Source organism: Chiloscyllium plagiosum, unplaced genomic scaffold (genome assembly GCF_037043375.1).
Source record: "Chiloscyllium plagiosum isolate Xiang-an unplaced genomic scaffold, Cpla_swu_hap1 HiC_scaffold_3, whole genome shotgun sequence".
Lineage (NCBI taxonomy): Eukaryota > Metazoa > Chordata > Chondrichthyes > Orectolobiformes > Hemiscylliidae > Chiloscyllium > Chiloscyllium plagiosum.
In genome coordinates this window covers 125,463,074-125,607,252 of record NW_028270141.1, presented here as the reverse complement: position 1 = coordinate 125,607,252, position 144,179 = coordinate 125,463,074, and the positions used below count along the sequence as shown (strand labels likewise).

The 144,179-nt window shown below is 45.4% G+C and overlaps 1 protein-coding gene across 3 annotated transcripts; it reads left to right on the top strand.

Moving 5' to 3' along the window:
• Positions 1-29,224: 29,224 nt before the first annotated feature.
• Positions 29,225-135,651, top strand: LOC148151315 (EH domain-containing protein 3-like). 3 transcript variants are annotated; one of them, XM_087983259.1, is made up of 3 exons: positions 29,225-29,550; positions 117,927-118,056; positions 133,675-135,651. In XM_087983259.1, the coding sequence occupies exons 1-2, from the start codon at positions 29,324-29,326 to the stop codon at positions 118,015-118,017; spliced, it is 318 nt and encodes a 105-aa protein (XP_087839385.1). In that variant the 5' UTR covers positions 29,225-29,323; the 3' UTR covers positions 118,018-118,056; positions 133,675-135,651. The 3 variants fall into 3 exon arrangements, with proteins under 3 accessions (XP_087839385.1, XP_087839375.1, XP_087839380.1); XM_087983249.1 differs by lacking the exon at positions 133,675-135,651 and adding an exon at positions 87,467-87,588 and having other exon boundaries at positions 117,927-122,215; XM_087983254.1 differs by lacking the exon at positions 133,675-135,651 and having other exon boundaries at positions 117,927-122,215.
• Positions 135,652-144,179: the final 8,528 nt, after the last annotated feature.

Genomic DNA, 144,179 nt, shown 5'->3' with positions numbered 1-144,179 from the left:
TCTAGCCTCATAAGTGAAGTGTCTCATTCCTGGAACCATTCTTGTAAATTACTTCTGCACCCTGTCCAATACTTCTCTGATAATATGCCACCCACTGACTGTACCCAATCATCTTGCTGCGGTCTAACAAATGGTCTTATCCAGAAGAAGTCACCCTCCTGTCTCGCTACAAATACTCATATCACAGACCGCAGTGGTTCAATATTACAACTTGCCACCTTTGTCTAAAGGGAAGGAAAAAATGGCAAATAAATGTCAGTCTGTCACTAATTTTCATGTCCCAGGAAGAAATAAACAACATGAACGCAATGCACAATGAAGATTGTTTGTTGGGGGACTGAAGAGCACTTGAACAATTTACAGATTTAAAAATGGGAGCTACCTATTTCTCTGAAATGTAGGCCCTTATATGTCAAGACGGAAAAATAGAATTTGGCTTCAGATTTGCCTCTGGGTGCTGGCTTTACTTCAGTGAGTTTTTTGTGATCCAGATTTCAGGGGCATTGACCATGATTCTGGATTTGAGGGAGTTCACTTGACGACTTTGCACTGAGACACCCACAACCCATCTCTCGGCTTCTCAGTAATATTTACATGGTATTTTATAGCTTTTGATGTTGAACTCATGAGAGCTGCAGAGAAATAGGTAGCTCCCATTTTTAAATCTGTAAATTGTTCAAGTGCTCTTACACAAAATGTAAAGTCAGTTCATCTTTCCCTGATCATTTGTAGAAAACAAATCCAGGTATTTTACTACTTATGGATTTTATCGGATGGTATTTTAAATTTATCTGCAATTCTCTCTGATTCGTGATCACCTGGAAAAGTTTCAAGGCAATTTACATGTTGTTTTGAACTTTAAATCTAACTGCCATTAAATCCCATTAATTTGTGTTAATACTTCAAGAAATTAAGATCTGTAGAGACAAGCATTGAAGAATTTAAGGAGACAAAATGAAATAATGCTATGAACCCTATGGCTAGCATTTAGTTTCTGAACAATGCTGCAAAAAGCTATAATTTTCCAAATGCCCCTAGATCCTAGTATGGTTCCAGCAGATTCAAAATTAGCAAAGATGTCCAGGACTATTCCGGATGGTTTTCCTAATGGCTATTTGTTTGCTAAGTTTGATACGAGCACAACTGGAATATTAGTGAGATGAATTAAACCGTTAACCAGGACATAACCAAACAATAATCGCCATCGACTGGGACTCACCATTGCCCAGCGAGAATTTGTCACGCTGCTTGTGAAAACTGTAAAGCTGCAATGAGATGATCCCAACATTGAAAAGAATCTTACCAGACTTCTCTCCTGATTCAGCCACACATCTTACCATTGCCCATATTGCTCCAACCCCCCCCAAAGAATTTGGCTATAGTTACTGAACACCCCAATTTTTCAACCAGTCTTCAGATGGAGGATCCTGCAGAACTCACCCAGTATAAGAATCAGAAAGCAGCACAGAGAGTCTTTGTAGAAGCAGTGCCCACCTTTACAGCACAAGCACCAACATCCCAATAAGGTGAAGAGTTATCCCAAAGCCTTTGCAAAAAGCTATAGAACGAGTACAAATGTGACAAACACAGGTAAAGTGGCAGGTGGTGGCTCGCTTGAAGGACATTAAGGATTAGCAGTTAGGCGATCAAGAGTTACTGAAGTGGTGTTGGGGTGAGGTTAATCATAGGGTTGGGGCTAGTTGGCTTGGATGATGGGGTGGTGGTCATGTGATGAGGGTGTCTTCACGTCAGGATGAGGGTGAGGGGGGGGGGGGGGGTGGGGGGGGGGGAGGGAAGTGTAAAGGCATGCTCACCCCATTTCTCCACACTTGGCTATTATCCTTCTAAACCTTTCCTACCTATGCATTTGTCCAAATGCCTTTTAAATGTTGTTAATGTACCCACCTCAACTGCTTCTGCTGGCAGTTCATTTCATACGCATACCACCCTCTGTGTAAAAACTTTGCCCCTCAGGTTCCCTTTTATTCTTCCCCTCTAACCTTAAATAAATGTCCTCTACTCCTCGATTCCCTAACCCTTGGAAAAAAAACTGAGTGCATTCAGCCTATCCATGCCTCTGATGATCTTATATCCTTCTGTAAGATCCTCCCTCAGTCTCCTATGCTCTAAAGAAAAAAATCCTAGCTTGTCCAACCTCTGCCTATAACTTTTGTTGAGTCCTGGCAACATCCTTGTAACCTTCTTCTGCACTCTTTCCAGTTTAATGACATCCTTCCTATTGGGAGGTGATCAAAACACAATACTCCAAGTGCAGCCTCACCAACATCTTGTACAACTGCAATGTCACTTCCCAGCTTCTATACTCAGTACCCTTACTGATGAAGGCCAGTGTGCCAAAAGCAGTCTTCACTGCTCTCATCATTGCTGATGAAGAACCTTTGCCCGAACGTCAATTTTCCTGTTCCTTGGATGCTGCTTGACCTGCTGTGCTTTTCCAGCACCGCTCTAATCTTGTCTCTGATCTCCAGCATCTGCAGTCCTCACTTTCACCTTCTTCACTGTTCTGTCTACCTGTGACTTTGCACCTGAATTCCAAGGTCCCTCTGTTCCACTACACTCCTTAAGGCCCTACCATTCACAAAGAAACTCCTTTGACGTTCCAAAATGCAAGGCCTCTTACTTATCTATATTAAACTCCATTTGCCATTTCTCGGCCCACTTTCCCAGTTGATCACGGTCTTGCTGTATTTCGGATAACCTTCCTCATTGTCCATACCGCCTATTTTAGTGTTATCTGCAAACTTATGAATCATACCTTGTACATTCTCATCTAAATCATTGATATAGATAACAAACAGTAATGGGCCCAGCGTCGACTCCTGAGGCACTCCACTAGTCACAGGCCTCCAGCCCGACAAGCATCTTTCCAATATTACCCTCTGCTTCCTACCATCAAGCCAATTGTTTCTCCAATTTGCCAGCTGTCCCAGGATTCCATGCGATATAACCTTCCAGAGCAGCCTACCGTGTGGAACCTTATCAAAATCCTTACTACAATCCATACATTTACTGCCCTGTTCTCATCAACCTTTCTAGTCACTTCATCAAAGAACTCTAACAAATTTGTGAGGCATGATCACCCATGTACAAACGATGCCTAACCAAACCCTGTCTTTCAAAATGCATATGTATCTAATCTCTCAGAGTCTTCTCAAGTGATTGACCTACCACAGATGTTAGGCTTGCTGGTCTATCGTTCCCAAGTTTTTCTTTGCAGCTTTTTCCTTTTGAAAAAGGGCACAAGATTCGCAACCTTCCAGCCTTTCGCGACCTCATCTGTTGCTAATGATGATGCAAAATATCAGCCGGGACCCCTGAATTTCCTCTCCAGTCTCTTGCAATGTTCTAGATATACCTGGTCAGGACCAGGAGATTTATAAGACTGAGATAATCTCATTGACACTTTCAAAACTCTTAACGGGCCAGCTAAGGTAGATGTAGAAAGGGTGTTTCTGTTGGCTTGGAGTCTCGGGAATTGGAGAACACAGTCTCAGAATAAGGGAATCAGCCATTTCGGACTGAGATGAGGAGAATCTCTTCACTAAGAGGGCAGTGAAGTTTGGAAAACCTTACCCCTGGGAGCTTGGCCATTGATTATGTTGAAGACATTAAGCAATAGATTTCTAAATAATATCAAGGGAGATAGGGACAGCACTGAAAAACAGTGATAAACCTGTTGTGGAATCTCCATCTTCACTCAGATGATTATCAGTGCATATACCAAGCTCACTTTCTCATTCCAATCATGATCTCTGATTTGTCTTTGGACATGGCGAACTTATCCAGCCCAGAGCGACATGGGATAAAGTAAGGTTTTCTAATATCAGGGACAAAAGTCAAGGCAATAGGGCAGAGGGGTGACCCGGGAAAAGGTAAGCCAAGTGACATAGGAAGAGACAGAGAGTTTCATGGGAATAGTGTATCGGAGAGTAAGGTCAATGTAAAGATTATCAGTAAATAAATTGAAGACTCTTTAGTTGAATGTACAGAACAGTTGTAATACGTTAGATGAAATAATGACATAAAAAAAGAAAAGGAAAATAGATTTAGTATCCAGAGGTATTCTCACAAAGTCTCCAATGTTGGAAATAAATATTCTAGGGTTTACAAGGTTTCAAAAAGCTGAAAATGTGTTGCTGGAAAAGCGCAGCAGGTCAGGCAGCATCCAGGAACAGGAGAATCGACGTTTCGGGCATAAGCCCTTCTTTCTGAAGAAGGGCTTATGCCCGAAACGTCGATTCTCCTGTTCCCTGGATGCTCCCTGACCTGCTGCGCTTTTCCAGCAACACATTTTCAGCTCTGATCTCCAGCATCTGCAGACCTCACTTTCTCCTCAAAGGTTTCAAAAAGGTCAACAGAATAGTAAAGGAGGAGGGGCAGGCTTGGCATCCCTGAAATTAAGGGATGACAAGCAGCAGTGATGAGGAAGAAACCTGGTTCAGAATTTCCATCAGTATAGATGGAGATTAGGAAGAACAAATGCTAGTGGAAATACTTTACATACCTTTACTTTGTATACTCATGTACTTTTAATCATAACCTTACAGTTTGGTGCAAAATTGATTAGACTAGATTCCCTACAGTGGAAACAGGCTCTTCGGCCCAACAGGTCCACACTAACCCTCTGAAGACTAACCCACCCAGACCCATTTCCCTCTGACTAATGCACCTAACCCTAGGGGAATTTAGAATGACCAATTCACCTGACCTGCACATTTTTGGATGTGGGAGGAAACCAGAGCACTCAAAGGAAACCCATGCAGTCAGGAAGAGAATGTGCAAACTCCACACAGACAGTCTCCCAAGGCTGGAATCAAACCTGGGTCCTGGGCACTGTAAGGCAGTAGTGCTAACCACTGAGTCACCGTACCACCCCAAAAATAATTGGACTTGCAACAAAGATATATAATAGTTGTGAGGGACAACTGTTGTCTTCACAGAGATTGGACAAAATAAATTGATGATGTGGACAGAGAGGTAAGTCTATAAAAGACAATATGATAACTTCCTGGAATTATATTGTGGAAGCACCGAGAGATAAAACTGTTTCAGATCTATTGAGCAATCAGGCACGTTCAATTCAAAATTTCACAATCTTTAGTGAACAAACATCATCATGCAATTGAATTCCATATTAACTTCAAACAAGAATCTTGAATGAAATCAAAGACAATTACATTGGTGTGAGTGGAGAGTTGACTCAAATAAATTTGTTAAATAAACTAAAACGTACTAAATTGTTAAACATTTAAAAAGATAGTTAAAAACAGACTCAAGAAATAAAAATTCAGCAAAAAAAGATTCATCAATGATTTGTTACCGATGTTAATGATAGAATTAAAATGAAAGAATGGGTTTTTAAAGTTGTAACTGACAACTTGAGAGTTGAGGGTACCCCAGAAACAATTCTGATGAAAAATGAAAAAAAGGACAGTGAATTAACTTTTCTAGAAATATAAAGATGAGCTAAAATATACATTACCCCTATAATTTCCTATTGATGAAATTTCTGCAGTGAGGAAACTTCAAGGGATAGGTGAAAAAATATTTTGCTTCAGTCTTCAATGTGTCTTCCTCCTGCAGCTTATTCCACATATGAACCACCCTCTGTGTGAAAAAGTTGTCCCTCAGGTTACTTTTAAATATTTCTCCTCTCACTTTAAAAATATATCCCCTAGTTTTGAAGTCAAATTATCTATGCCCCTCATTATTTTAATAAAACTCCACATGGTCACCCCTCAACCTCTTCCACACCAGTGAAAACATTCTAAGCCTATCCTGCCTCACTTTATAGCTCAAAGCCTCCAGATCCAGTGTCGGAGAAATTAGCCTAATAAATTAGAGATCACAAAGCACAGTTCAAAGTGAAATCGACAAACAGGTTATTACTACAGTGATATCGCGGAATAGAAATTGACTAAGCTGGAACAGCACAGACAGTCTGTCCAGGTAGCCGAGAATTCTCTTCCTCGAGCTGAGGATGAAGCTAGGTTTTATAGGAATCTTGTATAATAAGGTTAATTAAAATGGGGCAAGATACAATGTATTTGGAAATGGAGTAATTCATTTACAATGGTGATAATTGAAAAACAGTTATCGGAGGAATGTCCTGATTGTCGATACAATGCAACATCCTGACAGTATCAATGGGATCAGGAGATTCCAGTTCTCTTTGCAGGTAGGTGAGAATGTCTCTTTTGAAACAGTAAGGTGCTTCCATTGTCCTGTCCTGGGAGTGAAGCCCTTGGTAGCGCTTCTCCGTCTGACCTGTTCTTTGTGTGGCTTTGGTATTGCTATGTTATGAGACTGCCCTCGGGGCTTTGGGACAGCTGTGTTGACTGGGTATTGTTAGTGTGTTTTGGGAAGTGTATTCCCTTGTCTGCAAGTGCTGTCTGGTTTCACTTGTCAACCTATTTGGACATTGCTGAGGCATTCTGGGTGTTTCTGGTATAGTTTGGCCAAGTATGCTTTCCTGTGTTCTGTGTGCGCCTATTATGGGTAGGCAGGGTGGCAGATCTTTTCCCACTCCCAGCAACATCATGGTAAATCTTTTCTCAACCTTTTCCAATTTAATAATATCCTTCCTATCGCAGGACAACCAGAACTGTCCACATTACTCCAGAAGTAGCCTCACCATCACCCTGTACCACATCAACATGATGTCCCAACTCCTGTAGTCAATGGTCAAAACAATGAATGAAGGTGTCCATGCTAAATGCTTTCTGATGCACCCTGTCTACCTGTGACTTTCAAAAACTATGTACCTGGACCCCAAGATTTCTCTGTTCAACAACATCACCCAAAGCCCGACCAATAACTGTATAACTCCTGCCCTGGTTCACTTTACTAAAACGCAATACCTCACCTTTGTCTAAATTTAAATCCATCTGCCATCCCTCAGCCCACTGGCCTAAATTGATCAAGATCCCTTTGTAAACTTTGGTAACCTTCTTCACTGTCAACTGTCACACAAATTTTAGGAAAACAGAAATGAGCAAATGTAAGATTGGTTTTCAAGAAAAAAAAGATAAACCAAGGAACTACAGGTTAGAAGGCATACAGTGTTTTAGCTTTTATTAATAGAGGGATTGAGTTCCGGAACCATGACGTTATGCTGCAGCTGGACAAAACTCTGGTGCGGCCGCACTTGGAGTACTGTGTACAGATCTGGTCACCACATTATAAAAGGATGTGGAAGCTTTCGAAAGGGTGCAGAGGAGATTTACGAGGATGTTGCCTGGTATGGAGGGAAGGTTTTACGAGGAAAGGCTGAGGGACTTGATGCTGTTTTCGTTTGAGAGAAGAAGGTTGAGAGGTGACTTAACAGAGACATGTAAGATAATCAGAGGGTTAGATAGGGTGGACAGGGAGAGCTTTTTTCCAAGTATGGTGACGGCGAGCACGGGGTGGGGGGGGTGAGCATAGCTTTAAATTGAGGGGACATAGATATAGGACAGATGTCAGAGGTAGTTTCTTTACTCAGAGAGTAGTAAGGGTATGGAATGCTTTGCCTGCAACGGTAGTAGATTCGCCAACTTTAAGTACATTTAAGTCGTCATTGGACAAGCGTATGGACGTACATGGAATATTGTAAGTTAAGATGGACTTCAGATTGGTATGACAGGTCGGTGCAACATCAAGGGCTGAAGGGCCTGTACTGTGCTGTAATGTTCTATGTTATTGGATGAAAACTGAAAATGATAATTCAGGAAAGCTGAATAATAAAGTTAGGAGCGCATCATCTGTTCAAAGTCAATACTGTTTAAAGATCCTTGAGAAACTATTTCGCTGATTTTAAGATTATAATTAGTGGGTTAGGTTAAAGGGAATCAGTATCTTTAGAACACTTAAACTTCCAAAGTCTTTTGATAAAGTTGTTCTCAAAGGACTAATTTGAAAGTTGGAGGTAAAATATTGGCATGGATGAAGAATTAGGAGAAAGTGAGGACTGCAGATGCTGGAGAACAGAGCTTAAAAATGTGTTGCTGGAAAAGCGCAGCAGGTCAGGCAGCATCAAAGGAACAGGAGAATCGATGTTTCGGGCATAAGCTCTTCTTCAGGAACAATGAAGAATTGGTTACTGAAGAAAACGTAGGAAGTAGAAATGAAAGTCACATTTTCATGTTGACAAGTATGCTCTGGATGCTCTGGATATAAGTGCTGAGATAAAAACAATGACTGCAGATGCTGGAAACCAGATTTTGGATTAGTGGTGCTGGAAGAGCACAGCAGTTCAGGCAGCATCTGAGGAGCAGCAAAATCGACGTTTCATCAGTGCTGAGGACCCAGATATCAGAAGAAGGTGATCTCATTGCAACATCCAAGTTGCTGTTGACACTTGGGAGAGTGAATTCTGAGAAACTGTCTGTCTTGGCTGGAGAATCTGGAAATGCTGGCCTGGATTTTCATCTGAAAATGGAAAGTGAGAGTTGTCTCCCTTGCGCTGGGAGAAAATGACAAGGAAGACACTCAGAATGTCAGCTGTGGGCTGCTGCCAGGCCATGAACCTGGGAAAAAGTTTGGAGGCAGCCATTTCATCCCAGTTCCAATAAAAACAGAAAAACCCTACAGTCTTTACCCCAAACCCATTCCCCCATCCCATCCAATCTCCTCCGACCTCCCGTGCAAACCACAAACAACCCCTATAGTTTCTCGTATGCCCAGGTCAATGTATGTCCCTCAAACAAACTCTGTAGTCCATCAAGTTCCCAATGCTAGGGAGCACCACTGCCTATTTACCCACTGTACACTGTACAGAAGCAATGAACCACACATTGACAGCAGGTTTTGTGAAAAATTATTTCTTAACAAGTGTATTCATTCATAACATTCCACTCCGTTAAAATAAACCTCTTCCTACAACAGGGCAAAAATAGTGGCAATCATCAAAATCCATCACCGCTTTAATTGCAGAAACCTCAAACACTTAAACTCTTAACCTCATATTGTGAATAAGTATTGTAAAGGTGACAATAGCACTCGTCAGAGTTGTCAGTCAGGCAGCAGCAGGTGGAGAAGTCAACGTTTCAGGAGTAACCCTTCTTCAGTCCTGATGTCACCTGTAGTGTGACATGAACCCAAGGTCCCGGTTGATGCCATTCTCATGGGTACCAAACTTGGCTATCAGCCTCTGCTTGGCATTGTTGCATATCCCAAAGTCCGCCTTGGAGGATGGTCACCCAAAGATATGAGGCTAAGTGTCCTCGACCGCTGAAGTGTCCCCCGACTGGGAGGGAACAGCCATATCTGGCGATTGTTGCATGTTGTCCATTCTTTCATTGTTGTAGTGCCTGCTTGGTCTCTTCAGTGAACCATGCCTCAAGGCATCCTTGCCTGCACTATATAAACCTGACAACATTGACCAAGTGTGCAGGCAGTGAATCCCAGGGCGGAGGTGCGGGAAGTGGAGGAGATGAGTTGAAGGGCATTGTTGACCACGTTGGAGGAGAAATTGCGGTCCTTGTAGTAGGAGGTCATCTGGGATTTTCTGGAGTGGAATTGGTCCTCCTGGGAGCAGCACTTCCTGCATTTCCACCATTCAACCCCACCTCCCCAATCGCAACAAGGACAGAACTACCCCTGTCTTCACGTTCCAACCTACCAACCTCCGGATGCAATGCATCATCGTCCACCACTTCTGCCACAGTCAGATCCCACCACCTCCCCACTCCTTTCAGCACTCTGAGGAAACCATTCCCTCCACAACTCCCTCGTTAGGTCCACGGCCCCCACCAACCCACCCTCCATTCCCGGCACCTTCCCTTGCCACTGCAAGGGCGTAAAACCTGTGCCCATACCTCCCTCCTCACTTCCATCCAAGGCCCCACATCTGGCAGAGATTTTCCTGCACCTGCAAACACCTCATCTACTATGTCCGTTGCTCTCGATGTGGTCTCCTCTACACTGCGGAGACAGGACGCCAACTTGCAGAATGTTTCTGAGAATATCTCTGGGACACACACACACTAAACAACCCCACCTCCCTGTGGCCGATCACTTCAATTCCCCCTAATACTTCACCAAGGACATGAAAGTCCTGGGCCTCCTCCATCACAAATCCAAGCCATCTGACAACTGGAGGGAGAACACCTCATCTTCCACCTTAGGACCCTCCAACTACACGGGATCAGTGTCGATTTTACCAGTTTCCTCATCTCCCCTCCCATCTTATCCCAGGTCCAATCCTCCAACTTAGCACCACCCTCTTGAACTGTCCTACCTGTCCATCTTCCTTTCCACCTGTCCGCTCCATCTTCCACTCTGACCTATCACCATCACCCTCCACCTTCATCCTCCAATTGCATTCCTAGCTATCTTCTCTCCAGCTCTACCCACTCCTGTTTCTTTCTCAGACCCCCTTGAGGGCCCCCATTCCTGATGAAAAGTTTATGCAAGAAACATCGACTGTCCTGCTCTTCGGATGCTGCCTGACCTGCTGTGCTTCTCCAGCACCACACTTTTGACTCTGATCTCCAGCATCTGCACTTTCTCTGAGTAGAGTATGTACATGTCCCCACATTGGGAATTTGATCAATTTCACCAACATCCATTCTCAGAAATCCTGGGATCCTATTTATAAACACTGACCTCTATTGGCAGTCTATCATTTTATCTCCAACCAACAAAACAGCATTTACTGAAGAATCTCAATTACCTGAAGGACACGAGCAGGGAATATTTTGCTCCGTTAATCAAATGCCAGACAATCAAATGCCGGATGACATAATTTTTACATTCTTCATGTAAAATTATTCAACTATGTTCGCCCCAAAATTCCGAGCGGGAGTCAGTTGTTGCCACCAACTCAACTTCCACCACTCCCCCTGACCTGACAACACCCCAACATGATGTGTCAGAGTGGACAAACTCCCTCAACCTGACATCCATGACTCAGCTGGACCTGGAATTCCCTCAACTCCCACCATTCCATGGAGATGGCAGATTCCCCACCACTGACACCTATCCTCAGCCGACCCTGGCAGACCTGACACCCCCTCCCACTCAGACACTAAGCTCAGCTTTCTTGTCCTTACTTGATAGCCAAACACCTCACTCTTACTCCCTTACAGACCCAACAGACCCTTATTCCCCCTCCCTCACCCACCTGCCACCTTTCAGCCCAACCCATCAACCTCTTCCTCATACGACAATTCCTCCATTGTCGGATGGCTTGGTTACTTAGCTCGGTTGAGTAGATTGAGTTTTTTTTAAAATGTAGTTGTCGTGGAGAAAATGTAGAGAATCACTAGGAGACGCAGAGAGTTCTTCAAGAAGTAGGTCTTTTATTTGCAAACGAAAAACCGTGACACTCAGAAAGCAGATTCTCGAATGCCCACGAACCTCAGGGTGCGTGGTTTTTAATTTTTTTTATCATGTTTCTGTTAGCTTATCAGCATGTCCAACTATACTCATCAAAAGTACCTCACTCTAGCTACACAATAAACCAGTGATGTTAGTCCCATTAACTCTTCAGTTGTGCTTATATAGTTTTTCCTACATTCGACTTAATATTATTCTAATGGCACGGTTCAATGTTTAGTGTCAGCTTCTGCAACAATGATTTTTCATTCCAGACCCTACTAAATATTTTCCTAATGTCATGGTTAGATATTTATTATCAAGTCTACTACAGTGGTGTTCCATTCCAGACTAACCTTTCATGATTAGATATTTAGCTATTCCATCTATTATAATAGATTCCTGTCTCAAGCTGACTCTACTAACTACTAATTAGATATTTAATGTTATGCCACACCGATGTATGGAGCCAATCCTGCCATGATGATATTTAGCAGGGAGGCTAACTTTACAAACTATGTTATCTCAACTCGCCACAGTGACCTTTCACCCTCAACCTTACTCTGTAATTGGTGTAAGAGCATTTCAATATTCTTATCCCATTCTGCATTCCACACACCCCTGCAACAGATTGGCAGTGGTCTCCATGTTTTAATCCTTCTTTTGCTTTCATGCTCTTTGTCTTCCATATTCCCCTCTTTGAGACCTACTGGTCTTACCTAGAGAAAGACGACAATAAGCTCAGACCCTCTGATGCCCAACACGGACTAAATAAGTTTCTTAGTCTGAGGTTTAAAGGATTCTTCCTCCATTCCTGGGGTCCCTTGGACCAAAAACCTGTCCTCCAATAACCAGAACAGGAAAAAAATCCCAAAAGCACAAAGCCGGTCGGGAAGGTAAGTGATTGCTATTAGTGTGAGTGTGTTCTAGACCCCAGGTCCTACAAAGTAGGGCCTTCCTCCCTCCTGCCTCCTCTAACCTAAATTAAAATTCCACAGACTTGCCCCAAAAAGAGGGTCCAAGGAAGTTCCTGTGGATTGAAGAGTGAGGCTTTAGCTCAGGAGTCTTTGACAAGAAGGTTGAGTGAAGTGATTACGCCACAGTTAAAGAGGGTGAAGACATGACTGCCAAGCTGGTTCAGTGTGCTACTGCTTGATGTGGGAGGTCAACGACTCTGGTGTGTCTAGCTCGAATATGTGTGGAAAGTGTGTGCAGCTACTGACAGAGCATATCGCAGCACTGCTGAAAGAACTTGAGGACCTTAGGCTCATCCGAGAGAACGAGATCTTTCTGGACAAGACCTTCAGCGAGGTTATTACACCAATCGTACCAGAAGCAAGCAGACGATGAGGAAGGCAGAGAGGAGACAGGTGCAAGAGACCCCGGGCGAAGTACCTGTCAGGAACAAGTTGAATCTTTTGGAAACAGTAGAGACAGATGACACTGCCAGTCCGCGAGGCGGCCAGGTCTGTCAATCAAAAGTTGGCGCAGAGGCAGAGCGGAAGAGTCATACATCGCACAGAGCCGTGGTAATAGGGGTCTCCATAGTGAGAGGAACTGACTGGGGTTTTTGTGGCAGCAGGCGGGACTTAAGGATGGTCTGTTGCCTTCCTGGTGCCAGGGTTAAAGACATCACAGACAGAGTGCAGGAAATCCTCAAGGACGAAGGTGAAGAGCCAGAGGTGGTGGTACATGTCGTCACAAATGATGTCGGGAAGAAGAGGAGGAACATACTACAGAAGTTGCAGGATCAGTTCATTCCAAAAAGGAAGAAAGATTCTAGGAGGAGGCATGGGTGGCCGTGGCTGACGAGGGAAGTTAAGAAACATATAAAGTTAAAAAAGAAAAAGTATAACATAGCAAAGATAAGTGGGAAAACAGAGGACGGGAAGCTTTTAAAGAACAACAGAGGATTACTAAGAAGGAAATACACAGAGAAAAACTGAGGTATGAAGGTAAACTGGCCAATAATATAAAGGAGGATAGTAAAAGTTTTTTTAAGTATGTGAAAGGGAAAAAAATGGTTAAGACTAAAATTGGACCCTTGAAGACAGAAACAGGGGAATATATTGTGGGCGGCACGGTGGCACAATGGTTAGCACTGCTGCCTCACAGCGCCAGAGACCCGGGTTCAATTCCCGACTCAGGCGACTGACTGTGTGGAGTTTGCACGTTCTCCCCGTGTCTGCGTGGGTTTCCTCCGGGTGCTCCGGTTTCCTCCCACAGTCCAAAGATGTGCAGGTTAGGTGAATTGGCCATGCTAAATTGCCCTTAGTGTTAGGTAATAAGGGGTAAATGTAGGGGTATGGGTGGGTTGCGCTTCGGCGGGTCGGTGTGGACTTGTTGGGCCGAAGGGCCTGTTTCCACACTGTAAGTAATCTAATCTAATCTAATCTAATATTACGGGGAACAAAGAAATGTCAGAAGAATTGAATTGCTACCTTAGATCTATGCTCACTGGGGAAGACACAAGCAATCTCCCTGAGGTATCAGTGGCTGGAGGACCTGAACTTAAGGGAATTTATATTTGCCAGGAATTAGCGTTGGAGAGATTGTTAGGTCTGAAGGTTGATAAGTCCCCGGGGCCTAATGGTCTACATCCCAGGGTACTGAAGGAGGTGGCTCGAGAAATCGTGGATGCCCTGGTGATTATTTTCCAAAGTTCGATAGATTCGGGATCAGTTCCTGCGGATTGGAGGGTGGCTAATGTACCACTTTTTAAGAAAGGTGGGAGAGAGAAAACAGGAAATTATAGACCAGTTAGTCTGACCTCAGTGTGGGAAAGATGTTGAAGTCTATTGTAAAGGATGAAATTACGACATATCTGGATAGTAGTAACAGGATAGGTCAGAGTCAGCATGGATTTATGAAGGGGAAATCATGCTTGGCTAATCTTCTGGAATTTTTTGAGGATGTAACTCTGTAGATGAATGAGGGAGATCCAGTAGATGTAGTGTACCTGGACTTACAGAAAGCTTTTGACAAAGTCCCACATAGGAGGTTAGCGAGCAAAATTAGGACGCATGGTATTGGGGGCAAAGTACTAACTTGGATTGAAAGTTGATTGGCTGATAGGAAACAAAGAGTAGTGATAAACAGCTCCATTTCTGAATGGCAGGCAGTGACCAGTGGGGTACCGCAAGGATCAGTACTGTGACCGCAGCTTTTTACACTACATGTTAATGATATAGAAGGTGGTATTAGCAATAACATTAGCAAATTTGCTGATGATACTAAGCTGGGTGGCAGGGTGAAATGTGATGAGGATGTTGGGAGATTACAGGGTGACCTGGACAAGTTAGGTGAGTGGTCAGATGCATGGCGGATGCAGTTTAATGTGAATAAATGTATGGTTATCTACTTTGGTGGCAAGAACAGGAAGGCAGATTACTACCTAAATGGAATCAGTTTAGGTAAAGGGGCAGTACAGAGAGATCTTGGTGTTCTTGTACACCAGTCAATGAAGGTAAGCATGCAGGTACAGCAGGTAGTGAAGAAGGCTAATAGCATGCTGGCCTTCATAACAAGAGGGATTGAGTATAGAAGCAAAGAGGTTCTTCTGCAGCTGTACAGAGCCCTGGTGAGACCACACCTGGAGTACTGTGTGCAGTTCTGGTCTCCAAATTTGAGGAAAGACATTCTGGCTATTGAGGGAGTGCAGCGTAGGTTCACGAGGTCAATTCCTAGAATGGCAGGATTACCTTACATTGAAAGACTGGAGCGACTGGGTTTGTATACCCTTGAGTTTATAAGACTGAGAGGGGATCTGATTGAGACATATAAGATTATTAAAGGATTGGATACTCTGGAGGCAGGAAACATGTTTCTGCTGATGGGTGAGCGCCGAACCAGAGGACACAGCTTAAAAATATGGGGTAGACCATTTAGGACAGAGATGAGGAGAAACTTCTTCACCCAGAGAGTGGTGGCTGTGTGGAATGCTCTGCCCCAGAAGGCAGTGGAGTCCCAGTCTCTGGATTCATTTAAGAAAGAGTTGGATAGAGCTCTCAAGGATAGTGGAATCAAGGGTTATGGAGATAAGGCAGGAACAGGATACTGATTAAGGATGATCAGCCATGATCATATTGAATGGTGGTGCAGGCTCGAAGGGCAGAATGGCCTACTCCTGCACCTATTGTCTATTGTCTATTATCCCTCGCAATCTAGGACCCGCGCGTTCTTCAGAAGTATCATCGATATCCTCATGTGGACATATTCCTTGCACTGTAGTGGTTGTCAGATTATAATAGTAAAGCACTGGGGCTCTGTCAGAATAGGAAGCACTTCCAGGGGTAGCTGAAATGACCATAAGTTGCCGTGTGGTGACGCAAACTAAAAAAGACTGAATAAAAGGTAAAGCGCAACAAAAGACGAAGGCAACTACAAGTAAAACCGCATCTATAATAAGACCAATCTTGACAAACCATCCTCCCCAAGACTCTAATATGTCATTCAACCAATCAAAAGCCTGATGACCAAATCCCTCATTGTCTTTTCGCCCCTGTCTTAGATCCTTCAGTTTTTCTATTGCTTTAATAAAAGATCCCCAGGGCTAGTGTTGTTAGGTATAAAGGTACAGCAATGCTCCCCAGACGTTACACAAACCCTGCCTTTTTCTGTTAGTATCCAGTATAAGGCCTGTCTGTTTGCCATGTCATTTTGGTTGTAACATCCAATTGTTCTCCCAAGGCCACAAGGGCATCATCAGTATAATTGATAAATCTCTGCTGGTTGTAATAAATGTAATTAATCCATTCAGCATTCTTGCTAACCCCTATCATTGGGATAAGAGTCTCCCAGCCTGCGTGACCCCGGCATTACCAGTCCAGGTCTGCCAGGTTAATGGTCTCCAAATCTGAGTATGCAGGCCTGGCATCAGAGAAGGGGGTATCGGGGTGTCCCCCATGTTTTTCCCCATCCCCCTGCCAGGAGAAGAGCTATGCTCCACATCTCCATCACTATCATTTCTGGGATGATCGGCGTCCCCAAGAACTTCACCTGTACCTTGTTCGGAACCCTGCTGAGGGGTACTAGCCTCCTGTGTACCCTGCCCGTGTCCAAGTTCCTCAGCCTCAGCTCCACTTACCTCAGTGTTAGAATTAGTTTGTGCTGGTAGGAGAGCTTTAGTACAATGATTAAGGTGGTACCATATGTATCGTCCTTCCATTTGGATGGCAGTAGGTGATGCCTCAGTCACTGCAAAAGGCCCCTCTCTCCTCGTCTCATTCCAGGGTCTTCGAAAAACCTGCACGTACACCCTATCCCCGGGCTTAATAGGTCCTTCCTTGTTGACAGGTGTCGGATCCCTTTGTGTTTCCTGCAGGTGGATAGTCTCATGTATCATAGTTAGCTGCTGCATATATTGCTTAAATTCTAAGCTTAACTGCTCCAAGCTCGACCCTTCATAGGCACTGGCATAGGTCAACCTGTAAACATCTCATGTGGTGTTAGATTGGTCATGCAATTATTCTGCATGCGATAACTCATTAGCGCTAGCGCCAGCTCATCAACCTAATTAAGGTTGGTGCTTGCACAGATCTTGCTTAATTTGGCTTTCAATGTCCCATTAATCTTTTCCATCATACCCTGTGACTGGGGATGATACACGTAGGTAAAAACAATGACTGCAGATGCTGGAAACCAGATTCTGGATTAGTGGTGCTGGAAGAGCACAGCAGTTCAGGCAGCATCCAAGGAAATTCGAAATTGATGTTTCGGGCAAAAGCCCTTCATCAGGAATAAAGGCAGTGAGCCTGAAGCGTGGAGAGATAAGCTAGAGAAGGGTGGGGGTGGGGAGAAAGTAGTATAGAGTACAATGGGTGAGTGGGATAGGGGATGAAGATGATAGGTCAGGGAGGAGAGGATAGGTGGAAAAGGAGATCGGCAGGTAGGACAAGTCATGGGAATAGTGCTGAGCTGGAAGTTTGGAACTAGGGTGAGGTAGGGGAAGGGGAAATGAGGAACCTGAAGTCCACATTGATGCCCTGGGGTTGAGGTGTTCCGAGGCAGAAGATGAGGCGTTCCCTAAAGTGCTCTGCTAGGAGGCGTCCAGTCTCCCCAATGTAGAGGAGACCGCATCGGGAGCAACGGATACAATAAATGATATTAGTGGATGTGCAAGTAAAACTTTGATGGATGTGGAAGGCTCCTTTAGGGCCTTGGATAGAGGTGAGGGAGGAGGTGTGGGCACAGGTTTTACAGTTCCTGTGGTGGCAGGGGAAAGTGCCAGGATGGGAGGGTGGGTTGTAGGGGGGCGTGGACCTGACCAAGTAGTCACGAAGGGAACGGTCTTTGCGGAAGGCGGAAAGGGGTGGGGAGGGAAATTCCTGGTGGTGGGGTCTGTTTGGAGGTGGCAGAAATGTCGGCGGATGATTTGGTTTATGCGAAGGTTAGTAGGGTGGAAGGTGAGCACCAGGGGCGTTCTGTCCTTGTTACGGGTGGAGGGGTGGGGTCTGAGGGCAGAGGTGCGGGATGTGGATGAGATTCGTTGGATACACGCACCCAACCCTTTGTTAGATTCTGAAAGACTGCAGCACCAACTTTACTTTCTGAATGAAGGCACACCCATTGTCTGAACTGATTTCCGACGGTATACCAAACCTTGTGATAACTTAGTTCATCAGAAATTTCACGACTGTTCCAGCTCCTGCATCTTTGGAAGGGACAGTTTCTACCCATTGGCTAAACCTATCAATCCCCACTCACATGTACCTTTTCCCTCTCACCTTTTTTATCATGTCCACATAGTCAATTACTAAATGCTTGAATGGCCCTTCTGGCACTGGTATGTGTCCTAAAGGGATTGTTATCCCCTTCCTAATATTGTACTGTGCACACACCTCACATTGTGACAATAAATAGTCCACTGAAGCCTGCAGATATGGTGACCAGAAACCATCCCGCTTTATCTTCCTCAGCACTTCCCCTCGCGCACAGTGATCCAATCCATGCACCTCTGAAATAAGAAATGTCAACAGTGGGGTGGGTGCTACCCATAAACCTTCCTCTGTGGTCCATAAGCCTTCTTGATTCTGCCCAGCACCCCTCTGCTTCCATAGTGTTTGCTCAGCCAGGGTAGCCCTCCCCTATATATCAATAAGGTCATCTATCATCGGTTCTGGATTTATCCGCACCTGAGGGGCAATAACAGATGAAGAACAACCCGAAGCCATCTTAGCTGCGTCCACTGCCTGATTACCCCTTATCCCCATATCGCTGCCTTTTCTGTGTGTTTGGCACTTAAAGATAGCTAGTGCCTTTGGCTTCATCATTGTAGTCATCAACTCTACAATCTGCTGGCAGTGTTATATGGGATCCTCATTACTCTTCTTAAAGCTTCTTTGCTTCCACACTGCCCCAAGCAGGTGGCATACCCCATGTGCATAAGCCGAATAAGTATAAATGTCAGCTTCTTTACCCTCCATCATTTCACAGGCTGCCATCAATGCCTTAAGTTCAGCCAACTGAGCTGAACACAACTGTGGGCAAGTTTCCAGTTTGATTGTCCTATATTGGGACTGGTCCTGTCTTACAACCGAGTACCCATCATGATTCCCATCATAATCCCTCTATCAAGAACCATCCACAAATAGAACCTCCTTATCTGCATCAAGCAGTGGCTTGGGCTGTAAATCAGCCCTCAGTTTGGCAAATACAGTCACTTACCTTGGGGGCTCTCCCTCATACACAAGTGGCACATAGTCCACTATGTTCCTTGTCGTACACTTCTGTATGGTTATGGTGGGAAATGTCAGCAGCATCCCATATGCTAGTATTCTAGCTGGCGTCAGTACAAATTTCCCTTTCTCCAATAACTCTGCCACCTTATGATAAATGTATAGGATGACGGGGTAACCCATTGTTACTGAGGATGCTTTTTCATATGCAAAATAGGCAGCCACCAATCCCTGATCGCATGGTGGATAGCCCTCAGCTACTTCATCTAGTGGGATGCTATAGTAAGCAATTGGCTGCATGCGTCTCCCTACACTCGCCTCCTGCATTAGTACTGCAACAGTATAGCCTGTCTGCCTGTTTGACACATAAAGGTGAAAAAAATTGTCGTAATCAGGCAAGGCCAATGCTGAGGCTGACAGCAAGGCTCATTTAAGGGTATTGAAAGCTGTAATAGCCTCTTCATTCCATTGCAAAGCACCCCTTAAACATGAATGTCCGACATCCTTCATCCTTCCTTAAGGATGCCGTAATCTCAGCATACTCCTCAATCTAATCTGCACTAAATCCTGTTATGCCCAAGAATGTCATCATTTGCCCTACTGTCTCTGGCCTAGGAATTTTAACAATTGCTTCAGTCTGACTTGGTGCAATTGCCTTCGTGCCCTTAGCAACCAGGCAAAAGTGAGGACCGCAGATGCTAGAGATCAGAGTCTAGATTAGAATGGTGCTGGAAAAGCACAGCAGGTCAGGCAGTATCCGAGGAGCAGGAAAATCAACGTTTTGGGCACCAATGAAGGTCTTTTGCCCAACATGTCAATTTTCCTGCTCCTCGGATGCTGCCTGACCTGCTGTGCTTTTCCAGCACCACTCTAAACTAGGCCCTTAGCAACCAGCCTACCCAAATAGTCAATCTGCTATTTGTAAAAGAAGAAAAGGGTATCTTGCTCACACAGTTTCTGACTATCTGAACAGACAAGCGAATCATAACATACTGTATCAGAGTACTTTCTAAAGTCAGACCCTCCAGTTCTGATTTTAACACCTGGTTGAATACATACAGTGAATGCTTAAACCCCTGGGGCATTCTTGTCTAAGTGTATTGCTGACCTTTGTACATAAAAGCAAACAGATACCGGTAGTGTTCTGCTAGGGGAATGCTAAAAAAAAGCAGAACATAAACCTACCACTGAGAAGCAAACTGCCTGTGGGGGCACATTAGTTAGCAGTCTGTGCCGATTAGGAACAACTGCTGGCCAATCCTCCACTACCTCATTTATAGCTCTTAAATCATGTACAAGTCTCCATTTTGACCCGCCTGCCTTTAAAACTGGTAACATGGAGTGTTGCAGGGTCTACAAGTTTCTTTAAGTATCCCTGCCTTCAGCAATCCTTGTATTGTTGCTGCTATTCCCTCTATTGCCTCTGGTTTTAAAGGATTTTTTTTATTTCAAAAATATACTTTATTCATAAAATAATTTGATGGTCTGTACAGTTGGTCATGCCACACATATGTAAACATGTACATACAGAGATCAAAACTTATCATTTTTATACAGGTCTGTACATTTTTTGATCATATGCCCATATAATTAGCTGAGGCGTCAGCAGAGCCCAAATGACTGCATGGCCCCCCTGTTCTTCGTTAGGCAGGCAGACTTTACACAGTGGTCTTTCCCCACCGTGCCTTGGCGGCAGCTGCCCCAAGCTTCAGCGCGTCCCTCAACACGTAGTCCTGGACCATGGAATGTGCCAGTCTGCAACACTCAGTTTTTAAAGGATACTGCGGTCTCCTCGGCAGAATAGCTCTTGGGTTCAACCTTATTTCCACTGGGCTAGCTGATCTCACTCTCCCCACATCTGTATCATGCTGTGACCACAAAGTGGCTGGTAATGTATCCAATTGCTCATTACCATATTGATCACCTTCCTCCACTGTTACTGGCATACTCCGCTGGGGTGTTACCTTGACTTCTTTTGGATTCCCTGTCAGTTAGCAGCATGCTAGGATTTTAATATCACTGCCATCCCCGTATTCCCAAACCCCTGTGAGTTGTGAGTATATGCCATTCCCTAACTGTTTCTACATGCCTGGCCATAGGTCCGAAATCTTTAGATTGATATCCCTTATTTACCAGTAAGGTTACATATGGTGCTGTGCCTGGTACACTATACCACTTTTCCAGGAACACATTTCTCTCTATTTGCAGGATCACTCCTTGCTCCCCTATTGCTATTGCTTCACTTCTCAAATGTTGTGGAGCAGTGACTTCCTGCTGCCACTGCCTCTCTAACACCTCATCCTGAGACTCATCAAATATCACTGTACCCAGTGCAGTTCAAACTTAGGTGGTCAACACTTCTGCTTACCACACCTCCCAAATGTCTTGACTATCACCTGCTATACCCCCTGTCCAATAAACATTAACATGTTTAACTTCTTGCATCACTAATTGTGTATTGACCTTTTAAACAACCATGCCCTGCTGTGTGCACTCCAATCTTTTTGCTCACAGTATTAACAAGTTAATTGGCGTCTCTTTAGACACTAATATTGGCAGAACTATCTCCCTACCTTCCATTTTTAATCTTACTGGAGCTGTAAATCAAGTTAACTATGAATTCCCTGAGAACCCAACAGTTTTAACATATTTACTTGACATGGGAAGGTGAGAAGCATACCGCGGCTGTACACAAGTTTATATAGCTCCAATATCTATCATCACCGGTGTCTGCTGCCCTTCGATATTAACTTGTATTACTGGTTCTTGATCAGCCTCCCATGCTATTACAGGGTAGTGCCCCTTCCCTCCTAGATTCTCAGGGCATCCTGAGCACATCCCATACAGGTAAGCAGGTCCTGCTGGGCCTGTAGGCTTCTGGGAAGTGGCCACTGGGGATTCCTGCTGTCTAAGCCCACTGTAGGACAGAGTGGGCCCGGTCCAATAAGGGTAATTCCTCCTAAAGTGGCCCAGTTGATGGCATCCCCAGCACATCATTTCTGGCCCCCCCCCCGGAGCCTGATTATTTATCATGTCCCTTAGGCCCCCATTCCTACATCCCTGTCCTTGGGGACCCCAGTTCTGTTTAGGCTGTTGTTTAAATCTGCCCTGCCCTGGATACGTCACCTGCAGGAAAGCTTCTCTAAATACCTCCATTGCTGGCATGGGACTTTCTGGCCCCTATCCACCTACCTGATAGGACCCCCCCACCCCCCCTTGCGCTGGCACTTGGTTCATGCCAGTGTTGATTACTGTGTCGGTTCATACTAGCAACACCTTTTTAGCCTTCTCTTTTTCTTTCTTTTTAAGCTCTTTGAGCTGCATTTGCGCCAGCTTCCTTTGCAACTCCTCCAGACAGTTTCTCTTTGTCTTTTCAAAAACTTTCAAATTCATGAGCTACATGATCTCTAAATTCCTGGTGGCTCATTGATGATGTCAGACTCACCACCTCCTCCAGTCTTGACCTGACTTGGGAGAGCATTGCCTCAATGAAGAAATTTCAGTACATTGTGGTCAGCAACTGATTAATCTGTATATCTTACTCTGTTTCCCGCCTCCACTTTCTTAACTGTTTCTCCAAGTAGGCCGCCACGTTTTCACTTTCTCCCAGTGGATCCCCTCTCAAAGCCTGGGGGTGATTTTGGGTGGATAACAGTCTTTTAAGGCTTGCTATACATTCTGTCTCACTCGAACAAACCCGACCCCATCAATCATTGGATTGTCTGCTACATTTTTCAAACAGGCTTGGACTATTATTTCCTTTAACTTTGGGAGCCCTACCAAACTCACCAGCAGTGCCTTCAAGTCTCCTAGAGCAAGCAATCACCCTGTGGTTTCACCTTTAAAAGCCCTGATTCACTTTCCCGCTCCCTCATGTAAACTGGGCAGCACATTCTTCAGCCCTTCCAGGTCCTGAATTCCCCAAGGAATGTACTGTGGGTTTCTCCTCTCTTTTACAAGCAGCAGTAGCATCCTTCCCAGTTGGCCCTTTTTCCCTTTACCTGAGCTACTTCTCAATAATTCCCCCTTGGGCTCTGAGTCTGATGCTATTTCCACTTCCTCCCATTCTTTAGGTACTGGAGACTTTTTCTTTCCTTGTCTCTCTTCATCCCTTTCCACTTCCTCTGCGTCACGTTCACTTCTTTTCTCATCAGCCCCCCTTTCATATCACCATGAGTATTGTTGTGGTTCTGTTCGCTGAGCTGGAAGTTTTTGTTGCAAACGTTTCGTCCCCTGGCTGGGCGACATCATCAGTGCTTGGGAGCCTCCTGCGAAGCGCTTCTTTGATGTTTCCTCCGGTGTTTATAGTGGTCTGTCCCTGCCGCTTCCGGTTGTCAGTTTCAGCTGTCCGCTGTAGTGGTTGGTATATTGGGTCCAGGTCGATGTGTTTGTTGATGGAATTTGTGGATGAATGCCATGCCTCTAGGAATTCCCTGGCTGTTCTCTGTCTGGCTTGCCCTATGATAGTAGTGTTGTCCCAGTCGAATTCATGTTGCTTGTTGTCTGCGTGTGTGGCTACTAAGGATAGCTGGTCGCGTCGTTTCGTGGCTAGTTGATGTTCATGTATGCGGATTGTTAGCTGTCTTCCTGTTTGTCCTATATAGTGTTTAGTGCAGTCCTTGCATGGTATTTTGTACACTACATTCGTCTTGCTCATGTTGGGTATCGGGTCCTTCGTTCTGGTGAGTTGTTGTCTGAGCGTGGCTGTTGGTTTGTGTGCCGTTATGAGTCCTAGGGGTCGCAGTAGTCTGGCAGTCAGTTCCGAGATGCTCCTGATGTATGGTAGTGTGGCTAGTCCTTTTGGTTGTGGTATGTCCTCGTTCCGTGGTCTTTCTCTTAGGCACCTGTTGATGAAGTTGCGGGGGTATCCATTTTTGGCGAATACCTTGTATAGGTGTTTCTCTTCTTCTTTTTGCAGTTCTGGTGTACTGCAGTGTGTTGTGGCCCTTTTGAATAGTGTCCTGATGCAGCTTTGTTTGTGTGTGTTGGGGTGGTTACTTTCATAGTTTAGGACTTGGTCTGTGTGTGTGGCTTTCCTGTATACCCTTGTAGTGAATTCTCCGTCTGGTGTTCTCTGTACCATCACGTCTAGGAATGGGAGTTAGCTATCCTTTTTTTCTTCTCTCGTGAATCGGATTCCTGTGAGTGTGGCGTTGATGATCCGGTGTGTTTTTGTTTCATGTCAAGCAACATGAATTCGACTGGGACAACACTACTATCATAGGGCAAGCCAGACAGAGAACAGCCAGGGAATTCCTACAGGCATGGCATTCATCCACAAATTCCATCAACAAACACATCGACCTGGACCCAATATACCAACCACTACAGCGGACAGCTGAAACTGACAACCGGAAGCGGCAGGGACAGACCACTATAAACATCGGAGGAAACATCAAAGAAGCGCTTCGCAGGAGGCTCCCAAGCACTGATGATGTCGCCTAGCCAGGGAACGAAACGTTTGCAACAAAAACTTCCAGCTCGGCAAACAGAACCACAACAACGAGCACCCGTGCTACAAATCTTCGCACAGACTTTGAACCATGAGTATTCCTCAGCTGCTTTTTGTTCCTTTAGTCCTCACAGCATACTAATCTCATGTTTCAGCTTTTCTTGCTCTCGTTACATAGCTTCCATTTGCTCCTGCCTGTCCCTTTTCTCTCTTTCTTTTCTTTCCCTCAGTTCAGACTAAGACTTTCTATAGGGATTTAAGGAATAAAAGAATGACGAGAGTAAGATTAGAGCCAATCAAAGATAGTAGTGGGAAGTTGTGTGTGGAGTCAGAGGAGATAAGGGGAAGCACTAAATGAATATTTTTTGACAGTATTCACTCTAGAAAATGACAATTTTGGCAAGGAGAATACTGAGATACAGGCTACTAGACTAGGTGGGACGGAGGTTCACAAAGAAGAGGTATTAGAAATCCTGCAGAGAATGAAAATAGATAAGTCCCCTGGGTCGGATGGGATTTATCCTAGGATCCTCTGAGAAGCCAGGGAGGAGATTGCTGAGCCTTTGGCATTGATCTTTAAATCGTCATTGTCTACAGGAACAGTACCAGAAGACTGGAGGATAGCAAATGTGGTTCCCCTGTTCAAGAAGAGGAGTAGAGACAACCCTGGTAATTATAGACCAATGAGCCTTACTTCAGTTGTTGGTAAAGTGTTGGAAAAGGTTACAAGAGATAGGATTTATAATCATCTGGAAAAGAATAATTTGATTAGGGATAGTCAGCATGGTTTTGTGAAGGGTAGGCTGTGCCTCACAAACCTTATTGAGTTCTTTGAGAAGTTGATCAAACAGGTAGATGAGAGTAAACCGGTTGATGTGGTGTATATGGATTTCAGCAAGGCATTTGATAAGGTTCCCCACAGTAGGCTATTGTACAAAATGCGGAGGAATGGGATTGTGGGAGATATAGCAGTTTGGATCAGTAATTGGCTTGCTGAAAGAAGACAGAGGTTGGTGGTTGATGGGAAATGTTCATCCTGGATTCCAGTTACTAGTGGTGTACTGCAAGGGTCGGTGTTGGGTCCACTGCTGTTCGTCATTTTTATAACCGACCTGGATGAGGACGTAGAAGGGTGGGTTAGTAAATTTGCAGATGACATTAAGGTCAGTGGAGTTATGGATAGTGACGAAGGATGTTGTAGGTTACAGAGAGACATAGATAAGCTGCAGAGCTGGGTTGAGGGGTGACAAATGGAGTTTAATGCGGACAAGTGTGAGGTAACTCACTTTGGTCAGAGTAACCAGAATGCAAAGTACTGGGCTAATGGTAAGATTCTCGGTAGTGTAGATGAGCAGAGAGATCTTGGTGTCCAGGTACACAGATCCTTGAATGTTGCCACCCAGGTTGACAGGGTTGTTAAGAAGGTGTACAGTGTTTTAGCTTTTATTAATAGAGGGACCGAGTTCCGGAACCATGCGGTTATGCTACAGCTGTACAAAACTCTGTTGCGGCCGTACTTGGAGTATTGTGGACAGTTCTGGTCACCGCATTAGATGAAGGATGTAGAAGTTTTGGAAAGGGTGCAGAGGAGATTTACGAGGATGTTGCCTGGTATGGAGGGAAGGTCTTACAAGGAAAGGCTGAAGGACTTGAGGCTGTTTTTGTTAGAGAGAAGAAGGTTGAGAGGTGACTTAATAGAGACATATAAGATAATCAGAGGGTTAGATAGGGTGGACAGGGAGAGCCTTTTTCCAAGTATGGGGACGGCGAGCAAAAGGGGACATAGCTTTAAATTGAGGGGTGAAATATATAGGACAGATGTTAGAGGTAATTTCTTTACTCAGACAGTAGTAAGGGTATGGAATGCTTTGCCTGCAACGGTAGTATATTCGCCAACTTTAAGTACATTTAAGTCATCATTGGACAAGCATATGGACGTATATGGAATAGTGTAGGTTAGATGGGCTTCAGATTGGTATGACAGGTCGGTGCAACATCGAGGGCCGATTGGCCTGTACTGCGCTGTAATGTTCTATGTTCATTTTTGTCTTCTGTACTTCTGTCCCATTCTAACTGTCCCTCTATTTTTACTGCTCCCTTTATTACTGGACACTGCTTCAATGCCTCTTCATTTGTGTGGGAAGAAGGTCTATTCAGCTCCTCCACATCTGGGTATGGGGGGGGGGGGGGGGCGAGGAGGTTGTAGGGTATCTGATTCCTGCTTTTCTGTTTCCCGTAACTGCTCAGCTTGTTCTTTCCAGCTTTCCTAGTCACCATGGGTGTCTGACAAGCTACCTTCCACTCCTGACTCTCTTTCCTGAAATGTTTCAGTATTTGCATCGCCTGATCCCTCTTTCGGTTCCTATTTTAGATTTCTCTTTCAGCTTATAGTTCTTAATTAGTCCTTCCACTTCATTGCACATATGAATATCAAAGGTATTCTCTTTTGGCCATTTAGTCACTTTCTTATGCTATTCAAGTCTGGTACAGCTTTGTCAACAGTATAAGCAATCCTTAACTTTATAACTTGCAATTGTCCTTTACCAATCTAACAATTCTTAAATGTTCTCAGTTAATAATTCTCATTCGTTCAGCTTCAACCAATCTAACACTGCACCAGCAAAATGCAGCAATCACTAATGGTTTCTTGAAAAATCTCTCTCTAAAAAAAACACTATCTTAAATTCTTACAGTGCAAAATAAAATCAAACTACTCCAGGATCTCGAGCTCCAGGGAAACAAAATATAAACATTTAACCAACAACAAACAATTATGCATACAAACCAGATCACAATGGTTAAACTATGAAGTCTCTCTCTCTCTCTCTCACACACACAGAAACTTTCTACTCACAGTCAAGAACTCAGCATTAAATCAATGGCTCTTTCTCTCTCATGCAGAGCCTTGTTGCGAACAGCCAAGAGCTTAGCAGTAAATCAATCTCTCTCTCTCTCTCTCTCTCATTCAGAGCCTTACTTAAACAGACCCTTTGTTAATTTCCCAAACTACTGTCTCAGTATTATACAAGCCTTGTCTAAAACATTCAACAGTCTAGTAACATTTTAACACTATGACTATTTGCTACTATTTTACTTTTAATCATCCACTACAAATCTGCCGGCTTTCTAAACAGGTCTATCAGTTCTCTTTTTTTTTAGTTTAGCTGAGTTGGCTGTAATGTTGGTTTACAGAGCAGTGTGATGTGGACAGCGTGGGTTCAATTCCCATTACCAGTTTGAGGTTGCTATGAAGGAATCTCGTTCTCAAATTCTTCCCTTGCCTAAGGTCTGAGGTCCCTCTGGTCAAAACACCATGAGTCGCTTCTCTCTGTACTGAAGAGGGCAGCCCCTGTGGTCTGGTAAGGCTATGGTGACACACACATTCCAGTGAGTTAACATGTGATTGTATTCTGCTGTTATTGCATCCAGAACTGAACTGTGTTTATTCTTTTTTTTTTCTTTTTTAACCCCCACACTACCACCTAAGTGCGGTAGTGTTTATTTTATCCCCAGCACCCATGGTGTGTGTGCGCAGATGTGAGACACAGTGAAAGACACAAAGTGCACGAATCTTTAGTCAATTTCCACTACCAGGAAGATAGGAAAACACCCGGGTGGCCAGTGACAAACACTGCCCTTCACATCAAAGGGCAGTGCTGTGTGATCAAAACAGTGAAGGGGAGGGTAGGGACTAAATCAAAATAGAGTTGGAGGGAGAAATGATGCACTCCACTCCCTGCGGCGCCCACCTCTCCCTGAACAACTCCAGGGTGTTGGTCGACACCGCGTGCTCCTTCTCCAAGGACACCCGGGCTCTAACGTAACCGCGGAAGAGGGGCAGGCAGTCGGCTCTAACGACCCCCTCCACGGCCCGCTGCCTGGACCTGTTGATGGCCAGTTTGGCCAGGCCCAGGAGCAGACCCACGAGGAGATCTTCAGACCTGCCCTCCTTCCTCCGTACCGGGTGCCCAAAGATCAGGAGCGTGGGACTGAAGTGCAGCCAAAAACAGAGAAGGTTTTTCAGGAAAAAAGGTCTATCAGTTCTTTTAGTAAAACAATTCCCCCTTATTTATTTTGCCCTATCTGTTCAGGCCCTTGTTTCCATGAGGCATTATCTATAGGGTCTTATATTAACCACGTGGAATTTTCACTACCACCATGTGGAAGTTTTGCTCGGGCAATTGCTACGTTCTATTCTTACTCACCTCTTACCCCACTGCGCAGTTTTCTTGACCAATTCTCCACATTTCCTTCATCCCTTTTTGACTCTGATCTCCTGTATCTGCAGTCCTCACTTTCTCCCAATTCAGTGTGTAGACCAGCAGGGGGTGGGAAGAAACAGCAAGCATGAAGAAGGCTTACACCCAAAATGTTAACTTCTCCATCTCCTGATGCTGTCTGGCTTGCTGTGTTTTACTTTGGATTACAGCATCTGCGACTTGTTTCTCTGGATAATTTAGTGAAACTGGTTAGTTTATTTTAGTCTGACAACTCGGTGAAGCTGGCGAGTTCGTGAGATGAGGTGGCGATAGCTAGGTTGTTGGTTATCAAGGTTGCGAGAAGAAAGCGGGGGAGTGGGGCTGGGAAACGTCTCAGGCACGGCTGGCTGAGCAGACTGGATGGGCTGAACGGCCTCATCCCCGCTTCCCCTGAACCGCACGTGCGGGATGAAGCCGTTGGTTGACGTCACTGGAAGAGGACGGCGCGCGGGGGCGGGAGCTGTCTCGAGCTGCGGCTCCTTAAAGCGGAGCGGCTTCGGGGAGACTTTCAGGAGGAGGGGCCGGGGGAGGGGGGTTCGGGCTTTAAGGAGGTTATTGTTGTCGCTGTAAACTGCTGCTTTAGTCTGGGTTTACACTTTCCCAGGTTATCCGGCAGCATGTTCAGCTGGCTGGGGGCGCATGACCGCGGCAAGAAGGATCCCGAGGTATTTCAGACGGTGACGGACGGCCTGAAGAAGCTCTACAAAAGCAAACTGCTTCCCCTGGAGGAACATTACCGCTTCCACGAGTTCCACTCGCCCGCCCTGGACAATGCGGATTTCGACAACAAGCCCATGCTGCTGCTGGTCGGTCAGTACTCCACCGGCAAGACCACCTTCATCAGGTGAGCACACACCAGCCGGACCCTCACTCACTCACTGTGCCCCCCTGGGTGAGAGGGAGAGGGTATTGCACAGGGAAACCAGGCTGCACTGACCCTCACTCACTCACTGTGCCTCCCTGGGTGAGAGGGAGAGGGTATTGCACAGGGAAATCAGGCTGCACTGACCCTCACTCACTCACTGTACCCCACACTCCTGCTGCCATTAGTGAAATCTGAAATCTGTCCCCAGGATGGGAATGTTGCTGTTTGGAGAAACCAGATTCCCCCTGTGTTCATCTTGGCCAGGGTAGAGGACTCACTGAAGAGAGAAATGGCTTTTTGCATCTGACTTTTATCTGTATTTAATATACACAGGGAATAGAATCAGACAGCAAGAATGCAGATGTTTTGGTCAAACTCCTCTGTGTTGACCAGGCATCCCAATCTGATCCCATTTGGCCTATATCCCTCTTGAGCCCTTCTTATTTCTGTTTCAGCTTGGCTTGTTAGTTCTGTCTACCTGACCTCTGGGGAATTTATAATTTCTGTTCTTCCTTCTCTACAGGGTTATTTGCCCTTCTGATCCTCCTGTCATGTTTATCTGCTCTCCAGTGTTGGATACTGTAGGGGGTGGGTCCTTGGGATGGTAGCATTTAGCCAGTTTCTGGTATGGTGACTGGTTCTAATGTAATCAGGCAGACAACTAATAATGAGAAAAGCTCATACTGTATGGGAGTAAGTCAAATAGTCAAGGTAGACAAGAGCTTGGCAGAGCATGAGGTGGGACTGATAAATTAGCATTGCATTTCAAGGCAAGAAGCCTGACAAACCAGATGAACTTGGGGCAGAGCTGGGGACGTGAGACTGAGATATCATAGCTATTATAGAAACGTGGGTCAGGGATGGGCAGGACTTGTAGTTTTAATGTTGAGGTATTAATGCTATGGGAGAGAAACAAAGGGGGTCAAGAGAAGAGGGCATGTGGAGTGTTTCTTTTTGTTTGGGTCAGGATAGTACTATCCCTGTACTTAGGGAAATATTCCTGAATGATTTATCAGTGAAAGCATAGGTAGAAGGGTAGAACTGAGAAATAAAGGGACAATCACCTTGTTAGGATTGTATTATAGTGCCCCTCCCCCTGCCCCCCAATAATCAGTAGGAAATTGAAATGCAAATACGTAAAAGTATCCCTAGAATAATAGGGTTGTAATGGTGGGGGATTTTGACTTTTTCCAATCCTAGACTCGGTGTTAAGGGCTTGAATGGAGAGGCATTTTAAGGAAGTTCTCTTGTATGCACTTGATCAGTATGTAAATGTGAAGGGCTTTTGCCCGAAACGTCGATTTTGAAGCTCCTTGGATGCTGCCTGAACTGCTGTGCTCTTCCAGCACCACTAATCCAGAATCTGGTTTCCAGCATCTGCAGTCATTGTTTTTACCTCAGTATGTAAATGTTCTTACTTGAATAGGAGCAATAATCCCTTCAGTTGGGGAATGAGGCAGGGCAAATGACTGAGGTATCAGTGGGGGAGCGCATGGGGCAACTTATCATAATTCTAATAAAACTCCTATGGAAAAGGAGAAAGTGAGGTCTGCAGATGCTGGAGATCAGAGCTGGAAATGTGTTGCTGGAAAAACGCAGCAGGTCAGTTAGCATCCAGGGAACAGGAGAATCGACGTTTCGGGCATAAGCCCTTCTTCAGGAATGAGGAAAGTTTGTCCAGCAGGCTAAGATAAAAGGTAGGGAGGAGGGACTTGGGGGAGGGGCGTCGGAAATGTGATAGGTGGAAAGAGGTCAAGGTGAGGGTGATAGGTAAGACTGGGTTGGGGGCAGAGAGGTCGGGAAGAAGATTGCAGGTTAGGAAGGTGGTGCTGAATTTGATGGATTTGACTGAGACAGGGTGGGGGGAGGGGAAATGAGGAAACTGGTGAAATCCGAGTTCATCCCTTGTGGTTGGAGGGTTCCTAGGTGGAAGATGAGGCGTTCTTCCTCCAACCGTTGTTTTGTTGTGGTCTGACGATGGAGTCCAAGGACCTGCATATCCTTGGTGGAGTGGGAGGGGGAATTGAAATGTTGAGCCACCGGGTGGTTGGGTTGGTTGGTCCTGGTGTCCCAGAGGTGTTCTTCTTCAAGGACCGCAATTCCCCCCCCCCCCCCCCCCCCGACGTGGTCGACGATGCCCTCCACCGCATCTCTTCCACTTCCCGCTCCTCTGCCCTTGAACCCCGCCCCTCCAACCGCCACCAGGACAGAACCCCACTGGTCCTCACCTACCACCCCACCAATCTCCATGTACAGCGCATCATCCGCCGTCATTTCCGCCACCTCCAAACGGACCCCACCACCAAGGATATATTTCCCTCCCCTCCCCTATCAGCATTCCGTAAAGACCACTCCCTCCGTGACTCCCTCGTCAGATCCACACCCCCACCAACCCAACCTCCACTCCCGGTACCTTCCCCTGCAACCGCAGGAGGTGCAAGACTTGCACCCATACCTACCTCCCTCCAAGGCCTGAAAGGAAACTTCCATATCCGCCACAGATTCACCTGCACCTCCACACACACATTATCTATTGCATCCTCTGCACCCGATGTGGCCTCCTCTATATTGGGGAGACAGGCCGGCTACTTGCGGAGCGTTTCAGAGAACACCTCTGGGACACCCGGACCAACCAACCCAACCACCCGGTGGCTCAACATTTCAATTCCCCCTCCCACTCCACCAAGGATATGCAGGTCCTTGGACTCCTCCATCGTCAGACCACAACAAAACGACGGTTGGAGGAAGAACGCCTCATCTTCCGCCTAGGAACCCTCCAACCACAAGGGATGAACTCGGATTTCACCAGTTTCCTCATTTTTCCCCCCCCCCCCACCTTGTCTCAGTCAAATCCATCGAATTCAGCACCGCCTTCCTAACCTGCAATCTTCTTCCCGACCTCTCCGCCCCCAACCCAGTCTGACCTATCACCCTCACCTTGACCTCTTTCCACCTATCACATTTCCGACGCCCCTCCCCCAAGTCCCTCCTCCCTACCTTTTATCTTAGCCTGCTGGTCAAACTTTCCTCATTCCTGAAGAAGGGCTTATGCCCGAAACGTCGATTCTCCTGTTCCCTGGATGCTGCCTGACCTGCTGCGCTTTTCCAGCAACACATTTTCAGCTCTGATCTCCAGCATTTGCAGACCTCACTTTCTCCATTAAATGGAGAGCACTTGGCCCATTGTATACCTGGAACACACAGACAAACGGACATTGGAGATAAAGTCAAATAGTTAGTGGGTGGGGAATTGGCTTTCAGTCCAGCAATATTCTGGGTGCAGTCACACTAACATCTTGTGCAGTTCCAGAACCTCCTCCCAGATTTGAACCAGCATTTTGTTTGGAATAAATATATAAAAAATGCCATTTACTCTACCCACCTTGTTTCCTGCATCAAAGCACTGTTTCACATTTCCTTGACTCTCAAATTCAAAATAAAGATCCCAAGAGTTTGGGGTGGATGTGAAGGGATAGGAGAACTTGAGCTGGTTTAGGCTGCCGCAAACTGGTTGCCCTGTTGCTGTTCTCTACACTAACTTTAAAATTCAGGTGGTGAGTCCCACTGTCATGTCAACAAGTGACTGGGACAGATGAGCCAAAGAGGAATTCAACAAAAGCTGTAACGCAATGAACCCCAGTTTGCGCAAATCCTCTTGCAGCCTGCCAATGGAACCTGACCAAGTTTACTGACAAGAAACTGGTGTTTACTTGATTAAGACTAAACTAAAACAAATATATTAATCAAAGTGTATTCAGTCTGCAGTATTACATTGCTCTAGTCATTTGTAGTCAATGTAATACATTTAGTCACCATGTGATTGACTCCGCTCATTCACCAAGATACATTGTTGGACTTAGTCCTTGGAAATGAGTTGGGCCAATTTGGATGAAGTGGTAGTGGGAGACAGGAGACAATGATCATTGGAGCTGGTGCTACAAGATGGTGTTGGAGAATGACATGCAGCAATCCAGGGTGAGAAAAACATTTGACAAGAAAGCTGGCCCGATTGACTGGAACAAAGAGGATGGCAGGAAAACCAGGAACTGAAATGGGCTACCTTCCAAAAAGAGATGGTTGAGGTCCAGTTAAAGTATGTTCCCTCCAAACAGGAGAAGGTAGGACAAAAATAGAGTCCCTCAATCAGAAAGGAGGTAGAAAGCAACACGGGCAAGAAAGGTGCTTCTAAATAAGGTGTATGGCAGAAAATACAGTTAAGAAGCTGTTGGCATATTAAAGGTTCAGAGGAGAGGCAAAAAAAGCATATTATGACAAAAACTAGCAGCTAGCCAAGAGGAATCCCACTCTTCAATAGAGAGATGAGATCAAGAAAGAATAGAACTGATTAGAGACCAGAAAGAGGATTTACAAGGAGGGAGGTGGTATGGCTGAGGTGTGAAATGAACTCTTGGCATCTATCTTTAACAGAAGAGGAGGATGTTGCCCAGGCCATGGTGACAGAGGAGGGAACATGGTCACAAGAGGGTTCAAATAGGGTCCGGAGATACAAGCTGTGGTTAATATCTGGTCCTTTTGATTTAATTTTTTTTCTGAAGCAGTACAAACATGAGAATGCCACTGTACTGGAAAGACTAGGAAAGTAGATTAAACCATTGGGAGGTGCTGCCATATAGAGAATGATGCACCCACCAGAAGGTCCTGGGGCAGCTTCCATTCAGTTAAGTCTATTGAATGGACTCTCCGCTCAAATGATGCTGAGTGTGCTACATTGCACAGGGCGTACAAGAGAGATAAATGTTACTGTAGTCCTCCGTCTGAATATCTTGTTCTGAGCCTTACTGTGATATGCCTGTAGTGCTCATAAAGCTTTTCACTGTACTTTGTACACATGACAATAAATCAATTACCTGGATCCAGCAGTTTTCTAAACCTCCACTAATCTGAGTAACACTGAACTGGATTGAGAAACGACCTTTCTCCTCATCCCCTCTACTATGTCCAGTGTCTCCTTATCAGGAAAAGGGAATATTCTATTGCCCATGTAGAGAGTGGAGTTTTCATCCTGACCCTGTTGTTCCTTACAGCAGTAACCAGTGTTCACCGCTTCCACTCTCTTCCCTCTTTCTGGTTCCGAGGCCACTCCAATTCAAATTTGAGGTGTCTATAGTGTGACTGGGAACTCTTGACGAATTCTAAATGCATGAGGAATGTGTCTGGCACTTTCTGGTTCCACTTATAAGATCCTTCCCCCTCCAGACTCCATTCCACACCCGTCTTCTTCCTCTCACTTACCCCTCCTGTTCCTGAGCCTCCAAGCAAGCTCCCACTTTCCTGCCTCCTTTCGTTGTGCTGCAGAGTTCAACAAGTGCAACCTCTGACCTCAGACACAAGAGCACAAAGGTGACTGTTGTTTGTCACTTTTAAATAAACATCAGATGCCTCGTGATTCTCATATGTACCTAACTTTCAGATGAAGGTGTAACATCATTATAAAAGGGGCTCACGATAATGAGTAATGATGGGATACAAATCAGTTTCCTGCTCACAAACTAATCTGACACAAACACAACATTGAGTGAATCGCAGAACAAGAATTCATCTTGGAATGGAGAATTTTTAGTACCTATCTCATTACATCAGCCTGTGGCCATATTTCCCACTCCTTCAGAACTCATGAAATTTCCTTGAGTGTGCCTGTGATCAGGTTCACCCAGTAAATGTCTTGTTCTTCCTGCAGCTCCCAGTGTATATTTGAATGTTAACTGATCCATGATAAATCCATTATAGAGAACCGGCGACAAAACAAATAACATACAGGAGTTCTTCCAGATGCTGTGATGAAAGACTCAATTTTTACAAATGGTGAACACTGTTTAAACACTTTCCAGTAATTAAATAATTCAGTGTGGGACTCGCTCAGAATGAGTGTGTTAGAGAATGATTTGAAATCTAACCACTGCATGATTTCACATGTAACAACTTCAGTACTTTGTAATCAGGATATGTTGCAGACCGCAATGAGCTCATGTACAGAGTGGTCATTCTGGAATTATATCTGGCACCAGATCCTCCTTAATCCCCATGTGGGAATAAATCATTTTTAACAATTACAACAGAGAAATTTTGCTGTAGTGATTAATCTTTGTTTCCCAATGAAAGACATGGCACCCATGGACAATTGACTTTCACCCCTGTAAGTACTGTGTATGAAGACTTTAAGCTCATGTCACAAAAATGTCCAGAAATTGGTCTGAAATGAATCTGAAACTCTATCCAATAATTTGGATTTGAAGAGGAATCCTCATTACAAAGACTATTAAAATGAACAAGCAGTCAGGACTGCTCTGTCAGGGCCAGACCAACCAGAGCTGGAACCAAATTCTGGTTAATGTGTGGCTGGAAAACCACATAGTTCTTCCATATTGGGTTGAGGGAATGGAGAGGAACATGGCAGATGGAACAGGATTTTGGGAAATGTGATGGGAGCAAAATATGGACCAAATAAACAAGTGGAATGTTTTGAATTGGTGAGTGACTGGAAAATGTTGGTGTTCAGAACGGCGTGAATGTCCTTTTTGTGAACCGTGGAAAGTTAATGGATAGGTTCAGCAAGCTGTTAGAGAAACAAATTGTCTTGTATCCTTTTGTTACGACGAGAGTGGAGAGAAAAGAAAGTTTGCATCAATTGTAGTGGGGGTGGGCTCCAGGGGAGTGAGGGGGTTATAGTGCCTGGGATTGAAGGGTATATTGTCAGGTAAGTGAGAAAAAGCTTGGGCTCCATCAAGGGACCAGTTTGTAGTTAGGGAAGTGTTGGTTCAGCTGGGTCAAATTTGGAGGGGAGTGGGACTGATGGATCTGGTGGGGTCGAGAGGAAGGTGGTGATGTGTTGAAGAGGCAGTGTCAGGTTCAGAGGTTCAAGGAATGGGGTGTGGTGCTACCAGGTCTGGAAGGAGAAGTCGGTTCTACCTGGGTCACTTTGGGTGGGGCTTCACATTATTGAGGCGGGGGGGGGGGAGCTGTGTATTGTGTGCTGATGGAGAAATGCAGGCGGTTGTCAATTCTAATCCTGTTGGCAGGATTAGGGGGTGTCTGTTCAGGGGCAGCTTTTGGTTGTAATCGAGTTGGGTCGAATAAGGTTTAAATCCTAGGCAAATGGAAGGGTTGTTCTTTTGCTGGTGATGGAGTGGCGGGAAGTATCAATTCCAATGGGACTGTGGTAGTGAAGGGGAGTAGTGGGTCAGTAATGAGGTATTGGCAGACTCCTGGGATTGGTGGGGAGTTGAAAGCATTTTGGGTCCAGCTGGGTCAGTTTGTCCAGTCTGCCTGGGTCATGTCGGGGATGTTATCGGATTGAGGGGAACAGCGGAAGTTGTTAGTGACAATGACTGGTTCACAAATGGTATTTTGAGGCCAACTTTGATGTTACTCAGGCCGAAAAAATTTGAATGAAGAGTAAATGCTTGGTTAGGGATATCGTGACTGACTGTCAGTAGATGGCAGTATTTATAAACAGAATTGAAAATTTGTTGCTGGAAAAGCGCAGCAGGTCAGGCAGCATCCAAGGAGCAGGAGAATCGACGTTTCGGGCATGAGCCCTTCTTCAGGAATGAGGAAAGTGTGTCCAGCAGGCTAAGATAAAAGGTAGGGAGGAGGGACTTGGGGGAGGGGCATTGGAAATGTGATGGGTGGAAGGAGGTTAAGGTGAGGGTGATAGGCCGGAGTGGAGGTGGGGGCGGAGAGGTCAGGAAGAAGATTGCAGGTTAGGAAGGTGGTGCTGAGTTTGAGGGTTGGGACTGAGACAAGGTGGGGGGAGGGGAAATGAGGAAACTGGAGAAATCTGAGTTCATCCCTTGTGGTTGGAGGGTTCCTAGGCGGAAGATGAGGCGCTCTTCCTCCAGCCGTCATGTTGCTATGGTCTGGCGATGGAGGAGTCCAAGGACCTGCATGTCCTTGGTGGAGTGGGAGGGGGAGTTGAAGTGTTGAGCCACGGGGTGGTTGGGTTGGTTGGTCCGGGTGTCCCAGAGGCGTTCTCTGAAACGTTCTGCAAGTAGGCGGCCTGTCTCCCCAATATAGACGAGGCCACATCGGGTGCAGTGGATGCAGTTAATGATGTGTGTGGAGGTACAGGTGAATTTGTGGCAGATATGGAAGGATCCCTTGGGGCCTTGGAGCGAAGGAAGGGGGGAGGTGTGGGTGCAAGTTTTGCATTTCTTGCGGTTGCAGGGGAAGAGGTTGGGTTGATGGGGGGTGTGGACCTGACGAGAGAGTCACGGGAGTGGTCTTTTCGGAACGCTGATAGGGGATGGGAGGGAAATATATCCGTGGTGGTGGGGTCTGTTTGGAGGTGGCATAAATGATGGCGGATGATACCATGTATATGGTGGTTGGTGGGATGGTAGTTGAGGACCAGGAGGACTAGTTCCAATACCGTACAACCCAGATGGGCTCCTTCATCAAAGACCGCAATTTCCCCCCAGACATGATCGGCGATGCTCTCCACCGCATTTCCTCCACTTCCCATTCCTCCGCCCTTGAGTCCCGCCCCTCCAATCGCCACCAGGACAGAACCCCACTGGTCCTCAACTACCACCCCACCAACCTCCATATACATGGTATCCGTCGTCATTTCCGCCACCTCCAAACGGACCCCACCACCAGGGATATATTTCCCTCCCCTCCCCTATCAGCGTTCCGAAAAGACCACTCCCTCCGTGACTCCCTCGTCAGGTCCACACCCCCCATCAACCCAACCTCCACTCCCGGCACCTTCCCCTGCAACCGCAAGAAACCTTTTATCTTAGCCTGCTGGGCACACTTTCCTCATTCCTGAAGAAGGGCTCATGCCCGAAACGTCAATTCTCCTGCTCCTTGGATACTGCCTGACCTGCGCTTTTCCAGCAACACATTTTTAGCTCTGATCTCCAGCATCTGCTGTCCTCACTTTGTCCTTTATAAACAGGATCCCAGGATTCTGAGATGGGCCATTGGAGGAATTGGTCAAATTCCCAATATGGGCACATGTATATAGAACATTACAGCACAGTACAGGCCCTTCGGCCCTCGATGTTGCGCCGATCTGTCATACAAATCTGAAGCCCATCTAACCTACACTATTCCATATACGTCCATATGCTTGTCCAATGATGACTTAAATGTACTTAAAGTTGGCGATTCTACTAGCGTTGCAGGCAAAGCATTCCGTACCCTTACTACTCTCCGAGTAAAGAAACTACCTCTGACATCTGTACTGTATCTATCACTCCTCAATTTAAAGCTATGCCCCCTCGTGCTCACCATCACCATTCTTGGAAAAAGGCTCTCCCTGTCCACCCTATCTAACCCTCTGATTATCTTATATGTCTCTATTAAGTCGCCTTTCAACCCTCTTCTCTCTAACGAAAACAGCCTCAAGTCCCTCAGCCTTTCCTCATAAGGCCTTCCCTTCATACCAAGCAACATCCTAGTAAATCTCCTCTAATCTGTCTAACGAACAGTTATTCTATTCACTAGTAGGCAGGTATAATGGTATACCTTTCTGTAGGTAAGGAGACCAGAATTATACAATGTGCAGTTTGGGCAAGACCGAACAATTTCAGAATTAAGCACATCTCACTGTTCAATATGTACAAAAAAGCTTTCAGAAAAAGTTCATTCCAATTTCTGTGTAAAACATGTTTGTATTAATCCACCTTTTTATTTTATTCTATTTGATGAAAAAGATTTTTCAAGGTTTCTGACGTCTTGTTCAAACTCCTTCAGGAAATCAATACTAGTTCTTCATATTCTTTCCATTCAAATTAACTGTGAGAAGTCCTGCAATGGAATTAAGAATATATACATTTAATTCTAATTTCTTGTGACAAAACCTGTCTGGATCTGAGTAGATTAACAGGGCAATAAGAACACGAGTCAGTCTTCCAGTCTTTTGAGAACCCTCCATCATGCAGTTCAATTGTGATTACAGAAACAGAATCAATAGGCGATCAGAATGGACAGTCCTGTGGCTGATAAGGGGATGTATTTTTGTGAGGTGTTGCAATAAATGGATTGTCACTTCAGAAAATTGAACAAGGAAATTTTGGGTGTGCCAATATTTGAAGGAAGCATTACTTGAGATAGTAACTAGCAAAGCAAATGGAATATTGAGTTTATACTGAGAGGATGGAATACAGAATGAGGGAGGTTTTGCTGAACCACAGTGGAAGTCTGGAATTGCCCCAACTTGAGCATTGAGTCCATTGATCGGCATTTTAGGAAATATGTGAGTGTCCTTGAGGTTGCAAAGAGGTTTTATGAAAATGGTTTCACAAAGGAGGACTAAGCAACTGATAAGGAACAAGGAAATTGAATATGAATGAAATCTGTTTTTTAAAAAAAATGGACTACAAAAACCCATCTACTTTACTCTGCCATTCAATGAGGTCACGGCTGATCAAATAATAAGACCGTAAGACATTGGAGCACAAATTAGACGACTCAGCCATCAAGTCTGCTCCACCATTCAATCATGGTTGATCAGTTTCTCAACCCCATTCTCCTGCTTTCTCCCCATAATCCTTGATACTCAAGAACCTAATAAGACCATAAGACATAATGCTCAATTCCACTTTTCTGTCTTTTTCCCGATAAGCCTAAATTCGGTTGCTGTTTAAAAATCTGTCTATCATAGACTTGAATGAACTTAATGACCCAGCCTCTGCAGTCATTCTTTCCCTCTGAGAGAAATAGTTCTTGCTCCTCTCCAGGTTAAAATATAACAGCTAACTAATTGCTTGTTGACCCCGAAAGCAATGACCCATCATGGGCTTTCCACTGGAAATAATTTTCATTTGTGCACATTACTCCCGTTGTAATGAAGGAGCACTCTCTACCAACTTTCCGACTGGAAAAGATGCACAAGAGATCAGGTAAGGTTAGCAGTTTTCTTTCTTAACTACATTCGTGAACCAATAGTTTTTTTCCTGACAATCGGCAATGATATCATCATTGTGATGATTAGACTCCAGATACTTATTGAACTCAAATTCCACCATTTCCTGTGGCAGGTTTGGAATCCGGATCCCCAGAATGTTAACTGGGTTTTTTTTTGGGTTAATGGACATCACTGAAGGCAGACAAATGCCAGAAATGTTTCAGACTACAGATAACCGGTATTAATCAAGAAACTCTGAATGTTCTGGGGACCTGGGTTCAAACCCTGCCAAGGCAGATGGTAGAATTTGAATTCTGTCTATTTTTGTGGAGTTAGAAATGTACTGATGACCATGAAACCATTGTCGATTGTCAAAAAAACCCATCTGGTTCATTAATGTCCTTCAGAGAAGACAATCTGCCATCCTCACCTCACGTGACTTTCAACCCACAGCAATGTCGTTGACTTGTGCTGCTATCTGAATTGGCCAATCAAGCCATTAAGTTGGATCAATTGCTACAAACTCTGAAGGAAATGTAACTGGACTGACAACCTGGCATTGACCTAGGCATCTGAAATGACTGGCAGAAACTGGCCTGTTGACTCTGCAAAGTCTTCCTCGCTAACATCTGGAGGTTAGGGCCCAAATTCGGAGCTGTCTCTCAGACTAGTCAAGCAAAAGCTAACATGGTCATTGTCTGTGAGGTATGATTCAGTGACAATGTACTAGACACCATCATGATCCCTAGATATGTCCTGTAACAAACCCCGCAGAGGGGCTTGCCCTGGAAGTCTGAAAGATTGACTCAGTACCCAATGAAGTCTCATGACTTCAGGTTAAACATGGGCAAAGAAACCTCTTGCTAATTATCATGTACTGTCTTCTCTCGGCTAATGAATCGATAGTTCTCCACGATGAACAATTCTTGGAGGAAGCAGTTAGAATTACAAAGGCACAATCTTACTCTGGGTGGGAAATTTCAATGTCCATCCAAGAGTGGCTCAGCAGCAGCACTACTGATTGTGCTGGTCAGATCCTGAAGGATGTAGTTGCAAGATTGGGTCTACAGCAGATGGTGAGGGAACCAACAAGAGCAAGAAACAGACCTCATTCTGACCAATCTGCCAGTCACACCTCTCCATGGCAATTGGCAAGAGTGACCACTGCACAGCCCTTGTGGAGACAAAATCCCACCTTCACATTGAGAATAGCTTCTACAATGCTGTGTGGCACTTAACACAATGCTAAATGGCAAATCCACCAACTCAAGACTCTGCATCCATGAGGTGCTATGTGCCATCAACAGCAGAATTGTACTCCCGGAACAATTTGCGATCTCATCGCCCAGTATATTCCCCACTCAACCATTACCGTCAAGCCAGGAGATCAACTTTGGTTGAACCTGAGCTATAGATCAGGTGATGGAATAGGTAGTGAACAGGCAGATATGGCATGGGGGAAGTCTGAGAGGAGAGCTTGGCACTTGATAGGGCAAAGCCCTGTAATATTGTGGCTATTATGGAGACTTGGATATCATAGGGGCAGGAATGGTTGTTAGATGTTCCAGGGTTTAGATAATTTCAAAAGGAATGGGGGTGAGATAAAAGAGGTGGAGGAGTGGCTTGGCTAATCAGCAACAGTATCACAGTTGCAGAAAGGGAGATCACGTAGGAGGGTTTGTCTATAAAGTCAGTGTGGGTGGAAGTCCGAAACAAGATAGGAGCAGCCACTTTATTTGGGAGCTTTCTACAGGACCCCCAATACCAACAGAGAAGAGCAGATGGGAGGCAGATTTTGGAAATGTGCAGAACTAACATGGGTGACTTTAACTTCCCAATATTGATTGGAACCTGCTTAGTTCAAATAGTTTGGATGGAGCAGTTTTTGTCAGGTGTCCAGGAAGGGTTCCTGATGTAATAGGCCGACTAGAGGGGAGGCTATATTGGATTTGGTGCCAGGTGTCAGCTCTCTGTGGGAAAGCATTTTAGTGATAGTGATCACATCTCTATGACCTTTACTATACTCTTGGAGAGGGTTAGGAGCAGACTGTGTGGGAAAGTATTTAATTGAGGGGAGGGGTAATTTACAATGATATTAGTCAGGAACTGGGGTGCCAAAATTGAGAACAGATGTTCTCTGGGAAATGCGCAACAGAAATATGGAGGTTGTTTAGGAAGCACCTACTGATAGTGCTGGGTAGGTTTATCTCACTGAGGCGAGGAAAAGATGGGAGGTTGAAAGAACCTTGGGTGACAAGGGATGAGGGGCATCTAGTCAAGAGGAAGAAGGGTGCTTACTTAAGATTGAGGGGGCAAGGATCACTCAGGACTTTGAGGTTTACAAGGGAGTGAGGAAGGAACTGAGGAATGGACTCCGGAGAGCTAAAAGGGGGCATGATAAAGCTTTAGTGGGTAGGATTAAGGGAAGCCCTAAGGTGTTCTATGCTTATGTAAGGAACAAGAGGATGGCCAGAGTGAGGTTAGGACTGATCAGGGATAGTGGAGGGAACTTGTGCCTGGAGTTGGAGGAGGTAAGGGACGTTCTTACTGAATACTTTGTTTCAGTATTCACTACTGAAAGGGACCTTGACATTTCTGAGGACAGCGTGAAACAGACTGATATGCTAGAACAAGTTGATGTTAGGAAAGAGGATGTGTTGAAAATTTTGAAGAACATAAGGATGGTTTGTACCCTGGGCCAGACAGGATATACCATAGGTTACTACAGGAATCGAGGGAATAGTTTGCTGCACCATTGGCAATGATCTTTGCATCCTCACTGTCGACTGGAGTAGTACCAGATGATTGTAGGTTCAATAATGTAATTCCCTTGTTCAAGAAAAGGAATTAGGATAATCCTGGAAATTACAGACCAGTCAGTAGTTGGCAAAGTTTTTTGAGAGGGTTCTGAGACACAGGATTTATGATCTCTAATCAAACTATGGTTTTCCAAGTAATCAGCATGGCTTTGTGAGGGGCAGATCATGCCTGACAAACCTTATTGAATTCTTTTGAAGATGTGACAAAACGTGTTGATGAAGGTAGAGCAGTGGATGTGGTGTACATGGATTTTAGCATGGTAGGCTCATTCAGAAAGTAAGGAGGGATGGTATATAGGGAAACTTGTCTGTCTGGTTACAGAATTAGCTGGCCCATAGAAGACAGCAAGTGGTAGTAGGTGGAAGGTATTCAGCCTGGAGCTTGGTGACGAGTATTCCTCTTTTGTGATTTTTATAAATGAGTTGGATGAATAAGTTGAAGAGTGGGTTAGTAAGTTTGCCGATGACATGAAGGTTGGTGGAGTTGTGGATAGTGTGGTGGGCTGTTGTAGGTTGCAATGAGATATTGACAATGCAGAACTGGGCTGATAAGTGGCAGGTAGAGTTCAACTTAGAAAAATGTAAAGTCATTCACTTTTTGGAAGGTCGAATTTGAATGCAAAATGCATGGTTAATGGCAGGATTCTTGGCAGTGTGGAGGAATAGAGGTATCTTGGGATCCATATCCATAGTTCCCTCAAAGTTGCCACCAAGGTTGATTGGGTTGTTAAGAATGCAGCTGGTGTGTTGGCTTTCATTCACATGGGGATTGAGTTTAAGAACCATGAAGTTATGCTGCACCTCTATAGAATGCTGGTTAGGCTACACTTGGAGTATTGTGTTCAGTTCTGGTTGCTTCATTACGGAAAAGATGTGAAAGCTTTAGAGAGGGTGCAGAGAAGATTTACCAGGGTGGGTGGGTGCAGGTTTTGCACTTCCTGTGGTGGCAGGGGAGAGTGGCTTGTTAGGGGGCGTGGACCTGACCAGGTAGTCTTTGGATTAGTGGTGCTGGAAGAGCACAGCAGTTCAGGCAGCATCCGAGGAGCAGGAACGGTCTTTGCGGAAAGGGATGGGGAGGGAAATATATTCCTGGTGGTGGTGTCCTTTTGTAGGTGCGAAAATGTCGGCGGAGGTTGGTGTGGTGGAAGGTGAGGACCAGGGGGTTCTGTCCTTGTTGCGGTTGGAGGGTGAAGTTCGAGGGCCGAGATGTGGGATGTGGATGAGCTGGTTGAAAATCCTTCCAATGCAAGTGGGAGTGGAAATTTGGTGTTTGAAGGAGGAGGCCATCTGGTGCTCTGTGGTGGAACTGGTCCTCCTGGGAACAGATGCGGAGGAGGAGGAATTGGGAATACTGGATAGCATTTTTGCAGGAAATCGGGTGGGAGGAGGTGTAATCCAGGTAGCTGTGTGAGTCGGTGGGTTTGTAGAAAATGTCAGTGTTGAGTTGGTCACCGTTGATGGAGAGGTCCGCGAAGGAGAGGGTAGTGTCAGAGATGGGCCCGGTGAATTTAAGTCTAGATTGGAGTGGTGCTGGAAAAGCACAGCAGGTCAGGCAGCATTCGAGGAGCAGGAAAATCCCTTCAGGAAATTTGTAATGTGTTTGTAGTGGAGGTCCAGTGGTAGTTTGGCGCAGTGGACAAAGGAGGTACTGTGGTAGTTTGGTGGCTGTCTCAACCTGTCCAACCACTTCACCAACTCTCGCCCTCACAACGCGCAGCCCTCCACGTCCTTTGCTTCATCCCCAACCTCACTATCAAACCAGTGACAAAAGGAGTGCAGTGGTAGTTTGGTACACTGACCTCTACACCGCTGACGCCAGGTGCCAACTCGAAGACACCACCTCCTACCACCCCCTCGACCATGACCTGACCCCCCATCACCAAACAATCATCTCCCAGACCACATGCAACCTCATCACCTCAGGGGATCTCTCACCCACAGCTTCCAACCTCCTAGTTCAGGAACCATGCACTGCCCGATTTTTACCTCCTACCCAAGATCCACAAGCCTGCCCACCTCGGCCGACCCATCGTCTCAGCCTGCTCCTGCCCCATCAAATTCATCTCCACCTACCTCCAATATTGTCCTATTTCCACCCCCCTCCCCGGTCCACCCACGCCCTCCACCACCTCCAACCTCTAAGACTTCCATTTCCCTGGCCTCCAACACCTCATCTTCACCACGGACATCTAGTCCCTCGACACCTCCATCCGCCATGACCAGGGCTTCCAAGCCCTCCGTTTCTTCCTCTCCCGAAGTCCCCACCAGTACCCTTCCACTGACACTCTTATTCATTTGGCTTAACTGGTCCTCCCCCTCAACAATTTCTCCTTCCAATCCTCCCACTTTATCCTGACGAAAAGGGTAGCTTTGGACACCTGCATGGGCCCCAGCTATGCTTGTCTCTTTATTGGCTACGTTGGACAGTCCATCTTCCGGAGTTGGACCAGCACCACTTTTTCTTCTGCTACATTGACTGCATCAGCACCACCTTGTGCTCCCATGAGGTGGTCGAACAGTTCATCAACTTCACCAACACATTCCACCCGACCTTAAATTCACCTGGACCATCTCTGATACCTTCCTCCCCTTCCTAGACCTCTCCATCTCCATCCACAAGGACCGACTCAACAGTGACATTTTTCACAAACCCACCGACTCCCACAGGTACCTGCATTACACCTCCTCTCATTCTACATCCTGCAAAAATGCTATCCTGTATTCCCAATTCTTCTGCCTCCGCCGCATCTGCTCCCAGGAGGACCGGTTCCTCCACAAAACACACCAGATGGCTTCCTTCTTTAAAGACCGAAATTTCCCCATCAACACATCTCATTCACGTTCTGCATCTCTGTCCTCGAACCCCACCCCTCCAACCTCAAAACGACAGAACACACCCCGGTCCTCACCTTCCACCCCACTAACCTCCACATAAATCACATCATCCACTGACATTTCTGCCACTGACAAATGGACACCACCACCAGGGATATAGTTCCCTCCCCATTCCTATCTGCTTTCCACAAAGACCATTCCCTCCGTAACTACTTGGTCAGGTCCATGCCCCCCCAACAAGCTGCCCTCCCCTCCTGGCTCCTTCCCCTGCCACCGCAGGAATTGCAAAACCTGCGCCCGCATCTCTCTCACCACTCCAACCTCCATCCAAGGCCCCAAAGGAGCCTTCCACATCCATCAAAGTTTCACCTGCACTTCCTGTCATTTATTGTATCCGTTGCTTCCGATGCGGTCTCCACTACGTTGCGAGAAGGTGTCCAGTCTCCCCAGAGTGCTTCAGAGAACATCTCTGGGACACCCGCACCAATCAACCCCACCACCCTGTGGTCGATCATTTAAACTCCCCCTCCCATTCTACCGAGGACATGCAGATCCTGGGCCCCCATCACCACTCGCTCACCACCCTACGCTTGGAGGAAGAACGCGTTATCTTCCACCTCAGGACCCTTCAACCCCAGGGCATCAATGTGGACTTCAGTTTCCTTATTTCTCTCTTTTTCTCCCCCCCCCCCCCCCCCAGTTCCAACCTTCCAGCTCAGCACCGCCCTCATGACTTGTCCCACCTGTCAATCTTCCTTCCCACCTATCTGTTCCAACCTATCATCTTTACTCCTGCCTTCATCTACCCATTATGCTCTCAATTACCTTCTCCCCAGCCCCACTCCCCTCCCACTTTTCTGTTCACCCACTAGGCTCCCAGCCTCATTCCTGATGAAAGGCTCTGACCCGAAACATCGATTTTCCTGCTCCTCGGATGCTGCCTGGCCTGCTGTGCTTTTCCAGCAACACACTCTCAACTCTGATCTCTAGCATCTGCAGCCCTCACTGACTCCTGGAGGATATATGGGAACACCACCACCTTCAAGTTCCCATCCAATTCTGTCACCATCCTGACTTGCAGACATATTAGTTTCTTCAATGTGAGTCAGAATCCTGGTATTCCCTCTCTCATGGTGTGGGTCAACCCAAAGCAGGTGGACTGCAGTGGTTTAGAAAGGCAGTTCATCACCACCTTCTCAAGGGCAACTAGGGTCAGGCAATAAATGCTGGCCAGCCAGCGACATCCACACCCCACAAATTAATTTTAAAAAAGATTATGTGAGCAGGAATGATGCCTGTAGCACCTACGGGTTGTAGGGCAGATTTAAGGTGGACTAATGAGACAGTGCCTCCTTGGGCAATAAATGAACATTTATTTAACGTTTGCCGGCAAAGGGCCAAATAATTCACTGGGTGCTGGCTCAGGGCACTAGCACCTGTGTATAACATCATTTTGGAATATATCACCAAGAACAATGTGTCAGCAAACTTTAAGAATAGCATCTCATTTTCCATTTGGTGACCCTGCAGTCTTAACACAAAATTGCTGTTTGTGTTAATTGGTGTTGTGTTAATGATTCCTGTTTTCCTGTCATCAAAGCTTGGCAATGTGTTACATAGAGCCAAAAATATTGGGGTATTTAGAGTGTAATGACACTAACTGTCATAATGTAGCATCATATGCCAGTTAACTTGCTTACTTGCCACCAGGTGGCGGGATTCCCAGTGGATGTCTCTTTGCTCGTGTCCTCCCTCTTTCCCTCAGGAACCGGGGGTGGAAGGTGTTTTATGCAGCAGTCCCTTATAACAACAGATTGCAGTGATTCACAGATTCCCAACACAATTGCTTATTTTGTGGTGCTGTAAAGTCTGTGGATCATGTATATATTGGTTGTGGGTGTTTGCACTCCCTTTTCAATTACTTGGTCCAGGCAGTAGGCTGTGAGGGGGCTTGTCACTGCCAACTGCCTGCCCCTCATCCACAGTTATCTTTGAACATGGTTCTCTTTGGAGGTGTCCACCCACACCAATGCTCTTGATGCCTTTAGGGTGTAGTGGGCACTGTGGGTGGTGGAGTGCTTTATTTCCCCTGCCAACTCTATTTTCATTTAGTTCTCTCCTGAACTGCCCTCCTCTCCTCTCGCCAATTCAACTTTTGATGGAATCATTGCTCTTATCAGGCTTTGCTCATTCATGTTTCACTACACATGTGGATGTTTTCCTGGTGGTGGAGAATAAAGAATAAAGTCTTCACACAATGGTGTCTTGTTGCCTGTGTAAGTAAGCATATTTAAAAAAAAAAGAGAAAAACATTCTTCAGTTCTCCCTTTATTTAAAGATACTCCACAGAGAAACTGTGTGTCAGTACCTCATTTTTCAAAATATGTTTCTTTGCTCTTCAGGTCAAAAGATCAAAAGTTGAAGAGGTGAGGCATATATATCCTCACACATGGTCCCGATTCTTCGAGTAATGGCCAAAGCATGCAATCCAGCTCTCTTAAAACTTCTTGAGCTAGAGACAGACATCACCAAGAGAAAGTTCTCAGTTAACCTATTTCATTGGCACTTTTTCTTTTTTCTTGAAATATCCCACTTACCTACACTTTTGGTAGTTATTCATATTCCATGTTGTGTCATTTTCCAACTACCAGTGATTGAAAATATTCCCATAATACTCTTAAAACAGGAATCAAATATTCCTGTTTTATCCGAGACTTTAAACCAGGAACATGCAAGAACCTGTTACGGTTGGGAATCTCAGGATTCTAAAGGTCGGTTGATAAATTTCTTCAGACATTTCAGTTTTAAAATATTTCAGAACGTTGCTCATAGATTTAGATCACTGAACTGCTTAAACTTCATGTAATTTCCCCACTGAGTGCTTGCCGAGCACAATTTATCACTTTATTTATCAATCCAAATTTCAGAAACAATTCCCAGGCTTGGTGGTTTCAAATGTTTTTTGTTAGATCAGTGTCCTGAGTGATCGGAGTCCGTTTTAGGTTCTCCCCTTCATGAACACTTTGTCTCAGAAGATAACACATGTCTTGGCTTGTCAAGGACAAGTCTCTCAAAGGCAAATCCAGGTAGGATGTCTGTAAATTTCCATTAATACACATCTAGCAATATGAAAGGAAGCTGCCAGCAGAAAGAGTTGAACTCCTTGCAGGACTGAGATAGGGGGTGGGGCCCAAGTCGCTCTGTGATGTTGTAATTTAATTTTGTTCAGGAAAGCTGTTAAAATCTGCTGTTCATTTCAAACTGACCTTGTGAATTTGATAGTTATTTCTTTGGATTTTACGATTTGTTTTCAATTGTCTCCAATCGTTTTAGTATTTTTAAGATCACCTTCACAGCAGAAGCATTTATCTTTCGCCTTGATGTTTTGTATGTTTGTCTTAAACATTTTTGAAAAGCTGAGTTCATTTTGATATTTGCCGATTGATTGTTTATCTGTATTTTGAGAACAACCTGGGGTTGTAAAGCACAAAAACTTGTTTGCAAAATCGAATCAAAAAACACAGTTCATGCCATTTCAGAAGATTTGAAATTCACCATTAAATCAGTTTTGAATCTCTCATGTAGTATGAACATGATCCCTGATCTCCTGCTCCTCGGATGCTGTATTCCTTTAGTGCTTTTCCAGCACCACTCTAATCTTGACTCTAACCTCCAGCATCTGCAGTCCTCACTTTCACAGTGTATGAACAACACTCTAATTTTCAGTGAGCCCTCTTTAACTATCGGGTGAGTTCCCACCTTCGTGCAGTGTAGTGAGGTATACAGCTGATTCAGTATACGGGGTGTCCCTGTCTACTGCCCATTTTTTTTCAGCTATTTTATACCTTATCCTCATCGACACCTGCTGCAGCCACTGACTCGCAGTTTCTTCTTGTATTAGTACAAACTCATCTTCACAACTGTAAATATAAAGTGGTGATGATCACTTCCCCTTTCTGATCTTTTTCCTTCTTTGGAACCATCCATATACATTTTCCTCCAGTGGTGTGGTGCCCTGTGAATTGAACCCACCTCTCAACATTGCCTTTGTCAATTTTGACTGCTGTTCTGCTGTAAACCTGGTGATGGAGCTCTCTGACATTCAATCAAATTCTCCTCATTCACTCCCAGATTGCCATTTTTTTTTTAAAAGCCCCCTGAGAATATTGTTCCCCACTAAAGATGTGATTTTAACCACTGACAGAGGCATTGCGACAATGACTCCTCTTGTGAGATCTGTCAGCACAGGTGTGGTATGATGTAGGAAGGAGAAGCTCAGTTAAATGTTAGGCTTTAATGTTTTGAAATTATTTTCCTCGGTAAAAATGGCAGAATAGAGTATTCAACCCCTTGAAACTGTCCCTCAATTCCCTCTGGACTGTCCAAGTGTCACTCTTGCTCTCACTCCTATCTCTTCACCATTTCCTGCTTCAGGCTTCTCTTCCCCTTCCCCAGTTGTAATCTCTCCCAGACCTTTCCCGAGACAACTTTCCCAATGCCTCATCCCCTCCAGTCTCAGGTAGCATCCTTTGTCGTACCTACTACAGCGTGTTTAAATTCTTGCATTAAGCAAAATAACTAACTGTAAGTTGGCGCTTATGGACAGTAATACTTATTTATTAACATACTTTATTGTTCTAATGTTAACTATCCTGTAAACTAACTGAAAACATACAAACTATATTCTGCTTTTAACTTTGTATGATCATATACCACCACACGAGAACATGGCCAGGCTTGTGGTGATGTCGTTGTTTCTTCCGATGGTCTTAGTGGTGTGTTCTCTTTCGGTGGTTATTCTCGAATGCCCTGAAGGGGGTTTGTGGTGATTCTTATCCTTCCAAGTCTTTGTGCCGTTTTGGGAGGGTCTTGAGGATCTGTCAATGGATCGATCTGGTTCAATTGCCCTGATCAATCAGACCCAACCAGGTGCTGGCACATTGGGTGTCCATTATGGTAGGTGCTGGGTACATGTAACCTTCTCCAATAAGGGTGCTAGGTGCCTCTGTGTCTAGCAAATGATTCATTGCTACAGATGGTCCTAAAGGCAACATTCCATCGTCCCAATCAAGTGCAACTTCGGGTGTGTATTGCAAGGTCTGCAGCTGTCAAGTTTGTTTGCAAACCATCTGTAGGCAGCTGCAGCCTGTCTGGATTCTGCAGCATGTGGATTAGCACAATCACTTTAGTCATGACTGGGTTCTATTTCCCAGCATGCTTTAATCATTGTCCATCTTTTGTAACTCCATGGTAAGTTTATTATTGTCCAAAAAGACAATGCAGTCGGGGAGATAACCGAGATGCAGACTACTAGACTAGATGGGATTGAGGTGCATAAGGAAGAGGCATTAGCAATTCTGAAAAGTGTAAAAAAAAGGGTAAGTCCCCTGGGCGGAATGGGTTTATCCAAGGATTTCCTGGGAAGCCAGGGAGGAGATTGCTGAGCCTTTGGCTTTGATCTTTATGTTGTCATTGTCTACAGGAATAGTACCAGAAGACCTGGAGGAGAACAAATGTTCCCTTGTTCAAGGAGGGGAGTAGAGACGATCCTGGAAATTATAGACCTGTGAACCTTACTTCGGTTGTGGGTAAAGTGTTGGAAAGGGTTATAAGCGATAGGATTTAGAATCGTCTAGAAAAGGAAGAATTGATTAGGGATAGTCAAGGCAGTTTTGTGAAGGGTGGGTCATGCCTCACAAACCTTTATTGAGTTCTTTGAGAAGGTGACCAAACACTGGGATGAGGATAAAGCAGTTGATGTTTATATGGAGTTCAGTAAGGCATTTGATAAGGTTCCCCACAGTAGGCTATTGCACAAAAAGGAGAGGCATGGGATTGAGGTTGATTTAGCAGTTTGGATCAGAAATTGGTTTGCTGAAAGAAGACAGAGGATGGTGGTTGATGGAAACTTTGCATCCTAGAATTCAGTTTCTAGTGGAGTACCGCAAGGATCCGTTTTGGGTCCACTGTTTGTCATTTATATAAATGACCTAAATGAGAGCATAAAAGGATGAGTTAGTAAATTTTCAGGTGACACTAAGGTTGGTGGCGTTGTGGATCGTGACGAAGGTTGTTGTAGGTTACAGGGAGACATAGATAAGCTGCAGAGCTGGGCTGAGAGGTGGCAAATGGAGTTTAATGTGGAAAAGTGTGAGGTTATTCACTTTGGAAGGAGGAACAGAAATGCAGAGCGCTGGGCTAATGGTAAGATTCTTGGTAGTGTATGTGATCACAGAGATCCGTGTCCAGGTGCATCAATCCTTGAAAGTTGCCTCCCAGGTTGAGAGGGTTGTTAAGAAGGCATATGGTGTGTTAGCTTTTCTTGGTAGAGGGATTGAATTTCAGAAACATGAGATCAAGCTGAGCTATACAAAACTCTGGTGCAGCCACATTTGGAGTATTGCACACAGTTCTGGTCACCGCATTATAGGATGTAGAAGCTTTGGAAAGGGTTCAGAGGGTACTTAGGAAAATGTTGCCTGGTATGGAAGGAAGGCCTTACGAGGAAAGGCTGAGGGACTTGGCTGTTTTTGTTAGGGAGAAGAAAGTTGAGAGGTGACTTAATAGAGACATGTAAGATAATCAGTGGGTTAGATAGGTTAGACAGTGAGAGCCTTTTTCCTCAGATGGTGGTGGCTCGCATGAGGGGGCGTAACTTTAAATTGAGTTGTGATAGACATAGGACAGATCTCAGAGGTAGTTTCTTGACTGAGAGTAGGAGGGGCGTGCATAAGATTGTCCGCAACAGTAGACTCGCCAACTTTAAGGGCATTTAAATGGTCATTGGATAGGCATTTGGACAAGAATGGAATAGTGTAGGTTAGATGGGCTTCAGATTAGTTCCACAGGTTGGCGCAACATCAAGGACCGAAGGGCCTCTACTGCGCTGGAACGTTCTATGTTCAACGTAAATTCATTATTTCAGGTGGTCCATCAGGCCACAGGTTCTTCTCTTGATCCTGAATGTGAAATGTGATGAATCACATAATAAAAGTTAAAAATCACACAACACCAGGTTATAGTCCAGCAGGTTTTTTTTGAAAGCACTAGCTCTCGGAGCGCTGCTCCTTCATCAGCTAGCTGTGGAGCAGGATCATTAGACACCGAGCTTATAGCAACAGCTTAGTGTCCTGCAACTGAAATGATATATTGAACAAACCTCGATTGCTATCAAGTCTTTCATCTTTTAGAATGGGTTGCAGGTTTCGGTTCATTATTATGTAAATCCCAGAACAACTTAAATCGCCTTCTCTGGAGCGTTGGAGGCTGAGGGGTGACCGTATAGAAGTTTATAAAATCATTAGGGGCAAGGATAGGATAAATAGACAAAGTCTTCCGCCTGGGGTGGGGAGTCTTGAACTAGAGGGCATATGTTTAGGGTGAGAGGGGAATGATATAAAAGAGATCTAAGGGGCAACTTTTTTATGCAGCGGGTGGTATGTGTATGGAATAAGCTGCCAGAGGAAGTGGTGGAGGCTCGTACAATTGCAACATTTAAAGGGCATCTGGATGGGTATATGAATAAAAAGGGTTTGGAGAGATATTGGCTTGATGCTGGCAGGTGGGACTAGATTGGGTTGGGATATCTGGTCGGCATGGATGAGTTGGATTGTTCTGTACATCTTGACAACTCTGTGAATGCCACCATGACAGATGATAAAGTTTGAATTTAATGAAACAAGTATGTGGAATTAAGGGTCTATCCAGAGTTGGGGCTGAGGGGATTCCATTGAGCTGAGTTACACAGTGGTTAGTACAGCTGCCTTACAACACCAGGGACCCGCGTTCAATTCCATCCTCAGGCGACTGTCTGTCTGTGTGGAGCTTGCATGGTCTTCCTGTGCCTGTATGGGTTCACACCAAGTGCTGAGGTTTCCTCTCACTGTCCAAAGATATGCAGGTTAGGGGGATTGGTCATGGTCAGTGCAGGGATAGGGTAGGTGACTGGGTTTGGGTGAGGTGTTCTTCATAGCTAGTTGTTGACTAGTTGGGCTGAATGGCCTGTTTTCACAATGTGAGGATTCACTGATTTCATGACCTATTCTGCTGTTTGACCATGGACAGACCATCATTTACTCACTGAGTAGTAGATTAGGTCAGTGTGGGTGCTGACTGCCCATTGACTGGAATATCTCACAAAGATCCTGTTTGTATCCTTCTTTCCTCCCCTGGGATTACAGGGCTGAGTGATCCTCTCCTTCAAAACTACTCCCACTGACATCCTGCTCCTGACACAGCTTTTCACTGGTGTGCTGCCTATCACTGTGGCACAGACTCTCACTGGGTCAGCATTGCCCTGTCACAAACTCTCTTCATTAGTTACTGTTTCTGGCGAACAGTATAGCTACAATCTTAATTCTATTTGTACCTGTTTACATGGATTAGGGGCTAAGGAGAGAAAGCAGGAGAATTAGGGTTGAGAAACTATCAGCCATGACGGAATGGCAGAGTAGGTTCAGTGGGCAGAATGGTTGAATTGTGCTGCTGTGTCTATCGTGTCCCAATGTACATTATATACTTGGAATGAGAATGTGTTGTAATGATATTAAGAAAGTCAGGAAAGCAAATTGGGGAAATTATGGCCACGTGCATGCAACTGTCAGAACAAAAGATGGAGGAAGAAAATTTATTCACTTTCTTTTGACATTGAAGAAAAGTGGAAAGGAAAAGGTCGGGATCTACAGAGGGGTGGGCCTGACATCAATGGTGGGCAGAATCTTGGAGGGGATTCTGAGGGACAGGATTTAAACCTGTTTGGAAAAGTAAGGACTGATTAGGGAGAGTTTGTGCGCGTGGTACATTGTGTCTCACTAACATGATTGAGTGATGAGGATTGATAAAGGCAGAGTGATGGATGTGGTCTTTCTGGACTTCAGTGAGGCATTTGACAACAGTTCCCTATCATAGACTGGTTAGCAAGATTAAGATCGCATAGAATACAGGGAGAACTAGCAATTTGGACACTTGACTGACTCGAAGGTTGGAGACAGAAGGTGATAGTAGAGGGTGGCTTTGCAGAAGGAAGCCTGGGACCACCAGTTTGCCGCAGGGATTGGTGCTCTGCCCACTGCCTTTTATAAATGATTTGAATGTGAATATAGGAGGTATGTTTAGTAGGTTTGCAAATGACACCAAAATGGGTGGTGTAGTGGACAGCAAAGGTTACTTCAGGGTAAAATGGAATCTTCAATTGATGGGCTGAGAAGTGGCAGATCGAGTTTAATTTAGAGAACATTGAGGTGCTGCATTTTGTTAGTACAAATCAAGGCAGAACTCATATACCTTAATGGTAAGGTCTTTGGGTAACTCCTGAAGAAGGGCTTATGCCCAAAACGTTGATTCTCCTGTTCCTTGGATGCTGCCTGACCTGCGCTTTTCCAGCAACACATTTTCAGCTCTGATCTCCAGCATCTGCAGTCCTCACTTTCTCCTCTTTGGGTAACTTGCCAAACAAAGAGGCGTTGGAGTGCAGGTTCATTTTTCCTTGTAAGTGGAGTTGCAAGTAGACAGGGTAGTCAACAAGGCATTTGGTACGCTTGCCTTTATTGTTCAGTGCATTGAGCATTGGAGTTGGGAAATCCTGTTGCAGCTGGACAGGACATTTATTAGGCCACTTTTGGAATATTGCCTTAAAATCTGGTCTCCCCGCTATAGGAATGATGTTGTGAAACTTGAAATGGTTCAGCTAGATTTACAAGGATGTTGCCAGGGTTGAAGGTTTGAGTGATGTGGAGAGGCTGAACATGCTGCGGCTATTTTCCCGGGAGCATCGGAGGCTGGGTCGACCGGTGAGGGAACCTTATAGACGTTTACAAAATCATGAAGCACATGGATAGGCTGAATAGTTAGCGGAGTGGAGTCCAAAACTAGAGTGCATAGGTTTAAGGTGAGAGGGAAAATGTTTAAAAGGGAACCACGAAGCAACTTTTCCATGCACAGCATGGTGTGTGTATGGAATTAAGAGGAGGCTGATACAGTTGCAACATTCAAAAGGCATCTGGATGGGTATATGAATAGGAAGGGTTTAGAGGGAAATGGGCCAAATGCTGGCAAATGGGATTAGATTAATTTCAGATATTAAGTCCACATGGATGAGTTGGACTGAAGGGTCTGTTTCTGAATTGTACATCTTGATGACTGCCTCTATTTCATTTCTCAAAGTATTCCAAATTCAAACAAAAACATTCCCCTTGGAATTTGTTGCTTCCCTGGAACTACTTCTGTGATCAATCTTGCTCTGAACTGAATATTTACGACTTCATGAATTTTTCATGATACAATTCCTTTAGCTTCACCTCGTCTTCCCTTGTCAGTTCCTGTTGGGTACAACTATTTACTCACGACCTTCACAAAGGCTCCGAAGAAAACTAAAAATTCCCTTGGCCTGTCTTGCACATTTACAGGCCTTGACAGTCTATTGTGTCCTTTGAACTGTGAGGAAGCTCCCATTTTTATTTGCAATATCTTTAAAACCAGCTGCTTCCAGCAACTTAATCAGCACATAGGTTGGGCAAATCAAATTAGCCACAATGCCATAGAGGAGAAATTCCTGGCATGTATATGGGATGGTTTTCTTGACCAAATATGTGGAGGAATCAACTAGAAAGCAGGCCATCTTAGACTGGTTACTGTGTAATGAGACTGGAATCATTGCGTGGAGAAAGTGAGGTCTGCAGATGCTGGAGATCAAAGTTGAAACTTTATTGCTGGAACAGCACAGCAGGTCAGGCAGCATCCAGGGAACAGGAGATTCGACGTTTCGGGCACAGGCCCTTCTTCAGGAATGAGCAGAGAGTGTTCAGCAGGAGAAGATAAAAGGTAGGGAGGAGGGACTTGGAGAGGGGCATTGGAAATGTGATAGGTGGAAAGAGGTCAAGGAGGAGGAGGAGCGTCTTATCTTCCGACTGGGAACCCTCCAACCACAGGGGATGAACTTGGACTTCACCAGTTTCTTCATACCCCCTCCCCCCACCTTGTCTCAGCCGAATCCCTCCAGCCCAGCACCGCCTTCCTGACCTGCAGTCTTCTTCTTGATCTCTCCGCCTCCATCCTACTCCGACCTATCACCCTCACCTTGACCTCTTTCCACCTATCACATTTCCAACGCCCCTCCTCCAAGTCCCCCCTCCCTACCTTTTATCTTCTCCTGCTGAACACTCTCTGCTCATTCCTGAAGAAGGGCCTGTGCCCGAAACGTCGAATCTCCTGTTCCCTGGATGCTGCCTGACCTGTGCTGTTCCAGCAATAAAGTTTCAACTGGAATCATTGCGTAAATACTTTGGTTCTGCCTTCACAAAAGGGAACACAAGTCAGATACCAGAAATGTCAGAGAATGCAAGATTTAGTGAGAGTGAAGAACTGAGGGAGATCAATATTAGTCGAGAAATGATGCTGAGAAAATTGAGGGAATTGAAGGTGGATAAATAACCAGGGCCTGATCATCTACATCCCAGAAAAGTGGCTCTAGAAATAGTAGATGCATTGGTGGTCATCTTCCAGGATTCCAGAGACTCTGGCACAGTCCATGCAAACTGGTGGTTAGGTAATGTTACTCCAATATTCAAAAGGGGAGATAGAGAAAAACCATGGAATTATACACCAATAAGCCTGACATCGGTGGTGGGGAAAATTCTCGAATCCATTATTAAGGGCTTTGTAGAGTAGCATTTAGAAAGCAGTGGCAGGATCAGACAAAGTCTTCATGGATTTATGAAGGAGAAATCCTGCTTGAGAAATCAGTTGGAATTCTGTGATGTAACTAGTAGAGTTGACAAGGGGGATCCAGACAATGTGGCATATTTGGACTTTGTGAAAGTGTTTGTCAACGTCCTGCATAAGAGATTATTGTGCAAGATTAAAGCGCATAGATTGGGGGAAGTGTATTGAAATGGATAGAAAACTGGTTGGCAGAGAGGAAACAGAGTAGGAATTAATGGGTCCTTTTCAAATTGGCAGACACCAACTAATGGAGTGCCACAGGGATCAGTGCTAAGACCCCAACTATTCACAATATATATTACTGATTTGGGTGAGTGAAGAAAATATAACATCTCAAAGTTTGCAGATGACAGCAAGTTTGGTGGGAGAATGAACTGTGATGAAGATGCAGAGATCTGGACAAGTTGGGTGCGTGGACAAATCAATTTGCAGATGCGGTATAATTTGGATAAATGTGAGGTAATTCCCTTTGGAAGCAAAAACAAGCAGGCAGTTTACAACTGGAATGGCTGTAAATTGGGAGAGGGGAGTGTGCAGTGGGACCTGGGTGTCCTTGTTCACCAGTTATAGAGTCATATAGCATGGAAACGGACCCTTCGGTACAACCCGTCCATGCTGACCAGATATCCCAACCCAAACTAGTCCCACCTGCCAGCACCTGGCCCATATCCCTCCAAACCCTTCCTATTCATATACCCATCCAAATGTCTCTTAAATGTTGCAATTGTACCAACCTCCACCACATCCTCTGGCAACTCATTCCATACATGTACCGCCCTCTGAGTGAAAAAGTTGCCCCTTAGGTCTCTTTTATATCTTTCCCCTCTCACCCTATACCTTTCCCCTCTAGTTCTGGACTCCCCGACCCCAGGGAAAAGACTTTGTCTATTTACCCTATCCATGCCCCTCAATTTTGTAAACCTCCATAGGGTCACCCCTCAGCCTCTGAATTTCCAGGGAAAACAGCCCCAGCCTGTTCAGCCTCTCCCTGTAGCTCAGATCCTCCAACCCTGGCAATATCCTTGTAAATCTTTTCTGAACCCTTTCAAGTTTCACAACATCTTTCCAATAGGAAGGAGACCAGAATTGCTCACAATATTCCAACAGTGGCCTAACCAATGTCCTGTACAGCCGCAACATGACCTCCCAACTCCTGTACTCAATATTCTGACCAATAAAGGAAAGCATACCAAACGCCTTTTTCGCTATCCTATCTACCTGTGACTCCATTTTCAAGGAGCTATGAACCAGCATCCAAGGTCTCTTTGTTCAGTAACACTCCCTAGGACCTTATCATTAAGTGTATAAGTCCTGCTAAGATTTGCTTTCCCAAAATGCAGCACCTCGCATTTATCTGAATTAAACTCCATCTGCCACTTCTCAGCCCATTGGCCAATCTGATCCAGATCCTGTTGTAATCTGAGGTAACCCTCTTCGCTGTCCACTACACCTCCAATTTTGGTTTCATCTGCAAACTTACTAACTGTACCTCTTATGCTCGCATCCAAATCATTTATGTAAATGACAAAAAAGTAGAGGACCCAGCACCGATCCTTGTGGTACTCCTGGTCACAGGCCTCCAGTCTGAAAAACAACCCTCCACCATCACCCTCTGTCTTCTACCTTTGAACCAGTTCTGTATCCAAATGGCTAGTTCTCCCTGTATTCCATGAGATCTAACCTTGCTAATCAGTCTCCCATGGGGAACCTTGTCAGACACCTTACTGAAGTCCATATAGATCACATCTACTGCTCTGCTCTCATCAATCTTCTTTGTTACTTCTTCAAAAAACTCAATTAAGTTTGTGAGACATGATTTCCCACGCACAAAGCCATGTTGACTATCCCGAATCAGTCCAAACATCGACTGAGACTGCCATAGTGTTAAAGGTTTAGATGGAGAGAAATTTGTTAAGTGTGTACAAGACAATTTTCTGAATCAGTGTGTGGATGTACCTACTAGAGAAGGTGCAAAGATTGACCTACTCTTTGGAAATAAGGTAGGGCAGGTGTCAGTGGGGAGGTACTTTGGGGCCAGCAACCATAATTCCATTCGTTTTAAAATAGTGATGGAAAAGGATAGACCAGATCTAAAAGTTGAAGTTCTAAATTGGAGAAAGGACAATTTTGACGGTATTAGGCAAGAACTTTCGAAGACTGATTGGAGGCAGATGTTTGCAGGTAAAGGGATGGCTGGAAAATGGGAAGCCTTCAGAAATGAGAACCAGAATCCAGAGAAAGTATATTCCTGTCAGGATGAAAGGGAAGGTTGGTAGGTATAGGGGATTTTGGATGATGAAAGAAATTGAGTGTTTGGTTAAGAAAAGGAAGGAAGCATATATCAGGTATAGACAGGATAGATCGAGTGAACCCTTAAAGTATAAAGAAAGTAGGAGTATACTTAAGAGGGAAATCTGGAGGGCAAAACGGGGACCTGAGATAGCTTTGGCAAAAAAAATTAAGGAGAATCCAAAGGGTTTTTACAAATATATAAAGGACAAAAGGGTAACAAGGGAGAGAATAGGGCCCCTCAAAGATCGGCAAGGCGGCCTCTGTGTGGAACCACAGAAAATGGGGGAGATACTAAATGAATACTTTGCATCAGTATTAACTGTGGAAAAGGATATGGAAGATATAGACTGTAGGGAAATAGGTGGTGACATTTTGCGAAATGTCCATATTACAGAGGAGGAAGTGCTGGATGTCTTGAAACAGTTAAAAGTGGATAAATCCCCAGGACCTGATCAGGTGTACCCGAGAACTCTGTGGCAAACTAGAGAAGTGATTGCTGGGCCTCTTGCTGAGATATTTGTATCATCGATAGTCACAGGTGAGGTGCCGGAAGACTGGAGGTTGGCAAACGTGGTGCCACTGTTTAAGAAGGGCGGTAAAGACAAGCCAGGGAACTGTAGACCGGTGAGCCTGACGTCGGTGGTGGGCAAGTTGTTGGAGGGAATCCTGAGGGACAGGGTGTGCATGTATTTGGAAAGGCAAGGACTTTGTGTGTGGAGAATCATGTCTCTCAAACTTGATTGAGTTTTTGAAAATGTCCAGTTGGTGAAGGTAAGCACACAGGACTTGGAAACAAACATGATCCGCAAACTATCATCCTTCCATCTGTGAGAGATGATGGAAATGCAGCCTCAGAATTTTGCTGAGATTATCTGCTGCCATCCGAATAGTTGAACAATTAATTCTGTAAAGAATCATCATCAAACAAACCCTGATGAGGCAAATGGTATGTTGGCCTTCATTGCAAGAGATTTTGAGTACAGGAGCAGGAAAGTGTTCTGGCAGTTGTACAGGGCTTGGTGAGGCCACACCTAGAATATTATGTGTAGTTTTGGTCTCCTTTCCTAAGGAAGGATGCTCTTGCTCTCCAGGGAGTGCAGCAAAGGTTAACCAGGCTGATTCCAGGGTTGGCGGGTCTGACATATGAAGAGAGATTGTCTAGGTTAGGGTTGTTTTCGCTGGAGTTCAGATGAGTGAGGGGGGCTCTCATAGAGACTTATAAAATTCTATCAGGACAAGACAGGGTGGATGTAGGGAGGATATTCCCAATGGTGTGTGTCCAGTACCAGGGATCGCCGTCTGAGGATTTGGGTGGACCATTTAGGATGGGGATGAGGAGGTATTTCTTCACCCAAAGAGTGGGCAGCCTGTGGAATTCATTGCCACAGGAAGTAGTTGATGCCAAAACATTGAATGTATTCAAGAGGCAGCTAGATATAGCACTTGGAATGAATGGCATCAAAGGTTATTGGAAGAAGGCAGGAATGATCAGCCATGATTGTGATGAGTGGTGGAGGAGGCTCAAAGGGCCGAATAGCCTCCTGCTGCTGCTATCTTCTATGTTTGTGACTTGAGAATGTGCAGTAAAACTCTATTCCTGAACAGCTGCTGAGGTGATCAGAACACTGATTATAGATCAGATCACTGAACTACATTTTAAACTTTTTCAAGCAAGCAATACCGACATCCCGTGTCTTCAGCCTATACACATCCTCCTGCATCGTCTCGTAACCCACCTCACTATCCACAGCTCCCCATTAGAGATGTACAACAGTGACAAATCAACTGTGGTCCAACATTTTCTAACCATCGGAGTCAATATTATTCCACTATTAAACAATGTATCTCTGAAATCCACCTCTGTCTCAATCGGTGAGTTGACTTGCATTGTGGAGCTTGAGTGCATGTCGACCAGCTGAATAAGAGGTCTCTGCAGCTGATCAAGAGTGTTAGAGGTCATCGCGCTCACACCATTTGTACGATCTTTTGATCTCTCTGGTTATCAAATCTGTGCCTGTGTGCTTCCTTTGCTTCACCTGACGAAGGGGCAGCACTCCTGAAGCTTGTGATTTCAACTAAGCCTTTTGGACTATAACCTGGTGTCATGTGTCTTCTGACCTTGTCCACCCCAGTCCAACACCGGCACCTCATCATCACTCAAGGATAGATTTCCTGTTATCATCCACATGTTCTCAGTCAGATCCCTCACACTGGTGTTCTTTTCCCTTCAGACCACTGCCTCCTGCTGGCCGACCAGCAGGCTAGCAAGGTTAAGTGGAAGCTGAATGTGAAACTGTTGACCCCAAAAAACACTGAAGAGCTGAAAAGGGATTTCATAATTGGAGAATCATGAAGCCTGTCTTTGTGTGTCCATTGGATTGGTGAGAAACAGTCAATGGAAACAACAAGAGGTTCTTTATCCTCAAAGGTGTTCAGAAGGCAAGAGAGAGGGATAGAAAACTATCCAAACTCCAAAAGACCATGCAGAACCTACTCCTGCTACAGACGATGGGGGTCGATGTGATGGAGAATCTCCAGGAGGTGAAGAGTCAGCAAGTCTCGCTCTTTGCCTCGGAGGTCTCCAAGATAATCTTCCAATCCATCATGGAGTAGGATGAGACGTGCTCGCGTTCTCCTTCCAGAATATGCACAAGGAGAGCTCTGTGCTCAGCAGCCTGAAGGAAGAAGATGGCTCGGTAACATCATCTCACTCTAACTTCCTGAACCTCAGCACATGCCAGTCAGGATGACAGGAAGCTCCCAGACAGAACGGCCTCCCAGCTCCTGTCTTCTATCACGGAGGTCTTAGACAACAGTGGCTGGTCCAGCCTCTCCCGCGTGCTATCCCTTGATGAGCTGACCAAGGCCCTCGAGTCCTTTAGAGAAGAATAAAACTCGCCCAGAAACAGTGGCTTACTGCCGTTGTATTTGGCTCTGTGGGATTTGATTGGCCAGGACTGCTGGAGGTGGAAGACAGCATGCTTCTATCAGGTAGCATGTGCGAATCCATGAGGAAAGGTATTGTCACCCTCATCTACAAGCAGAAGGAGGAGATTAGAAATTGGCGATTGATATCATCGCTGAATGCAGACTACAGAATCCTGTCTAAGGTCCTGTCTAACCAGGTCAGGCCTGCTCTGGAATCAGTCATTCACCCAAACAAATCTGTGCATAGTGGTCAGGACCATCTGAGAGTCTCTCTCTCCGCAGGGAGACGATTGCCTATTTGCAGGGCTGTGGGGGCGGATGCTTGTCTCATCAGCATGGACCAGGGGAAGGCCTTTAACAGGATGTCACACAAATACTCTTCAAAATAGGCTTTGCGGAGGGAATCCACATTTGGATCTGACTGCTTTATACCAACATCGTTAGTGCAGTCTGAATCAACGGGTGGGAATTGGAAAGCTTCCCGAACAGATCTGAAGTCAGGCAGGGCTGCCCTCTCTCTGTCCAAAGTGAGAGGTCATGCACTTTGGTCGCAAGAATACAAGCATGGCCTATTTTCTAAATGAGTAGAAAATGCCGAAGTCTGAAGTACAAAGAGACTTCGGTGTTCTAGTCCAGGATTCTTTCAAAGTAAACTTGCAGGTCGAGTTAGTACTTAGGAAGGCAAATGCAGTGAGGGCATTTATTTCAAGAGGATTTCTGAGTATTTCTGAAGCTCTATAAGGCCCTGGTTAGACCACATTTAGAGCATTGTGTGCAATTTTGGGCCCCATATCTCACGCAGGATGTACTGGCCCTGGAGCATGCTGAGAAGAGGTTCATGAGTATAGTTCTAGGAATGAAAAGCTGAACATATGAGGAACGTGTGAGGACTCTGGGTTCAGATTCAATGGAGTTTAGAAGGACGATAGGGGATCGAATTGAAACATACAGAATACTGACTGGCCTGGACAGAGTAGATGTTGGGAAGATGTTTCCGTTGGTAGGAGTGATGAGGACCCAAGGACATAGCCTCAGAGTAAAGGGAATTGGTTTTAGAACAGAGATGAGGAGAAATGTCTTCAGCCAGAGTGGTGAATCTATGGAATTTACTGTCACAAAAGGCTGTGGAGGCTAACTCATTAAGTATAATTAAGACTGAGATCAATAGGTTCTCAAGGATCAAAGATTACGGGGAGAAAGTGGAAGAATGGGGTTGAAAAATGTATCAGACATTATTGAATGGTGGAATAGACTTGATAGGCTGAATGGTCTAATTTCTGCTCCTATGTCTTATGGTGTTACGGTCAGTGTGTAGGCTCATGAGCATCTGCGATCAGTTTGAACTGGCCTCAGGGGCCAAGGTAAATCGAGGCAAGAGCAAGACCGTGTTCTTTGGAAAGTGCTATCCGACCAATCCTTCATTCCCTTCACCGTCAGGACTGATTACCTGAAGGTGCTGGGAATATGATTTGGAGGGACTGGGGTGTGCACAAAATCTTGGGTAAAGCACTTTGCCAAGGTGAAGCAGAAACTGGGCTTTTGGGAGCACCCCTCCCTCTCCATTGTCATAAGGTAAAACCCTGGTCAATAGGTGTGAGGCACTCTCTCTGCTGGACATGGTGTGGGTCTGGCTCATTCCCAGAACCTGCTCTATTGCAGTTACCCAAGCCACTTTCCACTCCATCTGGAGACCCAAGATGGACTGTGTCTGCAGCGTCTCCACGTACAAAACCCTGGATAAAGGGAGGGGGGAAATGTACCCCATGTTACCCTCATCCTGATGGTCATCTTTGCATGTGGCTGCATCAAGCTGTGCATAGACCCTTGATACACAAACACCAAGTATCACTATGTACTGAGGTTCTACCTGTCCCTAGTATTGTGAAGGATGGGACTGGCCTGGCTACCATAGAATGTTGAAACTTTATTGCTGGAACAGCACAGCAGGTCAGGCAGCATCCAGGGAACAGGAGATTCGACGTTTCGGGCACAGGCCCTTCTTCAGGAATGAGCAGAGAGTGTTCAGCAGGAGAAGATAAAAGGTAGGGAGGAGGGACTTGGAGGAGGGGAGTTGGAAATGTGATAGGTGGAAAGAGGTCAAGGTGAGGGTGATAGGTCGGAGTAGGATGGAGGCGGAGAGGTCAAGAAGAAGACTGCAGGTCAGGAAGGCGGTGCCGGGCTGGAGGGATCCGGCTGAGACAAGGTGGGGGGAGGGGGGGATGAAGAAACTGGTGAAGTCCAAGTTCATCCCCTGCGGTTGGAGGGTTCCCAGTCGGAAGATAAGACGCTCCTCCTCCGACCGTCGGGTTGTTGTGGTTTGGCGGTGGATGAGTCCAATGACCTGCATATCCTCGGTGGAGTGGGAGGGGGAGTTGAAATGCTGTGCCACAGGTTGGTTGGGTTGGTTCGTCCGGGTGGCCCAGAGGTGCTCTCTGAATCGCTCCGCAAGTAGGCGGCCTGTCTCCCCAATATAGAGGAGGCCACACCGGCTGCAGCGGATGCAGTAGATGATGTGGGTGGAGGTGCAGGTGAATCTGTGGCGGATATGGAAGTTTCCCTTGAGGCCTTGGAGAGAAGTGAGGGGGGAGGTGTGGGCGCAAGTGTTGCACCTCCTGCGGTTGCAAGGGAAGGTGCCGGGAGTGGTGGTTGGGTCGGTGGGGGGTGTGGATCTGACAAGGGAGTCGCGGAGGGAGTGGTCTCTACGGAAAGCTGATAGGGGAGGGGAGGGAAATATATCCTTGGTGCTGGGGTCTGTTTGGAGGTGGCGGAAGTGACGGCGGATGATGCGCTGTACATGGAGATTGGTGGGGTGGTAGGTGAGGACCAGTGGGGTTCTGTCCTGGTGGCGGTTGGAGGGGCGGGGCTCAAGGGAGGAGGAGCGGGAAGTGGAGGAGATGCGGTGGAGGGCACCGTCGACCACGTCGGGGGGGAAATTGCGGTCCTTGAAGAAGGAGGCCATCTGTGTTGTACGTCTTTTGAACTGGTCCTCCTGGGAGCAGATGCGGCGGAGACGAAGGAATTGGGAGAATGGGATGGCGTTTTTACAGGGGGCAGGATGGGAGGAGGTGTAGTCCAGGTAGCTGTGGGAGTCGGTTGGTTTGTAGTAGATGTCCGTGTTGATTCGGTCGCCTGAGATAGAAACAGAAAGGTCTAGGAAGGGGAGGGAGGAGTCCGAGACTGTCCAGGTGAATTTGAGGTCGGGGTGGAAGCTGTTAGTGTAGTGGATGAACTGTTCAACCTCCTCGTGGGAGCACGAGGTAGCGCCGATACAGTCATCAATGTAGCGAAGAAAAAGATGGGGGGTGGGGCCAGTGTAGTTGCGGAAGATGGATTGTTCCACATACCCTACGAAGAATGTTCCAAGTATTTGGACCATTCCGTATTACCTGTCCTTTATGGAGACATTTGCAAAGAGAAACACCTTTGACCTCAAGTCGAGAATACGTTGTGATCTCGAGACCCTGAGGGAATAGGAGAAGGTAAATCCTGTCACGTGGTTCCCTGAGCAGACTGTCAAAGTCACTCCAACCAAAATTTTCCAACAAGCTTCAAGACATTGCTTGACTGGTGATGAGAAGAACACTACCTGTGAGATCCTTCATGTACGCCCTGTTGGTCTGTGGAACTACACACTGCTCTCGAAGTGGGGTGGGTAGGGGTAGAGACTGTCACACATCTTCTGGAATGTGCCTTTTACAAAGGAAGGCTGGAGAAAGATGCAGTGGCTGTGTCAAGGTTCGTCCCGAGCAGCTCTGACACAGAGCTCTGTGCTATGGTCTGCTCCCCGGAACACAAACCGAGATAGACATTGACTGTGCCTGGAGAACCATCAACTCAGTGAAAGAAGCTGTTCGGTCTGCCTGAAACTTGTTAGTCAGGGTCAACTCCTTGTTCTGTAAGACCGAGTGTTGCAGACTGGCACATTCCAAGGTCCAGGACTACGTGCTGAGGGACACACTAAAGCTTGGGGCAGCTGCTGCCAAGGCGCAGTGGAGAAAGAGCACTGTCTGAGGTCTTCCTGCTGAAGTTAAATAGGAGTCCATTGCAGGAGGGTCTGGTACTGTAATGTGAATACCTCAAATGCATGTGAATATAGTCCTATATGTGTCAGAGATGCCTTTGGTTTGTTATAATGGAATCAAACTCCAATGTTTCTTTGTTTCCTTGATATGATACTGTACAGAACTGAACTGCGTTTGTGACAATGTGTATATATGCAAAGATATTTTTATGAATAAAGTATATTCATGAAATGGAAAAAATGAGTCTTTCTGAATCCTGCTTCCTCAATGGTGAACACAGAGTTAAATAATCCCCTCAATGGGGCTGTTCTCTACTGACTGGGGTCTTCAGATTCTTTCTTTATTTTTCAGATAATGAAGCAGTTCATGATTACACACAGCAATTCAGAGCGGGACAACTTTGATACCTGGATGGCAAGTGAAATCCATGCTGTAAAAGTGCCAGGCAGTGACCATGTCTGATCATATTAACACTGTTAGGTCCAAGTTTCAAATTCCTGGTCATTCTCATTGACCAGAAACTGAACTTGACCATCCAAATCAATACTGTTTCTATCAGGCCAGATTAGAGATTGTGCACTGACTCACCCTTTGCACAAACAAACCTTGGTAAAACTTACAATTCTAGTGTGTAAATGGAATATTCCCAATTTCCTGGATGGGTGCATTCCCAACAACATTCCAGAAAGTAGACACAACAGTTCACAATAAGCCAATCTCCTTGACCGGAATCCCATGTATTATCTTCAGTACTCTGTTCCATCAGAGGCAGGAATGTTGTTCTGTCAATCTGTACTTGCTACAGGATGCAGTGAGGTACTGCAGCTTCTTCAGCTGTTTGTCCTCATTCACACTCAAAGGACAAATGCAGCAGGTAGATGGGAACACTTATCATTTCCAAGTTTCCCTCTGAGACATTACTCTCCATTGTGTCACCATCACTGGCTTCATATCCTAGAACAACTACCTTAACAATGCTAGTGTATAGACACCACACAGACCACAGCGATTCAAACAGATGACTCACTACCATCTTTGGGCATCAAGGAATGGGCAATAAAAACTAATCTTGCCAGAATCCTCAACACCCCAAGAGGCAACAACAAACACTGTGTATGCAATGTGAAATGACTAAACCAAATATGTTTCTGTTCAAGTTTTTTCCAACTTAATTTTTCAACGTGAACGACCACCACTTTTAAAGTGGAGCTCATTGCTCTGAAATGCAGATCTTGTAGATGTATGGACGTACAATTGGAATTTAGTTTCAGGTCTGCCTTTTGAGTCTAATTTTACTTCAGTGAATATTGGGTGGTCCAGATTTGACCAACGTTTAGTTCAGATTAGAGTGGTGCTGGAAAGGCACAGCAGTTCAGGCAGCATCCGAGGAGCAGGAAAATCAACGTTTCGGGCAAAAGCCTTTCATCAGGATTAGAGGACTCCAAACAGGTGACTCACCACCATCTTTGGTTTTTATTGTCCATTCCTTGATGCCCAATCTTGTCAGAATCTCCAACACCCCAAGAGGAAACAACAAACACTGTGTATGCAATGTGAAATGACTAAACCAAATATGTTGGCCAACATTTACAACATCGCTGTTCATGAGAAAGATACTGAACTAACTCTATTACTTTGCACTAAGAGGAATATCAATTGGCCCCTTTTCTCAATAGTATCTCAATGGTGATGGAATATTTTAATGTTGAGTCATGAGATATGTAGAAAAATATTGAGACTTAAAGGGGCTCCATCCATACCTGGACCATTCAAGTCTCTGAATTTGACTAAATGCAGATTTTACAACATGAAACGCAAAATGTACCTGCCATTCTCCCAGGCTCTTTACTCCCTGGAACTGTGACAAATCTTGTGGTAAATCCTGAACCAAGCAGGAACAAGGTGGTGGGTGGGAGAGTGATACCACATGGCATGAGGATGCCACACCACATTAGATTGGAGGGAATGGTCCCTGGCATCGGGAACGTGGTCCAGGAAAAGGTCTTGGAGAGATTGCAACTAGGGAAGGGGAAGAGAAGCCTGGAGCAGGGAATGTGAAGAGATGGGAGTGGGAACTGGAGTGACATTTGGACAGACCACAGGATGGGAATAGTCTCAAGGGGTTGAAAGTCTATTTCTGTATTTTTGTAGAGCAGAAACTTCAAAACATTAAAATCAACATGAGGCTGGACTTCTCCGAACCGAGAAGCTAAATCACATCAGGTTTGTGCTGACAGATCTCACGAGAGGAGTCTCTGTCTCAATGCCTCCGTCAGTGGCTATAATCGTATCTGGGGAGAATATTGTTAGGGGGATGAATGAGGAAAAGGTTTTGTTTGAATATCAGAGTGCTCCAACACCAGGTTTACAGCAGAACAACAGTCAAAATTGACAAAGGGAATGCTGAGAGATTGGTCCAACCCACAGGGCACCACATTCCCAGAGGAAAATGTTCATGGAAGAACGATAAAGATCACAAAGGGGAAGTCATCATCACCACTTTATATTTACAGTTGTGTAGATGAGTTAATACTAACACAAGACGAAACTGTGAGTCCGTTGCTGCAGCATGTGTCAATGAGGATAAGGTAGAAACACCTGAAAACTAGGCAGTAAACAAGAACACAACTGTATATTGAATCACAATTGTGCACTTCACTACACTGTATGAAGGTGGGAACTCACCCGATAGTTAAAGACAGTAGGGGAAGTTATTTAATTAGGGCAGGGGGAATTACAATGCTATTCAGCAGGAACTGTGGAGCATAAATTGGGAACAGATGTTTCTCAGGGAAATACACGACAAAAATGTGGAGATTGTTTAGGGAGCACTTGCTGCAAGTGCTGGATTGGGAGGGATGGTCAGGTGAAGGAATCTTTGATAACAAGAGATGTGGAACATCTAGTCAAAAGGAAGGAGGAAACTTATTTAAGTTTGAGGAAGCAAGGATCAGACAGGGCTGTGCTGAAAATGTGTTGCTGGAAAAGCGCAGCAGGTCAGGCAGCATCTAAGGAGCAGGAGAATTGACGTTTCGGGCATGAGCCCTTCTTCAGGAATGTAGAGGGCTGTAGAGAGTTACAAGGTAGCCAGGAAGGAACTGAAGAATGGACTTAAGAGAGCTAGAAGTGGGGGGGCATGAAAATGCCTTAGCGGGTAGAATTAAGGAAAACTGCAAGGCGTTTTACACTTATGTGAGGAACAAGAGGATGGCCAGAGAGAGGATTGTGCCGATCTGGGATAGTGGAGAGAACTTGTGTCTGGAGTCAGAAGAGGTAGGGGAGGTCCTTAATGAATACTTTGCTTCCATGTTCACTACTGAGAGGGATCTTGACGTTTCTGAGGTCAGTGTGACACAGGTTGATGTTAAGAAAGAGAATGTGCTGGAAATTTTGAAAAACACGAGGATAAATAAGTCCTCTGGGCCAGACGGGATATACCCAAGTTTTATACAGGATGTGAGGGAAGAGATTGCTGCTCCTTTGGCGATGATGTCTGTGTCCTCATGATCCACTGGCCAGATGTTTAGAGGGTGGCAAATGTTATTCCCTTGTTCAACAAAGGGAATAAGGATAATCCTGTAGAACCATCTCGTCAATATTCCACAAATTCCTTTCCTTATGATCCACTACCAACCTGATTTTCCCAGTCCACCTGCATATTGAAATCCCCCAGGATCGCTGTAACATGGCCTTTCTTACACCAGGAAATAGAAAAGGCATGTATCTTGTGCCCCGCATCCTGACTGTTGTTTGGTGGCCTGTACATAACTCCCTCATTTTTCACCTTTGCAGTTCTTCAGTTCTACCCATGCAGATTCAACACCATCTGACCCTACTTAGTTCTTTATTATTGATTTAATTTCATTTTTTTTATTAATGCCCCCACTCCCCTCTGCCCACCAGCCTGTTTTTTTTCTACAGCATGTATATCCTTGGATATTTAGCTCCAACTGCTGTTCCACTACAGCCACGTCTCTGTGATGCCCTCCACATCACACCATCAAGGGCCAAAGGGCCTGTACTGCGCTGTATTTTTTCTATACCTGCCAATTTCAATCTGCCCTATAAGCTCATTTACCTTATTTTGTGCACATTCAGCTACAATACCTTCGGTGCTGGATTGACTGTCCCTCTGCGCGTTGTTATTCACTTATCCAATGTGCTTGAAGAACAAAGGTGGATTAATGCAAGTAGGTTTTACGTAGGAATTGGAATGACATTTTTCTGGAAGGTTCTGTTACCTTTGTATGTATTGAACAATGAGATGTGATAATTCTAAAACTTTTCTGTCTTCCTCAAACTACACATTGTATTAACCAAAAAGTTCTGTGCATAATTCTGATCTCATTAGCGAGAGAAAGATATACCCTTATACCTTGTTTCCTGTGAATGCAGTGACTGGTCATTAGACAGATTATGTATATGTGCCCACATTGGGAATTTGACCAATTTTAATTTCCTATCTCATAAATCCTGCAATCCTGTTTATAAACACTGCCCTGTACTGGCAGTCAATAATTTCAACCTTAACCAAAAATGTGGCATTTATTCTTCTTTCAAAATTATTTAGTGCATTAACATCAACGTTGGGTCGGAAATTCTGATCTTTTGAGAGTCAGTGGCTGTCACCAACACAACTTTCCCCAATACCCTGACCCAAAGCACTCCTGACATGACCCTGTCAGACCAGACAAACCCCCTCCACCTGACACCCATGATCCAGCTGGACCTGAAACTCCCTCAGCTCCCCACCAACCCCAGGAGTCTGCAGAATCTTCAAACACACTTTCCCACACTGTCCAATGATGTCATTGCACTGACCTGAATTCACTCTTGGGTACGATGAGCAAAAATACGGATGTCATCCACTACTATAACTGAAGTGAGACTTCTTTACTCTTTTGAAGGAACGCTCACCAGACCTGAAACATTAACTCTCTTTCCTCTCCCCAGATGCTTTTGAGACTTACTGAACTTTTCCAGCAATTTCCTGGCCTTTTACCTGTCTGGGAGCAGCGGGAGACAGATTGGAGGTGACGTGGAGACCCGGAGGGTGCCAGGAAGATAAGGACTTAGTATATATTTGGACAGCGGCTCAACCCAAGATACTACATGCCCACCCCCCTCCTCTAACCAGATGAAGAAGACTGTAAGATAAGGTTTTTACTTTTTTCTCTTTCTTTTCTTCCATATATTTAAGTGCATTGATTGGTTTTAGTTAGTTGATATAAAGCTAAGACTTACAATGGCAGGGGACCTCAGACCCGTGACATGTGCCTTTTGCTTGATGTGGGAGCTCAGGAACGTGGCTGACATTCCTGACTCTTACACTTGCAAGAAGTATGTCCAGCTGCAGCTCTTGTTTGACTGCATGATGGCTCTGGAGCTGCGGATGGACTCACTGTGGAGCATCTGCAATGCTGAGGAGGTCGCGGAGAGCATATTTTGCGAACTGGTCACACCACCGTTTAGAATTGCTGAGGGAGACAGTGAATAGGTGACCAAAAGGCAGAAAAAGAGTAGGAAGGCAGTGCAGGTGTCCCCTGCAGTCATCTCCCTCCAAAACAGGTATACCGATTTGGATACTGTTGGGGGAGATGGCTCACCAGGAGAGAGCAGCAGTTGCCAGATCATGGCACCGTGGCGGGCACTGCAGTTTAGTGCAAGAAAATGACTCCTAGGGCTATAGTCATAGGGGATTCTATTGTAAGGGGAGTAGATAGGCGGTTCTGTAGCCAAAAACGGGACTCCTGGATGGTATGTTGCCTCCCAGGTGCTCAGGTCAGGGATGTCACCGATTGGCTGCAGAGCATTCTAAAAGGGGAGGGTGAACAGCTAGTTGTCTTTGTGCATATAGGCACCAATGATATAAGTAAAAAATTAGATGAAGTCCTGAAAGCAGAATTCAGGGAACTAGGAAAGAAGTTAAAAAGGAGGACCTCAAAGGTAGTGATCTCGGGATTACGACCGGTGCCACGTGCTAGCCAGCGTAGAAATGAAAGAACATGTGGCTTGAGGGATGGTGTAGGAGGGAGGGGTGTCATTACAACACATTCTCACTGCAAGTAATTAATGTACATTGGAACACCATAGACATAGCAGCACAATTCAACCATTCTGCCCATCGAGTCTACTCTGCCATTCGGTCATGGCTGATAGTTTCCCAACCCTAATTCTCCTGCTTTCTCCCCTCAGCCCCGAATCCCTGTAAACAGGTACAAATAGAATTAAGATTGTAGTTATGCTGTTCACCAGAAACAGTAATTAATGGAGAGCAAATGCCAGGGCAACGCTGACCCAGTGAGAGTCTGTGCCAGGGCAGTGCTGACCCAGTGAGAGTCTCAGGGCAACGCTGACCCAGTGAGAGTCTGTGCCACAGTGATAGCCTTTCACTGGTGTACAGCCTGTGTCAGAAGAAGGATGTCAGTGGGAGTAGTTTTGAAGGTGAGGGTCACTCAGCCACTCTCAGTAATCCCAGGGGAGGAGAGAAGGATGTTTGTGAGATATTCCAGTCACTGGGCTGTCAGCACCCACACCGACCTCATCTACTACTCAGTGAGTAAACAATGGTCTGTCCATAGTCAGAGAGCAGAATAGCTCATAGAATCATTGAATCCCCACAGTGTGAAAACAAGCCATTCAGCCCATTAGTCCACACCAACCCACTGAAGGATATGCCACCCAGACCATTCCCCTACCTTATCCTTGCATTACCCATTACTGCTTTCCTGGGTTTTCAGAGTTCCCAGGAGCCAGCACACAGAGAGTTAATGATTTCTGAATCCATTGCAAAGTCAGAACAAAGAGAAATTTCCATAATTAATCAGCTGGATTGTATCTCCAAGACACCATGTTCCTACTGGAAGCGAAACTGTGTTCAAAATCATCTTCATGAAAGAGTACATAAAGATTGTAGCTCAGTGTTCAAACTGCAGATCCACCTGAAGGTGCTGAGGAGTCAGTCAGTGCATTCACCAGTGATCTGAGAGAACACCAAGATGCTGAGAATCTTCTTAACTGTGTCTGTCCTCTTTGGGCATCAAATTGCTACATATGACACAGAGCAGGAGGTGATCGACCTCTGTACTCATGTTGACTGTCTAGAGCCAGGACAAGTCATCTAGGACAAGGTCAGTACAGCTGAGAGTTTCCTCTCTTCTGTCGTGTTTGTACCAGTGGAGATTGTTTCATGCTGTTTTTATTCCATAACCTGCAGTGCACCGACAGTGCACATCCCAACCTGAACCATGAGACTGGACTGAAATTACTTCTCGGGCCTCATTAACACTTTCTACATGAGCTGCCATCGCCTGCCTGGCTCCCACTGCCAGCTTGTGCAGTAAGAAGAATATCAGGGCTTCCATCTCCAGCAGCAGGTGAAGGGAAGTGTCAGTGTGCTCACAGAGAAGGGGGATGGTGGGGATCAATGCAAGGACTGTAGAGTCAGGGAGCTCTCCTACTGCTCCTGTCTTCACTCAATCTAACCCTGTTTTTGAAAAGCATGATCACAGGCTGAAGGTCTGTGCCGGGTTTCAACCCAGGTCCCCAGAACCTGACCTGGGCTCTGGATTAATAGCCTTGTGATAAATCCCATGAGGACATCACCTGCCCCAATTCAGCAGGGTGTAAGTAATGATGTTTTTATCCTTTCATTCAGTGAAGGTGTCCCTGGCATGGCTGCTATTTAATGCCCATCCCTCATTTCCCAATGCATTTCTCTGTTTAAATAATGTGTTAAAACATACACAGAGATACACAACACAGGGACATATGGTCATTAACGTTGGCTCAATGTAGAAGGATTTCAATAAATTCTCTAAATGTTGTAATTGAAAACCCAAAGGGAAGGAGCAAGGTGAGTCAACCAGGACAACATGAAAGATGAGAGAGTGAGAGAGAAAGGGAATGAATCAGGAAATGCTGCTGTCAGGAATCCCATTAAAAACTCCAAACTCTGTTTCAAGTTTTGTCAGAGTCACAGAGATGTATATCACAGAAACAGACCCTTCAGTCCAACTCGTCCATGCCCACCAGGTATCCTCTATAAATGTCTTCCCATTTGCCAGCATTCTGGGAAGCTGGGGAAGTGATTGCTGGGCCCCTTGCTGAGATATTTGTATCATTGATAGTCACAGGTGAGGTGCCAGAAGACTGGAGGTTGGCTAATATGGTGCCACTATTTAACAAAGGTAGTAAGGAGAAGCCAGGGAACTATAGACCTGTGAGCCTGACGTCGGTGATGGGCAAGTTTTTGGATGGGATCCAGAGGGGACAGGATTTACATGTATTTGGAAAGGCAAGGACTGATTCGGGGCAATCAACATGGCTTTGTCCATGGGAAATCATGTCTCACAAACTTGATTGAGTTTTTTGAAGAAGTAACAGAGAGGATTAATGAGGGAAGAGTGGTAGACGTGATCTATATGGACTTCAGTAAGGCATTTGACATGGTTCCCCATGGAAGATTGGTTAGCAAGGTTAGATCTCATGGAATACAGGGAGAACGAGCCATTTGGAGACAGAACTGGCTCGAAGGTAAAAGACAGATGGTTGTATTGGAGGGTTGTTTATCAGACTGGAGATCTGTGACCAGTGGAGTGCCACAAGGATCGATGCTGGATCTACTGCTTTTCGACATTTATATAAATGATTTGGATATGAACATAGGAGGTATACTTAGTAAGTTTGCAGGTTACACCAACATTTGAAGTGTAGTGGACAGCGAAGAAGGTTACCTCAGATTACAGCGGGATCTTGATCAGATTGGCCAATGGGCTGAGAAGTGGGCAGATAGAGTTTAATTCAGATAAATGCGAGGTGCTGGATTTTGGGAGACCAAATTTTAGCAGGACTTATATACTTAATGGTAAGGTCCTAGGGAGTGTTGCTGAACAAAGTGGGCGGCGCGGTGGCACAGTGGTTAGCACTGCTGCCTCACAGCGCCTGAGACCCGGGTTCAATTCCCGCCTCAGGCGACTGACTGTGTGGAGTTTGCACGTTCTCCCCGTGTCTGCGTGGGTTTCCTCCGGGTGCTCCGGTTTCCTCCCACAGTCACAAAAGATGTGCAGGGTCAGGTGAATTGGCCATGCTAAATTGCCCGTAGTGTTAGGTAAGGGGTAAATGTAGGGGTATGGGTGGGTTTCGCTTCGGCGGGTCGGTGTGGACTTGTTGGGCCGAAGGGCCTGTTTCCACACTGTAATGTAATCTAATCTAATCTAAAAGTGACCTTAGAGTGCAGGTTCATAGCTCCTTGAAAGTGGAGTCACAGGTAGATAGGATAATGAAGAAGGAATTTGGTCTGCTTTCCTTTCTTGGTCAGAGCATTGAGTGTTTGAGTTGGGAAATCATGTTGCAGCTGTACAGGACGTTGGTTAGGCCACTTTTGGAATATTGTGTGCAATTTTGGTCTCCTTCCTATCAGAAGGATGTTGTAAAACTTGAAAGGGTTCAGAAGAGATTTATAAGGATGTTGCCACGGTTGGAGGATTTGAGCTATAAGAAAGACTGAATAGGCTGGGGCTGTTTTCCCTGGAGCGTCAAAGGCTGAGGGCTGATCTCATAGAGGTTTATAAAATCATGAGGGGTATGGATAGGATAAATAAACAAAGTATTTTTCCTTGGAGTGGGAGAGTCCAGAACTAGAGGTCATAGGTTTAGGATGAGAGGAGGAAGATATAAAAGAGACCTAAGGGGCAACTTGTTCATGCAGACAGTGGTGCGTGTATGGAATTTGCTGCCAGAGGAAGTGGTGGAGGCTCATACAATTTCAGCATTTAAAAGGTATCTGGATGGCTATATGAATAGGAAAGGTTTAGACGGATATGGGCGAAATGCTGGCAAATGGGACTAGATTAGGTTGGGATATCTGGTCGGCATGGACGAGTTGGACCAAAGGGTCGGTTTCCGTGCTGTACATCTCTATGCCTCCATGACTCTATTTAGCCCATGTTGTCAATGAAGAGTCAGTGTATATTAGTAGATTTTCCTTTTCCTAGGAAGAGAGCATGTCGATTCCTCACGTCAGATCCAAGATAACATTAAAGACACGTAACTCTTCAGTGGCCACATTTCAACAGTTAAAGCAAGGGCCAGCCATTTGTCACTGGGGGTTTTGCTGTCTTGTTGCCAGTCTCAAAGTTGAAGTGGTGGGGTCTGCCTGTCCCCATTTTCAGGATCCTCTCAGGGAAGGGTTGTCCAGCAGTGGTCATCGAGCGGGCACATGAGGTAGGTTCCGCCACCAGTGGGTATCCTGGTTCCAATCAACCCTATCAAGGCTGTCATACGGCATTTGGGATCATGAAGACGCTGGATTTAATTTGTTTTACCTGTAACTTGCATCATGGTTCAGTCCGGTTTGGTCTTGCGGTCAGGGGCATGCTTCATTTACATAACTCCAATTTCCGGGATGGGACCCGGTTTAGGATGGCGCAGGCCACTTATCTCCATGTTAGGATTTGGGAGGATAAAAGGGGTCAGGGAGTCTCTTGCTGAAGTAAGGGCATAACAAACTACTTCATCCTCTCCAAATATTTTATTATGGGTTTCTAGAAACAAATTGTTAGTGAAGGTTAATATTCCCCCCCGCTTTGTCTCTTTTACTATCTTGATCTATCTGAATGGGGACAAGGCTTACCAGGGATGCCCAAAGTACAGCTGAAATCAAACTGAAATATAACACCTTGACAAGATAAAGACCATTGGGGGTTGTTCTGTAAATGGACTATCCAATCTTCTTGATGAAGTTGACCATTACGACAATCATAATAATTAATGTATAATAATATAAATCATCTTGGGTAATGTTCAACACATCGAAGGAATCAGTCTCTTGGCATACAAGAACATCATCCTGGCATAGGTGGTGTATAGTCTCTTGTTGCTCAGGATCACACAGATAGATGGTTCCCTCTTGTGTACTAATGCTGGCCCAGGCAAGTCCATATATCAGGAATTTTGTTGTTAATAAAAAACCTACATATATTTGTTGCTTCTGACAACAAAGGGACTTTGAAGCAGCCCCTTTAGTCAGCTTCACCTTTCTAGGTAATGGCAGATCATCCACTTGGATGGAATTTCCCACAATATTCCCATTCCTATTGACGCTATTATTGTTGAGTCATAGTCACACAGCACGGGAACAGACTGTTCGGTCCAAACAGTCCATGCTGACCATAATCCCACACTAAATTAGTTCCAACTGCTTGGGCTTGGCCCTGGCCCTGGCCCATATCCCTTAAACATTTCTTATTCATGTCCTTATCTAAATGTCCCTTAAACATTGTAGCTGTACCCATATTCACCACTTTCTTTGGATGTTCATTCCACACACAAACACATCTGTGCGGAAAAGTTGCCCGTCATGTCTTTTTAAAATCTTTTTCCTTTCACCGTAATAATACTCCTCCTTGTCTTAATTCCCCACTCGAGGGAAGAGGCACCTGTCATTCACCGTATTTAGATCCCTCACAATTTTATAAACCTCTGTAAGGTCACCCTTCAACCTCCTCTGCTCCAGTGAAAGAAGTCCCAGTCTATCCATCCTCTCCTTTTCGCTCAAACCCTTCATTCCTGGAAACATCCTCAGAAATCTCTTCTGAAACCTCTCTCTAGTTTTAATAATGCCCATCCTATAACAGAGTGACCAGAACTGGACACAATACTCCAGAAGAGGCCTCACCAATCTCCTGTACAACCTCAACACAGTGTCCCAACTCTGATACTCAAGCATCTAAGCAATGAAGGCAAGTATTCTGAACCGATCTGTCTACATTTGATGCAAACTTCAAAGAATTAAGTATCAGGGCTGATTCAGAGTTCATCTGATCAGTTTCTCCATTACCATTTCTTTACTAAGACTAATCTTCTCCAACTCCTCATCCTCACCAGTCCCTTGGATTTCAGTAATATTTAAGAGATTTATTTTATGTCCCTTTCTGAATGCAGACAAGAATAATTGTTATTTAGCTTCAGTGGATAATCCCAAACATCTTACTTTGAGATGTCTGATATCTGAGGAAGTGCAAATGTTACCGTCATAAGGACAGAGGGTGATGTCAGAGTTTGATGTCAGTCCCATGAGGAACACCCTCTCAGTTCCCAGAAAACCCTCTATAACCGGGAAAGAAAACAGTGACTCCTGTGGGAATTTTGTTTGATTTCAAATAAATGTCTGACAACGTTATTGCAGTCCTTACCAAGTCAGAGTCTACCAACAGAGGGAGTGAGGAGAGACATTCTCCTCTCTTCAAAATTAGGAGAAATATCAAATCATAATCTCGTCACGGGCAGGTGGTGAGATCAGGGAGAGATGTGTTTAAAAACCAACTATATGTCCTTAACAAAGGTGGGGGGGGAACCTGTTTATTTTATTCACTCATGGGATGTGGGCGTCGCTGGCTGGACCCAGCATTTATTGCCTGTCCCTAGTTGCCCCTTGAGAAGGTGGGGGTGAGCTGCCTTCTTGAACCTCTGCAGTCCACCTGCTGTGGGTCTACCCACAATGCCATTAGGGAGGGAATTCCAGGATTTTGACCCAGCAACAGTGAGGGAACGGCGATATATTTAGGATCGAGAGTGCAGTGCTAGAAAAGCACAGCAGGTCAGGCAGCATCCATGGAGAGCAGGAAAATCAACATTTCGGGCAAAAGCGCTTAATCAGAAATCATTTATATCAGGATATATTTAGGATGTGGAGTGGCTTTGAGGGGAACTTGAGGGTGGTGGTGTTCCCATGTCCTTCAAGATGGAAGTGGTCATGAGTTTGGAAGGTGGTGTCTAAGAATGCTTGGTGAATTTCTTTGTTCACACTTTAATGCTGAGCAGTTACATCTTTGTGCCAAATCTATAATCCTTTACCTGAAGGAACTCTTAGAGATAACTTCATAATTGCAGTGTGCGTCATCCCTCATTGTGTGGGTTAATTACAGTTTATCCTTTGAACTATCGCCAATATTGTGCTGTAGTGTATTTGGGTCTTTTTGTTCACCCTCCTATCTGTATAGTGATGCTATAGGCTAGCTGCCGGCACATTGTAAAATTCACAAGTCACACAACACCAGGTTATAGTCCAATAGGTTGATTCGAAATCACAAGCTTTCGGAGCGCTGCTCCTTTGTTGGGTAACCTGGTGTTGTGTGACTTCTGACTTTGTCCACCCCAGTCCAACACCAGCCCCTCTACACCATGTAAACGTCAGTTTGGATCAGAACCAGCTGGGATACCTTGAGTCAATTCACCACCACTATCCTTACTGCTGGCTGCTCAAAGTAGCAGGGAAGCAGTGTCCCAGTCGAATTATTACTAGACTCTCAACCTGAAGACCCAGCTGGTGTTCAGGGGACCAGAATTTGAATCCTGCTGTGGCTCATGGTGGAATTTGTAGTTGATAAAAATCTTGAAGTAAGAGTGTCATGACCATTGACGATTGTCAGGAAAACAATGAGGTAAAAACAATGACTGCAGATGCTGGAAACCAGATTCTGGATTAGTGGTGCTGGAAGAGCACAGCAGTTCAGGCAGCATCCAAGGAGCTTCGAAATCGACATTTCAGGCAAAAGCCCTTCATCAGGAATAAAGGCAGTGAGCCTGAAGCGTGAGGAGGGTGGGGGTGGGGAGAAAGTAGCAGAGTACAATGGGTGAGTGGGGGAGGGGGTGAAGGTGATAGGTCATGGAGGAGAGGGTGGAGTGGATAGGTGGAAAAGGAGATAGGCAGGTAGGACAAGTCCGGACAAGTCATGGGGACAGTGCTGAGCTGGAAGTTTGGAACTAGGGTGAGGTGGAGGAAGGGGAAATGAGGAAACTGTTGAAGTCCACGTTGATGCCCTGGGGTTGAAGTGTTCCGAGGCGGAAGATGAGGCGTTCTTCCTCCAGGCGTCTGGTGAGGGAGCGGCGGTGAAGGAGGCCCAGGATCTCCATGTCCTCGGGGAGTTGAAATGTTGGGCCACTAGGGGGGTTTGGTTGATTGTTGCGGGTGTCCCGCAGATGTTCCCTAAAGTGCTCTGCTCGGAGGCGCCCAGTCTCCCCAATGTAGAGGAGACCGCATCGGGAGCAACGGATACAATAAATGATATTAGTGGATGTGCAAGTAAAACTTTGATGGATGTGGAAGGCTCCTTTAGGGCCTTGGATAGAGGTGAGGGAGGAGGTGTGGGCGCAGGTTTTACAGTTCCTGTGGTGGCAGGGGAAAGTGCCAGGATGGGAGGGTGGGTTGTAGGGGGGCGTGGACCTGACCAGGTAGTCACGGAGGGAACGGTCTTTGCGGAAGGTGGAAAGTGGTGGGGAGGGAAATATATTCCTGGTGGTGGGGTCTGTTTGGAGGTGGCAGAAATGTCGGCGGATGATTTGGTTTATGCGAATGTTACAACATTTAAAAGGCGTCTGGATGGGTATATGAATAGGGAGGGATATGGGACTAGATTAGCATATGTGGTTGGCATAGACGATTTGGACCAAAGAGTCTGTTTTCATGCTGTATGACTCTATCTGGTTAACTAATGTCCATTAGGGAAGGATAATGCCATCCTTACCTGGTCTAGTAGTTACGTTATATCAAAGACATGTGATTGTCTTTTGTGGGAGATAGGTTCAGCCTCAGCATAAATCTAAATCACAACTTTAGCTGCACGCCATTAACATGAAGAACAGTCCCTCGGGAGAGTTCTCCATAACTCTGGTGAACACATATCAAAAAAATCACCTCACAACTCTAAGCTCCCACCACTGACAGGATACCTATGTATCGTGAAGGGTGGACCTTAGTTTGTGATGTCAGTTAACTCATTCAAATGTGTTGCTGGAAAAGCGCAGCAGCTCAGGCAGCATCAAAGGAGCATGAGAATCGTGTTTCAGGCATAAGCCCTTCTTCAGGAATGAGGAGGGTGTGCCAAGCAGGCTAAGATAAAAGGTAGGGATGAGGGACTTGGGGGAGGGGTGTTGGGAATATGACAGGTGGAAGGAGGTTAAGGTGAGGGTGATAAGGTGAGGGTGATAGGCCGGGGTGGGGGGGGCGGAGAGGTCGGGAAGAAGATTGCAGGACAAGAAGGTGGTGCTGAGTCTGAGGGTTGGGACTGAGAAAAGGTAGGGGGAGGGGAAATGAGAAAGCTGGAGAAATCTGCATTCATCCCTTGTGGTTGGAGGGTTCCTAGGCGGAAGATGAGGCGCTCTTCCTCCAGGCGTCGTGTTGCCATGATCTGGTGATGGAGGAGGCCAAGGACCTGCATGTCCTTGGCGGAGTGGGAGGGGGAGTTTAAGTGTTCAGCCACAGGGCGGTTGGGTTGGTTGGTGCAGGTGTCCCAGAGGTGTTCTCTGAAAAGTAGGCGGCCTGTCTCCCAAAGGAATAGGAGGCCACATCGGGTGCACCGGATGCAATAAATGATGGGTGTGGAGATGCAGGTGAATTTGTGGCGGATATGGAAGGATCCATTGGGGCCATGGAGGGAAGTGAGGGGGGAGGTGTGGGCGCAGGTTTTGCATTTCTTGCGGTTGCAGGGGAAGGTGCCGGAGTGGAGGTTGGGTTGGTGGGGGTGTGTGGACCTGACGAGGGAATCGCGGAGGGAGTGGTCTTTCCGGAGCGCTAATAGGTGAGGGGAGGGAAATATATCCCTGGTGGTGTGGTCCGTTTGGAGGTGGCGGAAATGACAGCGGATGATACGATGTGTATATGGAGGTTGGTGGGGTGGTAGGTGAGGACCAGTGGGGTTCTGTCCTGGTGGCGATTGGAGGGGCGGGGCTCAAAGACGGAGGAGCGGGAAGTGGAGGAAATGCGGTGGAGGGCATCGTCGACCACATCTGGGGGGAAATTGCGGTCTTTGAAGAAGGAGGCCATCTGGGTTGTTCGGTTTTGGATTTGGTCCTCCTGGGAGCAGATACGGTGGAGACGAAGGAATTGGGAATATGGGATGGCGTTTTTACAGGTGCAAGGGTGGGAGGTGGTGTAATCTAGGTAGCTGTGGGAGTCGGTCGGCTTATAGTAAATGTCCGTGTTGATTCGGTCGGTCGAGATAGAAATGGAGAGGTCTAGGAAGGGGAGGGAGGAGTCTGAGATGGTCCAGGTAAATTTGAGGTCAGGGTGGAATGTGTTAGTAAAGTGGATGAACTGTTCAACCTCCTCGTGGGAGCACGAGGAAACGCCGACACAGTCATCGATGTAGCGGAGGAAAAGGTGGGGGTGGGGCCAGTGTAGCTGAGGAAGATGGACTGTTCCACATATCCTATGAAGAGGCAGGCATAGCTGGGGCCCATGCGGGTGCCCATGGCTACTCCTTTGGTTTGGAGGAAGTGGGAGGATTGGAAAGAAGTTGTTCAGAGTGAGGACCAGTTCAGTCAGTCGAAGGAGGGTGTCCGTGGAAGGATACTGGTTGGTACGGTGGGAAAGGAAGAAGCGGAGGGCTTTGAGGCCTTCATGATGAGGGATGGAGGTGTACAGGGACTGGATGTCCATGGTGAAGATAAGGCGTTGGGGGCCGTGGAAGCAAAAATCATGGAGAAGGTGGAAGGTGTGGGTGGTGTCCCGAACGTAGGTGGGGAGCTCTTGGACTAAGGGGGACAGGACCGTGTCGAGGTATGCAGAGATGAGTTCGGTGGGGCAGGAGCAGGCTGAGACAATGGGTCGGCCGGGGCAGTCAGGTTTGTGGATTTTGGGCAGGAGGTAGAAATGGGCGGTGCGGGGTTGTGGGACTGAGGTTGGAGGTGGTGGATGGGAGATCCCCTGAGGTGAATATTGTAGTTGAAATCAAGATATGAAACAGTGGGAGTTACAGAATTTCAGATTTTTATACAAATATAAAACAACGAAGCACGGCTGCTGACAATCTGAAACAAGAATAGAAATTGCTGCAGAGGCTGAGCGGGTCTGGCAGCATCTGTGGACAGACAGAAACAGGGTTAACGTTTCCCTTTGTCATATCCCTTTGTAAATCAGATTTTGTAGCAGAAAGGATACAGCTGAGAGATTCTTTATCCCAAAGGGTGTAGTTCTAATAGATGCGATTGTGAGTCAGTAGCTCACAGGCAGTAATTGAATGGAGGTGATCAGTGTCTCACCCACTGACTGGAGAGCTGATAAGAGCCCCACATCAGCCCTCTCAGGGAAAGCTTGCTGCATTCAGTGACCCTCAAGCACTGCTGGCTCCTGGCTGCTGATGGCACTGTACCTGAGAGACCTAGCATCAGCACTGACTCCCAGGCTGATAGGTGTGTGATACCAGGTAGAGGATCGCAGGACACTGTCATGGGGGTGTAGAGTGGGTGAGGTGGTCAGTAGAAATGGCAGGAGTGTGGGTCTCTCTAATGGCCAGATCCTGATGTTGGTTCATTTTTTCTCCATTCATGAGATTTGGGTTTGACCTATCCCCAATTGCCCTGGAGATGGCGACGGTGAGCTGAGTTCACGAACTGCTGCCATCCTTTGGGTACTTGGGCATCCACAATGCTGTCAGAAAGGGAGTTCCAGGTATTTGATCCAGTGACACTGAAGGAACGGTGATATATTTTCAAGTTAGGGTTGAGTGTGGTTTGGAGGGGATCTTACAGGAGGTGGTGTTCTCATGTGATTACTGCCCTCAGTCCTTCTAGGGAGTAGAGAGTTAAACATCACACAACATCAGAGTATAGTCCAACAGGCTTAATTGGAAGCACTAGCTCTCGGAGCGCTGCTCCTTCATCAGGTGGTTGTGGAGTACACAATTGTGAGACACATAATTTATAGCAAAAGTTTACAGTGTGATGTAACTGAAATTATACATTGAAAAATACCTTGATTGTTTGTTAAGTCTCTCATCTGTTAGAATGACCATGATAGTTTCACTTCTTTCATATGTAAGTCACAAAAAGTTTTTAAAAAGTTACATTCTCAGATTAACTGTAACTATTGGTGTCAACCCAGATAAGCTGTTAAGATGTTGAAGGTGTTAGCCCCCTGTGTTCTGTTGTCTGTGCCATAATGTTTAGACTGATTCTCATCTAAAAAGTGAGTTAACAAAGTCTTACATGGATTCGTGCAGTTTTTGAGCAAAGTACAAAGTAACTCTGCAAGTTCAAATTCACCCCACCAATGTATATGTGTGTGTGTGTGTGTGTGTGTGTGTGTGTGTGTGTGTGTGTGTGTGTGTGTGTGTGTGTGTGTGTGTGTGTGTGTGTGTATAAAAAGGGGTCTAAGTCACAGTGTAAACTTTTGCCATAAATTCTTTGCCTTACGATTGTGTACTCCACAATCACCTGATGAAGGAGCAGCGCTGCAAAAGCCAGTGCTTCCAATTAAACGTTTTGGACTATAACCTGGTGTTGTGAGAGTTGTAACTTTTTACACCCCAGTCCAACACTGGCATCTCCAAATCATAGATGGTAGAGAGCACAGATTTGGACGGTGATGCAAAAGGAGCAAGGTGATTGGTTGCAATACAATCTGAGGGATTTTCCAGCCTTCCCTATACAGGCAAGTGGTGTGTAGTCTATCCCACTCCTGACCTGTGCCTTGTCGATGGTGGACAGGGTTCAGTGAGATTCTGCAGTGTATCTTGTAGATGGTACACGTTATTAACTTTGTGTGTTGATGGTGGGAGGAGACATTTCCAAAGGAGCTGATTTCCGGGGCTGAGGTGAGAGAGACCGCCCTTGCCATCGAGGCTGTGTCTGAACAAATGTGATATTAAGGAGTTCCAGCAAAACTGGAATCAATGGGAACCAGGAAGAATTTCCACTGGTTGGAGTCATACCTGGCACATGCTCATTAACCATTTCCCTCTTCGATAGGACTGACTGAACACAAGTCCAAATAAATCTCTGAAGAAGAGTCACACTGGAAGAGTAAAGCACAGGAATAGACTGTTTCGCCCAAATACCTGAGCTGATCTAACCCTAACCCTAACCCTATCTGCCTGCACAAGGTCCATACCCCTCTGTTCCCGGCGTGTTTGTGTATCTGTCCAAATGACTTTTAAACTTTACTCCCATATCTACATCTTTCAGCGCCCTGGGTAGCACATTCCAGGCACTGACCACACTGTGTATAAAACCTCCCCTCGCACATTCTCCTCTTACCATAAACTTATGCCCACTAGTGTTTGAGATTTCCACCCTGGGATAAAGACTCTGACTGTCCACCTTCTCCATGCCTCTCATTATTTAATATACTTCCATCAGGCCCCACCTCAGCCTCTGATGTTCTAGTGAAAACAATCTGTGTGCCCAAACTCTCCTTATAGTGAATACACTCCAATCCAGGCAACATCCTGATAAATCTCTTTTGCATCATGTCCAAGGCCCCCACATCCTTCCTGTAATCTGTAGCATGACTTTGCAACTTTTATTCTCAAGCCCCAGATTGATGAAGGCAAACATGCCGTTATGTCTTCTCTCCCACCTTATCCACTTGCATTGCCACTTTCAGGGAGCTATGGACTTGACCCAAGATCCCTCTGCAGATTAATTCTTGACATTTTTTTGTATAATTTTGAATTCTTCTATTTAACTTTCCAAAGTGCATTATCTCACAACTGTCTGGATTAAACTCCACATGCCATTTTACTGCCCATCTTTCCAAGTGATCTCTATTTGTTGCTGTATCCGTTGACAACCTTCCTCACTGTCCATAACTGCACCAATTTGGTTTGCACCACATAACTGTCAGGCATTGACCATCTCCAACAAGACAGAAGGTAAACATCACCCACTGACATTCAATGGCATCACAGTCACTGGATCCACCACTTCAGTGAAAACAGACACAACATATTCATTCAGTTCCTCGACCACTTCTCTATTCCTGAAAATAAATCCATCCAACTCTGGCTGAAATGGACCCACATCCATTTTAGCCAAATCATCACCAATGGAAGCTTTTGCAGTCCGATTTTGATTTTTATGAATTACATTCATATTCAATTCTCCTGTCCCTTACAAGTTTCTTCGTCCTCCTTTGCGGAACCATTCTCGTGAGGACTCTCTGCAACCTCTTAAGGAGACTCATGTATTCCCTAAAATGTGATCATCAATGGCCACAATGGTCATAACAGAATTTCATAGGGGTTCAGCAAAACTTCCTCGATTGAGGAATCAATCATCTCGTTATAAACTCAAGGCCCTGTTTGCTTTGCTATTCACTCTCTCAAAAAAGATCAGTGCACCAAGATTTCCCTGTCCCTCTGCCATGCAATTTTTTGAACAGTGCCGTTAAGTTTATGTCAACTATCAGAATTCCTCACCAAAACTGTATCCCCTTATCGGCCACGGGACTGTCCATTCTGATTGCTTTTTGATTCTGTTCCTGTAATCATGATGGAACAGAATGATGGAGGGTTCTCAATGGGCTGAAAGCCTGACTCCTGTTGCTGTTGGCCTGTTAATCTATTTGATTCAGACAGGTTTTGTCACGAGGAATGAATTAAATGTCTGTATTCTTAATTCCGTTGCAGGACTATTTCCAACATAACTGATGTGAAACAATATGAAGAACTTGTCCTTGATTTCCTGAAAGACTTGGAAAAAGACAAGGGAATACTTAATGGGAAATTTCTTATTGTTTGGTATAAAAAAGGTGGACTAACACAAATAGCTTTAGAAAAGGAATTGAAATGAAACCTTTCTATAAGGTTCTGTTACCTTTATACATTTTGAACAGTGGGATGTGCTTAATTCTAAAACTGTTTTGTCTCCCCAAACTACACATTGCATTAACCTAGACTGCTCTGGTCTCCGTACCTCGAGAAAGATATACTCTTCTCCCTAACTTCCATTGAATGCAGTGACTGTTCCTTAGACATATTATGGACATGTTCCCACATTGGAAATTTGACCAATTCCACCAATGTCCTATCTCAGAAATCCCGGTATCCTGTTTATAAAACTGCCCTCTACTGGCAGTCAGTAAAGAATACAAAGTTAAAAATCACACAACACCAGGTTATAGGCCAACAGGTTTAATTGGAAGCACACTAGCTTTTGGAGCGACGCTCCTTCATTTCAGTCTCTGTTCCCACTGGTTCTTTAGTTCAATGATTCCAATCAATGGAATTATTCAAGTTACACTTCATTGGCCCGAAATTCTGATCGGGAGTCAGTCGTTGTCACCGACACAGTTTCCCCATTCCCCTTGACCCGACAACACCCTCGACATGAATGTGTCCGACTGGACAAACCCGCTCAACCTGACACCTATGACCCAGCTGGTCTCGAAGCTCCATCACCTCCTCACCAACCCCAAGAATCCACAGATCCCTCATCACTGACCCACTACTCCCCTTCGCCCTTTCCACAACCCCATTGGAAGTGGTGAATGCAGCTACAGTTACAACATTTAAAAGACGTTGCGATAACCACATGAATAAGAATTGTTTGGAGGGATATGGGCCAAGCGCAGGCAGGTGGGATGAGTTTAGTTTGGGATGATGGTCAGCATGAACTGGTTTGACCAAAGGGTCTGTTTCCGTGCTGCATGACTTGATGACGCTCATCCCAATTTCAGAAACAACTCTCCAGGTTTGGTGGTGTGAAACAGTTTTCTTCAAGATCAGACACCCAAGAGATTGGAGTCAGTTTCAGTTTCTCCCATTTACAAACACTTTGTCTCAGAAGATAACACATGTCTTGGCTGGTTAAGGCCAAGTCTCTAAAAGGCAAATCCCAATGGGATGTCTGTAACTTTCCATTAATACACATTTAGAGATATGGAAGGTGTCTGGGGGAATTGAAAGGAAGCTGCCAGTAGAAAGAGTTAACTCACCATGAGTATGAGACAGTGGGGTGGGGCCAACACTGAGTGATGTTGTTGTAATTATACTTTGTTCAGGAAAACTGCTGCAATCTGCTGTTCATTAACTTTTTCAAAAGTTGAGTTCAGTTTGATATTTGCCAAACGATAGCATATCGAGATCTTGAGAACAACCTGAAGGTGTAAAGCACAAAAACTTGATTTAATGAGAATCAAAAACACACAGTTCATTCTATTCCCAAAGGTTTGAAATTCATTATTAAACTAATTTTGAATCTTTGATGTTGTGCATGAACAACAGCCTAATTTTCAGTGAACCCTCTTTAACTATGGGGTGAGTTCCCACCTCCATGCAGTGTAGTGAGGTACACAGCTGTGATTCAGTATACGGGGTGTCCCTGTCTACTGCCCATTTTTCAGCTGTTTCTACCTTATCCTCATCGTCACCTGCTGCAGCCACTGACTCACCGTTTCTTCTTGTTTTAGTATTAACTCATCTATACAACTGTAAATATAAAGTGGTGATGATCACTTCCCCTTTCTGATCTTTATCATTCTTCGGAACCATCCATGTACATTTTCCTCTGGAGTGGGGGTGCCCGATGGGTTGAACCCATCTCTCAATATTGCCTTCGTCAAGTTTGACTGTTGTTCTGCTGTAAACCTGGTGATGGAGCCCTCTGACATTCAATCAAAGTTTACAGCCTTTTTCTCATTTACCTCCCTGACTGCATTTTTCAATCTCCTCCAACGAAATGTTTTTCCTCCCGACAGATGTGATTATAACCACTGACACAGGCAGTGAGACTGTGACTCCTCTTGTGAGATCTGTCAGCTCAAACCTGATGTATTTTCACATTTTCGTTGGAGAACCCAGCTAAATGTAAGGATTTAATGTTTTGAATTTTTTTTTCTTAATAAAGATGGCAGAATAGGGTATTCAACCCCTCGAGACTGTCCCTCCATTCCCACCTTCTGGTCTATCCAAGTGTCATTCCAAATCCCACTCCCATCTCTTCACCATTCCGTGCTCCAGGCTTCTCTTCCCCTTCCCCAGTTGTAATCTCTCCCAGACCTTTTCCTGGACCACTTTCCCGATGCCAGGGATCATTCCCTCAAGTCTCAGGTGGTGTCCCCATGCCATGTGGTATCACTCTCCCACCCACCACCCACCTCCTCGTTCCTGCTTGGTTCAGGTTTTACCACAAGGTTTGTCACTGTTCCAGGGAGTAAAGAGCCTGCGAGAATTACAGGTACATTTTATAGCTCTTGTTGTAGAATTTGCAGTTAGTTAAATTCAGGGATTTGGATGGTCCTGGTGTGGGTGAATTCACTTTGTCTCATAACAATGTTTCTTTGCATGACTCATTGTTCAACATTAAAATGTTGTGTCACCATGGAGACATTATTGATAAAATGGGCCAAATGGCGACGTGCATGTCTCTTTATGAAAAGTAATAAAATTAGCTCAGTATCTCACTCATGAGCAGCAATGGTGTAAATGTTGGTCAAATCTGGACCACACAATATTCACTGAAAGAAAGACAGACCCAAACAGCAGACCTGAGGCTAAGTTTCAATTGTCCATCTGTACATTTACAGGGTCTGTATTTCAGAGCAATGGGTGGACTGACATTTATCTTTATATGAGTGGTCCAAGTGCTCTTCATTCACATTGAAGAAATTAAAAATGTAAAAAAAACTTGAATCCGCAACAGTATTTCCAGTAAGTCAGTTCACTTTGCAGACACACAGTATTTCCTGTTGCCTCTCGGTGGGCAGGAAATACTGACAAGTTTGGTTTTTATTGTGCATTCCTTCTTGCTCGAAGATGGTGGTGAGCCCTGTTTTTGAATTGCTCCAGTCCATGTCTTTTATCTAGTAATGAGTGTTTTTCAGAGCTTGCAGACTCCTCGACCAGTGTACGTTTAAGAGAACACCTCTGGGACACCTGCACCAACCAACCCAACCGCCCCATGGCTGAACACTTTAACTCCCCCTCCCACTCCGCCAAGGACATGCAGGTCCTTGGCCTCCTCCATCGCCAGACCATGGCAACACGACGCCTGAAGGAAGAGCGCCTCATCTTCCATCTAGGAACCCTTCAACCACAAGGGATGAATGCAGATTTCTCCAGCTTTCTCATTTCCCCTCCCCCTACCTTTTCTCAGTCCCAACCCTCAGACGCAGCACCATCTTCTTCCCGACCTCTCCGCCCCCACCCCCTCTTCGGTATATCACCCTCACCTTAACCTCCTTCCACCTATCGTATTCTCAACGCCATCCCCCAAGTCCCACCTCCCTACCTTTTATCTTAGCCCGCTTGGCCCACCCTCCTCATTCCTGAAGAAGGGATTATGCCCGAAACGTCAATTCTCCTGTTCCTTTGATGCTGCTTGACCCGTTGCGCTTTTCCAACAACACATTTTTAAGCTCTGATCTCCAGCATTTGCAGTCCTCACTTTCTCCTACAATATTTATTTACCCAGGCTCCTTAGCGTGTACCAGGTAAGGACAACACAGCTCGAGACTGCAGTCAGTCAGCCAAGTCCCAAGTTAATTTGAGACGACAAAGAGAAAAACTACACTCGACAATTTTACCAACTCTATTTCTAACAATCTGATTCTTTTGAATATTAAAACATTACCCAGACGTGCTGCTCTGTTGAATTGTTTTGTCTGTACTTCTCTTCATGAGTTGATTCTGTCTCTGATCAGAGGGTGAGCTGCTCTGCTCACTGCTGTCACCTGACCTGCCTATAGTTTGGCTGGAGAGTGGGGTCCGGTCAAGTCCTGCCAGGCCGGGTTCTTATACCCTCCTGGCTACATTCTGGATCCTTCCAAGGACTTGGCTAATCAGGGCAATCAAACTAATTGGCTTTATCACCTTGAAATGCTGCTCATGGTTCTCGATGGCTTGCTAACAGTGAACCGTTTGATGTGTCTGCCTTGGGCCTGGAAGTCTGGCTTTGTCTCCGAATATACACCTGGTCTTCTGCCTTACTGAGGCATGTCCCATGCATCTTGTTTGTTTGACACACTTTGTAATGTGCTCTGGTGCCTCTCCAGTTTTCAATTATCCGGGCGTAAACCTTGCAAGGACCTTTCCCTGGGCAGAATTGTCTCTTGTGTGTCTGTCTTGGCTCAGGATTCCCAACATACTTGGCTTTTTGGCCAATTTTTGTGCCCTGTTTATTCCAGTTGCTGTTGATGTATTTCTGCCCTCCCTTCTTAATGGTTTTTATTTCACCTGAGCAGTCGCAGGCATTTACAATGCTCCACCGCCAAACCATAGTCACCCGACGCCTGGAGAAAGAACGCCTCATCTTTCACCTTGGAACCCTCCAGCCACATGTGACCAATGTGAATTTCATCGGTTTCCTAATTTTCCCTCTCCTCACCTTATCCCAGATCCAACCTTCCAACTCGGCACCACCCTCTTGAACTGTCCTCCCTGTCCATCTTCCTTCCTACCTATCTGCTCCACCCTCTTCCCTGCCCTATCACCTTCACCCTCACCTTCACCTACCTATCATTATCACAGCTACCTTTCCCTCCCACCTCATCCCCCTCCCATTTATCTCTCAGCCCCCTTGGGCCACAAGCCTCAATCTTGATGAAGGGCTTATGCCTGAAATGTTGATTCTCCCGCTCCTGGGATGCTGCCTGACCGGCTGAGCTTTTCCAGCACCACACTCTTCGATTCTGATCTCCTGTATTTGCAGTCCTCACTTTCTCCTCCCTGCTACAATGTGGTGTCAGTACCCCAGCATTGTTCAATGGGCAGTTCCAGGATTTGAAGACAATGACGGTCACACAATGGAGAGGGGGCTCTGAGGTGATGGCTTTCCCATCCATGTGCTGCCCTTATCTTTCCAGTAAGTTGATGCTTGGATATATCAATGTTAATAAGATAGGAACAACAAGGAACAGTACATTAGAGGAAGTAGGCCTTTGGCCCACCAAGCCTGTGCCAACACATGATACATTTCTAAACTAAAAGTCTTTTGTCTCTGTGCAGTCCATGCCCCTTTTTCCGGTCTATTCATGTTTCTGATCATTTGCTTCTTAAATGTTGCTGTTGTATTCTCTGACAGCACATTCCAGGCATTTACCGCTCTCTGGAAAAAAGTCTTCCCTCTCACATTTGCTTTAAAAATTCACCTTTTCACCTGAAATCTATCTCCTCTCGTAAGTGACATTTTTATTCTGAGGAAAATGTTCCATCTGTGCATTCTCTCCATGCCTCTCATAATTTTGAAAATTTCTATCAGGTAGTCCCTCAGCCTCTGACATTAGTTGAAAATAGAGCCTAGAGGAGTACAGCACAGGAATGGGCACTTCGGCCCACGATGTTGTGGTGAAAATGACGCCAATTTAAACAAATCCCTTCTGCCTGCCCTTTGTCCATATCCCTCCATCCCTTACATATCCATGTGCTTATCAAAAAGTCTCTTACACGACCCTATTGTATCTGCCTCCTACACCATCCTTGGCAGTGCATTCCAGACCCCTACCACTCTCTGTGTAAAATATTTACACCTCACATCTCCTTTCAACTTTGCCCCTTTCACCTTAAATGCATGCTCCCTAACTTTAGATATTTCATCTCAGGGTAAAACCCTATCTATGCATCTCACAATTTTATAAACTTTTATCAAATCTCCCTTCAGCCTCCTCCACCCCAGAAAAAAACGACCGTAATTTTTCTTGTCTCTTCTTATAGCTCATACCCTCTAATCGAGGCAACATCCTGGTAAACCACTTCTGCAAACTCTGCAAAGCCTCCACATCCTTCCTGTGAAGTGGTGACCAGAACTGAACGCAATACCTTCAGTGTGGCCAGACCAAAGTCTTATAAAGCTGCAACATGAAATCCTGACTCTTGTACTTAATTCCTCAACCAATAAAGGCAAGCATACCATACACCTTCTTTACCATCCTATTTACTGGTGTGGCCACTTCAAGGAAGCTATCAAATTGAACCCCAAAATCCCTTTGTACAGCAATACTGTTCAGGGTCCTGCTATTAACTGTATACATTTCCTTAACATTTGAATTCCCAAATGCAGCACCTCACACTTACCCAGATGAAACTCCATCTATCATTTCTCCACCCATATCTACACTGATCTATATCCTGTCGACTCCTTTGACAACCTTCTACGCTATCCACAACTCCACAGATCCTTGTATCATCTGCAGCCTTACTAAACCACACATCTACATTTTCATCCAAGTCGTTTTTATAAATATCACAACTCGGAGAGATTCCAGTACACATCCTTCTATAACTACTCTCTGCCTTCTATGGGCAAGCCAATTCTGAATCCACGTGGCGAAGTCAGTGGGGATCCCATCCTACTGAGATCTTAATCTTCTGGATGAGCCTACCATGAGGAACCTTATTGAAAGTCTTACTAAAACTCATGTAGCCAACATCCACTGCTCTACCTTCATAAGTCACCATTGTCACCTTTTTAAAAAATGCAATCACTTTAGTCAGGCATGATCCGTGCTTCACAAAGCCATGCTGACCGTCCCTAATTAGGCCTGGCTTTTCCAAATGTGTGTAAATCCTATCCTATTCCCTATCCCATTAATGTGAGACACACCTGTCTATAGTTTCCTGGATTATCCCTATTTCCCTTCTTGAACAGAGGAACAACATTAGCTACTCGCCAGTCCTCCAGGACATCTCTGGTGGCGAATGAGGACACAAACATCTTGGTCAAGACCCAAACAATCTCTTCCCCTGCCTCTCTCAATAACCTGGGGTGGATAGCATCATGCCCTGGGGATTTATCCATCTTAATGCTCTTTAAGAGACCCAACACCACTTCTTTCTTGATCGCAAAATACAGTAGCATGTTAGCATGCTCCACCCAAATCTCACTATCCTCCATATACTTCTCCTGGGGGAATACTGATACAAAGTACTCATTTAGGATCTCACCCACATCCTCAGTTTCCAAGCACAAGTTCCCTCCTTCCTTGAGTGGTCCTAATTTCTCCCTCGTTAGCCTCTTGTTTGTAATGTATGTATAGAATGCCTTAGGATTCTCTTTAACCTGACTTGCCAAGGTCATTACATGTCTCCTTGTGCTGTCCTCTTTCCCTGCTTGAGCTCTTTCCTGCTTTTTTGACATTCCTTACAGGCCCTGTCCAATTTTAGCTTCTTAAACCTTACATATGCTGCTTCTTCTCTTTTGACTAAAGTCATAACCTCCATTGTTAATCAAGGGTCCCTGACCTTGCCATCCTTGTCCTTCCTCCTTACTGGAACATGCAGGTCCTGAACTCTCGTCAGCAGGTCTTTAAACAATTCCCACATGTCAAATGTGGACCTGCCTGATAACTGTCCTTCCAATTAACACTTTCTAGCTCCTGCCCAGTACTGACATAATTTGCCCATCTCTAATTTATCAGCTTGCCACAAGGTCCTGAATTATCCTTACTCATTGCTATCTTAAAACTGAAGGAGTTGTGATCACTGTTTCCAAACTGCTCTCCCATTGAAAGGTCAGTCACTTGGCCAATGTCAATTTCTTGTACAATGTCCAGTATGCCCCCCCTCCTCTAATTGGACAATCCACAAACTGTTTCAAGAAACCCTTTCAGAATACATTTAACAAATTCTGCCTGATCTAAACCTCTTGCTGCAAGGGAGTCCCTGTTGATATTGGGGGAAATTAAAGTCACCCAGTGTGAAAACACTTTTTATTGCATATTTCCATAATCTGCCTCATATTTGTTTCTCGATGTCTTGGTGCTTGTTAGGATTATACTGTAGGCCCCCCTATCAGCGTGATTACACCCATCTTAAGTTTGAGCTTTACCCATATTGCCCTCGTAGATAAGCCCTCCAGTATGTCCTCTCTGAGTACAGATGTAACGCAACTCCTCCACCGCTTTTACCTTCCTCTCTCGTCTAAAACAATGAAACCCTGGAATTTTAAGCAGCCAGTCCTGTCCCTCTCTCAATCAACTCTGTAATAGCTGCAACATCACAGTTCCATGTAGGTCCAGGCTGTATGCTCATCTGCCTTACCTTTAATACCTCTTGCATTGAAATAAACACACTTTCAGCTCATTATACCATCGTGTATATTTACCTGTCTCTGCCTTTCTTTACTTTGTGATTTACTGGTCCTAAAATGTATCTTCCCATCAATCCTTCCACTTGGTGACCTGCTGCTCTGGTTTCCATCCTCCTGCCTCCCTAGTTTAACCTAACCGAGTAGCACCAGCAAATCTTCCTACAAGGATATCAGTTCCCCTCCAGTTTAGGTGCAAACTGTCCCTCTTGTACAGGTCACCCCTTCTCCAGAAGAGATCCCATTGATCCAAGAACCCCTTGCACCAGCTCCTTAGCCACGCATTCATCTCTCCGACCTTTCTATTCCTTGCCTCACTAGCATGTGGCATTGGTAATAACCCAGAGATTACTATCCTTGAGGGTGGTAAATAAACCAAGTTTGTCCAATCTCTACTCATAGCTAATACCCTCCAAACCAAGTGACATCCTGGTAAACCTTTTCTGTTCATTGTCCAAAGTCTTCAAATCCTTCTAGTTTTGTGGTGACCAGAACTAAATTCAATATTCCAAATGTGGCCAAACTAAAATTCAATGCAACTGTAACATAAATTGTCAAGTTTTATACTCTGTGCCTGATCGATGGAGGCAAGGATGGCATACACCTTCGTGACCACCTTACCTACTTGTGCTGCCACTTTCAGGGAACTGTGGGCCTGTGTACCTTGACCCTCTGTATGTCAATGCTTCCAAATGTTCTGCCATTTACTGGATACTTCCTTCCAACATGACAATGTCAATAATGCATCACCTCACATTTGTCTGGATTAAATTCAATCTGCTATTTCTGCACCCAGGTCACCACTTTATCTCTTTCCTGCTGCATCCTCTGGCAATCCCACTTACTATCCACAGCTTCCCCAATCTTTGTGTCATCCACACACTTATAAAATGTGGTCTGATTTGTAAGATGTCATCAGGTAATAGCCTGGAAATTATATGGAAATCAAATTTGAACAAATGTGTGAGGGAGGGCGTTAGATATGCGGATCATGGGGATACCTTGTGGGGAAGGTGGGACCTGTACAAACAAACCTCAATAAACATCACAATTCTGATGTGTGATGGAATATTCCCAATTTCCTGGGTGTGTGTTCCCACTCCAGAAACTAGATACAACAGATCTCAATAAATCAATCCCCTTGACCGGAATCCCATCCATTATCTTCAGTACTCAATTTTCTCCTCTGTTGGTGTATTGCATGTCAGTCTGTTCTTGCTACAGAATGGACTGCAGTGAGGTACTGCAGCTTCTTCAGCTGCTCATTCTCATTCCATAACTTTCACACTGAAAGGACAAATGCAGCAGGTAGATGGGAACACCATCACCTCCAAGTTTCCCTCTGAGACATTACTCTTCATTGTGTCACCATCACTGGCTTCATACCCTGGAACTGCCACTTTAACAATGCTGGTGTACAGACCCCAGATAGAATCATGGAGATGTACAGCATGGAAGCAGTCCCTTCGGTCCACCTTGCCCAACCCGACCAGATATCCCAACCTGGTGTAGTTCCACCTACCAGCATTCGGCCCATATCCCTCCAAACGCTTCCTATTCATATACCCATTCAGATGCCTTTTAAATGTTGCAATCGTACTCGCCTCCACCATTTCCTCAGGCAGCTCACTCCATACACGTACCACCCTCTGAATGAAAACATTGCCCCTTAGGATTCTTTTATATCTTTCCCCTATCACCCCAAACCTATGCCCTCCAGTTGTGGGTTCCCCCACCCCAGGGAAAATCCCTAGTCTATTTATCCAGCACTGATCCTTTTGGCACTCCACTGGTCACAGGCTTCCAGTCTGAAAAACAACCCTCCACCACCACTCTCTGTCTTCTACGTATGAGCCAGTTCTGTATCCAAATGGCTAGTTCTGTATTTCATGAGATCTAACCTTCTCCTATGGGGAACCTTATTGAATGCCTTATTAGTCCATATAGATCACGTCAACTGCTCTGCCCTCATCAATCCTCTTTGTTACTTGTTCAAAAAACTGAATAAAGTTTGTGAGACATGATTTCCCACATGCAATGTCATGTTTGCTATCCCTAATTAATCCTTACCTTTCCAAATACATGTACATCCTGTCCCTCAGGATTCCCTCCAACAACTTGCCCACCACCGAGGTCAGGCTCACTGGTCTATAGTTCCCTGGTTCGCCCTAACCACCTTTCTTTAATAGTGGCACCACATTAGCCAACCTCCAGTCTTCCGGCACCTCACCGGTGACTATCGATGATACAAATATCTCAGTAAAAGACCCAGCAATCATTTCTCTAGCTTTCCACAGAGTTCTAGGGTATGCCTGATCAGGACCTGGAGATATATCCAGTTTTTTGCGTTTCAAGAAAACCAGCACATCCTCCTTTGTAATATGGACATTTTTCAAGATTTCACCATCTATTTCCCTACATTCTATATCTTCCATGTCCTTTTCCACAGTAAACACTGATACAAAATACTTGTTTAGTATCTCCCCATCTCCTGTGGCTCCACACAAAGGCCACCTTGCTGATCTTTGAGGGGCCCTATTCTCTCACTAGTTACACTGTTATCCTTAATGTATTTGTAAAAACCCTTTGAATTCTCCTGAATGCTATTTGCCAAAGCTATCTCATGTCCCTTTTTTTACCTCCTGATTTGCCTCTTAAGTGTACTCCGATTGTATTTATACTCTTCTAAGGATTCACTCGATCTTTCCTATCTATACGTGACATATGCTTCTTTCTTTTCCTTCACCAAATCCTCAATTTTTGTAGTCATCCAATATTCCCTACATCCAGCAGCCTTTCCTTTCACCATAACAGGAATATACTTTCTCTAGATTCTTGTTATCTCATTTCTGAAGGCTATCCATTTTCCAGCCATCCCTTTACCTGCAAACATCAGCCCCCAATCAGCTTTTGAAAGTTCTTGCCTTATGCTGTCAAAATTAGCTTTCTTCCAATTTAGAACTTCAATGTTTAGATCTTGTTGGCGGCATGGTGGCTCAGTGGTTAGCACTGCTGCCTCACAGCGCCAAGGACGCAGGTTTGATTCCAGCCTCGGGGAACTGTCTGTGTGGAGTGTGCACATTCTCCCCATGTCTATGTGCGCTTCTCTGGGTGCTCCGGTTTCCTTCCACAGTCCAAAGATGTGCAGATCATGTGAATTGGTCATGCTAAATTGCCCATAGAGTTAGGTGCATTAGTCTGGGGTAAATATGGGGAATGGGGGCCTGGATGAGTTACTCTTCAGAGGATCAGTGTGGACTAGTTGGGCCAAAGGGCCTGTTTCCACACTGTAGGGAATCTTAAAATATCTAGTCTGTCCTTTTCCATCAGTATTTTAAAACTAATAGAATTATGGTCGCTGGCCCCAAATGCTTCCCTACTGACAGCTCAGTTACCTGCCCTGCCTTTTTTCCCAAGAGTAGGTCACATTTTGCACTTTCTCTAGAAGGAATATCCACAGACTGAATCAGAAAATTTTTTTGTACACACTTGACAAATTCCTCTCCATTTAAACCCTTAACACTATGGCAATCCCAGTTGGACTATAGCAATTCAAACAGAGGACTGACCACCATCTTTGGGCATCAAGGAATGGTCAATAAAAATCAATCTTGTCAGAATCTCCCATACCCCAAGAAGGAATAAACAACACTGAGTGTCTGCAATGTGAAATTCCGAAACCGGGTATGTTTCTGTTCAAGTGTTTTCCAGCTTCATTTTTTTGATGTCAATGAGGAGCACCTGAACTACTTCTAAAGATGAACATCAGCTCCAGCCATTGCTCTGAAATGCAGACCCTGTAAATGTCTGATGGACGTGTGGAATTTAGCTTCAGGTCTGCCTTTTGAGTTTGACCTAACTTCAGTGAATATTGGGTGGTCCAGATTTGACCAACATTTACACCATTGCTGTTCATGAGCGAGATACTGAGCTAACTTTATTACTTTGCATGAACAGACACACAAGCCACCAATTGGCCACGTTTCTCGTTAACGTCTCCATGGTGACAGAACATTTTAATGTTGAATCATGGGTGATGCAGAAAAACATCATTCCGAGCCCTAAGCTGACTTCATCCACACCTGGACCATCCAAATTCCTGAATTTGATTAAATGGAAATTTTATAACATGAGACACAAAATGTACCTGTAACTCCCACAGGCTCTTTACTCCCTGGTACAGTGACAAATCTTGTGGTAAAACCTGAAACAAGAAGGAACGAGGAGGTGGCTGGTGGGTGGGAGAGTGACACCACCTGAGACAGGAGGGAATGATTCCTGGCATCGGGAAAGTCATCCGGGAAAAGGGCTGGGAGAGATTACAACTGGGGAAGGGGAAGACAAACCTGGAGCAGGGAGTGGTGAAGAGATGGCAGTGGGAGCTGGAGTGACACTTGGACAGATCAGAGGGTGGGAATGGAGGGACAGTCTCGAGGGGTTGAATACTGTATTCTGCCATTTTTACCCAGGAAAAATATTTCAAAATATTACAGCCCAACATTTAACTGGGCTTCTTCTAAACAAAATGCAAAACCACGTCAGGTTTGTGCTGACAGATCTCCCAAGAGTAGTCACGGTCTCAATGCCTCTTCCAATGGTTAAAATCAAATCTGAAGGAGAAAAGTATCATAGAATGTGTAAAAATGCAGTCAGGGAGGTGAATGAGGGAAAGGCTGGAAAACTTTGATTGAATGTCAGAGGGCTCCATCACCGGGTTTACAGCAGAACAACAGTCAAAATTGACGAAGGAAATACTGAGAGATGGGTTCAACCCACAGGGCACCACATACCCAGAGGAAAATGTTCAAGGTTGGTTCGAAGAATGACAAAGGTCAGAAAGGGGAGTGATCATCACCACTTGATATTTACAGTTGTGTAGATGAGTTAATACTAAAACAAGAAGAAACGGTGAGTCAGTGGCTGCAGCAGGTGTCGATGAGGATAAGGTAGAAACAGCTGAAAAATGGGCAGTAGACAGGGACACCCCGTATACTGAATCACAGCTGTGTACCTCACTACACTGCACGGAGGTGGGAACTCACCCCATAGTTAAAGAGGGCTCACTGAAAATTAGGATGTTGTTCATGCACAACATCAAAGATTCAAAATTGGTTTAATAATGAATTTCAAACCTTTGGGAGTGGAGTGAACTTTTTTTTATTCTAATTAAAAACACGTTTTTGTGCTATACGCCCTCTGGGTTGTCTCACAATCTAAATAAACTATCATTTGGCAAATTTAAAACTGAACTCAGCCTTTGAGAAATGTTTAAGAGAAACATGGAAAATGTAAAGGTGAGAAATAAATGCTTCTCCTGTGAAGGTGATCTTAAAATTAGGAAAGGGATTGGAGACAATTGAAGGCAAATTGTACAACCTAAGGAAGGATTATCAAATTCAAAAGGTCAGTTTGAAAATGGACAGCAAATTTCAGCAGTGTTCTTGAATATAGACCCATCCAGATGCCTTGTAAATGTTGCAATTGCGCTAACCTCCACCACGTTTTCTGGCAGCTCATTCCACACATGTGCCACCCTCTATGTGAAAAAGTTGTCCCTTAGGTCTCTTTTACATCTTTTCCCTCTCACCCTAAACCTATGCACTCTAGTTCTGGACTCCCCCACCCGAGGGAAAAGACTTTGTCTATTTATCCTGTCCAAGCCCCTCATGATTTTATAAACCTCCACAAGGTCACCCCTCAGCCTTCGCAGTTCCAGGGAAAACAGCCCCAACCTATTCAGACTCTCTCTATACCTAGAATCCTCCAACTTTGTAAATCTTTTCTGAACCCTTTCAAGTTCACAAAGTCCTTCTGATGGAAAAGAGACTAGAACTGCACAAAAGTAGCTTAACCAAAATCTTGTACAGCCTCAATGTGACCTCCCAACTCCGATACTCAGTGCTCTGACCAATAAAGGAAAGCATACCAAATGCCTTTTTCACTATCCTCTCTACTTGCGACTCTACTTTCAAGGAACTATAAACCTGCATTCCAAGGTCTCTTTGTTCAGCAACACTCCCTAAGACCTTACCACGAAGTGTGTAAGTCCTGCTAAGATTTGCTTTCCCAAAATGCAGCACCTCACATTTATCGAAATTAAACTCCACCTGTCACTCCTCAACCCATTGGTCCATCTGGTCAAGATCCCATTGTACTCTGAGGTAACCTTCTTTGCTGTGCACTACACCTCCAATTTTGGTGTCAATTGCAAACTTCCTAACTGTACCTCCTATGTTCATATCCAAATCATTTATTTCAATGACGAAACGAAATGGACCCAACACGAATCCTTGGGGCACTCCACTAGTCACAGGCCTCCAGTCTGAAAAACAATCCTCCACCGCCACCCTCTATCTTCTACCTTCGATCCAGTTCTGTATCCAAATGGCTAGTTCTCGCTGTATTCCATGAGATCTAACCTCACTGACCAGTCTCCCATGGGAAAGTTGTCGAATGCCTTACTGGCATCCAATCCTCTTCGTTACTTTTTCAAGAAACTCAATCAAATTCATGAGACATGATTTCCAATGCAAAAAGCCATGTTGACTATCCCTAATTAGTCTTTTCCTTTCCAAATACGTGTAAATCCTGTCCGTCAGGATTCCCTCCAACAACTTGCCTACCACCGACACCAGGCTTCTGGGTTTATCATTCCTTGGCTTCTCCTTATTACCTTTCTGAAATAATGGTACTAGTTAGCCAACCTCCAGTCTTCTGGCACCACACTTGTGACTATCGATGATACAAATATGTCAGCAAAGGGCCCAGCAATTCCTGAGGAAGGGCTTATGCCCGAAACGTCGATTCTCCTGTTCCTTGGATGCTGCCTGACCTGCTGCGCTTTTCCAGCAACACATTTTCAGCTCTGGTCTCCTCAGAAGGCCTCCAGAAGATTCCAAGAGCAAAGTTTGTAGGTGAAGCATGTTTTTATATCTTTTAGATGGTTTTCTGGAACTTTCTATTGTTCTGGCCAATCAGGGAGATAAGCTTAGTGGTTTGAAACAGAGTCAATCATTTGGATGGATTGCTGATGTTAGTTTATTTTTGTGTAGAAGGGCCCGGCACTGTACCTTGCTGTCAGGGCCCTCCTTTGTTCAGTAAATAAGTTGTTGGGAGTATGTCTGTTCTGCATAAATGTTGCCTTTTACATTAGCAAATGTCATTAGCACCTGACTCCTGTGTTTGCACTGTGTCTGGTGTGTGGACTTTGTGATTTTAGAACTTTACTTGGCCAATGTACCCAGCATCCCTTGCTGTTTGGCCAAGTTAGCAATCTATCTGTGTTTTAGCAACCAGGAGGCTGCTGAAGTACACACTGTATTAATCTAGAGTACTGTGCATATTTCTGATCTCTTTAAGAGAAAGATATACCTTATATCTACCTTCCAGTAATACAATGACTGTTCATGAGGTAGGTTCTGTATATGTGCCCACATTGGAAATTTGACTAATTCCATCAGAGTCCCATTTTAGAACTTCTGGGATCCTGTTTATAAACACTGCTCTCCACTGGCAGTCAATAATTTTAACTCCATCCAAGAATACTGTACAGCATTTATTCTCAGTTGAAAATTATTCAGCTGCATTAACATCAGCAGGAAGCATTTCATTCCCATTTACACTCACTGTTCCCATTGGTTCATTAGTTCAATGATTCTGATCAATGGCTTTATCCAAGTTCCTCACTTCATTGGCCCTAGAATTCTGATCAGGAGTCGGTCATTGTCACCGACACACTTCCTCCATTTCACCTGACCTGACACCAACCCCGTAATGATTGTGTCAGACCGGATAGACCCCCCCAACCTGACAAATAAGCCCTGATGGACCTAAAACTCCCTCACTTTCCCACCAACCCCAGGAGTCCACAGATTCCTCATCACTCCCTTTTCACCAAACACAGCCCCATTGGAACTGTCACCTCCTCCCACCCCATCACCACCTCCCTTTCACTCGCCTTGACACCACATTTAACCCAAAAGTGGCCCCTGCTCCTGCCAACAGAATTGGAACTACAACCACCGAATCACCCATCATCACCCAACACCCACCCAGCCCCTCCCTCACTAACCTAAAACCCTTCCCAAAGTGAGCCAGGTGATACTGACCCCTCCTTCCAGACCCCCTCCCTTAAACCTCTGGACCTGACACTGCCTCTTCATCACATAGAATCATAGAGTCATACAGCATAGAAACAGACCCTTCGTTCCAACTATAATCCCAAACTAACCCGTCCCACCTGCCTGCTTCTGGCCCATATCCCTCCCAACCTTTCCTATTCATGTACTTATCCAAATGTCTTTTACACATGTAATTGTACCCGCATCCACCACTTCCTCTGGAAGTTCATTCTACATTCAGAAACTACCCTCTTTGTGAAAAAGTTTTTGAAACTGTCTCTTCTAACTTTAAAAATGTGTCCTCTAGTCATGAAATCCTCCATCCTAGGGAAAAGATAACTACTATTGACTCTATCTATTTCTCTCATTATTTTATAAACTTCTTTCAGATCACTGCTCAACCTTCTAAGCTTCAGTGAAAAAAGTCTCAGTTTATCTCATTTACTTTATAACTCAAACCGTCCATACCCAGCAACAACCTGGTAAATCTCTTCTGAGCCCTCTCCAGCTTGATAAATAGAACTGCTCACAGTTTCCCAGAAGAGGTTTCACCAATGTCCTACATAACCTCAGCATGAGGTTCCCAACTCCTCTACTCAAAGGACTGAGCAATGAAGGCAAGCGTGCCAAACACCTTTTTAACCACCCTCTCTGGATGTGACGCAAACTTCAAAGAATTATGTACCTGCAGCTGTAGTCCTTCTGCTCTACAACACTACCCAAGGCCCTACCAATTGAATTGAATAAGCCCTACCCTTGTTTGTTGTACCAAAATGCAATGCCTCGCGTTTATCCAAATTGAACTCCATCTGCCATTTTTCAGCACATTGGCCCATCTGATCAAGATCTCTTTGTGATCTTAGAAAACCTCCTTCACTGTCTGCTATGTCACCAATTTTGGTGTCATCCACAAAACTACTAATCATGCCTTCTATATTCTCATCCAAATCATTTCTAATAATGACAAACAAAAGAGGACCCACAACCAATCCTGTGGCAACACCGCTGGTCACAGACCTCCAGTCTGAAAAGCAGGTGCAACTGTGGTTGTGGGTAAATTGTTGGAAGTGATTATAAAAGATAGGATTTATGGACATTTAGAGAGGGACAAATTGATTAAAGATAGTTGGCATGGTGTGTGAGGAAAATCGTGTCTCACAAACTTGGTCGAGTAGTTTCATGATTGATGATGGCAGAGCGTTAAACGTTGTTTATTTGGGTTTTAGTAAAGCGTATGACAAGCTTCTCCATGGTAGATTAATGAGTAAAGTTAGGTCACATGGGATTGCCAATTTCTCTCCAACGAAAGCAGCCTCAGTTCCCTCAGACCTTCCTTGTAAACTCTTCCCTCCATACCAGACAACATCCTAGTAAATCTCCTCTGCATCCTTTCCAAAGCTTCCATATCCTCCTGTAATGAGGTGACCAGAACTACACACAATACTCCAGGTGCTGCCTTACCTGTGTCTTGTACAGCTGAGGCATGACCTCATGGCTCCAAAACTCAATCCCCCTACCAATAAACACCAACACAGTATATGCTTTCTTAACAACCCTATCAACCTGGATGGCAACTTTGCACCTGGACACCGCGATCTCTCTGTTCATCGACATTACCAAGAATTTTACCATAAGCCCAGCACTTGTATTCCTGTTCCTCCTTCCAAAGTGAACTACCTCACACTTTTCCGCATTTAACTCCATTTGCCATTTCTAAGCCCAACTCTGCATGTTGAATATGTCCCTCAGTAACCCATAACATCCTTCGACACTATCCACAACTCTGTCTACCTTAGTGTCATCTGCAAATTTACTAAGCCATCCTTCTACACCCTCCTCCAGATCATTTATAAAAATGACAAACAGCGGTGGCCTCAAAACAGATCCTTGCGGCACACCACTGGTAACTGATCTCCAGAATGAACATTTCCCATCAACCACCACCCTCTGTCTTTTTTCAGCGAGCCAATTTCTGATCCAAACCGCTAAATCACCTCCAATCCTGAAACTTCGTATTTTGTGCAATAGCCTACTGTGTGGAACCTTATCAAACGCCTTACTGAAATCCATGTACACCACATCAGCCGTATTTACCTTCATCCACCTGTGCCACCTTCTTGAAGAATACAATAAGGTTAGTGAGGCACAACCTACCTTCACAAAACCGAATCAAATAATTCCTTTTTAGATGACTATAAATCCTATCTCTTTTAATCTTTTCCAACATCTTACCCACCACCGAAGTAAGGCTCACTGGCCTATAATTACCAGGGTTGTCCCGACTCCCCTTCTTAAACAAGGGAACAACATCTGCTATCCTCCAATCTCTGGCACTACTCATGTCGACAATGATGACATAAAGATCAAAGCCAAAGGCTCAGCAATCTCCTCCCTGGCTTCCTAGAGAATCCAAGGATAAATTACATCTGGCCCATCTATTTTCAGTTATTCCAAAATTGCTAAAACCTCCTCTTTTGAAAAGTGTGTTGCTGGAAAAGCGCAGCAGGCCAGGCAGCATCCAAGGAGTAGGAGAATCGATGTTTCGGGCATAAGCCATTCTTCAGGAATGAGGCTGGTGTGCCAAGTGGGCTGAGATAAAAGGGAGGGCGGGGGGGAAGTTTGGGGGAGGGGCACTGGGAATACTATAGGTGGGAGGAGGAGAGGGTGAGGGTGATAGGCCGGAGAGAGGGTGGAGGCGGAGAGGTCGCGAAGACTATTGCAGGTCAAAAGAGCGGTGCTGAATCCGGGGGTTGGGACTGAGATAAGGTAGGGGGGAGGGGAAATGAGGAAGCTGGAGAAATCTACATTCATCCCGTGTGATTGGAGGGTTCCTAGGCAGAAGATGAGGCGCTCTTCCTCCAGGCGTCGTGTGGCCAGAGTCTGGCGATGGAGGAGGCCAAGGACCAGCATGTCCTTGGCAGAGTGGGAGGGGGAGTTAAAGTGTTCAGTCAAGGGGCGGTTGGGTTGGCTGGTGCGGGTGTCCCAGAGGTGTTCCCTGAAACGTTCTGCAAGTAGGCGGCCGGTCTCCCCAATGTAGAGGAGACCACATCGGGTGCAGCGGATACAGTAAATGATGTGTGTGGAGGTGCAGGTGAATTTGCGATAGATATGGAATGCGATGGATTGGGGCCTTGGAGGGAGGTGAGGGGGGAGGTGTGGGCGCAAGTTTTGCATTTCTTGCAGTTGCAGGGGAAGGTGGTGGGAGTGGAGGTTGGGTTGGTGGGGGGTGTGGACCTGACTAGGGAGTCGCGGAGGGAGTGGTCTCTCCGGAACGCTGAAAGGAGAGGGGAGGGAAATATATCACTGGTGATGGGGTCTGTTTGGAGGTGGCGGAAATAACGGAGGATGATACGATGTATCCGGAGGTTGGTGGGGTGGAAGGTGAGGACCAGTGGGGTTCTGTCCTGGTGGCGGTTGGAGGGGTGGGGGCATCGTCGACCACATCGGAGGGGAAATTGCCGTCCTTGAAGAAGGAGGCCATTTGGGCTGCTCGGTAGTGGAATTGGTCCTCCTGGGAGCAGATACGGCAGAGGCGAAGGAATTGGGAATATGGGATGGCGTTTTCACAGGGGACAGGGTGGGAGGAGGTGTAGTCTAGGTAGCTGTGGGAGTCGGTCGGTTTGTAGTAAATGTCTGTGTTGAGTCGGTCGCCCGAGATAGAAATGGAGAGGTCTAGGAAGGGGAGGGAAGAGTCTGAGACGGTCCAGGTAAATTTGAGGTTGGGGTGGAAGGTGTTAGTAAAGTGGATGAACTGTTCAACCTCCTCGTGGGAGCACGAGTTGGCGCCAATATAATCATCGATGTGGCGGAGGAAAAGGTGGGGAATGGTGCCAGTGTGGCTGCGGAAGATGGACTGTTCGACATATCCGACAAAGAGGCAGGCATAGCTGGGGCCCGTGCGGGTGCCCATGGCTACTCCTTTGGTTTGGAGGAAGTGGGAGGATTGGAAGGAGAAGTTGTTAAGAGTGAGGACCAGTTCAGTCAGTCAAAGGAGGGTGTCAGTGGAAGGGTAATGGTTGGGTCGGCGGGAGAGGAAGAAGCGGAGGCTTGGAGGCCTTCGTGATGGCTGATGGAAGTGTATAGGGACTGGATGTCCATCGTGAAGATAAGGTGTTGGGGGCCAGGGAAGCGTAATTGCTAAAACCTCCTCTTTGTCAACCTCAATCCCATCTAATCTTATAGCCTATATCTCCATGTTCTCATTAACATTGCCCTTTTCCAATGTGAATACTGTTAAAACATATTCATTAAGTCCACTATATCCTCAGATTCCACACACAACTTTCCACTACTATCTTTGATTGGCTGTAATCTTACTCTAGTCATTCTTTTTTTCTTGATATACCAAAGAAGGCCTAAGGATTTTCCTTGATTCTATCCGCCAATGATTTCTCATGTCCCTTCCTTGCTTTTCTTAGGCCTCTCTTTAGATCTTTTCTGGCTAACTTGTAACTCTCAAGCCCCCTAACCGAGCCTTCTCACCTCATCCTCTTATAAGTTACCTTCTTCTTTTTGACAAGAGATTCAACTTCTTTGGTAAACCATGGCTGCCTTTCTCGACAATTACCTCCCTGCCTGACAGGGATATACTTATCAAGAACCCGCAGTTACTGTTTCTTGAATAAGCTCCACATTTCAAGATGTCTATCCCCTGCAGTTTCGTCCTCTATCCTGTGCAACCTAAATCTTGCTAATCGCATCATAATTGCCTTTCCCCCAGTTATACCTCCTTCCCTACGGTATATACCTATCCCTGCCCATTGCTATTGCAAACATAACCAAATTATGGTCACTATCGCCAAAATGCTCACCTACATCCAAATCTAACACCTGGCCGGGTTCATTCCCCAGTACCAAATCCAATATGGTATCGCCCCTTGTTGGCCTGTCTACATACTGTGTCAGAAAACCCGTCTGCACGCATTGAACAAAAACTGGCCCATCTAAACTACTTGAACTATAGTATTCCCAGTCAATATTGGGAAAGTTAAAGTCCCCCATAACGACTAGCCTTTTACTCTCGCTCCTATTGAGAATCATCTTTGCTATCCTTTCCTCTAAATCCCTGGAACAATTCGGAGGCCTATAGAAAACTCCCAACAGGGTGACCTCCTTTCCTGTTTCTAACCTCAGCCCAAACTACCTCAGTGGATGAATCCTCAAATGTTATCTCCGCTGCTGTAATACTACCCTTGATTAACAATGCTACACCCCCGCCTCTTTTACCATCTTCTCTGATCTTGCTGAAACATCAAAATCCCGGAATCTGCAACAACCATCCCTGTTCCTCCTCTAGGAGAAAGTGAGGACTGCAGATGCTGGAGATCAGAGCTTAAAAATGTGTTGCTGGAAAAACGCAGCAGGTCAGGCAGCATCCAAGGAGAGGGAGAATCGATGTTTCGGGCATAAGCCCTTCTTCAGGAAGGCTTACGCCCGAAACATCGATTCTCCTTCCCCTTGGATGCTGCCTGACCTGCTGCGCTTTTGCAGCAACACATTTTTAAGCTCTGTTCCTCCTCTAGCCATGTCTCTGAAATGGCCACAACATTGAAATCACAGGTACTAACCCATGCTGCAAGGTCACCCACCTTATTCTGGATGCTCCTGGCATTGAAGTACACACATTTCAAACCAACATCCTGCTTGCTAGTGCCCTTCTTGCAACCTTGTAAACCTATCCCTGACCTCACTACCCTCAACCTCCTGTACACTGGAACTACAATTCAGGTTCCCGTCCCTCTGCTGCGTTAGTTTAAACCCCACCACTGGAGAGCATTAACAAATGTCCCCCCCAGGATATTGGTACCCTTCTGGTTCAGGTGAAGACTATCCTGTGTGCAGAGGTCCCATCTTCCCCATAAGGAGCTCTAATTATCCAAGAATCCTACACCATTCCTGCAGCCAAATGTTCAGCTCCGCGCTCTCCCTGTTCCTCCCTTCACTAGAACATGGCACAGGCAACATACCAGAGCTAACAAATCCGTTTGTTCTCGCTCTAAGCTTCCATCCTCGTTCTGTGAATTTCTACCTTAGATCCCCACCTTTCCTCCTACCTATGTCGTTGGTTCCTATGTGGGCCACGATTTGGGGCTGTGCCCCTCTCCCTCAAGAATCCCGTAAACACGATCAGAGACATCACAAACCCTGGTACCTGGGAGGCAGCACACCAATCGTGAATCGCTTTTGTTTCCACAAAACATCCTCTCTGCCCCCCTAACTATGGAGTCCCCAAAGACTAAAGCTCTTCTCTTCTTCCCCTTTCCCCACTGAGCAACAGAGACTTTGCACCAGAGACCTGTGTCCCATTGCTTATCCCTGGTAAGTTGTCCCCCCTCAACAGTATCCAAAATGGTATACTTGTTGAGGGAACCACCACAAGAGATCACTGCCTGCCAGTTCCCTTTCCTATCCCTGATGTTAACCCATTTAACCCATTTACTTTCTTCTCGTGGCTGCGGAGTAACTACCTCCCTGTATCTCCTCTCAATAACCCCCTTCGTGAATGATCCGAAGCTCCTCCAGCTCCAGTTTCCTGACACTATTCTCGAGGAGCTGGTGTTGGGGGCACTTCCCACAATTGAAGTCAGCGGAGACACTAGAGGTGACCCTTACCTCCCACATACTGCAGGAGGAACATTCAACTGCCCAAACCTCCATTCCTGCTATTCTAAATTCCCAAATAGACTGCTGGAAAAAAAACATGAATGAAAACACTTATCACCAACAAACTGATGCACGGAACTTTTCTTTTGGTTAGAGGAGAAGGATGGGTGGGAGACACCACCAGAGTAGTGTTTTGGGTTAAGCAACTGCCCAAATATGTAACCTCGTGACCTCTCTGACTGCCTCCAGGAACTGAAGAAAACCGGAACGATAAGGAAATTTAAACTGTGAGACCAGTGGGCTTGACATCGATGGTGGACTAGTTGTTGGAGAGAATCCTGAGGGACAGGATGTCCATGTGTTTGGAAAGGCAGGAATGAATAGGGATTGTCAGCATGGCTTTGTGCATTGGAAAGCTTGTCTCATAAATTTGATTGAGGTTTTTGAAGAAGTAACAGAAAGCATTGATGAGGGCAAAGTGGTAGACATGATCCATATGGACATCAGTAAGGCTTTTGACAAAGTTCCTCATGGGACACTGGTTGGCAAGGTTAGATTTCATGGAATTCAGGGAGAACTAGCCGTTTGGATACAGAACTGGCTTGAAGGTAGTAAACAGTGGGTGGTGGTGTAGGGTTGTTTTTCAGACTGGAGGCCTGTAACCAGTGGTTTGCCTCAAGGATCGGTGCTTGTCACGATGGTGAGTGACTTGGAGGTGAACTTGTAGGTGATGGCGTTGCAACGTATCTGCTGCACTTGGATGGATGGTCATTAATATAATTGATTTGGATGTGAACATAGGAGATATAGTCAGTAAGTTTGCAGACAACAAATCTATCTGCGACTCCACTTTCAAGGAGCTATGAACCTGCACTCCAAGGTCTCTTTGTTCAGTTGGAATGAAAGTTATATTTTGCCTGTTTGCATTTCAATGTATAAATGTCTGATGATTTCTTGGCTGGGAAGAGTGCTGCCTCAGAAATCTTTCTGAGTTAACGCTCTCCCAATGCTTTGACAAAATAACTGGTTATAACGTGTGCCTGAGAATCCTGAGTTTGTTCCATACAATAGTCAGCTACAACATTTGGCCTGCGAACAGGGTACTTATATCAGAACGTTGGAATAGCTCTGCAAAAGGTGGAGTATACTTCACTTCCCACCCGGAGTTAGCTCAGGAATCCTGAGAACAATCTGGTTGCACACCAAATGAATCCGAAAGGAGTACTCTGGATATGAGGTGTTGGGGAAGCCCACAGTGGCTACTCCACGTTTGAGAAAACACACTGGGGCCAGGGAAGTGAGGGATGATCACAGAGGACACGCCAAATTCTGCGCTGCATAGACCACACATGAGCCAAGAAAGTTCAGGAGTCAGATTCCACAGTACAGTCGAGACAAAAAAATCTGCAGATGCTGGAATCCAAAGTAGACAAACAGGATGCTGGAAGAACACAGCAAGTCAGGCAGCATCAGGAGGTGGAGAAATCAGTGTTTTGGGCATTTCAGAGTTAATACCTGAAACGTTGACTTATCCACCTCCTGATGCAGCCTGGCTTGCTGTGTTCTTCCAGCCTCCTCTTTGTCTACTCCACACTAGAGTAATCACCCTGGGAATGGGTCAGGTCCACACTGAGGGATCCATGAAGGGACCAAGAATAAAATCGGCTGTATCCGGACTGGACGAAGCTGTGCAGGAGCCAGGATGGAGACAAAATCCAAGCAGGAAGAATCTGTGTAGGGGCTGAAGAAGGACCATGCCGGTGGGATCTGCACTGAGTATGAAACAAACTTTTAAAGATGCACTCAGGGAGGTGAATGAGGAAAAGGCTGTAAACTTTGACTGAATGTCAGAGGGCTCCATCACCGAGTTTACAGTAGAACAACAGTCAAAATTGATGAAGGGAATGCTGAGAGATGGGTTCAACCCATCGGACCACCCCCACTCCAGAGGAAATTGTTCATGGATGGTTCTGAAGAATGATAAAGATCAGAAAGGGGGAGTGATCATCATCACTTTATATTTACAGTTGTGTCGATGAGTTAATACTAATACAAGAAGAAACGGTGAGTCAGTGGCTGCAGCAGGTGTCGATGAGGATAAGGTAGAAACAGCTGAAAAATGGGCAGTAGACAGGGACACCCCGTATACTGAATCACAGCTGTGTACCTCACTACACTGCACGGAGGTGGGAACTCACCCCATAGTTAAAGAGGGCTCACTGAAAATTAGGGTGTTGTTCATGCACAACATCAAAGATTCAATATTGTTTTAATAATGAATTTCAAATCTTTGAGAGTGGAGTGAACTATGGTTTTTTATTCTAATTAAAAACAAGTTTTTGTGCTTTACACCTTCAGGTTGTTCTCACAATCTCGATAAACTATCGTTTGGCAAATATCAAACTGAACTCAGCTTTTCAAAAATGTTTCAGAGAAATATAGAAAAAGTCGAAAATGAGAAATAAATGCTTCTGCTGTGAAGGTGATCTTAAAATTACTGAAAGGCATTGGAGACAATTGAAGACAAATCTTAAAACCAAAGAAAGGATTATCAAATTCAAAAGGTCAGTTTGAAATGAACAGCAGATTTCAGCAGTTTTCCTGAACAATTACAACAAAATCACTCAGTGACTTGCCTCCCTCCCCCACCGTCTCAGACCCACAGTGAGTTAACTCTTTCTGCTGGCAGCTTCCTTTCAATTCTCCCAGACACCTTCCATATCTCTAAATGTGTATTAATGGAAATTTACAGACATCCCATTGGGATTTGCCTTTTAGAGACTTGGCCTTGACCAGCCAGGTGTTATCTTCTGAGACTAAGTGTTTGTAAACGTTTCAGAAATTAGTACTGATAAATAAATTGATAAACAGTGTCATTCAAACACTCAATGGGGAACTTAACATAAAGTTTAAGAAGCTGTTCAGTGATCTAATCTGTGAACAGTGTTCTGATCACCTTGGGAGCTGTTCAGGAATACAAAGGGCTTTACTGCACATTCTCAAGTTGCTGGAAGACGTTTTTAAAGACATCCCAAATAAAAATGGGAACTTCCCCATGGTCAAATGGACAGAATAAACTGTGAAGGCCTGCAGAGGTGCAAAACAGGCCATGGGTTTGTTGAGTTCTTGTCAGACCCTTTATGAAGGACATCACTAAATAGCTGCATCCCAATAAGAATAAATGGGGGAGGGGGTGTGGAGTGGAGCTAAAGGGGTTGTATTAGTAGGAGTTGTTGAACTATTCATTATTCAATTCACAGCAAGAATGATTCCACTCAGAGGTAGATCAGGGAGGTGACAAGTTCTAAAGGGAACACGTTTATTTGAATCTGGAATATTTTGAAGAGTGGAATGTGTGAAGGAATTGAGCAAACTCGGTTCCTCTATCTTTTGGTCTTACAGCTGCATTCACGTGGCCATAACATCCACCCAATTTGCTTTCCCAGTGATGTTTGTGCCATCAGCCAGATGCAACACATTCCATCTCTTCTTCAAAGCAATTCATATATTTCGTAATTAATAAGACATAGAATCCCCGCAGGAGGGAAATGGGCCATTTGGCCCATCGATTCAGAATCAACCCTCCGAAGGGCATCTCACCTGGATCTAACCACTCACTCTATTCCCATAACTCCACGTTTAGCTTGGCTAACTCATTTAGCCGACACATCCCTGGACACTGCATGACAATGTACCACGGCCAATGCACCTAAACTGCACATCTTTGGATATAGGAGCAGAATTAGGCCACTCAGCCCATTGTGTCTGCTCCGCCATTCTATCATGGCTGACGTTTCTCAACCTCGTTCTCCTGCCTTTTGCCCAGAGCTGTTGGTCCTCTTCAATAGTTAGAAATAGATAAATTAAGACCATAGGTACACCACCACCAGAAACAGTAACAAGGGGAGAGTAAGTGTCAGCACAACAGTGATGAGTGATAGCAATTACAAAACTCGTTTTCCCAGGTTTCAGAGTTCCCGTGAACTAACTGACAGAGGGTTAATGGTTTGTGAATCCATTCCAAAGTTAGAACAAAGAATATTTTACATAGTGAATGAATTGGAGCATTTCCCCAACACATAATACAGCTAAGCTGTATTCAAAATCATCTTCATCGAACAGTATATAAAAATTGTAGCTCAGTGTACAAACTGCAGATCCACCTGAAGGTGCTAAGGAGTCAGTCAGTGCATTCACCAGTGATCTGAGAGAACACTAAGGTGCTGAGAATCTTCTTAACTGTGTCTGTCCTCTTTGGATATCAAATTGCTACACAGGACCCAGAGCAGGAGGTGATTGGCCTCTGTACTCATGTTGACTGTCCAGAGCCAGAACAAGTCATCCAGGACAAGGTCAGTACAGCTGAGAGTTTCCTCTGTTCTGTCATGTTTGTACCAGTGGAAATTATTCGATGTTGTTTTTAGTCCATAACCTGCAGTGCACCGACAGCACACATCCCAACCCTGAACCATGAGACTGGACTGAAATTACTCCTCGGGCCTCATTAACACTTTCTACATGAGCTGCCATCGCCTGCCTGGCTCCCACTGCCAGCTTGTGCAGTAAGAAGAATATCAGGGCTTCCATCTCCAGCAGCAGGTGAAGGGAAGGGTCAGTCTGCTCACAGAGAGGGTGATTAATTCAGGGTAATACCAGATTTAAGACGGGACTCTTCTGACAATTCCAGTAAATGTGCATATTTGGGGAGTTGTAGTCCAGTATAAGTGATGACAAAATATTGATCAGAGAGGGAATAATAGACTGTGGCAGCATACCAGACAGGAATTTACATATTACAAGAGCTTGCGCAAGCAGAAAGGACAGAAGCAAAAATAGTTGTTAAACTCTGAGAAACAAAGGTAGGAAAATGACAGGGAAGAGGGAAGTGGGAGAGATATAAAACACTGGGGTTGGTATAATCAGGGAGATAACGTTCTGTACGGTCACCATTGAGCAGTCTGCAGGTTGTACAGCCTGTCCCTGGGTCTGGCTAAAGGCTGGAGAAGGGAATGCAGGAGGAGCAGGATCTGATTGATCCATGTAGGAGCAAATGACATGGTTAGACCCAAGAACAGGATCTTTCAGGGAATCTGGGCAGCTCGGATTTAAAGAAGGAAAAGGCAAAGAGTAAAGTGAAACAGGATATGTAAAGTTGTCAGGCTGTAATCTGGAGGAGTGTTACATGGATCAGTGCCCGGGCCTCAGCTACTTACAATCTATATGAGAGGACTGAGTGTCATGTATGTGTTGATGACATGAAGCCAGGTGGAAATGTAAGTTGCTAAGAGGACAATGAGAATCTGGCAAGAAATCTAGGAAGGTTAACTGAATGGGCAACCCATGGGCAGATGGAGTATAATGCTTTGGAGAAATAAACATGGAAAACACAGAAATTCAGCAGGTCTGGCAGCATCTGCGGAGAGAGAAGCAAACTTAATTATTTCAAGCTGACATGACTTTATTTCAATGAGACGAAACATTTACTCACTTTCCACATGTGCTGCCAGACCTGTTGAATTTGTCTGCCACTTTTGCTTTTTATTTTTGATTTCCAGCATCTACTGTATTTTGCTTTGATGTAACTGCTTTGGGAAATGGGTTCAAATCCCATAATGGTCGCTGGAATTGGATTGGAAAATCTACTCTCTATAATGGTGACCACAGAACTGTTATCAGTTATTGTCAGCCACAATGTCCTATAGAACAAGAAATCTACTATCTTTATCTGGACTGATCTACATGTGACTTAATCCACACGAATGTGCATGACCCTCAAATCCTCTCCAAACCGACCAGGCAAGTGACTCAGATCAAAGAATTAGGGATAGGCAACGACTGAAGGGCTTGCCAATTAAACCCACATCCTCTGAAAGATACATTTTCAAACATAGAATTTGAAATAGCCTTTATTGAAAGAGTTGAAGAGCAAGAATGAGAAGGCCTTGCTGCATTTGTACAGGGGGCTTTGGTGAGACTGCGTCTCAAGTACTATATGCAGTTTTGCTCTTTTTTGAGCAAAGAATGTACTTGTCTTGAAGATAATGCAGTAATTCTTCACTGCACTGGTAACACTGTACACCTTGTTGCCATGATGCATTGACAGAGAATAGAGAATGGATGGTGACATTGGTGAACAGGCACAAGAATCAAACGGGTTGTGTTTTCCAAGATGGTGTCAAGCTTCTTGAATGTTGTTGGAAGAGGCAAGTTAAAGTCTTCACTCACACTCCTGCACTGTGGCTTGCAGATGGTAGACAAGCATGGGGAAGAAAGGAGGTCAGCTATTCACTGCAGAATTCAGAGTCTCTGAATCTCCCTTGGAACCAGACCATTGATTTGGCTAGTCCAGATCAATGGTAAAACCCAGAATATTGGTGGATTCGGCAATGACGATGCAAATGAATGTCGAGGAGAAATGTTTGGATTTTATTTTACTTCCAATTTTTCTCAAAGGCTGCTTGTCATTTTGCTGACCATATCACATTGACCTGTTTTATAACAAATCTGTTCAAGGAACAGCTACTGTGCGCAAGTTCAATGCAAATTTCTGATAAAATCAATACATGACTAAACAGCTTAGAGTTTTCCACTTAGGTTAAGGAACAAGGAATCCAGTCACAGCATTCAGTATTCCTGTTCATTGCAATATTGTCCTTGATATGCCCTAGGTAAATCACTCTTGCTTTTATGAATTCCCTTTTGGCCAGACATATTATAAAGTCAACAAACTGCAATCGCTTGAACACACCCTCTAATTGCCTTATAAATTCCTCCCATGTGTTACTGTATTCTCTAAATAACCTTCACAATTAGGTACTTTAACTGTGACTTGATTCATCAGTGTTTAGAAAGTGGCTGGGACATGTTTAAACCCAAATGGCATGACTTAACATTGGTATAACCAATTTGATGTTACACAGGTAGATATCTCTTTAAGCTTTGGTGTTTTGGGCTGTGACCACCTGCTCAGGAACCAATCAAATGCTTGTTACTATGCTGAGCCCTCCTAAGTCCATAACAATTGATGTTGATTAAAATGCCTTTCAAAAGATTGCCACTGGGAAGAATTGCTCTAAAGAAATCTAGGCAATGCTAATTATTTTCCAGAATTCAGCCTCACTGTTCAAATAAAGCAATGCACAATATTGAACTCACAATGTTTTCCACTAACTTGTTTCTTCAACTGCACCTATCTTCCTTGGTCTCAAACAGTACCTTCTCCCCATTTTAATTCACCGTACAAAAAGCTAAAGTAGTCCTTTCACTTTAGGACAGTTCTCTCAACTTTTTTTTGGTGTAGGTTTAGTTTTCTCATGTGATAACACAATTCCTCTTCTTGTTTTAGAAATATAAAGAGATGCAATACCCAGCCATCCAATGGATTGAAACAAAGGTTGATGGAATGGATGTGGTTTGTGCAGTGGAGATTGGTTTGAAAATTCTTCTCAATTATGCAGTTTTTAACAATGCTGAAGGTACATGACATATTCCTTTATATTATTACAGGATGTGAAAAGAATCGTTTACTCTGTAACTTATCTTGTTTGAAACCTTCTGCACAGACTGACCCAATGACCAATGAATTTGCCAATGTGATCACACTGTCAGTTTGAATACTGTTTTGATAAATGCAGCTCTGTGGTCCTACAATCTGGGGAGTGGCAGGTGTGTTTCAAACACAGTGAGCTGACTGTTCCCAGGGTCTGGCTGACGTGGTCTATCGGTGAGAAGTCCCACAAAGCCAAACACAACTCGAGCAAGCAACTCGCTGTATCTTTTGTGCTTTTGCTGAGTTGTTAGGCAGCAGCAAGTTACTAATTAAAGGGGATTCTAGGTTGTTAAATGCCTTATTAATGCTGCAATTCACCTCATTAATACACAGCTTCTTCCTTTGCTAAAAGCACTGAACAAACTAGATGCTGAGAATTCTCAGCATGAAAGTCAGGGCGGATTCTGATTACTTCAGCCTCTGTGGTACTCATCACCAAACAGCATCTTACAGCAAGACCCATGGGAACAAGGTACATGCATTCTGTATCCACAAACATTGGCAAATATCAAATGCCAACCTCTCCTGACCATCTTGGCCTCTGTCCAATCTGCAGGATGCTCAGAAAGCACAGAACTGCATCATAGGATGTCTCAGCAAATAGCATTGAGAGGATACTTTGGGTGGGACGGCCACCCACCTCACAGATTAGACCAGGCTGCCTCTCAGATTTGTCACTTTCTCTTTGCGCTCACTCAGTTAGCACCTACCCGCATGCTTGTGCTTTTCCTGGCTGTGCCATGTTGTGCAGTCACACAAACAGGCAGTCTGCCTTGCTACTTAGCAGCTCTCAGTCAGAAGGGGACACACATCTTTCTAGATGACCTAGATGCTACGTCAGTCTCACACCCACACCACTTACTAATGCCAGCACTTTCTGTGGCAAACACTCACTGCGTGGGCAGCTACCAACTTGCCATGTCTTAGTGGAGTAGTCCTTAGTGCAGGCCATAGTGACACTCATCAGTCAGGGGTCCTGATACAGTAAATCAGGCACAGCCTAGGACACCAGTCCAGGGGATTGACCACAGTGAGGCACCTGCTCAGGGAGTTTTCAGTTGGGAGGGTCAGTACCTCTGTACTGACCTGAAGAAGGGCTCATGCCCGAAACGTTGATTCTCCTGCTCCTTGGATGCTGCCTGACCTGCTGCGCTTTTCCAGCAACACATTTTCAGCTCAGTACCTCTGTAGTCTGGACAGTGGATCGATCAGTCCTGTGGATCCATTAGTCAGTACAGTGGTGTGGAGGGTGGGGGGGCAGGTCTCCCTAATCCCTGGCTCCCTTTGTGTTGTACAGCTCGCTTCATCAGGCATCAATGACCAACTCATTCCCACCAGCACAGGCCAAGAAAAAAAGAATCGGGATGTTTGAAGATGTGGGGAAATATTGTCAGCTGAAACCACCATCGTACAAATACCTTGTTCATCTTGATCTCACGTGCTGCAACGGCTTTCACAGACATCAATCCATGGTCCATCCTGTATAGACATGGAGTTAGGCTTCATGCTGGCACTATCACATTCAGGGCGACACACAGACTCAAACAAACAGAGTTTGTTGCATAACAATCAAATTTATACAAACCTGACACCCCCATCTTACCCCAACTCATCCTGTGTGCACCAATCTCATAGTCCAGGAACACCGCACTGCCCGGTTCTACCTCCTTCCCAAGATCCACAAGCCTGATCACCCTGGCCGACCCATTGTCTCAGCATGCTCCTGCCCCACTGAACTCATCTCTACCTACCTCGACACTGTCCTATCCCCCCTAGTCCAGGAACTCCCCACATACATTCGAGACACCACCCACTCCCTCCACCTCCTCCAAGACTTCCGTTTCCCCGGCCCCCAACGCCTCATCTTCACCATGGATATCCAATCCCTCTACACCTCCATCCGCCATGACCAGGGCCTCCAAGCCCTCCATTTTGTCCTCTCCCGATGTCCCCAACAGTACCCTTCTACCGACACTCTCGTTCGTTTGGCCGAACTGGTCCTCACCCTTAACAATTTCTTCTTTGAATCCTCCCACTTCCTCCAGACCAAAGGGGTAGCCATGGGCACACGTATGGGCCCCAGCTATGCCTGTCTCTTTGTTGGCTACGTCGAGCAGTTGATCTTCCATAATTATACCGGCACCACTCCCCACCTCTTCCTCCGCTACATTGATGACTGCATTGCGCCACCTCATGCTCCCGCGAGGAGGTTGAGCAATTCATCAATTTCACCAACACATTCCACCCTGACCTTAAATTTACCTGGACCATCTCTGACACCTCCCTCCCCTTCCTGGACCTCTCCATCTCCATTAGTGACGACCGACTTGACACTGACATTTTTTACAAACCCACCGACTCCTACAGCTACCTGGATTACACCTCTTCCCACCCTACCTCTTGCAAAAATGCCATCCCGTATTCCCAATTCCTCCGCCTCCGCCGTATCTGCTCCCAGGCAGACCAGTTCCACCACAGAACACACCAGATGGCCTCCTTCTTTAGAGACCGCAATTTCCCTTCCTACGTGGTTAAAGATGCCCTCCAACGCATCTCGTCCACATCCCACACCTCCGCCCTCAGACCCCACCCCTCCAACCGTAACAAGGATAGAACGCCCCTGGTGCTCACCTTCCACCCTACCAACCTTCACATAAACGAAATCATCCGCCGACATTTCCACCACCTCCAAAAAGACCCCACCACCAGGGATATATTTCCCTCCCCACCCTTTTCCACCTTCCACAAAGACCGTTCCCTCTGTGACTACCTGGTCAGGTCCACGGCTCCCCTACAACCCACCCTCCCATCCTGGCACCTTCCCCTGTCATCACAGGAACTGCAAAACCTGCGCCCACACCTCCTCCCTCCATCCAAGGCCCTAAAGGAGCCTTCCACATCCATCAAAGTTTTACCTGCACATCCACCAATATCATTTATTGTATCCGTTGCTCCCGATGCGGTCTCCTCTACTTTGGGGAGACTGGACGCTTCCTAGCAGAGCGCTTTAGGGAACATCTCCGGGACACCCGCACCAATCAACCACACCGCCCAGTGGCTCAACATTTCAACTCCCCCTCCCACTCTGCCGAGGACATGGAGGTCTTGGGCCTCCTTCACCACCGCTCCCTCACCACCAGACGCCTGGAGGAAGAGCACCTCATCTTCTGCCTCGGAACACTTCAACCTCAGGGCATCAATGTGGACTTCATCAGTTTCCTCATTTCCCCTTCTCCCACCTCACCCTAGTTCCAAACTTCCAGCTCAGCACTGTCCCCATGACTTGTCCTACCTGCCTATCTGCTTTTCCACCTATACACTCCACCCTCCCCCCCGACCTATCACCTTCATCCCCTACCCCACTTACCTATTGTACTCTATGCTACTTTCTCCCCACCCCCATCCTCCTCTCACTTATCTCTCTACCCTTCAGGCTCTCTGCCTTTATTCCTGATGAAGGGCTTTTGCCCGAAAGGTCGATTTTCCTGCTCCTCGGATGCTGCCTGAACTGCTGTGCTCTTCCAGCACCACTAATCCAGAATCTGTGTGCACCAATGTCCAAGTTCTAACACTTCTGTATCCCGATGCTGCACCTTTTGCAAGGTTATGTTGTCTTGGTTCTTTTCAAGAGGGGTTGGAAAGTCAGTGATGCTGAAGTGACTAACTGACATGCCCAAAGTCAACAATCAGAGGACTCCTTAAGATTTGTTTTAAAACAGTTGTATAATGAAAGGGGAGTGGCCGTTCTCCCAGTTCAGGTTTTGTTTCTAGATTGGTTTAGTTTTAGCCGGTGGTCAGAAACTGCTGGGGACTTAGAGAAGCAGCTGCAGTGAAAAGAGGTTCCATGCTTCAACAGAGGTCTTGCCTGAAGTTTCTCTCTGAAACCTCTCCAGCCTGTAAGACACTTGTTTGAATTTACCTTTTGCCAAGGGGTGCATTTATACGATGTTGTAGGAATTGGAACAGCTCCTTTTTTAAGTTGTGATATCGTATCCGTTGGTTTATCAAATAAATTAAGTTATTCTAAATTCTGTTTTGTTTGGTGTTTCAAGTGCAGTGTGTAAATAAAATTTGTTTGACTTGAAGCCGAGTGGTTTGACCAGCTGCATCATTCCTGGAATATCCAGCTCACACCTGCCTTTTAAAGGGAAAATAATTATTCGGGTCCGGCTACCTTCTCAAAATGTTTTGAAGGGGTCTGGCCTGGTCCAGCACCTTTATAACTTTCTCCAATTCTAATGCAAGAATCCCTGCAGTGTGGAAGCAATCCATTTGGCCTGAGTTCACACCAGCCCTCCGAAGAGCATCCCACTCAGACCCAACCCTCTACACTATCCCTGTAACTCTGTAGTTCCTATGGCTAACCCACCTAGCCTGCACATCTGTGGACACTGCAGGCAATTTAACATGACCAATCCATCTAACCCGAACATCTTTGGACTGCTGTAGGAAACCGGAGTACCTGGAGGCAATCTATGCAGACACAGGGAGAATATGTAAACTCCACATAGAGTCACCAAGGGTGGAATTAAACCCAGGTTCCTGGCGTTATGGGGCAGCAGTGTTAACCACTGAGACTCTGTGCCACCCATTGACCTGAAACAATGGGTGGCATTTTGCCCACCCCAGAAGTGGCAAATAATTGGGAAGTAGCTGTTACTAAGGGATCAAACATTACAGGGTGATAGCAGGAGAATGGGGTTGAGAAAGATGTCAGGGAGTCATAGAGTCCTGTGGCATGGAAACAGACCCTTCAGTCCACTCATCCATGCTGACCAAGTTTCCCAAACCCAACTAGTCCCACTTGCCTGCATTTGGCCCACATCCCTCTAAACCTTTGCTATTCATGTACCGAACCAAATGTCTTTTAAATGTTGTAAATATACCTGCATCTATCACTTCATCTGGCAGTTTATTCCACACACAAACGACCTTCTGTGTGAAAATGTTGCCCCTCATGTCCCTTTTAAATCTTTTTCTTCTAATCTTAAAAATATGCCCCTAGTTTTGAACTCACCCACACGGGGGAAGAAACCTTTGCTATTTACCTTATCTATGCTCCTCATGATTTTATAAACCTTTATAAGGTCACCCTTCAACCTCCTACACTCCAGTGAAAATGCCCCAGTCTATCCATTTAACTCAAACCCTCCAATCCTGGCAAGTCTTTTCTGAACCCTCTCCAATTTAGTAGTATCTTTTCAATAGCAGGGTGACCAGAACTGTACACTGCACTCCTAAAGCGGACTCACCACCTTCTCACCAAGTGCTTTTCTAGCACCACACTTTCGACTCACCAACATCCCATACAACCTCAACAAAACATCCCAACTCCTGTACTCAGTGATCTGAGCAATGAAGGCTCGTGTGCTAAACACCTTCTTAACCACCCTGTCTACCTGTGATGCAACTTTCAAAGAACTCTGTACATGAATCCTTAGATCTGCCTGTTTGACAAATCTACCCAGGGCCTGCTTTTGTTTGTTTTACCAAAATGCAATAACTTGCATTTATCCAAATTAAACTCCATCTGCCACTACTTAGCCAGCCATGATCGAATGGTGGTGTACACTCGACGGGCCAATTGGCCTCAATCTGCTCCTGGATCATGGTTGCAGCTACCTCAATAATTATGATCTTTGTGGGAAGGTCAATTTCAACTTTCCTGAACCAGTGACCAATTAAAGTCTTTCACAGGTGAATTTATAGCCACTTCAGAGCCTTAAGCTGCCACTTGCCTGATCTGTGAGAAATGTGGCAGCCTCCCGGATAGTTATTAATGGGGCATCTGCTGGTCAGGTTGGGCCTTGATTTGCCACAATCTGAGGGCAATAATGGGCACAGATAGTGTTCAGGGAGGCTGCTGAAAACCACCACCAGGCCCTAACCCCATCACCTTCCCTCATGTCCCTGTCCCCATGATTCCCCCCAAAAATATCACTCACACTTCCTGGTCCCTGCCAGCAGACTGGACCTTCAACAGGTCGATCCCTCTGACTGACTGGCCAGTTCAAACAGAGTGGGACATCACTGTCCCGATATCTGATTGGCAGAGAGGCTGGTGGATAATTCATTCAGGAGTTAACTCAATTAACTTTCCTGTTTTTGAGGCCGGGGGTGTCTCTCTATCTCTCCGACCTCAGCAGTGAGACAAAGAAATGGAAATTCCAGTCATGAACTCCATTTCTCTTCTCCCCTCCCCCCAACAAAACCAGACCTGATGATCACTTCTCGTATTTCTGTTTTCATATTCAATAAAAGGCAGGACAAAGTCAGTAGGTGGTCAAAAGATGTATAGAATTCTTGGTTTTAAAATGAGAAGAATGAAATGCATCAGTAAAGAAGTTATGCTAAACCTACATGAAACACTGATTAGGCCTTTACAAGAGAGTGTGGAGTTTAATACTTAGCACTACGTTTTAGCAAGGTGGCCAAGGCCCAGGAGAGGGTGCTGGAGAGATTTACTGCATTAATACCAGGTCTGCAGGGCCTCTGTGTGGAGGGACTGCAGAAGTTGGGGTTACTTACCTTAGAGCAGAAAGGGTTAATAAGTGATTGGAGAGATCTATTCAAAACCATGAAGGGTAAAGGAGGAGAAACTGTGGGAGAGGTTTTAATGATGAGAGTATGTGAATTTCAGTTGTTGTAACGAGGAAATGACATCATCGTAGGAAATGACATCACCAACCTAAGGAAATATAAACACACAAATAGAAAGCAGGTCATGCCGCTAGTGCTTCATCTGGGGGCTCACTGATAATAATACCTGGTATGGTGACGAAACATCTGAAAACAAACCTTCTAGCTCAGTGAGCAAACCTACATCCAGTTGCAACAATGTGCTATTGTCAAGGGGCTGGTTAGCTGACTTCGTTGTACAGCTGGCTTGAGGTGCAGCCTAATGCCAACAGCATGGGTTCAAGTCCTGCACAGGCTGAGGTCACCATGAAGGAAAACGTCCTCAAACTCTCCTTTTACATTAGGTGGGGTGACCCTCCGGTTAAACCACCACCAGTTCTCTCTCATGAGACAGTAGCCGTATCTATGGTCTGGTCAGACGAGAATGACTTTTCCTGTAGCATTGTGATCTGGAAAGCACTGCCTGGAATGGTGATAGAAGCAAATTCAGTCACAACATTCGAAAGATAAATGTTTCCACGATGAGGGAATATTTGCGTGTAGGTGTGAAAAGAGCAGGTCAGTGTAATGATCTGGTTAAAAATCGACCAAACAGCCAGCACAGGAGTCCCCTCCCCCAGCACTGTGTCACTCTGTGAGGCTATTATTCAATCTGTCACATCAGTGTCTGCCCCACTTCAGCAATGTCACCCCGACCCCTCACCTGTAACCTCTGACTCACTGTCAGTGACACCACAAATGATCATCGAATAAAATATTGTTTATTTATAGAAACAATCGTTCATGTCACTGCACCTTGGGGATTTACAGGACACTTGGTAGACGGAAAGATTTCACAGAAGCATGAGGTGCATGTGCTTCTCGCTCCTCAAGTCAAGAGTCCACCAGCACCTACAGATCCAATGGTTAAATTCAAAAACGTATCTGATGGTTGGTACTTTGTCAGGTGAGTTTTGTTGCTGATGTATTGTAGAAACACAGCAGAGGGTACTTATGTTGAAATGGTAGTGCCCCTACCTTCGGCCCAGTTCAAGTCCCATCTGGAAGATCATCTGGAGGCAGGTTGAAGAGGGGAGGAACAGAGAAACTCAGCAGCTCTGCCAGCATCTGTGATGAGAGAAGACTCACACGGAGTCTGGTATGGTTCTTCAGTGAACAGGTGAAGTTGGAGTAGGAGAAGAAAGGAAGGAAATCCAAAACAAAGTGAATGCATGTGCATAATAATTAAAGCTGGGGAGTTACAGATGCAGACTACAATGTGGAATTATGATGGGATTTGGAGGAGCTGGTGTTGGACTGCTATGTACAAAATTAAAAATCACGCAACTCCAGCTTATTTTCCAACAGGTTTATTTGGAAGCACTGGCTTTCAGATTGTCAACCACCTGATGAAGGAGCAGCACTCCAAAAGCTAGTGCTTTCGAATTATGATGTAGCAGTGATAGAGATCTGGCTCAAGGCAGTGAAACACTGCACTTTAAATAAGCTGCTCAGGAAAGGAAGGGAGACAAGGCAGTGGTGTTGTGGCTGTCCTGGAACAGCTTGGCTCGGGATGTGGCAAGTTCATGAGCACGAGTCTGCAGTCCTACTGCCGGAATGTTGTCAGGGCCCACAGCCTTTGTGGTATCCAGTGCCACCAACCATTTCTTGATATTGATGCAGAGTAAATCAAATTGGCTTCAGGTAAGCATCTGTGATGCTGGGGACCACTGGAAAAGGTAGAGATGGGTCATCCACTCGGCACTGCTGGTGAAGATTGCTGCAAATGCCTTGTCCTTTGCATTCATCTGCTGGTCTCTCCCATCCCTGAGGAGAGGGAATATTTGTGGAGCCTCCCCCTCCAGTGAGATGTTTAATTGTCCACCACCATTCACAACTGGATATGGCGGGACTGCAAAGCTTCCATCTGATCTGTTGGTTGTGGGATCCCTTAGCTCTGTCTATCACTTGCTGTTTGTGCTATTTGGCACGCATGTAGTCCTGGTTTGTATCTTCTAGGAGAAAATGAGGTCTGCAGATGCTGGAGATCAGAATCGAAACGTGTGGTGCTGGAAAAGCACCGCCAGTCAGGCAGCATCTGGGGAGCAGGAAAGTCGACATTTTGAGCATAAGCCCTTCATGCCCCACATTCTTGTTGAAGAGCAGATGCTCGAAACATTGATTCTCCTGCTCCTTGGATGCTGCCTGACCAGCTGATTTGTAGCTTTACCAGGTCAACACCTCATTTTAAAGGTGTGCCTGGTGCTGTTCATTGTATGCCCTCTTGCACTCTCCATTAAACAAGGGTTGATCCCTGGCTTGATGGTATTGGTAGGGTGAAGATAGAAGCGGAAATTGCTGGAAAAGCTCAGGAAGTTTGGCAGTATCTGTGGAGGGAAATCAGAGTTAACATTCTGGGTCATTGTTATGAGGAAGGGTCACTTAATCCGAAACATTAACTCAAGATTTCTCTCCATAGAGGCTGCCAGACCTGCTGAGCTTTTCCAGCAATTTCCGTTTTGTTTCTGATTTTTTGGTTTTCATTGAGTAGAGTGGGGAATAGGCTTGGCTGTGATTGGCTTGGATTTTATTGGTTTGGTTTTCATTGGGTAGAGTGGGGAATAGGCTTGGCTGTGATTGGCTTGGATTTTATTGGAGGATGATTCTGCTGCTGTTGATGGCCCACGGTGCTCATGATGGCTGGTCTTGTGTTGCTAGATCATTCAACGTCTGTCCCAATTAGCACGATTAGAGACAAAAAAAAGTCTGCAGATGCTGGAATCCAAAGTAGACAGGCAGGAGGTTGGTAGAACACAGCAAGCCACGATGACAGTGCCACACAGCAAGATGGAGGGTATTCTTAATGTGAAGGTAGGTCTTTGTCTTCACATTGACTGTGCAGGGACCTGCAGCTGCAGCCGGCAGATTAGTGAGCACGAGGTCAAGTATGTCTTTCCCTCTTTTTGGTTCCCTCACCACCTGTCACAGACATGTTTTACCAGCAATGTCCTGGAGAAGTGGACCAGATCGCTCACCACTTTTGGTGGACACTGAAATCCACCACCCAGCATATATTCTGTGCCCTTGTTACCCTCCGTGCTTCCTCCTAGTGGTGTTCAACATGGAGGAGCACGGATACATCAGCTGCGGACGGACAGTCCATGGGAATCAGCCAGAGGTTTCCTTGCCTACATTTGACTTGATACCATGAGACTTCATGGGATCAGGAGTTAATATTGAGGACTCCGAGGACAACTCACTCCCTGGTATATGTGACAGTGCTGCCACCTCTGCTGTGTCAGTCCTGATGATGCTGCAGGACATATCCAGAGGCTGTGATAATGGCCCATCATCTGAGAACACAACTGCTCCTCCACATTCACATTCACATGGAGCTGGCTCCTGTTTTTCCAAAATTCTTCATATTTCTTGAAAAGAAAGTCATGACCTTTAATTTGTGGAAGATCCAAGGTTTCCTTGAGCTGTCTGATGTTCTATTTTACTGTCATTATTTTCAACAGCTTTTCGCCAGCTCTACCCTCCCCTTACCCATAAATGACATTGTTCCAATGTGACTCACCACCAAACCATTGAGGACATTTTCCATATATGTGCCTCGGCAATGGGTATCAGTGCGATTTATTGTTCACAGAGCCGCTTAGAATTAGGCACAGGTCAAAGATCAGCCCTGATATTGGCAGTAGCCCTGATAGTAGTTGGTATTATTTGACATTAAGGTGCCACTTAAAGGTTTCATCCAAATGTGTAAGTCATGACAGGAGAGCTCAAAGCCATGGTGTGCTCTTCCTGCTCTACGTGGGAAGCTGGCCACATTTCCAGTGCCCAGGGCCAGCATAGGGGCAGGAAGGGTCTCAGCTGCAGCTCCTTGAAGCTCAGCTTTCAGAACTGGAGGAATGGCTGGAGACACTGTGGATCATCCATGAAGCTGAGAGTACTGCGAATAGCACATACAGGGAGATGGTCACACTGCAGGCTCAGATTTCATAGGCAGAAAGGGAATGGGTGACCACCAGACAGAGTAAGGGGCTAGGCAGGCAGTGCAGGAACCCCCTGTGGCTATTTCCTGCAAAACAGACACTTTGGATAATGTCGGGGGGAATGGTGCCTCAGAGAGAACCAGTAACAGCCACATCTGTTTCCTACGGTTCACCCTGTAGCAAAGGAGAGGAGGGGAAAGTGTGAGAATGCAATAGCTATCGGGGATTCAACTGGAAGGGGAATAGATGGATGTTTCTCTGGCAACAAATGAGATTCCTTGGTGTTTGGGTCAAGGATGTCTCAGAATGACTACAGGATATCTTGGAGGAGGAGGGTGAACAGCCAGTGGTCATGGTATACATTGGTCCCAATGACAGAGGATAAAATATGGCATGAGGTCCTAAATGCAGAATAAAGGGTGTTAGGAAGTAAGTTGAAAGTATGACCTTAAAGGTTGTGATGTCAGGATTACTACTATTGCCACGTGCGAGTCAGAGTAGAAAGTCCAGGAAATTATAATTGAACACATGCTGGAAAGGTGGTGCAAGGGGAGGGTTGCAGATTCCTGGGACATTGGGACTGGTTTTGGGGAAGTGGAACCAGTACTAACTGGATGGGTTGCACATGGTCAGTGATCTCAGGTTCAGGATAATGCTGCAGGATTTCCTCAGGATAATGTCCTTGGCCCAAACATCTTCAGCTGTTTCATTAATAATCCTCCCTCCATTATAAGGTCAGAAGTGGGATATTCACTAATGATTACACAATGTCCAGCACCATTTGTCACTCATCAGACATTAAAGAAGCCCTTATGCAAAGCAGCAAGACCTGGGCAGTATCCAGGTTTGGGCTGACAAATGATAAGTAACATTCAATACAAATGATAGACAATGACTGTCTCCAACAGGGGAGAAAGTGACCATTGTCACTTGACATTCAGTGGTGTTACTATCCCTGAATCCCCCACTATCTACATCCTGGGAGTTCCCATTGACCAAAAAATCAACTGGACTAATCAGCAGAGGCCTCACCTTCATTCCCCTACGCTCCCGGATTAATGAGTTCAACATACGGCGTGACATCGAACAATTCTTCCGCCGCTTTCGCCTCCGCGCCTACTTCTTTAACCAAGACTCTCGCCCACCCTCTGACGACCCCTTCTCCCGCCTCCAACACACCGCATCCACCTAGACACCCCGTGCTGGCCTCCTACCTGCCCTCGACCTCTTCATAGCCAACTGCCGCCGCGATATTAACCGCCACCTGAACTCCCCCACCCCTCTCACCCACTCCAACCTCTCACCCTCGGAACGCGCAGCCCTCCACTCACTCCGTTGCAACCCCAACCTCACTATCAAACCAGCAGACAAGGGAGGCGTGGTAGTAGTTTGGCGCACCGACCTCTACACCGCTGAGGCCAAACGCCAGCTCGCAGATACCTCCTCCTACTGCCCCCTTGACCATGACCCCACCCCCCCACCACCAAACCATCATCTCCCAGACCGTCCATAACCTCATCACCTCGGGGGATCTCCCATCCACCGCCTCCAACCTCATAGTCCCACAGCCCCGCACCTCCCACTTCTACCTCCTGCCCAAAATCCACAAACCTGACTGCCCCGGCCGACCCATCGTCTCAGCCTGCTCCTGCCCCACCGAACTCATCTCCGCATACCTTGACACCGTCCTGTCCCCCTTAGTCCAAGAACTCCCCACCTACGTTCGGGACACCACCCATGCCCTCCACCTGCTCCATGATTTTTGCTTCCCCGGTCCCCAACACCTTATTTTCACCATGGACATCCACTCCCTGTACACCTCCATCCCCCATCACGAAGGACTCAAAGCCCTCCGCTTCTTTCTTTCCCGCCGTACCGACCAGTACCCTTCCACTGACACCCTCCTTCGACTGACTGAACTGGTCCTCACCCTGAACAACTTCTCTTTCCAATCCTCCCACTTCCTCCAAACAAAAGGAGTAGCCATGGGCACCCGCATGGGCCCCAGCTATGCCTGCCTCTTCATAGGATATGTGGAACAATCCATCTTCTGCAACTACACAGGCCCCACCCCCCCACCTTTTCCTCCGCTACATCGATGACTGTATCGGCGCCACCTCGTGCTCCCACGAGAAGGTTGAACAGTTCACCCACTTCACCAACACCTTCCACCCTGACCTCAAATTCACCTGGACAGTCTCAGATTCCTCCCTCCCCTTCCTCGACCTTTCTATTTCCATCTCAGGCGACCGAATCAACACGGACATCTACTACAAACCGACCGACTCCCACAGCTACCTGCACTACACCTCCTCCCATCCTGCCCCCTGTAAAAACGCCATCCCATTCTCCCAATTCCTTCGACTCCGCCGCATCTGCTCCCAGGAGGACCAGTTCCAAAAACGCACAACCCAGATGGCCTCCTTCTTCAAGGATCGCAATTTCCCCCCCGACGTGGTCGACGATGCCCTCCACCGCATCTCTTCCACTTCCCGCTCCTCCGCCCTTGAGCCCCGCCTCTCCAACTGCCACCAGGACAGAACCCCATGGTCCTCACCTACCACCCCACCAATCTCCATGTACAGCGCATCATCCGCCGTCATTTCCGCCACCTCCAAACGGACCCCACCACCAAGGATATATTTCCCTCCCCTCCCCTATCAGCATTCCGTAAAGACCACTCCCTCCGTGACTCCCTCATCAGATCGACACCCCCCACCAACCTAACCTCCACTCCCGGCACCTTCCCCTGCAACCGCAGGAGGTGCAAGACTTGCGCCCACACCTCCCCCCTCACCTCCCTCCAAGGCCCCAAAGGAAACTTCCATATCCGCCACAGATTCACCTGCACCTCCACACACATCATCTATTGCATCCTCTGCACCCGATGTGGCCTCCTCTATATTGGGGAGACAGGCCGGCTACTTGCGGAGCGTTTCAGAGAACACCTCTGGGACACCCGGACCAACCAACCCAACCACCCTGTAGCTCAACATTTCAATTCCCCCTCCCACTCCACCAAGGATATGCAGGTCTTTGGACTCCTCCATCGTCAGACCACAACAAAACGACGGTTGGAGGAAGAACGCCTCATCTTCCGCCTAGGAACCCTCCAACCACAAGGGATGAACTCGGATTTCACCAGTTTCTCATTTCCCCTCCCCCCACCCTGTCTCAGTCAAATCCATAGAATTCAGCACCGCCTTCCTAACCTGCAATCTTCTTCCCGACCTCTCCGCCCCCATCCCAGTCTGACCTATCACCCTCACCTTGACCTCTTTCCACCTATCACATTTCCGACGCCCCTCCCCCAAGTCCCTCCTCCCTACCTTTTATCTTAGCCTGCTGGACAAACTTTCCTCATTCCTGAAGAAGGGCTTATGCCCGAAACGTCGATTCACCTGTTCCCTGGATGCTGCCTGACCTGCTGCGCTTTTCCAGCAACACATTTCCAGCTCTGGACTAATCATATAACTACTGTGGCTACAAGAACAGGTCAGAGATATCCTGCAACAAATAACTCACCTATTAACTCTCCAAAACATGTCCATCATCTACAAGGCAAAAGTGTGATGGAATATTCCCCACCTGACTGCCATTGGGCAGCTCCAATAACATTCAAGCAGCTTGACACCATCCACATCAAAGCAGTTCACTTGATTGGCATCAGATTCACAAGCATCTACTCTCTCCACCATCGACACATGGTAGCTGCGATATGTATCATCTGCACAATGCACTGCTGAAATTCAAGAGGAATCCTTCGACAACAAAGTAAAACAAAGAACTGCGATGTTGGGAATATAAAACAGAAATGGAAAGTTCTGGAGAAACTCAGCGGGTCTCACAATATCTGTGGAAAAAAAATCTGTGATGATTGTACACTGGACTTGAAATGTTAGCTCTGTTTTTCTCTCCACAGATGCTGCCTGACCTGCTGAGTTTCTCCAACACTTTCTGCTTTTTCTGCTAAAATAGCACCTTCCAAACCCATGACACCCCCACCCCCTCCAACTTCACCTGGAAGGAGAAGGGCAGCAGATACGTGGGATCACCACCACCTGCAAATTCCTGAATTGGAAATATATTACCATCCTTTCTGTTTCTCTGGGTCAAATTCCTGGAACACCCTCCCTAGCGAGATTGTGTATGTACCTACACCAAATAGACAGAAGTAGTCTGGGAGGCAGCTAAATGCCACCTTCTCAAGGGCAGGTCGGGATGGGCAATAAATACTCATATAGCCCATGAATAAAGATTTTAAAACATCCTCCTGACATCACCTTCAGAAACGGTTCCCTCTCATTCTTGTCCCATGAGTCAGCGAGAACAGCTTTTCTTTGTCTCCCTTACCTAACTCATGTCACTGTCTGGTACAGCTCCAACCAACTGTCCAAGGACAAATTTCCCAGCTTCTCCACCCTAAACCTATTGGTAAAATCCCTCTGCATCCTCACAAGGTGCAAATATCATTCCTAAAGTGTGAGTGATTATCACTTCACACAATGCTTAAGCTGTGACCTAACCAGCAGTTTACAAAGCTTCAGCATGATCTCCCCCCATTTGTACTCACTACCCCTAGTAATGAAGCTCAAAGTCCCCCATACTTCCTTAATATGTGCTGCATCTTTCAATGGTCAATATCCCTCAGATCTCCCTGTCCCTGGTGCCTTTCCGTCATCGATAATGATTCCCAACATCCCTTTTCCCAGAGTGTCTCACCTCACACTTGCCCGTCCTAATTTCCATCTGCCACATGTCTGCCCATTCTGTGAGGTTATTGATGACATTCCTGTAGCTGGGATTGCACTGAATGGTGGAGGGTTCTCAATGACCTGAATGGCTGTCACCTGTTCATATTGTCCTGTTAATCTACTCAGATCCAGGCAGACGTTGTCACGAATGAAATGCCTATATTCATATTGCAGGGCAGTTGATAGGAAACTGGAAGAGAAACAATATGAAGAACATGTGCTTGAATTCCTGAAGGATTTGGAAGAAGACAACCAACCCTTTGAACCAGGAATATTTTCTCTTAATTTCTTTAGCAGACGTGGGCTAATGGATATAGCTTTTCTTAAAACTTCCCAATGATTTCCTTTTCCTGGAAGGTTCTGTTCCCTTTACTGTTATATATAACAGTCAATATAACATATAACAATCAATCATGCTTAACTCTGTCTTAAACTGTTTTATTCATGTGCAAGGTACATCTTGGCTTTAACCTGGATTAGCATGCATAATTATGGTCTCCTTATCTAAAAAAGGGTTTACTTAATTATTGGGATTTAGGCTCAAATTCCAGAGAAAAAAAGTTTGTGTTATGCAATGATCTTCCTGGTAAGAAGGACAACATTAAATGCAAACCAAAGAGAATGATTATACAATAAGGGTGAAGGTTGGCACTAAACATTTCACTCATTGAGGCATACCACAGTACACAGGTTCAGGACATGTGGGTCTGTCTTTCCATCAACACCCAAACATCTAACATTCTTTGAACCTGATCTGTTGACTCATAAAGTACTTTGATGTTTTTGCCTAAGTCAATTTAGCTCAAACAGACACACAAAACCCTCTTGCAGCTTGAACACTTCAACTTTAATTTCACAGTCTACCTCAACCCCTGTCACCACAGCTACTCGCAGATTGCCTCTCTCGCTCTCTCTTTTTCGCTCTCTCCCTTTCCATCCCTCTTCACGTCTGCATCTACATCTTAATACTCTGTTCTAAGAACTTCTTAAAAGAGCCTTTTTCTTTCAATTTCTGTACAGGCAGTTGCCATTAATCTGAACACAGGATTTTATACTGATCTAATACATCTAGATGTTTTATGGGAAATCTTCAACCTGTTTCTACATTACTTATGGAAAATCCCTTAGACTATGACAATGAACCATCAACTGATAATGCTCCTGTCCATTTGCTATGATGAACTCCAACCTTTCACTCTCAGAAAGACCTTGATTTAGCAAGTGTACTCCTGGTAAGGCTTCTGGCACACTCACCTTTTTATATCCCGTTCTCTGTCCTGCCTGAAAACTCTGTGTCCAGGGATGTTGAGTTGCCATCCTTGCCTCTCTTTTAGCCAATAATCTATTATAGCAATTATAAATAAAGTCAGGGATATGATTCTTAAGAGAGGGAAGAAGCTCGGGGACCTGGGTGTTTGTAGTTTATTATCTGCCTCATGAGCAGTCATTGCATTCCCCTACAGGATAAGTACATCCTTCCTTATGTAAAGAGAACAAAAGATTGTGATCCCACATTTATCACTGAAGTGAGAGATTCGTACTCTTCACTTCCATTGTAGTGAAGACCAGCATGCTCTTTGTTTTCCTCATTGTTTGCTGAATGCGTACATGAACTTTCAAACCACACATTAACCAGACATTAGGCTCCAGCTCTGGTCACTCTGACTGTCCCTGACAGAGCAGTCCTGGATGCTCATGTTCCTTTTAATATCCTTTATAGTGAGGATTTCTGTTCAAATCTAAGTTATTAGTCAGTGTTTCAGATTCATTTCTGACCAACCACCTCTGTGGGGCATTGGTGACATCAGTTTAAAGTCTTCTTACAGCACGTACCGAGGGTTAAATTCTATTACAGATGGGAAGCTGAGTCCTTCACTGGGAAGCAGGGATTAAATGTTCTTTAATCTTGTTTGAAATTAATGAATTGTGTACAGCCTGAAACAGGGATGGTCCTGGTGATGGATTGGACTTACGTTTAATCTCAGTCATGCTGGGTCAGAATGTTTCACGTTGATGTGGTAAGAGCTCATTGACAGTGGGAGGTATTACAGAACCTGATGGTTTGAGGTTGGTCGGTGCTGGAACTGCCCTGTGTCTGTCTGTGTTTTTCTAACTGCTGGGAATTTTTTTCTCACTGTGAAATAAAGAGGGTGATGCATCACAACACTTGGTTTCCTGTTAATTCTTATTCAAAGGGAAATCCGGATCACTGCTCACATCACAATTTTAATATTATACACAGCCTTCCACATTTCAGTGAAATCAATGTGTCAAAGTATTGAAGATTAAAAGTAATAATTCTCTTATTTCAGAAAATGAACCTGCTCTAATGGAGGGTATTTGTCCCACTGTGTACATGAACCATGGGCAAGGTGAGATTAGTGAGAGCACAGCCCCCATATCAGATAGAGTAGGACTGCGAAAGCTTGGGATTTCAAGCAAACCTGTTGGATTATAACCTAGTTTTGTGTGACTTCTGACCATATCCAGTAAGAGACAATTGACCAGTATCGTTTGAAGTTCAGTCATGTTCCCATTGCCTGATTCCCTCACTATTAACACCCTGGGGATTACCATTGACCAGAAACTGTATTGATATGATGAATCTAATTCACTGCAAGTCATTGAAAGCAGGTCAGAAACTAGGAATTCTGCAGTGAGTAACTCACCACCTAACCTCCCAAAGCCTGCCTAAGGCACAATTCAGGTGTAAAATTGGAATACTCTCCAAGATGTGCTCCAGAGCCTCACCAAAGCTCCTTGGATAGAATCTTCCAAACCCTCAACCATTTCCATCTTGAAGGACAAGGACAATGGATACATGGGATTACCATAAGCTACACATTCCCCTCCAAACCACTCACCATCCTGATGTGTTGATTTAGTATGGGTGTGAAGATTCACTTTCAATCCAACATTAAACACACTTCACTGGAGTACTCTAAATGCGGCCTCTTGGTGCAGCTGATACAAGTTCCTGACTCATCACTGAAGCAATTCTTACAAAAAGGACAACTATTACCCACAAGTGGAAATGGCTGACCCAGCACGAGACCTGACAGCAACCGACGTTTGATCCCTCAACTCAAAGTCTGCAGTTCTTGTACGATGGTTAATCTGTATGATGGTTGGTCTATGTGATGGTCAGTCTGTACGATAATTGGTCTGTGCGATGGATGGTCTGTGTGATGGTTGGTCTGTGCGATGGATGGTCTGTGTGATGGATGGTCTGTGTGATGGTTGGTGTGTACTACAATTGATCTGTGCAATGGTTGGCCTGTGCGATGGTTGGTCTGTGCGATGGTTGGTCTGTGCGATGGTTGGTCTGTGCGTGGATGGTCTGTGTGATGGTTGGTCTGTGCGTGGATGGTCTGTGTGATGGTTGGTCTGTACTACGGTTGATCTGCGTGATGTTTGGTCTGTACAATGGTTGGTCTGTGTGATTGTCTGTGTGATGGTTGTTCTGTGTGATGGTTGGTCTGTGCGATGGTTAGTCTGTGCGATGGTTGGTCTGTACTATGGTTGATCTGTGCGATGGTTGTTCTGTGCGATGGTTGGTCTGTATGATGGTTGGTCTGTACGATGGTTGGTTTGTATGATGGTTGGTCTGTGTGATGGTTGGTCTGTGTGATGGTTGGTCTGTGCAATGGTTGGTCTGTGTGTTGGTTTGTACGATGGTTGGTTTGTACGATGGTTGGCCTGTGTGACGGTTGGTCTGTGAGATGGTTGGTCTGTGCGATGGTTGGTCTGAGATGGTCGGTCTGTGAGATGGTGGTCTGTGCGATGGTTCGTCTGTACGATGGTCGTCTGTGTGATGGTTGGTCTGTGTGGTGGTTGGTCTTTGCGATGGTTGATCTGTGCGATGGTTGGTCTGTGCGATGGTTGGTCTGTGTGGTGGTTGGTCTCAGCGATGGTTGGTCTGTACGATGGTTGGTCTGTACGATGGTTGGTCTGTGTGATAATTGCTCTGTACCGTTCTCATGGAGAAGAGGCAATGAACCTCCATTTTTATGTTTTCCTTCAGTCCCGAAATTGTTCAAATGAGTTCCCTCCAGCGATGACATCATCCATGCGGCTCCTCAATGGTTTTGTCGCTGATCTATCTGTCTTTGAGCAATTTAATGCTGTGTTTTCACAAGATATGAGTTGTGTATGAGATAGGATAAAATGTTTATTATGAGCATTGCCTTCGAACCTGTTGATTGTGTTGAATGGCTCATCTCTTTACAGAAGTCTGTTGTTGTGAACGGTTTATAATGGAACCAGTTCAGATTTCTTTCAATAGTTTTGAGTTTGCTTCACTTGGCCATTGTCCTTCCCAGCATGCATCAGAAACTTCCCTGACCAGTCATTTTAGGTTACAAACAGTTCAGGAAGGCAGATCACCTTCTCAACGGCAGACAGAAATGGGCAAAAAAATACTCTCCCAGCCAGCAACACCTACATCCCATAAGTGAATTTTTAAAAAATCCTTCTAATATAAACCATGGGATTCTCACTTTCTGGAAAGCAAGCTGTGTCCCTGTCAATCTCACTTTGATGCAGCACTTCTCGATGGTTTGATCTGCTCTCCCAGTCTTTCCAGTACAATGGCACAACATGGTGTTTGCACTGCTTCAGATTAAAATTAATTCAAACTGAACCATAATCTAGGTTTGTTCAATCTATCATATCAGCTGCATGACATGTAATCATTTGTGAAAATTTCTGCGTTTTATGATCCTGCTCCACAGCTACTGATGAAGGAACAGTAGATCCAAACAAACCCTGTTGGACAATAATGTGGTGATGTGTAATTTTTAACTTTGTACACCCCAGTCCAACACCGGCTCCTCCACATCATGAATCTCATGTTAATGCAGCCCCTTCTGATGGTTTAATCTGCGCTCTCAGTCATTCCAGTACAATGGCACCCTCTCGTATTTGCTTCAGATAAAAATCAACTCAAATCACCGGAACCAGACATTACCCACAACTTGTATCTCAAGACTCTTCCTGATTAACTTTGAATCCTTTTGTGACTGATTTCCCTTCCCCTATTGGAGATTTATGGTGTTGCTTGGAACAGGATATCTCTGAGACCCTATGGACTCCTCGACCGGTGTACACAATATTTATTTACCCAGGCTCCTTAGCGTGTATTAGGTAAGGACAACACAGCATGAGACTGCAGTCAGTCAGCCAAGTCCCAACTTTATTTAAGACAACAAAGGGAAAAACTACACTCAATAATTTTACCAACTCTATTTCTAACGATCCGATTCTTTTGAATATTAAAACAATTCCCAGACATGCTTACCTTTTGCTGCTCTGTCGAATTGTTCGTCTGTACCTCTCTTCATGAGTTGATTCTCTCTCTGGTCGGAGGGTGAGCTGCTCTGCTCACTGCTGTATCCTGACCTGCCTGTAGGTCGGCTGGAGAGTGGGGTTCGGTCATGCCCTGCCAGGCTGGGTTCTTATACCCTCCTGGCTACCTTCTGGAATGTTCCAAGGACTTGGCTGATCAGGGGAATCAAACTAATTGGTTTTATCACCTTGAAATGCTGCTAATGGTTCTCGATGGCTTGCTAACAGTGAACCGTTCAATGTGTCTGCCTTGAGGCTGGAAGTCTGGTTTCATCCCAGAACATACACCTGGTCTTCTACCTTACTGAGGAATGTCTGTCCCGTGCATCGCATGTTGGTTGTTTGTCAGGAAGGGTCGAATTGCCCTTTCACACTTCCTCATGTGTTCTGATGCCACTCCAGTTTTCAATTGCCTGGGCTTCAGTTTCCCTGGGGAGAACTGTCTCTTGTGCGTCTGTCTTGGCTCAGGCATTCCAAGCATACTTTGATTTCTGGCCAATTTTTATTTCAGTCTGTTCCTGTTTATTTCAGTTGCTGTGCTTGTATTTCTGGATGGGTTCATGAATAGAATGGGTTTAGAGGAATATGTGCCAAATGCTGACAAATGGAACGGAATTGGTTAAAGATAGCTGGTCAGCATGGAGGGGTTGGACTGAAAGGTCTGTTTTCTGTGCTCTATGAATCTATCTCAGCTGCCTTACCCGGGCCAAGAGATTTCCAGGCTGAGGGAAGCAGCAATCGCTGGGATCAGCTCTCCAGATTTCTTCCCCACTTCCTTCTGGGCCTCTCACCACAGGGTCCTGGAGCAGGGAACCTTCACCCCAAGGGTCAGGCTGGGTTCCTGCAAAATTCTGCCCCTTTCGGCCATTTTTTTAAACTGATAATACTTCAGGGGATCCTGCCAAGTTTGGAGTTGGGATCCGTTGGTTATTTTTAAAAAGTTTGATCTCTAATGTTTTTTATTCTTTTGTGGGATGTAAGTAATGTTGGCTGGGAGGCTGCATTTATTGCCTGTCCCTAGTTGCCCCTTGAGAAGGTGGGGTGAGCTGCCTTCTTGAACTGCTGCAGTCCACCTGCTGTGGGCTGACCCACAATGCCCTTGGGGAGGGAATTGCAGGATTTTGACCAAGTGACCGTGAAGGAATGGGCAATATATTTCCAAGTCAGGATAGTGAGTGGCTTAAAGGGGAACCTGAAGGTGGTGGTGTTCCTATGTATCTGGTGCCCTTGGCCTTCCAGATGGAAGTGTTTGTGGGTTTGGAAGGTGCTGTCTCAGGATCTTTGGTGAATTTCTGCAGTGCATCATGTAGATACGACACACTGCTGCTACTGAGTGTCATTGGTAGAGGGAGTGGATGTGGTACCAATCAAGCGGTTGCTTTGTCCTGGATGGTGTCAAGCTTCTTGAGTGTTTTTGGAGCTGCACCATCCAGGCAAGTGGGGAGTATCCCATCACACTTCTGACTTGTGCCTTGCAGATGGGGGAACAGGCTTTGGGGAGTCAGGAGGTGAGATACTTGCTGCAGTATGCTGAGCCCTGAACTGCTCTTTTAGCCACTGTGCTTCCACAGTGAGTCCAGTTGAATTTCTAGTTAATGAGAACCCCCCCAGGATTTTGATAGTCAGGCATTCAGTGATAGTAACACCATTGGATATCAAGGTACAATGATTAGATTGTCTCTTATTGGTGATGGTCACAGCCTGGCATTTGTGTGGCACAAAACTTACTTGCCACTTACCAGTGCAAGCCCAGATATTGTTCAGACTTTGTTGCTTTTGAACACGGACTGCTTAAGTATTTTTGGAGTGGTGAATGGTGCTGGGAGAGAAGACTAAACCATTGGGAGGGACTGCATTAAATTGAGATTGACAGGGACAGAGTTTGCTTTACAGAAACAGTGAGAAACCTATGGTTACATTAGGAATTATTTCTAATTCACTCCCAGGATTAGGGTGTTGCTGGCTGGGAGGGTATTTATTGACTATTCCTCGTTGCCACTGACAAGGTGAAAAATCACACAACACCAAGTTAGAATCCAATGGGTTTATTTGAAAAACATGATCACCTGTGTCATGTGATTTTTCACCTTGTTTCTGTAAAGCAAACTCTGTCCCTGTCAATCTCAATTTAATGCAGTCCCTCCCAATGGTTTAGTCTTCTCTCCCAGCACCATTCACCACTCCAAAAATACTTAAGCAGTCCGTGTTCAAAAGCAACAAGGTCTGAACAATATCTGGGCTTGCACTGGTAAGTGGCAAGTAAAATCACACAACACCAAGTTAGAGTCCAATGGGTTTATTTGAAAAACATGATCACCTGTGTCATGTGATTTTTCACCTTGTCCAAACCAGTCCAACACCAACACCTTCACATCATTGATAAGGTGCATTGCCTTCCTGAACTGATTGTAACCTAAAATGGCAGGTCAGGGAAGTTTCTGATACATGCTGGGAAGCAGAATAGCCAAGTGAAGCAAACTCACTGTGGGCGGCATGGTGGCAAAGTGGTTAGTACTCTGGTTTCCTCCCACAGTCCAAAAATGTGCAGGTTAGATGAATTGGCCATACTAAATTGCCCGATGTGTTAGGAGAATGGGTCTGGATGGGTTGAGCTTCGGCGGGTCAGTGTGAACTTGTTGGGCCTGGTGAAAATTGTGAAAATATCTTCTGAAAAGATTAAAGCAGAGCATTAAATTGCTCAAAGACAGTCAGATCAGTGACAAAAACTATTAATGATCTTCAAGGATGACCTCATAGCTGGAGAGGAGAAATTTGAACAGTTTGGGGACTGAACGAAAACATAAAAATGGAGGTTCACTCCCTATTCTCGGTGAGAACTGTACAGTAAAACCATCGCACAGACCAACCATCGTACAGACCCAACCATCATACAGACCCAACCATCGCACAGGCCAGCCTTCGCACTGACCAAGCATTGCACAGACCAACCTGCGTATAGACCAATTATAGCACAGACCAACCATCGTACAGACCCAATCATCAGACAGACCAACCATTGCACAGACCCAACCATCGCACAGACAAATCATCACACAGACCAACCATCATACAGACCAATCATCACATAGACCATTCATCATACAAACCAACCATTGCACAGACCAACCATTGTTCAATGTGTGCAGGCAGGTTTTCTGACACAGTATGTAGACAGGCCAACAAGGGTGATGCCATACTGGAGTTGGTACTGGGGAATGAACCTGGTCAGGTGTTAGATTTGGAGGTAGGTGAGCACTTTGATGATAGTGACCATAATTCGGTTATGTTTACAATACCAATGGACAGGGATAGGTATATACCGCAGGGAAAGAGGTATAACTGGGGAAATGGCAATTATGATGCGATTTGGCAAGATTTAGGATGCATAGGTTGGGGAAGGAAGCTGCAGGGGATGGACACTCTTGAAATGTGGAGCTTTTTCAAGGAACAGCTACTGCAGGACCTGGGTATTTATATACCTGTCAGACAGGGAGGTAGTTATCAAGAAAGGGGCCATGGTTTAATAAAGAAATTGAATCGCTTGTCATGAATAATAGGAAAGCTTATGTGAGGATGAAGTGTGAAGGCTCAGTTGGAGGGCTTGAGAGTTATACGTTATCCAGAAAAGATACAAAGAAAGGGCTAAGAAGAGCCAGGAGGAGACATGAAAATTAGTTGGCGGATAGGATCAAGGCAAACCCTTACGCCTTCTATATCAGGAATAAAATAATGACTAGCGTAAGATTAGGGCCAATCAAAGATAGTAGTGGAAAGTTGTGTGTGGAATCTGAGGACATGGAAAAGTGCTTAATGAATACGTTTTGACAGTAATCACATTGGTAAAGGGCAATGTTCGTGAGAACACGGAGATACAGGCTACAAGATAAGATGGAATTGCGGTTGACAAAGAGAGGGTTTTAGCAATTTTGGAAAATCTGAAAATAGATTGGACCCTTGGGCCGGATGGGATTTACCCTCGGATTCTCTGGGAAGCCAGGGAGGAGATTGCAGAGCCTTTGGCTTCGATCTTTATGTCATCATTGTCGACAGAAGTAGTGCCAGAAGATTGGAGGATAGCAAATGCTGTTCCTTGTTGAAGAAGGGGAGTCGGAACAACCCTGGTAATTATAGACCAGTGAGCCTTACTTCGGTTGTGGGTAAGATGTTAGAAAAGATTCAAAGAGATAGGATTAATAATCATTTGGAAAGGAATAATTTGCTTAGGGATAGTCAACACAGTTTTGTGAAGGGTAGGTTGTGCCTCACTAACCTTATTGAGTTCTTCAAGAAGGTGAAAAAAAACAGGTGGATGAAGGTAAGACGGTTGATGTGGTGTATATGGATTTCAGTAAGGCGTCAGATAAGGTTTCACATGGTAGGCTATTGACAAAATATGGAGTTTTGTGGTTGAAGGTGATCTGGTGGTTTGGATCAGAAATTAGCTCGCTGAAAGAAGACAGGGGGTGGCAGTTGATGGGAAATGATCATTCTGGAGCTCAGTTACCAGTGGAATGCCACAAGGATCTATTTTGGGGCCACTGATGTTTGTCACTTTTATAAATGATTTGGAGGTGGGTGTAGAAGGATGGGTTAGTAAATTTGCAGACACTAAGGTAGGCAGAGTTGTGGATAGTGCCGAAGGATGTTGTGGGTTACAGAGGGACATGGATAAGATGCAGAGCTGGGGTGAGAAGTGGCAAATGGAGTTTAATGCAGAAAAGTGTGAGGTAGTTCACTTTGGAAAAAGTAACAGGAATACAGTTGCTGGGCTTATGGTAAAATTCTTGCAGTGTAGATGAACAGAGGAATCTCAGTGTCTGGGTGCATAAGTCCCTGAAAGTTGCCACCCAGGTTGATAGGGTTGTTAAGAAGGCATATGGTGTTTTGGCATTTATTTGCAAGGTGGATTGAGTTTCAGAGCCACAAGGTCATGCTTCAGCTGTGCAAGACACTGGTAAGGTGGCAGCTGGAGTATTGCGTGTAGTTCTTGTCACCGCATTATCGGAAGGATACGGAAGCTTTGGAAAGGGTTCAGAGGAGATTTACTAGGATATTGCCTGGTATGGAAGGAAGGTCTTATGAGGAAAGGCTAAGGGAATTGAAGCTGTTTTCATTGGAGGGTTGAGAGGTGACTTAATTGAGATATATAAGATAATCAGAGGGTTGGATAGAGTGGACAGTGAGAACCTTTTTCCTTGGATGGTGAAGGCTGACACAATTTGAGGTGTGATAGATTTAGGACAGATATCTGGGGTAGTCTCTTTACTCAACGAGTAGTAGGGACGTGTAACAGTCGTAGACTCGCTGGCATTAAGGGCATTTAAGTGGGCATT

Excerpts from the sequence above, each read along its gene's own strand:
- LOC148151315 (XM_087983249.1), top strand. The coding sequence starts at position 29,324 with ATGTTCAGCTGGCTGGGGGCGCATGACCGCGGCAAGAAGGATCCCGAG. Across the intron at positions 29,551-87,466 it reads GGCAAGACCACCTTCATCAG|GACTATTTCCAACATAACTG; the intron begins GTGAGCACACAC and ends ATTCCGTTGCAG.